General features: G+C 40.4%; 3 protein-coding genes across 3 annotated transcripts; 1 reads left to right on the top strand and 2 right to left on the bottom strand.

The window, feature by feature from the left end:
* The first annotated feature begins 7115 nt into the window (after positions 1 to 7115).
* Positions 7116 to 16206, top strand: LOC142107889 (phospholipase A2 inhibitor and Ly6/PLAUR domain-containing protein-like). Its single transcript, XM_075191533.1, has 5 exons — positions 7116 to 7273; positions 8118 to 8228; positions 10220 to 10363; positions 13841 to 13981; positions 15908 to 16206. The coding sequence occupies exons 1-5, from the start codon at positions 7222 to 7224 to the stop codon at positions 16105 to 16107; spliced, it is 648 nt and encodes a 215-aa protein (XP_075047634.1). The 5' UTR covers positions 7116 to 7221; the 3' UTR covers positions 16108 to 16206.
* Positions 16207 to 26091: 9885 nt separating this feature from the next.
* LOC142107687 (uncharacterized) lies at positions 26092 to 52015 on the bottom strand. Its single transcript, XM_075191259.1, has 6 exons — positions 51807 to 52015; positions 45119 to 45361; positions 34726 to 34842; positions 33099 to 33245; positions 28780 to 28920; positions 26092 to 28135 (listed from the first exon to the last, which is right to left on the bottom strand). The coding sequence occupies exons 2-6, from the start codon at positions 45189 to 45191 to the stop codon at positions 27942 to 27944; spliced, it is 672 nt and encodes a 223-aa protein (XP_075047360.1). The 5' UTR covers positions 45192 to 45361; positions 51807 to 52015; the 3' UTR covers positions 26092 to 27941.
* Positions 52016 to 65825: 13810 nt separating this feature from the next.
* LOC142107455 (phospholipase A2 inhibitor and Ly6/PLAUR domain-containing protein-like) lies at positions 65826 to 75104 on the bottom strand. Its single transcript, XM_075190890.1, has 5 exons — positions 75047 to 75104; positions 73346 to 73465; positions 72543 to 72689; positions 69298 to 69438; positions 65826 to 66022 (listed from the first exon to the last, which is right to left on the bottom strand). The coding sequence occupies exons 1-5, from the start codon at positions 75096 to 75098 to the stop codon at positions 65826 to 65828; spliced, it is 657 nt and encodes a 218-aa protein (XP_075046991.1). The 5' UTR covers positions 75099 to 75104.
* Positions 75105 to 104041: the final 28937 nt, after the last annotated feature.

Below are 104041 nucleotides of genomic sequence, written 5' to 3'. Positions count from 1 at the left end.
TCAATTTGTAGAATGTACTAAATAAATGATAACTAGAATCTATTTTTTCAAACCCGTAGCTTGATAAATTTACCCCTAGAGGTCTTTCTCAGATACCAGTGATTTACTAAGAGTCAATTTAAAAGGTTTGGATATATAATGGTACCATAAATATTTAGCATCCCCCCTTATTTCTTCTCCCCATGTCCCTACCCACCCATTAACCTCATGTCTATATGTTATATGTTATAGGGTCATAAGATTCAGAAACACTTGGCTGCTGTTATGTTTTTGTGCCTCCATATCAGCCTGGTGCCACTATGCTTTACAACTATATGAAAGCACTGAGCAATTGTATTTGTAATGTCTTTCAGATATGACCTTTCTGTTTGTTTTTTTTATAACCCCCCAAAAATTATTTTGTAAAAAAAAATAAAAATATTGCTAGCTCTGGCTGTTTCAATAGCGGTTTTGCCTTTAGTAAATCCGACAGTTAAAACCGCCAGAAAACCACCTAAAGACTGGCGTTTTCATCAAACGACACTTTAGTAAATCTAACCCCTTGTGCTGTCCGTCCTTCTGGGATGTAGTCTGGGGAAACATTGGGAACATATAGAATAAATAATCTAAAGTATTTAAAGCACCTGGAAAGTAAATGTATCAGAAGCTTGGGTATGTGGTTTTGTTTATTATGTGAATATACAGTTATATCGAAGTTTTGTACAAATACTAAATATAGATAATGGTATAGAGGTAAATAGAAGTAATACATTTTATTGTAATTTATTTATAATTTGCTGCTACAGAGAAAGCTGAAGAACAACTAATGTGAACAGATATCTCAGTTTGTGTAAGTGCCGCGACCCGGCTAAATCAGGGATTTCTCCTGCATTAACCGACTGTACGATGCTTTCTGCAATCTCATAGAACTCTGTGGGGACTGCGATGTTAGTGATTTGCAAAGCAGAGGAAAGCATTGCTTCTCACTGCAAACTAAAGTCAGCACAGTGTGGCCTTAGCTTACCTGTTCCTATGGATTACAGTGAAACCGGAAAGGCTTCACTCGATCGCCCGCTAGGTCAGGTCACAACGTGCATCCACAATTCACTTGCAGCATTGGCTGGCAGTGGTAGGCTGTCGGTAAAGAGTAAAGATAATTCGTAGAAAAGGGAGGTCTTCACCAGGGCTCGCAAAACAGCTTCAGCATAGTAAATACCTGTGGTACAACATTATGTATCGCTACGTCATACTGTGATACATAATGTTACCTATCGCGGTGCACTGAGCACACATTATAAATAGGCTGCAGTCCCCGATCCTCTCGCACCACCTCCAGCTGATCACTTATTCCACTTCCTTAGCTTCTGGGCAGCTATCTACATCATTTATTTATTTTCATGACAACTTACTGTACTGCACCTTAGTTGGGCCATCTGTACCCGTGGTAGTCAGCATATCGATGCTGACTACCCCGACATGAGGACTCCGAAGGGCTGCTTCCCGACCATCATCGATGGCAACTCCTCTTCAAACCGACTTCAGACAATCACGATCAAGGAAGAAACCGGCTCCACTTGATGACGTCATTCATCATGCCGACGGGAATATCGCTGTTGTTAAGGGGGTAATGTATGTATGCACCCATGTACAATGTAGAAGCCTTTGTAAACTACATTGTACATGGGTGCATACTTACATTACCCCCTTAACAACAGCGATATTCCCGTCGGCATGATGAATGACGTCATCAAGTGGAGCCGATTTCTTCCTTGATTGTGATTGGCTGAAGTCGGTTTGAAGAGGAGCTGCTATCGGCGATGGTCGGGAAGGAGCCCTTCAGAGTCCTCAGATCGGGGTAAGTCTTGTCAGGGTACTGAGCATTGATATGCTGTACGCCACCCACCCGTCTGAACAGGGGACAAAATACCACTGACAAAACGGGGACTACAGCCTACATAGCTTTGTCAATTGGATCAGTGATCCCTGGATATCTTACAAAACATAACATATTTTTCAAAATAGTCTACTGGTGAGTCCCCTCTGCTTTATATACAACCATTTATTATAGGCAAATTTGTACGTGTTGGAAAATAATCGTTTGCTATATATAAAAGATGCTGTTAGATTACTCCTGTCAGGGCCTTCAGTCTTTAAAGCAGCTCTCAGCAAAGGAGAAATATCATCCAACGTTTAAACACAATATTCACTTTCTCTCACACCCCTATCAAAATTGAGAATCAAAAGTGAAAGATAAAAGTATTTCACAATGCAAAAACAATTTATTCCTGCCAACCGCAAGTCACGGTAACCTTCCTGAGAAATGAAACTAGCATAGATGGAAAGAAATTACTGAAATTCAAACTGTAGAAATTTGTAAAACTAAAATAGTAAAATGTATTTTCTCCAGGACAGTTCAGAACTACTTTCAAATGACCCGGTGCAGTTCAATGTACGTTGCAGTATATTAAGCTGCACCAGTTCATTATGAGAGGGTATCACGTTATCAATTAACACTCATCTTTCCAAAGATATGTATCTAGAGGTTCAATAGCAATTTGGTCACATTTGTTATTAGCGAACAATCCTTTTGGAGAACTAAATCACATGAGTTTCGCTTATATTGGCTTATATGATTGAGAATTAAATGAGTAATCACAAAAAAATATAAATAAACAACAAATTTTTGTTAACAATAAGACTTTCCCTTCAAGCGTTCTCTGAAAACCCACCTCTTCAGACACGCTTATAATATTCCTTAACCAGCATCTTGATCTCCCTAGGTTACCCTATTACCATCCTCTACACTGCTAACAAAAGACAACAACCCTCTGACCATCATTGCTGTGTGACTGATTACACAGTCCACTCAATACTTTTTATATTTGCATTCTAGCTGGTCTAATGTGCAATATGATGTAGCACGTGCCCTTGTGTATCAAACTCCCATTGTCCCATAGATTGAAAGCTTGCAAGCAGGGCCCTCTTACCCAGCGCTGGTGCTAGGGTTCACAGCGCCCTAGGCAAAATTTCGCCCCCCCCCCCAGCGCCGCAGACACTGATAAAAAGCAGTGTCCACCTACATGATAAAGAAGGACTCCAACGTGTGAGTAGTGCACATGTATGCACACATGTTCCTATAGACTATCACAGTAGAACATGAATGGCCCTGGAATATGACTACACGTTACAGTGCAATGTTACCTTTCCTCCGCAGCAAGAGAGCGGCCACAGCACTGTCCACCCCGCCGGACATAGCGCACACAACACGGCGCACCCCCTGCATGTTGCCTATATAGACATGTACTGCACTTGAGGAATGTCACGCCGGCTTCTGCAGGGTCTGGGCGGTGCATACTAACAAAGTGCCGGACAGAAACCGATCACCGACTGACAGTTCCCAGGGCTCATTTCTACAATAATCATGGTCATAGTGATACCAACAGCTGCCACTAGATGGCAATGTAGCGTCAAATGAATACTACTCAGAAAACCACCATTGTTACCTATGTCCTAACGCCTACACTGAGATTTCATGCCGTCATCCAGTCAGCGCCGATGCGCCGCGGACACTGAAAAACAGCGGCGGCACCCCGCCGCTGCTGCAACCCTCTCCTGATTAGAAAATCTAGTCAGCGGCGCCCTGCAGGTCCCGGCGCCCTAGGCAACTGCCTAAGGTTGCCTAATGGGAGCGCCGGGCCTGCTCTTACCTCTATGTATGTATTACCCAGTATTGTTTTATTAATGTTTGTTCCCAAATATAAAGCGGTACTGAATTTGCTGGCGCTATATAAATAAATGTTGATGATGATGATGATTTTCTTTGTTTTTACCTCTATTTTTAACAATTTAATTTGTATTGTGTATTTCAAATGCGCTCATTAAAAGACACATTATGACCCACGCTGTTGAACTATGTATACATTTAGGGGATGATGCAAAATTGGACACAATTGTACCTCAAATTGCAATTGCAAAATACACTCACTAAAAAATCTGCAACCGCGTACATATGCAAAGTTACAGCTATCGCAAGGTCTGCACCAGTAGTACACGCGCTCTTTATACGCGCTCTTTATACGCACTCGTTATACGCGCTCTTCATACGCACTCGTTTTTAGCCGGACATATGTCACATAGACTTTTGCCCATGTTTTTAACCTTTTTTTTGCTTTCGCATCGCACAGTCACTATTACATTATCTATTATTTTTATTATTAAGGCAGCACAGTGCTCCATAGTATTTTATAGTAGGGAACACAGGACATACATAAAAAAGGGATATACAAGGTAGACAAAATAAATGCGGACAAGTGTCACGAGCCGCGGCGGTACTCACAGCCGCCGCGGCTCGCTTCTCATGCGCCCCAGCGTCCCCACCTTGACGACCGGGACGTCATTTCCTCCTCCTGTCCGGCCGTCACCAGGGCAAAGGCCGGACGCTAGTTTACTAGCACTGCGTCCCGGCGGTGCTGGTAGCCGGGCACATGCGCATAGCAGTCAATCTATGAGGCTGCTTAACAGGCATTAGCCTGCAACTGTGTAGGTCAGGGACAAGCCCTGATTGGCCCTGCTGGATACTTGTAATTACTCTACAGGAGTGTGTTCAACTTCTGATTGGTCTGTATCTGTATTTAAGGCAGTGAGGTCTGCTGCCTCATTGCCGGTTATAGCTTCTGTGCTCCAGTCTGCTGACCTGCTTGTTCCTGGTCTAGTCTTCTGAGACCGCTACTGATTTCCCGTGTATGACCCTTGGCTTTGAATTGGACTTCGCTTGTGTATCCTGTGACCCTGATCCCTGGCCTGATTACCGTTTCTGCTATCCACCTGTGACCCCTGACCTCAGCTTGTTTACTGATACTGTTGTCTGCTGCCGGCCCTTGACCTCTGCGTGGACCTCACTCCGCTTGCCTGGGTTCTCCCCAGCCGGTACACACTTCACGACCCTCCGTCAGTCTGCAGCCCAGTCTGTCCCCACCACCAGGGGCTCCAGTGAACACCTGACTGGCAGAGTAGATTCCGGGTTGTGTTGTGCCGGCTGGAGGGGTTCCTAACAACAAGAAAACAAGCATATCATCATCATCATCATCATTTATTTATATAGCGCCACTAATTCCGCAGCGCTGTACAGAGAACTCACTCACATCAGTCCCTGCCCCATTGGAGCTTACAGTCTAAATTCCCTAATATAGACAAACATTCACACACACACAGACATAGAGAGAGACTAAGGTCAATTTTGATTGCAGCCAATTAACCTACTAGTATGTTTTTGGAGTGTGGGAGGAAACCGGAGCACCCGGAGGAAACCCATGCAAACACAGGGAGAACATACAAAGTCCTATAGAGGGCCCTGGTTATTATAGAGCTTACATTCTTAGTGGAAAAGGGCACAGCTGAAACAAGAGGAGCTATTGTGACTCAGAGCCCAGATTGGAATGCCAGATAGCAGATCACCAGGGGCTAGATTTACTAACCTGTGGGTTTGAAAAAGTGGAGATGTTGCCTATAGCAACCAATCAGATTCTAACTGTCATTTATTTAGTACATTCTACAAAATGACAGCTATAATTTGATTGGTTGCTATAGGCAACATCCCCACTTTTTCAAACCCCGCAGTTTAGTAAATCTAGCCCTAGGGCTATTCAGTTAACAACTCCCGGAGAGAGCTCTCCACAGCCCCTAATCCCACTAAAATAATTTAAGGGGTTAAACACAGGAAGGTCTTACTTAATCAATATTATTCCCATCTATCTAATAGTACAAGCGTCATCTGGCATGCGGTCCACGGTTTTAATCTGTTTCAATTGCTTATTTGGATACCTTGATTCAATAAACCCTCTGACTCATATTATATTTCCACCTATAGTATTGTGAACTCACATCATCATACTCATTTAAGTCAATTGAGCGCCCGACTACCTTTTTAAAAATTGATCATGAGGTGTGATATTAGTACAGGACCCTGACATCTTGTGACCAAGAGGCTGATATATTTACACTGGCTTTCTCAAGAAAATAAATTAAATAAATAATTGATTAAGTAGTTTTCAATATAAATTAATATTCGTTTACCAGTCAGTTTTTCTTATTGTGAGTACTTGCAGTATGAGTAATAAAATGTGCCAGTTTGAGTACCCAAAAAACCCAATTGTGATCTCCTTGTGGTTATTTATTGAGACTAGGGGCCAGATTTACTAAGCTGCGGGTTTGAAAAAGTGGGGATGTTGCCTATAGCAACCTATCAGATTCTAGCTTTCATTTATTTAGTACCTTCTAAAAAATGACAGCTAGAATCTGATTGGTTGCTATAGGCAACATCCCCACTTTTTCAAACCCGCAGCTTAGTAAATCTAGCCCTAGCTGTAGAAAAACATATTGATTTTTGTGTCAGGCTTTACACCTAATGATAGTGTAGAAATGTAGCTTGTTAGTGTTAGTAGTAAATGCAATAGTCACATTACCTTAATTGTACACAACATAATAATATAATGGAATTTCATATGCACAAATAAGAATGCATTGACAATTATTATTAAATGTGAAGATCACATTTACCAAATAAAACATAATTTAATGCAAACATCTCTGCATCCAATGTTTATTTCTTTCAAATTTCAACGCAGTCCAAATGGAAATAACAAACACTTAATTGGGGCAGAATAAATAGTATAGATGCTGAATCACACTCAAATGCTCAAAAATCTCAAATTTATAATACATAAAGCAAGAGCGTTTAGCAGTCTATAAATAATTGTTTAACTTAGCTCATATGTATATTTTGGTATCTTCAGGGTTGTTCCTGCTCCATTGAATGTATATACAGACATTTACTTATATCACCCTGTGCAATACATTTAAAGCAAAAACGATTGTGCAGACACTTTGTTGATTTTATGTAACATTATACAGTATATTACAACATTACATCCTTGGGCTGATGCTGCATTTTGAACTTGTGAATGATGCAGGTCCAGGCCAGCTCAGGGATTACAGACTTAGATTCTTACACAGGAATCTGTTCTCATTTGTATCAAACTCTCTACTTTTTTTTTTTGTTTGCGTTAATCTACCAAAAAAGATTCAGTTTCGTTTATACAGAATAAGATAAAAAATGTAACACAATTATCATCTAGTGCAGGAAACGGAAGTTACTGCAGCCCCCCCTTCCCTCAGGTTTTTTAATAACAGGTCTGTCTGATTACACTGCAGTAGATGAATCACTTGCATCACTAGCAGTCCATAATGGCATCACTCCTCAAAGTTTTGTGCGTCCTCTCAGCTCTCACAGCGACTGGTAAGATTACGATAAAAAATAATAATATGTGCTACAGTTACCTGTTTTATAATTTGAGATCATGTACATACTGGGTTTATATTTAGCAAATGCCCTGCAACAGTATAGAAGTATATATATATATATATATATATATATATATATATATATATATATACCAATTGTAAAGCGCTACGGAATTAGCTGGTGCTATATAAATAAATGTTGATGATGATATAAATGGATATATGTATATATATATATATATATATATATATATATATATATATATATAACATCTCTGGCGATATATATCCAAGGCAGGTGGCACCCATGGATTTGATACTGGATTGTAGTTTCAAAACTCTTATTTCCACAAATTCCAAAATTTCAGTTAAGGATTAAATTTCATCAGGGTTTGCATAACAGAAAACTGAAGACAGCTATATATATATATATGTCATTAAGAACATGAGTTGAAGCAAATTACCGAACATCGTTGGTGACTTCCACATCCATGCTGCGGGACTTAGTATTCAGCGGTTTGGATGTGAATATCGATGATGGTGAATTGTAAAAGGTGGTAGCTTGAAACCTGCAAATAAAAATTTTAACCCTAGAGAGGAATCTCAGTCGCTTTTACCTAAGATCATTAGACGCTAACTCACCTATTTATAGCACGCTGGTGTTGTTGTAGAGAACAAGGGATATTGCTTGGTTCCTTATGCTGTATATATTTATTTTGTACAACTTTACAACTTTACCATTACCACTTATCAAAATATCTGCAATAGAGACATATTTGTTACCACGTGTACTCATTCCACTATTCTTCCATATTGTGTTTTTTTCTTTCCAATTGCAGGTTTATCTCTCATATGCAAACAGTGTAAGAGTTCTGATTATAAGTCCTGTTTTGGAGACACTGTGACGTGCCCCCCAGATAGTGCCTGTGGTACGATCTATACATATGAGGGTAGGTGACACAAAGTCTGTGACTTGAATTTTCTTTGGAAACAGCTAAATATTTATTTTTTATTTAATTATTTGCATCTGCTGATTATGACATGCTTTGACAGTTAAGGTGCAGATACAGATGTAGTAAGCGGTATCTTGACATAGGCACATCACAATGTTAATGCATTACACTATTCCTGAGTTACATTTTCACATTACGATACTGTAAAATACCTGCCTAAGTCATCACTGGTTTTTTAATGTAGTACCAGTAGTAGCAGATTGTGAGGCTCTTACCACAAAGTCAATTGTTAATTAATCCAATTTCATTTAAAAAAAATAAATATATAAAATGTATAGCGTGACCATCACACTACATGAATATCCAGCACTACTGTTATATTCTGGGTTGCTTAAAGATAGTGGAGAGGGACTAAGATGACGGATGACCGCCTGCGCCAGGCTAGACTGGGCTCAATATAACGGAGACCCCCCAATCTGCCATAATGTAAGACTGCTATATTTGGGCAAATAATGATTAGCAACAAATACCATATAATTACAATTTCCTAATTATAAGTAATGTTGCTCACAAATAATTTACTCTTAATATAGCACAAAATTCACTGCCTTTTTGGCAACAGTGATGGAAACTGCACAGCGGATATAAACACATTTTTAACAAAAAAAAAAACTTCTGTAATATTTACTCTTGCCATCCTCAATTATTTCTGCTTTATATTTTGCAACCTGGGCGCTTATGTTCCCACGGGCCGATTCCTATCCTCTGTTATCCTGCAGTGCAATGTAGTCTTGAAAGCGCCACAGTGTCTTACATGCAGTGGCGCACGCAGGGGGGGTTTCTGGGTCTCCAGAAACCCCTCCCCTCGGCTAATGAAGTGCCCCACATAGCGGCACTGAACTATACAGCAGCCGCAGCGCTGTCAAAGAAGCGTCTGCGGCGGTGTTGTATTGTATACAGCGCCGCGGCTGCTGTATTGTACAGTGCTGCCGAAATGGAGCTGCTGTGTATGCGCCCGCGCATGCGCAGCACCTCTCTCGCTTTTTTTTTTCACTGGGGGGGCCCTAACAATCCTGCGTGCGCCCCTGACATGATGCACCAGCTGTCAATTTAAGGGCGCGCCTATCTCGAGCGCACACAGCAGCGTCCGATTCAAACTCCGGGCATCTCAAAGTTTCTTGTTTTTCTGCCGTATCTCTTGCTCCAGCTACAGGGCTAGTCTAAGTGCAGATTACTAGTGATGACAGCTGTGTATGAATGCTAGAACATGTGTTTGCAATCAGAAGCAGCTGTAACAATTTATTTTATGTACAGAAGACATAAAAAACATCCGAATAAATGTATTTCATGGGAAATAAATAAATAACAAAACAATACTTTTTTAACGTTTTAAATGTTTTATTCACTAATGACTATACTAATATGGGACATTATACATACATTGTATATTTTTTTTAATTTTCTGTGCGTTCTATTGTGAGTTTATATTCCATATATGTATTGGACGTGTCCTGAGAGAGTAGAGCAGAGTACACCTATACCCCGTATTCATCACCATACATATTTTCACATCCGCTCCTTGTTGTATACGGACGTGCGTATACATTTTTAAAAAAACGCACATTATGTTCAGTATGTGTCCTTAATGAGACCCTGAATGTATAAATGGTTAAAAGGTAAATAGGGGTTATAGGTTGGAGTGTAAATTTAATTTTACTACTATGGAGACAGACAAGAAGTGATGGAAGTTATTGGCAGATGTCCCGGCTATCATGACCCCTGAGACCCCGCCAAATAGTGTACAGGGTGATGGTCCTTGTGGGGGAAACTGGGACATTTTAGGTTGAAGGTGGAAAGCAGTTTAAAAAACCTTTGCTGAGCACAAAGTAGAGAAGGTATCAGTGAAGCACTGTCAAAAACATATTTTATTTAAGTTATTTATGATAGCCCAACTGCAATAATGATATAATGATATAACTTTCATACAGGTTTTGCGTTTTCAACGTTTTTCACGACATGTGTACCTAAGAATCGCTGCGATTTAATGGGAAGCGCTAGTATTACTGATAGCAAGATGAAGAAGAGCATTTCCTGCTGTTATACGGATCAGTGTACTCCACCCAAACCTACATGTAAGTGTTTCAATTTAATTCCTTTGTTCTAACCTAGAGTTATAGTATTTTTTTTGCTTTGTATTATTTAATACACGTCTCATTATGAAAGTGTCCAGTGATGAAATGTATAACTGTAAGTGAAGTTAAAACACCCGGTCACCTCATTCAAGTTCTGTTCAAACAATGCCCCCCCCCCCCATTACTGAGTTCTGTGACCTGTCGACCTGTGTTCTTATGTGCTCATGAACAGTTATCACATTAACGCTTATATAAGTGTTCCTGATACCTTGCAAAACCCTGACACTACCCCCAACAGGTCTGAGACTGATCAAACGACAGAGGAAAAAAACCCAAAAGAAACAATAGTAACATGTTCAAAAGCTCGTTGTTATTGGAGTCACATCCTTGTGTGTCATCTTGCTGATTTCACCCATGTAACATTATTGATAATAGCCTATCTGCTCTTCCTTCTGCCTATGAGCCGGATGTCTGATTAGGTACCTTGATACATGTATAAAACAAAGACACAAAAGCACAATATACTGTACATATATACTGGTCCTATAATAATGATGTGGATATTTTGTGATATGATTGATGACAATAAGAGCGCACACCTCTGCGTGTAGGATAGTGTGGGAGCAGGTTATAGTCACACAGCAGGAGCAGTCGTGGGTACGTGGAACAATCCTCAGCAGATGGCTTTAAAAAAATGTTCTTATGTTAAAACATTATCTTTAATGCAGTCAGGACTGGTTCATGTGTCTGGGGTGCCCTAGGTGCCATCTTCTGGGCTTCTTACCAGTAGTGGAGTGGTGGCTGCTTGTTAATTATATGGGAATTGCTGCTCCGCTTCTTTCACTTGAAGCGCTGTTTTCATATCCCCGACCTCAACTCATAATAACATAATAACATAATAACTCATCATATCAGCCAGACAGTGGAAGATTTGCAAACAACAGTTCAAGTAGAAGTTGTGATGAGCTACAGTGGAGTCCGTATAATTAACAAGCACCAAAAGGGAAAAAAAAAACATTGTATTTTAAAATCCCAGTTATTTTAAATCCTCTTGCTCTTACCAATGAGAATCTGCTCGTGATCACAAAGGCTTCCATTGAATGCCCTGAGCCAGCATCAGGCACACCAAGTACTATAGTAGTATTTATCATACGCGGCTGCATCATCCACAATTACAGCACTGACCCCAAAATGAATTGTACGAACTTCTCATCCCCGACAGAGCGCTAAATCCCACTGTTTAAAAATGTAGAAGTGTTACTAAAACACATTGTACAGGCGATGCCTCCTGGCATTACCCCTTTAACACCAGAAATACTACTATTGCCCTTGAAAGTGACGTCATTTAGGCGTCCCGGCATGTTCATTTGTCGCAATTGATAAAGTTCTGCTTTTTAAACAGTCGGATTCAGCACTCTGTTGGGGATGAGAAGTTCAGAAAATCCCTGTCGGAGTAAGTGTTGTCGGGTTTGTGGCAGTCGCACCGATCACTACTACCGAATACACAATCAGTTACTTCACAGGGGGTTTCCTTGCACAAAATAACCCCCCAAATAATTTATTTTGTACACTACAGCACTAAGCAGTCTTCTACCTCAGCTTGCATTTGCTGAAGTTTGATATGTTAATATGGTAATATTTTGGAAAATGTATGCACAGAAGACAATCCTGCTGAACAATTCTTTAGTAGTGGCAAATTGTTTTGCGACTACTAAAATGTTGTCACAGCTCTAGTTGAATGAGCCCGAAAATAATCTCGAACATCTTCCTTCTTGGCCTTCTGGATACAATATTTAACCCATGTAGCAATAGTGGCCCTAGTGGCAGCTTGTCCTTTCTTTATGCCCTGGGTCAAAATAAAAATTTTGCTCTGTATTCCTATATCATTTAGTCCAGACTAGAGAAATGTGTAGGACCTTAACCAGGTCCAGGCAGTGAAATTTCTCTACCTTTGGACACTTGGATTTAGGCAATGGGAAGGATCTAGAACTATCCCCTTGAATTACATGAAATTATGAAACTACTTTATGGGAAAATTAGGATTTGTTCTAACAACTACCTTATTTTGGAATACATTATTTTTTATATAAAAGGTTTTATGCCCAATCTGCTTGTAGCTCTGATGCTCTATCTGCTGACAGAATAGCGGCTAAGAAGACCACCTTCAAAGTAACTTCAGAGATATTTTCTGCAAAGGTTCAAATGGAGCTTTCGTAAGACTATGTTCAAATCCCACGGTGGCAGAGGGTGACGAAATACTGGTCCTATTTTTTTGCTACCAGCATGAATTTTCTCACAGATTTGTCTGCAGCACATTTCCTATTTAGTAATGCCTTAAGGCAGAGATCTGTACTTTAAGTGTGTTCACCATTATGTAATCCATCTTTTAAAACCTCCAGAACATGATTGATAGGGGATCTACTTGATGTTATGTTCATCCGAAGTACATCAGATTCTGGAAATGTTCCAAACTGCATAGTTCAACTTAGAGGTAGACAGTTTTCTGGCCTCCACATGAGTGGAGATCACCCTTTTAATAGATCTATCAATCATTTTTCATCACATGCATCACTTGGATGCTCCAAAATAAAGAGGAGGCCCAGTATCTCTGAGTACAACAATCCATGTATAGAGTTAAAGAGACTGCCTCTTTAACTCTGGTGAGCATGAATCACCAACTCATTCATTTACAGTGTGTTTCTCTCCTCACCTGATTGGACTCTTGGAGTTTAAAACCCCCTCCTGTTCTATGCAACATTTGTCAAAGGTAGAAGATACTCTGGGCTCCTGAACAGTCTGCTCTCTGAGATTCTTCATTTGCCAGTTTCTGCTTCAACTCTGACTTGACAAACAGCACTAGTACTCCAACTCAGCTGTTTGGCACCCAGCTTACATTAAATTCTTCTTTGAGAATGCTGCAGCTTGAACATAGAGCTGCTTATATGAAACTATTATCTGCTGGCTAGAAAATACATTTTTCTACATCACTGTCTGCTGATACTGCAATGAGGGGCTATTGGCTCGTCTCAGTTTTACATGGACTTTTGCTGCCTTCATGTGATCAGGAATATATGGATATCCTCCATTACCAATATTGCATCTGTGAGTACTGTTGTCTACTATCAGAACTGTAGATATACTCTTTGAAGTATGATAGACTACTAGTGTCTCTGAAGATCTTTAACTACTGCGACTATTTGAGACTACTGTTACTAGAGACTTTTCTCTGTGCTCATTAATCAGTTGCAAGCTGTGTTTCCTCTGTCTCTGATTATTGGTTACTCTGGTATGTTTTGTCCACATTCAAAATAAATTCACAGTTGCTTAAACTTCTCTGCTGCCTCTATCTTGCCTTGAATTATATAACATAACTATTGCAAGAAGTCAAACTACATTTTCACCATATCAAATGAAATACGTATAGATTTAAGACAGTAAGGCATACATGTTGCATGTTCTCATTTTCATCTTTTGCAGTACCTGCTGACAACTTGCAGACAAATGGAGTGAACTGCACAACGTGCAAGGGAGGTACTTTTTCTACCTGGTGTAACAGTGAAGACACCTTGAAATGTACTGGAAATGAAAATCATTGCCTGCTCATGACTGATGCTATGGGTAATTTTAATTTTTGTTATTTGTTGTGTACCAGCCGCAGTGTCACATAAATGAAACAACACAGCACTATCTATAGTATTTGGTAAAATACACCGTGGTCACTTATAACCCAGCTTTGTTATTGGAGGTTATTATTCACAATTTTATTCCATGAGATCAGTATAATGTCAGCAGGATAGATCAACTTCCTCCACAGGCTGTAGTGTGAAAGTATAATATTCTGGCTTTCTGTGAGGACATATAACAACAGGATAGATACAGCTAATGTAATGGAAATAGGACGAATGGAATGAAAGGTTCATTATGTGGTCAATTACTACATGTACCAAGATCACAGAAGCCCCAGAAATATTAACCACTACAAAATCCCAAACTCTCCTATCAATTCCACATTTTTCTATACCCCCTCCTGTTGTCAATTGTATAGGTCACTGTCTCCCTAAAACCTAGTTCTTACCCCCTCTGTTACATTCTGTCACTCATTTCACATACTGTATAATTATTAGGTTCATTTTAATAAAGGAGCAAAGGGGACATTTGCCAGGTAGTGAACAGGATGGAGGAACTATCCAAAAATAGTCCACTCATTGCTGATCTTGCCATTTGGTTTCAGTGCAAAGCAGAAGTACCACTGCTCTCTCTCTCCAAACTCATCGCCTTTACATCACATCGGCACATGTTAGTAAAGTCACAAGATGATCACACACCCCGGACAATAGCCGCAATGGATGGACATAGTCATGCCCTTAACGATCCTAACAATTTGAATTGGTTCATTATTTGACATCAGTCTTGCACTGAAGTATCTGCCCAATTGCACAATACCTCTAATCATATTGCAGTGTGTGTGGGTGGCCAGCTTTAGTCTTCCTACTAGAATCTGCATGAGGATAAACACTAAAAGATCCGTTATCTCGCCAATGCATATTCCAGGAAAACAAGAGATCCCTGTTTTAATGGGGAGATTATTGTTTTTAAATATGAACAAATTAGTCTATTAGCTGTTGCTTAACATGTTGTAGCACAAGAAGCCCAAAGACCTAAAAGATCCCTGATTCCAATTGTCGAACTTTTAATCTGCAAGAAATCCTTTAAACAGAAAATTTGTACTACTTGAAATATATATATATATATATATATATATATATTTAATACATTTTAGTTGTACTGCTATCTAGTGAACATATTGTGCACTGTAGTTTTTATTTACTGGAAATAACCTTTACGTTTTGCACATAGTTGGGGAGACACAATACCTTGACTTTTGCCAAGGATCTATTTGTGTCGTAAAGCAACCCAACCTGTCACCCCCACTCCATCTTTTTACCTTAATCGCCCAGTTTCTACTTCCCTTGCCTCTGATCACTTACACCCTTTATAATTTCGCTGTCTCGCCCCTGCACAGCAATGACAGAGTTCATTTTGCTAAGTTTTGCTACGGTGTAGAACAAGGCCGCCAAACTGAGGGATCTTCAAAGAATTTTTGTTGGCCCACCTTCTAGGGAAAGATCCATAGACTCTACTGCATGACATATTTTTTAATAATACTCAAATTTATATTAAAAATCAATTGCGCTCATTACTAGATATGTCTGGATCATAATTAATAAATTAATAGTAGTCAGCCTGCAGGTATATAGTTATAGTACATATGTATGGGGCTCCAATTGAAAATACATACAAATATAGATTATTGATGAGCTTATAGAAAATGTATATCAGAGAGAAATGTATTCTGGGGGCCCAGCTTACTGGATCCCTTATGTTGATTACATGTAATGTTGTATTTTTGTCATCCTAAGCAAATATTATCATTTAATTAATCTAATTTTTCATTAGCAATTACTCAGCACACTTTTTTATTTATCTATTTTAAATAAGTTACAATTATTCTTCACTGATATTTCTGATGTTTGTTCTTTACAGGGGCTAGACGGGGTTGTGCCACTGATAGTATCTGTTCCATTGGCACGGAGCTGGATTCAGCAGGATTAACAACTAAATATGTTTGTGGCGCTACGAATGGAGATACTAGCGCAACCTCCAGCGGAAGTTTTGGTCTTCACAGTATTCCATTCTTTTCTTTTATTGTTGCTTTTGCAGCAGCTAAAATTGTATATTTTTGAAATGAAGACCTGCAGTTATTGAAAATCCATCTTGAAATTCTGTCTATAAAATGTTTCAAAGTGTTAAAAATTTTGGCAAATAAAAAGTTGTTGTTTTTTCTTTTGTTTGTAAAAAAAAATGTATTTAGCATTTTTGAAGGTTAAAGAGATTGATGATTATGAATGAGAAAGTTAAAAAAAAATTACTGGCAGGAGTGGAATCGAGTCCAATGTAAGACTGACTATAAAAATGTATTATGACATAGAGATGTGCGTGACCCAAGTAGAATCAGTATATATATATATATATATATATATATATATATACATACAATCAGTTTCAGTGGCCCGGTAAGGCAAATAATTAAATAATGGACTTTTACATTTAATTAGGTATGTGGGAAGAGCCCTGGTGCTTTCCAGTATGACGTTGGTTAAACCTATTGGGGGTGCATTTTTGTTCTGGACTAAATCCCCCTAGGGGATCCAGCCCTGTGCTGCTCAGCCTAGTGCTGGTTTGACATTATGGTAGGGGGACCCCACGCTGTGTCTTTCCCTGCTATGCTTGCCATCATCATCATCATCATCACTGTTTATTTATATAGCGCCACTAATTCCGCAGCGCTGTACAGAGAACTCATTCAGATCAGTCCCTGCCCCATTGGAGCTTACAGTCTAAATTCCCTAACATACACACACCCAGACAGAGAGAGAGAGACTAGGGTAAATTTTGATAGCAGCCAATTAACCTACCAGTATGTTTTTGGAGTGTGGGAGAAAACCGGAGCACCCGGAGGAAACCCACGCAAACACGGGGAGAACATACAAACTCTTCACAGATAAGGCCATGGTCGGGAATTGAACTCATGACCCCAGTGCTGTAACAGCCCTGGTACTAGTAAATTCGGGGTTCTCTATACTTTTTGTCACCCTTATTTTTCTAGTACAAGCTTAGGCTGGCAGCAGTAGGGTTGGTTAAGATGTTTGGGGGGGGCACTATGTTTTTTCATTTTTTTAAATTATTTTCTTATTTTTTACTACAGCTAGGTTCGTACTGATGGTCATTATCATCAGCACAGATCTTGCACTAAGGGTAAAGCAGCCGCAACAGATACGTCTGTTAAAGGCTTACATGTGGCTATTTCCCCCTCGGCATAGCATATAAGAGCATAAACACGCCCTTACTTTGTAAAGCCCAAGCACTACCTCTCCCGTTCCGTCTCTCTATGCGTGGGGAGGCGGAGCAGCGAGACACGTCACAGTCTGAGAGCAAACTGAACCGTATCCTTGATTACTGTGCATGCGTAGGAGCCAAAAGCGATTTTTGTGCTTACGAGTTGGACTTAAGTCTGACTCTATATAAGACCCTAAGGGGTATATTTACTAAACTGCAGGTTTGAAAAAGTGGAGATGTTGCCTATAGCAACCAATCAGATTCTAGCTGTCATTTTGTAGAATGCACTAAATAAATAAAAGCTAGAACCTTATTGGTTGTTATAGGCAACATCTCCACTTTTCCAAACCCGCAGTTTAGTAAATATAGCCCTGAGTGTTTATATTTGAAATAGTTAAATCATTAATTCCATCTATATTTCTGGTTTACTCCATGGCTTCACCATTGTATATTATAGCATTGGTACTTGTTATTCATTTTTTTGATTGGAAGTACGTTACCGAATGTAAAATAAATAATTGAGTCTTAACGCTTTCGTAAATCACTGCAACATAATGCTGTGCATTTCCTGAACGCTACAAGTAAGTTGCACATTTTATGAAACGTTACTGGACTTACTCTTAGCATGGTGCACCTTAGAGTCAATCCTTGCCTCATTTGGTTTATTCAGAACAGAATGCAGGCCTGTGCAAAATACTATCAGAGAAAAAGGAAAGGAAAGCGCTAAAAATGTCTACTATGTAAATTCAGTCGACTCTAGACAAAAATATTGGAAAACAAGATGAAGCACGATGGGCCTGATTCATCAAGGCACGTATCTGCCGATTTTAAGCGCATTGTGTGCAAGATCACTCTGCGCTTGCCCACAACAGACAGATATGGCTGCGGAACAGAGAGACAAGGGCAACTACACAAGCACTATTTATGCGATAGTGAGCACAAGGAGCACTTACTACAACTTACGCCTTCGGGAGTGAAGTGGGCGAGGGAAGGGGCGTTGTAGCCATAGTCAATTTACAATAGGACGTGCCAAACTCAAGAGCACGCAGCCACATCTGAATCAAGCCCTACGCACGTCAAAGTTACTTGTTTTCTTGCCGTATCTCTTGCTCCAGCTAAAGGGCTAGTCTAAGTCCCGTTCAGTAGTGATGATATTCTCATATGCAAACTGTAACATGAGTTTGTAATCACGAGCAACTGTAAAATTTATTTTCATGTTCAGTAGACATTAACAACATGCTAATAAATATTTCATGGGGAATTTTTTCTTTTAGAAAACTCCTTTTTTCACTGTTTTATCATTAAAGCCTTTATTATTACCATGTGACATTAAGCCTATAATTTTTATAATTTCACCTATGTTCTTTTGAAAATTTATAACCCACATAGGGATTGGATGTATCCTGCAGTGTCTTGTGTAGTAGGGCACAGCAGACCCACACCCGAATTCACCAGTGCACTGATCTTGAGATCCATTCCTTGATGAATTCGGGAGTCTGCTGTCACACTAAGATGGTCAAGAGAATCTTATTCTGGAACTGCTTAGTTTTACGCCACCTACTGGGAGGTGCGGAGTCTAACGACACAAAGGTTTTCACCAGTGAACCTTGCAAGGGGATATGGGCTTGGCTGCTTCCGGTGGCTCAGTGGATAGCACGTTTGCTTCACAGCACTGTGGTCATGAGTTCGATTCCAGACCATGGTCTTACCTGTGTGGAATTTGTATGTTCTCCCCGTGTTTGCGTGGGCTTCCTCCGGAGGCTCATGTTTCCTCCCACACTCCAAAAACATACTGGTAGGTTAATTGGCTGCTACTAAATTGCCCTTAGTCTCTCTCGTTCTGTGTGTGTGTGTGTGTGTGTGTGTGTGTTAGGGGATTTACATTGTAAGCTCCAATGGGGCAGGGACTGATGTGAATGAGTTCTCTGCTGCAGAATTAGTGGTGCTATATAAATAGATGATGGTGATTTAGTCAGTTTTCTAGATTCTGGAAGCTGGTTCAATATCTGTCCATGATGTAGAAGATTTGGGTTTACAGGAAGATGCCATGGATATGTTACAGCCAACTGAATGACCTCTGTTAACTAAGGCCTCCATGGCAATTATCTTTGATCTGTCCTTTCTTATCTTTGTTAGCATTCTGGAAATCAAGGGATTTGGAAAAACTATGTACCGCAAATTAAACTGCCATCTCATTGAGAGAGATTCTACTGCTTCTGCGTTGTTGCCCATCTACCATGAATATCTACCATGAATAAAACCTTTATACTTTGGAGTTCTCTGTTGTTGCCATGAGGTCTACCTGTGGATACCCTTACTTGACGACAATTTTCCCCAAAATGATTTAATTGAGAGACAACTCTCCTGGGTATAGTTTGTGATGAGTGAAAAAAATCTGCCTTGATATTGTCCAAGCTGCCTATATGATAGATCCTCCAGGATCCAATAACCGCAGTGAGCACCCCATCCTTGTCAATACACTACATGGCCAAAAGTATGTGGAAACCCTCTTCTAATAAGGGTGTTTGGCCATTTCAGTCACACCCTACTAACAGGTGCATAAAATGAAGCATACAGCCATGCAATCTCCATAGACAAACATTAGTAGTAGAATGAGTCATGCTGAAGAACTCAGTGATTTTCAACATGGCATTGTCATAGGATGCCACCTTTCCAACACGTCAGTTTGTAAATTTTCTGCCCTACTAGAGCTGCCCTGATCATTTGTGAGTGCTGTTATTGTGACGTAGAAACATCAAGGAGCAAGAACAGCTCAGCCCTTGAAGCGATAAACCATAAAAACGCACTGAACAAGATGGCCGAATGTTCTTGCCATCTGAATACCTGCCACTGTGAATGCATCAGGGCAATTAGCTACTTCGTAGAACCGCTTACAGTTTTTATTATTTTATAATTCCTTTTACCCAGTCGCTACTTGGAAGGTGATCTACATGTATTGCAATTATTCTATTGTAGCACCCTTTCTAGACTGGTCAACACTATCAATTCATCTCACAGCATGTGTATGTCTGCTACCCTCTGTCAGAGAGATATACTCTGAGTTTCATTTAGTCCATTCAAAGGATTGGACCCCTTTAATTCCATGGCTACCATCTGCTAATCAGTGTCTATTTGGGTTATGTGATAATTTATCTTCACTCACCATCTGTCAGTGGAGTCTGATTGAGGATCCCTTTATCGTCAATATTTGATTCTCGACCTAGCAGTCTGCTGGCAATTATATTCAGCTAGGTTTGTTTTGTGCTTCCTATTTTTATAGAAAAAATGGGAGACTTCCTGCTTGCATATCCTTTCTCAACAATAGTCATGTTGTAGATTTCCTGAATTTACGATATATCAGTGGGTACCTGACAATTATTGATAGATTCTATTGATAGATCCTAATGTGTTGATGGTCATTCTCAGCACTGTGCTGCTTTATTTCTTCATTGTTTTGTACTGCAAACAAGTTTGAAGCCCCCAACCCACACACATTTGATTGATTTTCGAACCTGTTTGAATTACTCAAGCATCTCTAATCAGCATAACATGTAATGTTACAAATACTCCTGTATAGAAGTGCAAGCAAATGCAATCACTCCTTCTTGACAACTACAAAAATTCTGATAAAAAAGAATATCAAAATAATGTAATCAGATTGCATACCCAGAAACTGTTTAATAAAGCTGGACTTAATTATTGTCATAAACCTCTCACTGGGGCTCTGGCTGGACACTCATACAATACAGATTTGCCACTCACAGGAGGAAGTCACTGACGGGGGTACCATGCAGAGACACACTTGACTTGGCCAAGGAAGTGGTGATTGGACAATTCCATGGCTATAAATTTGGAAAAAATATAGTAGTGGGCGACGTAAACTGTATTTGTATGTAACGCCCCCTAGTGGCGTGTTAGTAAAACCCTGCACCTCAGTGAATTCAGGAGGGGTCACCTAGAGGGTAAGCTAATAGTTTATGAAAAGTTACATAAACAGGTTACCATGGTGATAACCCAGCCCAGCCTGTGAGACTGAGGGAGAAGAAGGAGGGGCTGTCAGCAAGGGGGAAAGGTAATAGAGAGGAGACACAAGAGGAGAGATGGTAGCTGGGGACCTGGGGTGGAAGCTCCCAGGCTCCCCCAGCATTGCCTGGCTGTCTGAGCGTGGTGACTGAGCCAGGGCAAGGAATGTGTGCCCTGGATGAGGGGGAGAACTCCATGCCACTATAGAGAACCCAAGATAGAGGGGGACACTTCGCATGGAAGAGGCCCTGGAGGAGGGCTGCTACAAGAGGCATGGTAGCTGTAGTGTCAGATTCTGAGGCTGAGAGTACACAGATTGACGTGTCAGAGCACAGGAGACATCATCCCCCACAGAGGAGGGATGAGCTGCAGTTGAGAGGTACACAGAGTGTGTCAGAGCTGCATGGAGGAGAAGCTGCCTGCCTGTTAGCATCCATGTGAGTGCCTCTGCAGAGGAGGGTGATCTGCAGTGAATATGGAGTGTAAGAGATACCTATGATTTATGTTATATAACATCTGGATAACATTAAGAACTGTGCTGGAGAGAGTGAGGACCTATATATATATTTTTTTTTCTTTATTGCTGCAACCACTATGATTATCGTGCTGGAGGAAGAGGAGTGTAAATAAAGAGTTGAGTTTGTTATAGAGATGGTCTGGCGCCCAAATTATTGTGACTTCTATTACACTGCACCAAAGTGACATTCCCTGTGTCCCACTAACTACAGAGAAACACCTGCATGTGCAGGGACCCCCTGATCATTTACACCCATGCCCATCAGCTAGCCAGGGCTTGTGAAGAAGGTGCACTGTGTACCCTTTGCACACCACACTACACACAGTGACAGGGGGTTACATAATGGCGCCCAACATGGGGCTCAAGCACAACAGATGGAGCTAGTGCTTGCAGGACACAGGAACTGAGTGCAGTGTGCCCAGCCGGAGTAACACTCTTGGGACACCATGTCTGACCGTCTCTAGTTGCCAACAGAGACCAAGGGTAATAAGGAGGAGTTAAAGCAAGTTGATTGCTGAGTAGTTCTGTCCGGGACAGTATATGGTCAGCAGTGTGCTTGTTGCTGAGACTTGTAGTGCCACTTATCCCAGCTGAGTGGGAAGAAAAAAAGAAGAGGTTCAACTTGTGAGGTGTAATTACAATGCAGTCTGTATATTGCCTTCCAGAGGATTAGGGGGAGCAAAGAAAGGCAGATCGTCCACGTTGGAGAGAAAGAGGGGGAAGGCTACCCCGCTGGTCAAATGCCACCCCTGCATATATTGCTGAGAAGCATTTGTTGGGAGGGGCCCACGAGAGCCACCTGTCTCTTTTTGACCCAGGAGGGGGAGACATGGGCAGGCACGGGCAGGTGCTACATTGCTTTGGCATTAAGCCACATTTGAAGGTACATTGGGAAAAAACAGGACACCTGTGACTCACATGTTTACATCCATTGGGGGTGTTGTGGGGTATGCAATGTGAAATGTGTTTTATATTCATACTGCCATTGTATTGCTATGCTGTGTTCACTTTACATTGTGATTTTGCATGCAATAGTGATGTAGAAATTGTTTTACATGTGTGTGTTCATATGTGAGTTAGGTGTGAGTGAGATTAGCTAGGCAGCCCCACTAGGTGTAGTTTAGGGTGCCCAGCTAATCGTGGGAGAATGTAACGCCCCCTAGTGGCGTGTTAGTAAAACCCTGCACCTCAGTGAATTCAGGAGGGGTCACCTAGAGGGTAAGCTAATAGTTTATGAAAAGTTACATAAACAGGTTACCATGGTGATAACCCAGCCCAGCCTGGAGACTGAGGGAGAAGAAGGAGGGGCTGTGAGCAAGGAGATAGGATAGAGAGAGGAGACACAAGAGGAGAGATGGTAGCTGGGGACCTGGGGTGGAAGCTCCCAGGCTCCCCCAGCATTGCCTGGAAGTCTGAGCATGGTGACTGAGCCAGGGCAAGGAATGTGTGCACTGGATGAGAGGGAGAACTCCATGTCACTATAGATAACCCAAGAGAGAGGGGGACACTTCGCATGGAAGAGGCCCTGGAGTGAGGGCTGCTACAAGAGGCATGGTAGCTGTAGTGTCAGATCCTGAGGCTGAGAGTACACAGAGTGACGTGTCAGAGCCCACAGGAGACATCATCCCTCGCAGAGGAGGGATGAGCTGCAGTTGAGAGGTACGCAGAGTGTGTCAGAGCTGCATGGAGGAGAAGCTGCCTGCCTATTAGCATCCATGTGAGTGCCCCTGCAGAGGAGGGTGATCTGCAGTGAGTATGGAGTGTAAGAGACATGTGATTTGTGTTATATAACATCTGGATAACATTAAGAACTGTGCTGGAGAGAGTGAGGGGCTGTATATATTTTTCTTTATTGCTGCAACCACTATGATTATCGTGCTGGAGGAAGAGGAGTGTAAATAAAGAGTTCAGTTTATCATAGAGATGGTCTGGCGCCCAAATTAATGTGACTTCTATTACACTGCAGCAAAGTGACATTACCTGTGTCCCACTAACTACAAAGAAACACCTGCATGTGCAGGGACCCCCTGATCATTTACACCCATGCCCATCAGCTAGCCAGGGCTTGAGAAGGAGGTGCACTGTGTACCCTTTGCACCCCACAACACACACAGTGACAGGGGGTTACATGTAGGAATGGAGACTGAAGATTAGTAGAGGATCTAAGACATGGCAAAAAGAAATGGAAATTGCTTAATAGTAGGAGGAAATCAGAGGTAAAAAACAAGTCAGTTGTATACTAGTTTCTAAATAAGGCCACACCTTTCTCCATATTTTGCTAGTGTAAATCTAGGCTTTGATATGGTAAATATGGGCTGATTGCTTTGCTGTGGCAAACTGATGAAGACACTGATGTTTCCTGTGTGTCAGTGCTGCCACCTGTCGATTTTTAGGAATAGGTTTGATTGAAGAAAGAATTGAAGTTAAGTGTAGCATGTAAGGGGGACAAGAGGGCTGTCTTGATCAAAAACTACGCATACAATTTTCTCTTATCTTGCTCATTGGGTTGGCTCAAATAATAAAAGATAACATTTCCCCCCATAAGTTAATTATAAATTAATTTGCCCCTTAATCAATAAATAATGATTGCCCCCAAAATTTATATGTCAACAGTGCTTCCTCTTATGTTCTGAATGGCAAGATAACTCAAACATCATACAGCCTGAGCAATCTCATCTCTCACGACCACCTCTTTTGATTCGGCCATTTGGATGACGGTTTTGTAGCGGTTTTTCAAATCCCAGCTTAGTAAATCCGGCTGTTTGTATGTTCATCATTGTTAAAATCGGGATGGTGATTTGTAAAGTGATGGCTTTCAAAAACGTTAATTCTGGCTGTTTTAATGGCCGGTTTGACCTTTAATAAATCCGGCGATTTAAAAGCCGCTGGAAAAAACGTCCGAAAAAGTTCCAAGGGCTAGAAAAGCTCTTGGAACTCTATGGACCATTGATGCCTACAAAGGTAGTGAACTGCTGATTGCATATTATAAGATGCTTTACGCTTTAAAGATCCACAGGATTTGGGCCCCACCTGCTGACCAATTCTGCATATATTATGAATATAATCTTGAGCGGTGTATATATTGTCATATAAGTTGTCACCATATACGTAGAAACAATAGGCATATATTTATTGCTAAGGTTTAGATCCACTTGTTTAATATTTAACTCTCTTATGATTATTTGCCTGATTTATAACTGTTAATATATGGTCATATCCACAGCCACATTGAATTACTTCTTCTAACATACATAGACAATGAGCACAGGATGGGTTAAATCTTTACTGCAATATTTCCTGTATGATGTCACTATGCTTAAATCATTGATTATTAGATTTTTCAACCCGAAATTAGCCTTAAGACATGTGGTTTAGAATTGAATTAATGATGCATTCAATTTTATTTGCTTTAACGGGGTCTAAAAGTTAAATATATTAGTTTTACTATATTAAAATATAAATTATAGTAGTTTTTTTCATAGTTGATTCAAAATCTTTTCAAAAAGAGAATCAGGGTGACTCGCCCTAAACTTGCAGATTAATTTATAGGGTTGCGACCCATAGATTGGAATCACCTGGTGCTATTGATCATATTTTAGTACAACTCATATAGGCATAAGTTTTTTGGCAATATGATAAAAAAAAATACATATTTGTTTCAATGATCAGTGTGCACCCATTTGTTGGTTGTTTGTTTTGGGTTTTTTCAATTGATACTGCCAAATTCAGTAGACTGAGATCGCCACAAATGACATCACTGATATCATGCACAAATGTTTTAGTGAATATACTTATTGCATTTGCGGATTATAAGATAACTTGACATGTTATTGAATATTGTACAATGCTGAATATTGTGTCAGAAAAAAAGGTAATATTATATGACAGGCTCTGTTACAGATTACTAAAAGGTACCCCCTGCATCCTAGTAATAACCCATGGAAGTATCTCATACTCTAATTCTAGGCAGATAATTTGGTACTGAAACTATAATTATTAGATCACAAGTTTACAAATTCCGTAAGTTGAAGGGAGCCTTCCGCTGTGCCACTTGTAGCCAGCAGGTGGGGATAGAGAGCCATTCCAATTTATAAGCCGGGGGTGTGACTATATTTGTCCTTGTTTTTTAACCTCTCAGCTATTGCATAAAGGCTAACATACTGTACAGTATATCCCAGTTCTCCCAGGTATATGCCAAATTTTCCAAAACACTCTCAGTTTGTCACTTGGAAATACAATTTGGAATGATGTCCGCATGTAGATTAACATAAATTATGACAATATATCTGTATACTTTTTTATTTATTTTATTATCACAGTATTTGGCATAAGAAGGAAACATGATGTTGTTTTCCTGAATTGAACTTCATCTCCGAGGTAAACAATCCCCACAGCCAATCACTATCTTTGCAAATGTAGACAGATAGCTACACTTGAGACACGCCCCTCTTATATTAACCCTGCTTTGAATGACCACTAAGCCCTAAAACTAACATGTCCAGATGTGAACTATGAAACTAAAATACACTGTTCAGTGTTACCCTGACCCAGTGCAGCTCTGTTAAAAAGTATATCCCTCCCAGTGCATTACAGACAGCTGAAGCTCATATCTTTAGGATCTGATTGAATTCAAAACACATTCTACAGGCATTTGAGTTACTGTGATACCAGTAGCCCCGCCCCTGTGTATGAAGCCACCAATCACCTCAGTGCATTCTGTAAGTCTGCCAAGCTGTCAGTCAGTATCTATCTATTCAGTTAGAGAAACTCCTCTCTACTAACATAACAACCTGCTGCAGACCAGCCGAAAAAAAAAATCATAAACCTTCATTTACTATATGTTTATTAATATATAACGCAGTCTGTGATATATATCAGTTTCATATAGTGACTTTATTTCAAAATGTATTTGCTTTTATTTAGGGAATGTGCGCCCTGGATTCAAACTTCAACAGGAAAACAATGAACTGTGAACAAAAAGAGCATGACAGCATGATCAAGCCATATATGGATATTCCTTGTGAGTCAATCACAGATTGAAATAATGCAGAATAGTAATTGTATCAGATAGCCAGTATAATAGGAGTCTGTGGTCACCAATGATCCCATATCGTCATGGTTTATTAAAGTCCTTGTGTCAGCTTCTGTTGGAGGGTGAAGAGGCACAGAAGAGGGACATGTATTGTATTCCTTTCAGTATGTATTTAATCACTTCTCATAGTATCTTCTAATTAATAAATAGGGATTCGCTAACACCGATGAAACAAAATAATTATTTGTGAACTTTTAATCATCCAACGTTCATACAATGGACTAGTATTATTGGTACATTAAACATAGATATTGCACTTTACACCCTTCCATTCTGTAGATGTAGCCAGAGCCAACCTAGAACGGTTTCTCCAAAACAAACAAAACCATTTAATGCCTTAGGCAACATTTGAGGAAAAGTTATCTTTGTGCATCAAAACAATTACTGAAACGACACCAACGTTATTTACAGTCATTTACAACGTCACTGATTCTCTTTTGCTCGTTGTCTCACTTCCCTCAGATAAATAAGATGAAACGGACCTTATAGTTGTAAAACATCACCCGAACACATGATAGAAATTCATGGCAGCTCATATCGACCCCAGTTAGTATTAAAATTCTGTAATACGTTTGCTAATTACGTGAAGGCACAAGCAGTTTCAAAAGAAACTTAGCACAACCTCTGTACTTGAATGTATAGTTTTTTTTAATGTGATCACTAAATATTCTTATTCATTGTGCGTAGTATTAATTGGTTTGTTGTACGTAACGTATTTATTGTTTCAATAACTTTATTAACGCGTGAATATTTCAAGAGGCTGGGAGTCCAAATGCAGGCATTGAGGGTCATATGTGGATTGGTATTCGGACCACCTTCGTTTTTTCCATATGCCATTTAGAGTTTAGTCTTAGTATTTTTACGTACAGTAACCTGTGATGAAAGCATGTCCCATGCACAGCATATTAATGTTGAATGCATGCACTTAAGTGCGTGACATTAAAAAAACAAAAACAAACAAACCACTAATAAAAATTGCACTCCCAACGTTTACACGCGGGAAGTTGAACACTGTTAAGCAACTGTATGCTATCGATGACCAATGTGGACTAGAGCATTAATCTGAATGCAGAAACAAAAGTAATGGCCAGAAGAAGTAAATTGGAGTTCAGGTTGAAGCCGTCATTTGAACAGGTAATCTCGGTTCTCAAACTACTTCTTCCAAAATTGTGGCTTTGGCTTCCAAGGTCACAGATTGCTTTAGTTCCGCAACCACGGACAGCTCTCTTCTCATATTTGGGTCCTGCAAGAAAGAAGGAAATAAAACAGTTCTGCTGTTCTTGATTTATTTTGTTTCAGATGTATATTAACAGTTTATCTGTCATGTCATGACACTGTAAACACTGTGTCATTAAAATACAGATGAAGGAGGAGTTGGCGGATGTAGACTTCACATAGCGCTCTAGGATTGGCCTGGCCAACCTGTGGCTCACAAGTGTTGTGAACTACAAGCCCCATAAACATGCTTTGCCAGAAGATAGATAGCCGATGGCTGGCAAGGTATGCTGAGATTTGGCTAAGCCTGCTCTAGGATTTACATTCCAGAGGTCAGAAACCTCTTTACAGCTTGGGGAATAGGAGCATGGCCTTGAAGAAGAAGTATGGACCAGGGCATACCTCCCAACATGTCTGTTCCCCGGCAGCGGGACAGGGGGCTTGATCATGGCACTAAGGGGACATAACCACATCGCGAGGATTGTGTGGCCACTCCCCCAGAGGGCTGCCTAGCGCTGTAAAGCACTAGACTGCCCATTAAATACCTCCCTGTCCCCAACATTCCAACTGCGGGACACGCATTTTGCTGCTAATATTACAGTACATTTGTAAATAGCAAAGAGAAAAAATAATATTAATGAACATAAGACATTGATCATAAAATTAATATACCTGAATGTTCAAAACTCTGGAAAATACACTTGTTTTCTTGTCCAATGCAATCAATAGTTTCAGGAGTGTGGCACCAAGTAGAATCGAGAGAGACGCAGCTTCGACAAGTCAGACCATTCCTCTGGACTTCATCTGGAGGTACTGGCGATGACAGACATGTACTATGTCAATCAGGCATCTCATCATAGTAAAATAAAATCCTACACAGGCTCATGTATCTTATATGACACATGGACCCAATAGTTGGGCTTTGGTGTCTTAAATGGCCAACACTATGTCCACAAATCGGCCATAAATACTACACTCAAGGTATGGGGCCCACAAAGGATTAGATCATGCAAAGTCTTATTATATTATTGTCTGGGTCTTATTTTATAAGTGATAATGGTGACACATTTATAGCTCCTCACAAAAAAAAATTCTTGCTAAAGAATTTGGCTTTGGAATGTAGACTTTAGACTCCAGGGGGTAAATGTATGAACATGCGGGTTCTTCAACACCCGCGTGTTCAGTGTGTTCGGTGATTAAATTTCAAGCATTGTAAAGGGAAACTTCCCTTTACAATGCAGCGCCGCTTCAAATTTAATCGCCGAACACGCGGGTGTTGAAGAACCCGCATGTTCATACATTTACCCCCAGATGATACAAACATGCTTGTGTCCGTCTACCTCTTTGCTTTTCTGAACTGAGGTGCTGCTGAGATGCAGACTGGGAAACAGGGTGCTATATACAACTCTCCTAGTAACTAGTGCCTTGTGCCATTTGCTGATGGAACTGTAGCTAAAGGATATTTTATCTTATTTTAAGATCCAGATTACCCACAAAAAGCTTAGGCAAGTAATGGATTTAACACCAAAGGACAAGTTACCATCCTGCACACTGATTGCACCATTTTATCAGTTAGTAGGAGTCATTTCAGAGTCCTACCTACTATCACTTTCGGACCCCCCTCCACCACCTTTCTGGATGACAACTTTTCCATTTTTAATGCTTATAGGAGCCACATGTTTACTACATAATGAGCGTAAGGAGACATCAGGGCGATCATTCTTTAATGTAATACTTCAATTACATTGGCTAATGTTGCATAAGAATTCTATTTTTGGCATAAAACCCGCAAAAAAATGTCCAATTCAAATAAATAACCACTTTAACAAAAAATTGCTCAGTCGCCTATGAAAATAGAAACATAAAATGCACATGTGGTGACAGGGGTAAGGTTTTTTTTGTGTGATAAGAGAGTTTGGGAGACACAAATTTATTGTATATTGTATGACGGCCATTAGAATTCTGTCTGTATTGCATGACAGTCACTAGAATGCTCTATATATTGTATGGCCATTACTAGAATGCTTTTGTATTGTATGTAGGTCACAAGGATACTCTCTGTATTGTATGTTGGTCACTAGGATGCTTGCTGTATTGTATGGCGGCCACTAGAATGCTCTATATATTGCAGGGGCGCACGCAGGGGGTGTTTCTGGGTCTCCTGAAACCCCTCCCTTCTGGAAACGAAGTGCCCCACATAGCGGCACTGTACAATACAGCAGCCGCGGCGCTGTCAAAGAAGCGTCCGCGGACGCTTCTTTGACAGCGCCGCGGCAGGTGTATAGTACAGTGTTGCCGAAATGGAGCTGCTGCGCATGCGAGTTCTCTCGTTTTTTTGGGGGGGTTTTCGGTGGGGGGGGGGAACCCCCCTAAAAATCCTGCGTGCGCCCCTGTATTGAATGGTCATCACTAACTATTGAGAGGTCATCTCACTCTTTGTATTGTATGTAGATCACAAGGATACTCTCTGTATTGTTTAGTGGTCACTAAACTTATACCAAACACTCTGCATTGAATACTAGTCCGATGAGGCTTTGAATTCATATTATATCTTTTAAGATTTTTATAGTTTCACTTGTAACCTCATGTATAGCTATAACAAACAATCTTGAAACAGGAAAAGTGAGTTCTCTTAGCCTAGTGATGTAATCAAGGGGCGCAGAGAGAACAGAACAGGGGCCAAGGAGATGAATTGGGGGAAGAGGGTTCTCACTGGGTTACTATTAATATTATTTATTATTATATTATAACCTCCCTTAAAACATGAGGCATGCGAAGAGGGATAAATAGCTGGGTTTTTTAAGATTTACAGTACCTGAGCCTCTGCTCTGCTGTTTTCTAATTGGGGAGGAGAGGCCAGAGCTGTCATTTACATCTAAATATACAGTTTCCTGTCTGATACCATGAATAAATTAGCACCAGTACCCCAGGTCTACTGTACACGTGCCACCTGAGACTGGAGGTCTGCTATATAGCACATTAGCCACCAGGTTCAGTGGCGCACGCAGGGGGGGTTACTGGGTCTCCAGAAAACCCCCCCTCCACTGAAAAAGTGCCCTGCATATCGGCACTGTATTGTATACAGCACCGCCGCTGACGCTTCTTTGATAGCGCCGCGGCTGCTGTATACTACAGTGCAGCCAAAACGGAACATGCGTGGGCGCATGCGTGGGCGCATGCGTGGGCGCATGCGCGGCAGGTCTCTAGGTTTTTGGGTTTTTTTCGGGGGTGGAGGAAACCCCCCCTGACAAATCCTCCGTGCGCCACTGAGGTTGGAGGTCTGTTATAATCTAGCTACCAGAATGGAGGTATGTGCTATACACAAGCCACCTGTTTGGGGGTCTGTTTTATATGTTAGTAATCAGATTGGATGTTCACTATAGACTAACCATCAGATTGGTAACCTGCTATAAAATAGCCACAACATTGAAGATATATTTTATACACTAGCCACTTGGTGGCGGTTCTGGTTTTATACATAAGCCACCAGTTTGGAACTTCACTATAAACTAGTCACCAGACTGCATCTGCTATACACTAGCCACAGTATCGGAGGACTGCTATACTTTAGGCACCAAATTAGAAATCTGACATATACTTGTCACAAGTTTGGAGGTCTGGTATATGCCCTAACCACCAGCCTCATGTCTGTTTTATATATTAGCCTCCAGATTGAGATCTGCTTTGACCAAAATGGACTGTGTATTGTATAATTGCCATAAAAAAGGACCTTTTTATACTATACAGTAGAGTGGACTGTGGATTGCATACCAGCCACTGGAGAGGACTATTTTGTAAGTAACCAGATAGAGGGGTGTAGGAATCTTGTTTATTAGGTTGTAATGGCTATTTTTGATGGCTCTGGGCACGATCATTTGCATGTCATGTGACATAATTATTCCTTATCCACATAGAAGAGTACTTGAATGGAGGGGGGGGGGGGCAATACAGCATTATTTGGCAAAGTTCATTCAATTAGACAAAAAGCAGATTAGGCCATTCTCAAATAAAAGACCAATGTGGTGCTGGACTAAGCAATTAACTAATCAGAAAAGTTAAACTTCCCAACCCTAATACTATATATATATATATCACATACCTTATTTATTACAACATTTTAGCAGGAAAGAGCGGGCAACATTTGGACCGAGTGGCCAACCCCTTCTTTGAGTAATATGTAACATGCTACCAAGACTCATGCATTTTCTCATCATCTCTTGTCTTGACTATTGCAATCTCCTGCTATCTGGCATTCGTGACACCCATATATCTACACTTCAATCCATCCTAAATGCTGCTGCAAGATTGATCTTCCTCTCTCACCGCTCCACATCTGCTGCACCACTTTGCAAATCCCTACACTGGCTCCCTGTGTCCTCCAGAATCAAATTCATATTACTCACCCTTACCTACTAAGCCCTCAACAATACTACCCCTGCATACATCTCAAATCTCATATCAAAATACTCTCCCTCCTGCCCACTTAGATCTACCTCTGACCTGCGCCTTGTCTCGTCTCTGATAACCACCTCTCACTCCCGCCTACAAGACTTCTCCCGTGCTGCTCCCCACTTATGGAATTCCCTACCACACTCAATCATGCTTTCCCACAGCCTTCACATCTTTAGATGTTCTTTGAAAAATCTCTTTTTTAGAGGTAACCTTACCCTCAATAACACTATTCACACTAATACGCCCTCACAACTGTCTCAACCTTCACTCTGAGCAACACTCGCTCCTCTTGTTTCAGCTGTGCCCTCTTCCCTTTAGAATGTAAGCTCTCTAATGAGCAGGGTCCTCCATACCCTTTGTTTTCATGTCTGCATTTATTTTGTCTGTCTTGTATGTCCCTGTCTTATATATGTACTGTTTTCCCTACTGTACGGTGCTGTAAAGCACTGTGGCGCCTTACATATCTATGACAATAATAATATACAATGAACGTGTTCCTGTATGTACAAGGACCTATACCGTCTTGCTCCAGAACTTACATGCAGGGGAGGAGGGAAGGCAGGATTCTGTGTAACAACAGGATGTAGCTGTTTTTATTTTGCCTTTCTGGAAGCCGATACTCCCAACAACTCCACAAGTGTTACGTCTTTCGCATGACCTGGTAAAAGTTTTTTCTGGCATCCCCTCTGGAAAAAAAAAGATGGGTGGTAAAGGCATATAACATTAGTACATTAGTCAGGGAAAATGCATTCCCAGAAATATGGCAACATTCTAAGTATTTTTTTAGTAAACAGAGCTCACCATAAAAAAAATGAGTCCCTTTCTAAATTATTTATTCACCAACCCATCATGAACTTTAACCCTTACATTTTACCTATATTTTATAATATGAGGCCTAGGAAGATTTTAATAGGAAAGAGAGAGACACATCTCGGAAGAAGGTGGCACATGACACATGATAGACCCAAAGCCAAAACAAGTCATTCAGTCTCATTTTACCATTGCCATTGACTTGGAAAGCAAATACTAGATACACTGGACCAAAGTTGATGATGTCTCCTAAAAGCCATAGCAATGGAGAAGTAGCAGATGGGAGATGATATAATGACAATGTTTCCATCAATGGATCTCTGCTACCAGTTTGGATGCTGGGTCCTTTTAAATAAATTGGAAAAAGGGCCATTTTCCTTAGGCCCATCAGTACAGGGAGCCTACTATCAAACTTCATACTAATGGAGCCTAAATAGTGGAGACAGTAAAAGAGTGTAAGCAATTACTTTGATATTTGCACCTCCAACCATTAGAGTTCGCTGCATTCGTAAACTTGACCTCAGATTTGTCCTTATACAAGATGGCCAGAATGGCATCAAGGAGAAACCATCTTGGATCCTGTTTTCTGTTTGGGCCTATAAAAGGCACTTCCTGGATCATCCATGTGCTTGAGTAGTCTGCCTGCTCAGCTCCTGCCACTTGCTGTGATTCCTTGCATTCGTGACTACCCTGCTTGTGTACTGACCCGGCAAATGTCGCTGGATATCTACTCGGCTATTGGGCTTCAGATAATACCACCAGTATCATTACAAAGAGCTTCTATTGCATCACACTGGTGTCCACTTTCCAAAGGGCGTAATTTTTCAAGCTTCCAAACTCGATTATCCTACGCAATAGAACAAAATCACATTTTTTGCAAACAGGTATGCTTGTCCATTAACATAATCCATGTCTTGAACGCAATATTATCTTAAAACAGCCTTCCCTGGCCATTGTTAGGTACTATCTATTGAGCCATCTGGAAATTACCTTTAACGTTTTAATCTATATTATGTCATCAGTTTGTTAGGTGCAACTTCCAAATTCTAATTAGATAACACAAACTTGATTTTCTTATGTACTCTCTGCAATTATTGTTGCTTAGGTAACCAGAGCCATGTCTTACTGCACTGCTGCAAAAGGTTTGTTCAGTTCAAATTAAGCTATCTAGTGAAACATTCATTGTAGAAAGAAACAGAGCATTATGTTTTATGCCTCTGTTTAATACAATCTGCAATATTATAATTTTTCTTGCTCAAAAGAGCACCCTGTCTCATGTATCTCAGCGTTGCCCAGGATGTTTGACAGCGGCAGAGGGCTGCAGCAATGTAAGCATATAGAGATTTCCTTCAATACCTATTATTGAGTAGGTGCTGGTAGATGCACAGACATAGTCTTTAGGACACGACTTTTCTTCTCCAGTGCAAGAGAATTGTTCATTAGATTTGCAGACCACGCATGAAAGAGAATGGCCTAAAAAGCAAAGTAAAAAACATTTTAGACACTTTGTACATGTAATTCAATTGCATTAAAATCAAGACTAACGTTTCCCAGATAGCATAGTCATAGGGCCTGTTTCATCAAGGAACGCTGATTTTGTGCGTATGCCCAGAAGTGGGAGATATGTCCGTTAATGCAGCCCTGTCTGCTGTGTGTTCATATGCAAAGGACACTTACCACAGCCTACGCTTGGAGTAAACCGGGGGGAAGAGGCAATTTTGCCGTAGTCAGCGTACAGTAAGGGCGAGCCAAACTCAAGCGCACACAGCCACGTCTTAATCCAGCACTGAGTGTCTCAAAGTTACTTGTTTTTCTGTCGTATCTCTTGCACCAGTTACAAGACTAATCTAAGACTAAAATACTAGTGATGACAGTCTCATATGCATGCTATAACATGTGTTTGCAATTACAAACAACTGTGAAAATGTATTTTATGCTTAGTGGACATTAATAATATCCTAATAAATGTATTTCATGGAAAAAATATGTTTTTATAAACTATTTTTTAGCCTTATTATTAACTTGTGTCATTAATTCAATATTTTTTTTTATTTTCCTGTGCGTCTTTTTGCGAATTTATAACCCACATAGGTACCGGACGTTTCCTGCAGCGTCTTGTGTTGTAGAGCACAGCAGACCTGCCTCTGATTTCAACAGCACACGTATCTTGAGGTTCCTGCCTTGATGAATTTGAGTGTACGCAAAGCCTAAATACCTGCGTATAATACTGAATGTGGGCTGCGCTCAGAATATGTGATTTGATGAATCAGGCCCATAGTGTCTGTATTCCTTCCATGTAAAAGATTCTGCTTGGAAAACTGAATAAACAAATAAAATAAAAAACATGAAAAGGAGAATTTATCCCCGATAATAGATCGCTGTCTCCTGTGCCCATCCCAACCTCGACTAACATCTGTAACCTCTCTCTACTGGTATCTTTCCATCATAAATCAAGCATGTAGTGATTATTCTTATTGTTATTCTGTTTCCTTCTCTGAATGACCTATTGGATTCCCTTCAGTCTGGCTTTCGTTCCCAACACTCCACAGAGACAGCGCTGACCAAGGTTGTCAATTATTTGTTCACTGCTAAATCTAAACGCCATTACTCTCTTCTAATTCTCCTGGATCTCTCTGCTGCATTTGATACTGTTGACCACTCTCTACTCATACAAACTCAACAATCCCTAGGTATTGAAGGCACTGTCCTATGCTGGTTCTCATCCTACCTATCTAATCACTCTTTCAGTGTTAGCTTCTCTGGGTCCACCTCCTCTCCGCTTTGTTTATCATTTGGAGTACCACAAGGCTCAGAACTAGTTCCTCTTCTCTTCTCTAACTATATTACTTCTCTTAGAAAACCTTGAATTTCAGTATCATCACCAAATGTATCTATCCTCTCTGGATCTCTCACTGTCTGTGTTTGCCCTCATTACTGGCATTTCATCTTGGATGTCCTCTAACCACCTCTATCTTTAAAAAAAACAGAGCTAATAATTTTCCCACCAGCCAACAGAAGTTACCTACCTGACATTTCTATTTCTGTTGACAACATGATAATAAATCCCTCTGCCTAGGTGTGATTCTCGAATCAGTACTATCCTTTGTTCCCCACATCCAATCTCTATCTAAATCTTGTTACTTACATCTAAAAAACATTTCCAGAATATGCACAGATCTCCCACAAGACACTACAAAAACTTTAATTCATGCGCTCATCATATCCCACATTGACTATTGAAATAACATATTTACAGGCCTTCCCCGAATCAAACTCCCACCTCTACAATCTATTTTACATGCAGCGGCTAGATTGGTTTTCTTGGCAGATCGTTCTTCCACTGCTGCTCCGCTCTGTCAGTCTCTACATTGGATGCCTGTTTTTTGCCAAATCCAATATAAAATACTTCTACTAAAATACAAAGCCAACAAAAAAAACTGCACCAACATATATTTCTTCATTTGTCTGAAAATATCTCCCAACTCGACTCCTCTGTTCTGCACAAGATCAGCTGTCATCCACAATCCTTACTTGCTCCCATGACCGGTTGCAGAACTTTTTTCGGGCTGCACCCACTTTGCGGAATTCCCTCCCTTGCTCAAACAAGGCTTTCCTCTAGTCTTCGAACCCGGATTACCACACCTTACACAGTTTACACAAGTTAACGATCCCCTGACTAGCATTAGCCCACTAAGCACTTTTTATCTTTGCAATCTGGCTGGATCAATATGCAACACGTAGCATTTAACCTCACGTGTCAAACTCCCATTTGTCTTTTAGATTGTAAGCTTGCGAGTCGGGCCCTCTTACCTATGAGTCTCTCAATGTTACTTGTTTTTCTGCCATATCTCTTGCTCCAGCTACAGGTAGAGAACAAAGCCAAAATACATGCGTTTAAAACCTAACGAAGGTTGCGCTCAGTATGTGTGCCTTAATGAATCAGGTCCTTTATGCTTGCGCTGAGAAAGTTCCATGTCACTCTGATGTGCACATTTACAGTTTTTCATTCTTTTTAACCAGCATAGATTAATTAGTCATCTGGTAATTTATTGTATTTGACACTAAATAAATGACTGGATAGTTGTGATTAACCATGTTTAGCTTTTAAATCCTGACATTAAAAAAAATTTGGGTTTGCTCCGGTTTCCTCCCACACTCCAAAAACATACTAGTAGGTTAATTGGCTGTGATCAAATAGCCCCTAGTGTGTCCGTATGCTAAGGAATTTAGACTGCAAGCTCTAATGGGAAAGGCAATCATGTGAGTGGTATAATTATTTAACTTGTGACCTGGAAAACCTGCATTGTTAGGACTGGGTTTGGGAAACACTGGACTACAGCTGTGACGGACAACCTAAAACATTTCAAGGGCTGCATGGGTGGCCCTCTAACTTTCAGAAGGGCCACTGTTAGGATGAGAGCATAAATCTGATATGATATAATAGAATATTAAATGTCAGGGCCCAAATAAAATATTGCATTAATACATAAAAGTGAACCTGATTTTCAATTCAGATAAATGTTTGATCAAATGTTTTAAAACATTTGGTCAATTAGTCCATTAGGAGGTAATAAGGTTGAGCAAACCTTTTTTGTGAGGACACCTGCTTAAAATATGCAGATCACAGACATCTATTGTTTTTGATCATGTATTCCACTTCCTAATTGACTTCCTTTCAATAGATTGTGTAAACAAATAACCACTAGATGTAAATTAGAGAGCCATATGCCTAGGTGAGAATCTTTGAGACAAAGGCCACATTTGAATGCCTATACAGATATATAGAAAAATGGGCTTCTAAGGAAAATGTCTTCATAATTCATATTTTGGGAAATCTGGGTGCCACTCCATACCGAGGAGCAGAAATCACACCAGGGTTGTGAATGACAGGTACTGGCAGTATCTGGGAACAGCTATAATCTCATATCTTTGGAAAAGGTATGCCACATTGTCATAATTCCATTATGTTTGGTATTTAAATCTGTGGGAGATTATAACCAGTTTAATTAAGGGGGATTTATGTCTCTGGGATATATCTGTGAAGAGTTACCCAAAGGTCAAAACTTTGGGAATTCTGTGAAAAAAACTATAGTGACACCCAGGGGACATCCTTGCCCCCTATTAGCATTAACACGCCCCTGTGAAGAACGTCCCATTTTATTGGGAAGGGGCAAGTTGTCAGTTTCTTGGGGATCAATCTAATTGAAGGACTGTGCATCTTTTCTGCCTATCCCCAGGCACACAGATTATGATAAGTAAGTAAGTTATGCTCTGTACTTTCATCCCAGTTGTTTTTATAGCTGTTTGAAATGTTTTACTTGTATTTCAAATATATTTAACTGTTTTTGTATTCTCTGTAAGCATTGTACTTTTGTATATTAAATCTAACAATTTAATAGTTCTGTCCTTATTGTTCTAAAATGAATTCATTGCTTGTTTAGAAGAGATAGATTGTTTGGCTGGATTAACTCTTTAGAAACCAGTGTGTGAAGGGTTAACTGTTTAGCTACCAGAGCACAGAGTGTGCGCAATTGGGTGATTAAGTCATAGGCTTGCTATGGGCCCTATTCGTAGCTGGTGGCAGTTGCTGAGAGGTGTGCAGCCTGCATCTGTGTTGGAAAGGGACCAACGAAATCTGTAGCCTTAGAGGAAGAGGTGAGTGTGAGATTTGGGTGGAATCCTGTGTGTTCCCTTACAGTGAGCTTCCAAATCACAAGTGCGCAGAGGGTGGTTTGTGACTGATAAAAGGGTTCAGGAGCGGTTTCCTGACAAAATAGAGGGGATATATTGTATGACGGCTGGAATATATGATAAAATATCTAATCATGGAGTATCTAGAGGGGCTTATCCCTGACAGCCACACGTTACCCTTTTTATTTTTAAATAAAAGTTAAAACATACATTTAATCAAAGAAAGAGTAGCCTCTCTGTCATAACATATGAGTAGATATTTTAAACAAGAGTAACAAGCTATAACAAACAAATCTCACAAAATAGCATGAAGGAACTGAGGGCCACAGGTGAAGGCTCAGAGGGCCACATGCTTCCCTACGACCACCAGTTGTCCATCATGCTCTAGATGAGAGATGCTCAAGTTCAGTCCTCAAGGGCTACCAACAGGTCATGTTTTCAGGATTTATTTACTCATGCACAGGTGAGTTAATCTATTTGGCTGGGTCAGTAATTATCCCACCTGTGTCTACAGACAGAAATCCTGAAAACATGGACTGTTGGTAGCCCTTGAGGACTGAACTTGGAGACCTCTGCTCCAGACTGAGGACTCCCAGACCTGTTTGTGGAAATAAATATTTCTTGTGGCAGAAATTGGGCTTCTCTGGAAAGGTGAGACACATGAGACCAGGGGTGGGCAAACCTGTCCTCAAGGGCCATATCCAGTTTATGTTTTTAGGATTTCTGTCTGTAGAAACAGGTGGGATAATTACTGACCCAGCCAAATAGATTAACTCAGCTGTACATGATTAAAGAAATCCTAAAAACATGAACTGGATATGGCCCTTGAGGACAGGTTTGCCCACCCCTGCATGAGACTGTGCACAAAGAGACTGATATAGAGTACGTACCGCCCCAATTTGCGCATTGTATCTGGCATTTGCGTCTCCCCAAGCACGGAGAGGCGGGATGGGGGAGGTAAAGGGTGTTCTAACTTCTAACATAGGCTGAGTAAAGTAAGGGCATGCAGACCGGAACACAGTTGTATATACACCAACCCAAGCTGTATTATTTGCGGGTGGACAAGGACAGGTGCAAATAGTGGATGTTGATGGTCACCAGTGGTAGCAAACGGCTTGTGATTGGCTTTCATCATTGCACGGGCATATATTATGCTTTGGATGCATGTCTAAGCAAATTAGTTTTTTTATCTTTTCATTTATGCAAGATGGGAGTTGTTTATCCTGTATCAGGAGGTTTTTGAAGATTTATTGGTGCCTAATGGCTAATTCGTATTTTGCAAACAAAGCAAATGGTCATAAACCAGGGGCGTATAGTAATAGTACCGAACTGCACATACCTATTGATAGCTGCAGCTTTACATAAGCCCAGAATTGTGGCTTTTGTAAGTGATTGTAATTTGCACCTGTGATTTTCCGCACAATTGCGGGTAAACTCTGCATCAGGCCCAAAATGTGTACATGTGGATGTATATTACAACGTTGTCGGGAATGTATTTGGAGTGGTTTTTCTAACTTATATTTTATTGATATTTAGTAGGTTTCAAGCATTTTAAATACCTACAGGTACAACTGGAAATTATTACCGCACACCTACACACCCTCATTGGTTGACACCGGTGGTCAGTGGTTAGGAACATGCACAAGATGACTAGTAGGTAAAAGTGAACTGTGAGGAACAGAGATGTGAACTTTACAGTTTAATAAGGACAAGTAGGGAAATACATCAATTTACATCAATTCAATTATGTATTTATTTATGTTGCTCTACAGCTGTGGAGTGAAACCACTGGAACAACAGTCATTTGTTTATCCCTGGCTCAAAAACCAAACTGTACAAAATGAAAACCGATGTCGTCTCAGAAGAGTTGAGAATAAGTGGACGATATCCAAGTATGACCATGAGAATACTTATTATTCAATCAGTTTCAGAACTTGGTTAATCCATTGTGTTCCAGTGACAATAGAATATCTAGTAGGATAAGTAAAGGGGCAATAACAATTACATTTTAAATTCCAGAGTTCCACAAAACCACAAAGCATGCAGCCTGCAATTCTTTTTCATGTCTGCGTGTCTATGTATCCACAAAGTGCATTTCAAGGTCCTTGGAACTGAGCAATGAAAATCTTCATACGTCTGGTTCTAAGGATTCATCATAAAATGGGTATGGTGGAAATAGAGAAATGTCCAACCTACTATCACTATCCTTATTCATTTAAATGTTTACATCTTCCTCCAAAATATTGCCCAGGTTAGCTTCATTTAGGGCCTACCTTGGTCCTGAGAGCGAGAGAACACTTGGGGGTATATTTATCAAACTGCGATTTTCCGGCAGATTTGAAAAGTGGAGATGTTGCCTATAACAGCCAATCAGATTCTAGCTACCATATCATAGAATGTACTGAATAAATGATAACTAGAATCTGATTGGTTGCTATAGGCAACATCATCACTTTTCAAACCCGCAGCTTGTTAAATTTACTCAAAGGACTCTACTAGGTGTCAATTTTGTTTATTAGAGGCTTCTTATTACAACAAAGTGCATCTAGAAATGAACTTTCCCACGAAAGTGAAACTGAAACATGCAAAATATGTCCTATTAAGAGTGTGCACCTGTCTGTCTGTATCATAGTGTTTCAAAGGGGTTTCTAAGAGTCAGACCAGAGAGTTGTAAATATGAAACCATACCACATCTGCTCATCCAGCGGGGGCAGAGAAATTTATAAAATCTTGTTTTATTTTGGATGGGACAATTAAAAATTTTAGATTTCTCACTCCAAACTTATAGTAGGCCTTTAAATATGTTTCCTAGTTTCTACTTAAATCCAATTTTATTTCAGTGTTACATGCGGATTATGTAAGCAAGTCAGCATCAGTTTGGGAATTGGGTGTGATCTACGTTTCCTTAGTTGTATATATCCAGTGGCCACTTTATTAGATACACCCCCTGGTAAATGCAAATATCTGATCAGCCAATCGTGTCACAGCAAGTCAATGCATAAAATAATGCAGACATGAGTAAGATGTTCAGTTGTTGCTGAGACCAACCACCAGAATGGGGAAGAGTTGTGATCTAAGTGACTTTGACCGTGGAATGATTGTTGGTGCCAGACATGGTGGTTTGAGAAACTGATGATCTCCTGGGATTTTCATGCACAACTGTCTCTAGAGTTTACAGAGAATAATGTGAAAGCAAAAAACATGTTAATGAAAGATCAGAGGAGAAGGGCCATACTGATTCAAGCTGACAGGAAGGCGACAATTGCTCAAATAACCATGAGTTACAACAGTGGTATGCAGGAGAGCTTTTCTGAATGCACAGTATGTCGAACCTCGAAGTGGATGGGCTACGGAAACAGAAGACCACACCAGAATCCTGGTTCTGCTGTGACATACAGATGGTCGGGTCAGAGTTTGGAGTAAACAGCATCAATCCATGGGACCACCCTGTCTTGTGGCAATGATGCATGCTGGCATTGGTGGTGTAATGGTAAGCAATGCTTTATTGGCACACATTAGTCCCCTTAATACCAACTGAGCATTGTTTATATCCCAGAGCCTATCTGAGTATTGTTGTTGACCATGTACTTTTCATTAAACTGCCACAGTCTACCTATCTTCTAATGATCTACTTCCAGCAGACTAGTGCACCATGCCACAAATCACAAATCATCGCAAGTTGGTTCCACGAACTAGAAAATGAGTTTAGTGGACTCCAATGGCCTCCACAGTCACCAGACCTCAATCCAATATAGCCCCTTTGGGATGTGGTGAAACGAGAGATTGGCAGCATGAATGTGCAGCTGACTAATATGCAGCAACCAAGTGATGCTATCACGTCAACATGGACCAGAATCTATTTCGAGCAACTTCTAGAATCCATGCCACAGAGAATTCAGGCTGCTCTGGGGGCAAAGAGAGGTCCTTCCCAATACTAGAAATGTATACGAGTGTCTAGTAATGTTTCGATGGCAGTGAGTGATAAGTACGGTGTATTGGTTTAGAGGATATATTTAGTGATTTACTGCCCTGGAGGAAAATATATTGATTATAAGTTGTCTGAGTGGCATTAACCGTTCTAGGACCACACACATCATGGGCAGCCTGGTAATGGGGACAATGACATACATTATCATGCACTTGGCTTTAGATCCTTTCTTTTCCTGGTTCTCTCCATTTTACTGTAACTCTATTACTACCGCGATAAACACCAAAATGTATTTTTCTGTAACCCTTAAAGATGAACTGCAGTCAAATTTGCAAATGTAAAGTTAAATGTATTTTAAATTGTAAGTGTACTTGTTAGAGTAGGTTGAACACAGGATGCCGTAAATTTATGATGGCGCAATATGGTGGCCACACCCCCCTGAGGGCTGCCACAAATCTGGATGTGCCCTCCCGTTGACAACCTGGGACTGTAGGAATAGGGTCAGGAAGTTTTGTTTATTTTGGTTTAAGAGAAATCTGTTCAGGTAAATATGTTTCAGGGTGCACTTGGAGGAGTGAGAGCTACCTAAAACATTCAATAGAATTAAATAAAAAAACTAATATCCCTGCATTTATATGCTCTTTTTATAACAACATTGAAAAAATTGATATATTTAAAAAATGCCTAAATAATTATAATAAAGAAGGGAAAATAATTTTCCTAAATATTTTATAATAAAAAAGGGAAATTCATTTGAAAATGCTCCAAAAAGAAAGCATGAAATAATAATATTACATAATAATAAAAAAAAATCTCTTTTTATAAGTACATATCAAAACCTATAAGAGATTAATACTGGGCCAAAATGGGTAAGGCTTGTGCCCTAAGTATACAAGGGTGAAGAATGATCAGGCCACAACAAGATGACTTGTGCTTTTTGCAAACATATACCATATGTTTTATAAGAGAATATGGAGCAAAACTTCTGGCCTAACGATCACAAGCTGCACATTTCTCTAACAGTGCAATTATTCTGACATAGCAGTTTATTATACTATACTGTATCTCGTAATTACATAACACCCCCATTATGTCATGGCTGACTTGCATCTGCAATGCTGATTTTGGCCACTAGGAGAGTATGTCTCATTCATCATAAAATGGGTGTGGCTATGGTCATTTAAAGCAGCTTGTTATGGAACTAAAAAAATACATTATATATATATATATATATATATATTCACAGACAGCCAGACACATTCCACATAACAGATAATAATTCAAAATTATATTGTATATATATATGCATGTATGATAAATATTGAATTATATGTTGAGTATAGGTTTTATATACTAGTGGTCTATATTAAACAGATTTTATCAAAGACTGATGTCAGGTAGATAGATAGATAGATAGATAGATAGATAGATAGATAGATAGATAGATAGATAGATAGATAGATAGATAGATAGATAACTATGACAGAGAGAGAGAGAGAGAGACGGAGAGAGAGAGAGATAGAGAGAGAGAGAGAGAAAGAGAGATCATGTATTACAAGCAATATAATTATAATTATAAGCAAGCACAATCATGCGTATATAATTTATTTAATTCTACTAATACTACAGCCAGCATAGCTGTGAATAAATCGCCCTTCTTGTAAAACATGTATTTCCACATAATAGATGCTAAGTTTGTCTCACCCCGTCCCTGCTGTGTTTGGTGCAGTCTGCGATTGCAGAACACTGCAGACAGCCTGCCTCCTATGCAGGGGCCGCACATCTGCAGAGAGCAAACAGCAGACTAGCAGAAATGTTCTAATCACACAGCAAATTGCAAACAAACAAGGAATGATATACAATGTATACAGGTGATTAAATGCTGATATTTTGAAATGCAGAACAGTCACTAGGAAATCTGCTTTGTAACATATGTACAACATAGTATAGGAGGATAGATTATACATCATTAAATAGCAAAGTAAAGGTAAGAATTCACTGCTCTCCTAAACACAATACAGCAGTGGGTGGACCATTTTCTTACATATATATATATATATACATATAAAAAGACGCAGCCTTAAAAATAAATCACCATTAGTTACCTGAAACCCAGAGACATCTACTCACCCATAGACGCAAGAGTTAAAAGGATGCAAGTAACAATGATCAGGGATCCCATGATGAGGCTGTGGTTCTGCATTTATCCAGGACGGTGGTGACAGTGTGATGAAGTAAGGAGCTCTGGGTGTCTCTGGGTGCAGTGAGGTTTTGTGAGGAGGGAGGGTCCTGAGACGCTACCAGGAACAGTTGGAGCATTAAGTATGCAAAGATCTTTAAGAGCCAAGACTTTCTACTTTCCCAGAGGACCGTCTTTAATAGAGAGAGAGAGAGAGAGATAGTGAGACAGGGAGACGGAGAGAGAGGAAGACGGAGAGAGAGGGAGGGAGACGGAGAAAGAGAGAGAGAGAGAGGGACACAGAAAGAGAGGGAGAGTGAGAGGGAGACAGAGAGAGAGATGAAGACGAAGAGAGAGGGAGGGAGACGGAGAGATAGAGAGAAAGAGAGAGAGAGGGAGAGAGGGACACAGAGAGAGAGGAAGACGGAGAGGGAGAGGGAGACAGAGAGAGAGAGAGGGAGGGAGACGGAGAGAGAGAGAGAAAGAGAGGGGAAGACGGAGAGATAGGGAGGGAGACGGGGAGAAAGAGAGAGAGGGAGGGAGACGGAGAGAGAGACAGGGAGAGAGACAGAGAGAGAGTGGGAGACGGGGAGCGAGAGAGTGAGACAGGGAGAGAGAGAGACAGAGAGAGAGAGGGAGACGGAGTGAGAGAGAGACAGAGAGAGAGGGGGAGAGACGGGGAGAGAGAGAGAATGAGAGGGAGACAGAGAGAGACAGGGAGAGAGAGACAAGTAGAGAGACAGAGAGAGGGATGGAGAGGGAGGGAGAGACGAAGAGAGAGAGAGAGAGAGAGATGGACAGAGAGAGAGAGGGAGAGATGGGGGGAGAGAGAGGGGGAGACAGGGAGAGAGAGAGACAGAGACAGAGAGAGGGAGAGAGCGAGAGACAGAGGGAGAGGGAGAGACGAGGAGAGAGAGAAAGACAGTAAGAGAGAGAGAGAGTGAGAGACGGGGAGAGAGAGACAGTGAGAGAGAGAGGGAGAGAGAGAGGGAGAGAGAGAGAGAGACAGAGAGAGAGGGAAAGACGGGGAGAGAGAGTGAGAGACGGGGAGAGAGAGAGTGAGACAGAGAGAGAGAGGGAGAGAGAGAGAGAGACAGGGAGAGAGACAAAGAGAGAGACAGAGATAGAGAGAGAGGGAGAGACAGAGAGAGAGGGAGACGGAGAGAGAGAGACAGGGAGAGAGACAGAGAGAGACACAGAGAGAGACAGAGAGACAGACAGGGAGAGAGAGATAGTGAGAGACAGGGATAAGAGAGAGTGAGACAGTGAGAGAGAGTGTCGAAGTCAGCAAATTGGATAAAGTCATTTCAATTAAAGTCGAGCAAACTTGGTTGTCTTTGTCTGAAAAGATGCGTACGGTACGCACCGACGTACAAGGGCACGCTACGGCGTGAAAGGGCGTACGCATCTACTACACGTGGCAGCAACAGTAATTGGTCTTTTACCATACATTCGCACAAACACGCATACTTATAAAATAGTACACATTAATGGTAGTTGCAACACATAGTCAGTTATGTCGAAATATAGTAGTATTTATATGTTATATCAGAGTTACATGCATATTAGTGAAATACACGGAACGGGTTGAAGGAATCATATCATGAGTGGTATCATAATAAACCTTTTTACATATCCTACTGTTTGCTTCTCTCTGCGAGGGAATCGCAGAGTGCATACGCAAGTTATGAATGATAGGGAGTTATGAGCTACTTAAGACTAAGGAATCCTGGCGGGAAGAGCAGAGCATACCCCCTGGAGAGGTGACCCCCTCCTTTGGATTCCTTAGGATGAACTAGCCAATGATTGACTACCCCTTGGACCTTCCTGAGACCTGGACCAATAGATGCAAGCTATACCATCTTCATTGTATTACTGTATTTTTGTGTGTATATAAGCAGCAGCTTCACATCTAGTGTTCAGACATCTTGTCCCCAGACTTCAGGATTGAATGACTGCACACTGGATCCAGAGCGCCTGCGATAAGTAACGGCTGTATTTATTATCACTTCGCTTGAGCATATTATTCTACTATTTGCGAATAAATCTTTGTGCGTTGGAAACACAAATCGAGGTTCGACAATCGTTATTGGTTAGCGACAATACGCACATAACAAGAGAGACAGGGAGAGAGAGGCAGCGAGAGAGAGAGACAAGGAGAGAGAGAGAGAGACGGAGAGAGAGAGACAGCGACAGAGAGAGAGAGAGAGAGAGAGAGACAGAGAGAGACAGGGAGAGAGAGAGAGAGAGAGAGAGACAGAGAGAGACAGGGAGAGAGAGAGAGAGAGAGCGACAGAGAGAGACAGGGAGAGAGAGAGAGAGAGAGAGAGACAGGGGGTCCTATTTATCAAACATAAATTATCAGATAAATCCCAGAAAACTGAAGTTTTCAGGGATTAACCACAAAATTCTTATTTTTGATCACTGCATCGCAGCAGATATCTATATCGTAGATATCTGCCGATTTGCATCTGCCTCCGTTTTACTGAGCAGTCCCCATAACAGTGTATGGGGAGTGCTCAGTAACGCTATTGCTATTTACCAATGTATGAAAATAAATGTTTTTCACTTTTTTTCCCTTGTTAATGGCTGAAGCTGGTGTACTAACTGTTACCCACTAATAATCTGATTAAAAATGGATAATTTTCAAGCATCATGTTGTTGTTGTTGTTTTAATCTATCATATTGACCGATATTTCCAGTAATATCGCTGCTTATATTGTCAGTTTTACAGAAGGAGAATAGCTGCTTACACGCAGAGTCCACACCGAGATTCAGCTTAAAAAAATATATCCTTTATGTTTCGTTACATTTTAAGAAATAAAGGCAATAGACTATTTTTTCAATTTATAACCCGGCCATCTATCTGCATTAGACTTCCTAGAATGGAGGAAAATGGAGAAAATTGGTTTCAGGACCCATGTTTCCTATTGAAGGCAAGTGAGCTGCTTGCCAAGATGATCCTAAGACCTCCTTGCTTAAAATAAACCAAATATTGTGATAAAAGACTGCTAGCCGAAACTTTAATGTTATAGTTATATTCTTAACCCTTAGCTCTTCCTAACAGAAATCCATGTCCTAAATTTGAATCTACCTCAATGTTTAAGTCTAGAACCCCTTCATTGCTATTCTGGTGGAATCATAAGTTTTAGCACGCTGGGATGCAGGCTTAAATGTTTTGATCAAAATATGAACCTCATGTTTTCATTTTGCTAGACACACAGATATGCAGTGTAAAGGATAAGCGCTGACAACTGTCTTTTAATTCTATATCAGCTGGCAACTGTCTCCCTCTGTGTTCTTCAAACGTTTGTCTCAGCAAAGAATTTCAGAGATCCATAGAGAACCTGACTCATATTCATATACATCTGTTATTATTCTTCTAACTTACTTTTATCAGAATCATTTGCAACTTTATTGTAGTGTTATAATCAAACTGTGCCCAATGTGCTATTATAGAGACTTTCTCTCTTTCTAACATGTGCTTTCTAACAATTCAACCATGCTTGCTCACATGCTCACAGAGTGCACTCTCTATTCCAGACAACTGTGTAAAGAAATCGAAGGAACAACCAAAAGTAAGAGGCTTACATGAATGTGGGAAATATAAAACCTGTCAATTTATGGTGAAAACTTCTAATTTCAGAATAGATATAAAAAAACAAAAAAACCCAATTAAAGATTTTTTTAATTGTGATTCGACAGGTGTGGTGTACTGTAGTAAGTGCATTTTTGGGCATGGGCAGTAGACAGACCCATAGGTGACCAATTCAACGGAACAACCATAAAAGAGCAAACGTGCATGAAGGACTTGCAAGGCTGGACCTAACCAGGGGAGTGAGTACTTTGTGCGTTTGGTACAATTAAAATATATATATGTGGAGGATAAACCCTCCACCAGAGGGTGGGTATGCATTGCGAAACATGTTTGGCCAAATCCAACACAACAGAACAGCACAGTCAGTTTGAAAACCTTTTCATTTTCATTAATTTTGCACTTAGAATGTTAACGATAATAATTAGTAAGTTTATATGACTTGAGTGCCCCTAAAAATGCCAAGGTCCCTTACTAAACTTATATCTCTATGGGGTAGATTTATCAAATCCTTCTAAAAAGGAAAATTCGGTCTAATGCCTATAGCAAACAATCAGATTCTAGCTATCATTTTCTAGAATGTAGTTGATAAACGTTAGCTGATTGGTTGCTATTGGCAACACCTCCAATTTTCCTTTTAAGAAGGTTTGATGAATCTACCACCATGTGTGAAACATGCCTCTATAGGAAACAAACGTCATGCATCCAACTAGTTTAAAACCAATCAAATTCAAGCTATCATTTATTTAGTACATTCTATAAAATGATTGCTAGAATCTGATTGGTTGCTATAGGCAACATCTCCACTTTTCAAACCCGCCGGAAAACTGTCAGGTTGATACATTTACCCCTTAGAGCAGCGGTTCCCAAAGTGTGCACCACGGCTCCCAGGGGTGTCGCTGCCCTGTCACAGGGGTGCCGTGGCCAGGAAGAAAAGAAAGAAAAAGAAACTTACCAATCCGGCAGCAGCTGGGACCCAGCTTCCTCCTCCCTCCTCACTTCTCACTGAATGACAGGCGTGACATCATCACGTCCGACATCTTCAGTGAGAAGTGGCGGGAGAGAGGAGGATGCTGGGTCCTAGGCGCCGCCGGATTGGTACGAAGACAGAAGAGAAGACAGAAGAAATAGAAGAAAGAAGGCCAAGTATGGTAAGTAAAGAAAGGGGAGGGGAAATAGTGATAGGAAACAGCAATGGAGAGGCAAAATAATGAAGGAGGGAGCAGTGTGAGGATGAAGAGAAGCGAAAGTGAGGATGAAGAGGGACAGAGTGCTGATGAAGAGGGGCAGAGTAAGGATGAAGAGGGGCAGGGTGAGGATGAAGAGGAGTAAAGTGAGGATGAAGAGGGCCAGAGTGAGGATGAAGAGGGGCAGAATGAGGATGAAGAGGGCCAGAGTGAGGATGAAGAGGGGCAGAGTGAGGTTGAAGAGGGACAGAGTGAGGATGAAGAGGGACAGAGTGAAGTTGAAGAGGGGCAGAGTGAGGATGAAGAGGGACAGAGTGTGTGGATGAAGGAGGGCAGACAGTGTGTGGATAAAGGAGGGCACAGAGTGTGTGGATGAAGGGGGCATAGAGTGTGTGGATGAAGGAGGGCACAGAGTGTGGATGAAGGAGGGCAGACAGTGTGTGGATGAAGGAGGGCACAGAGTGTGTGAATGAAGGAGGGCAGACAGTGTGTGGATGAAGGAGGGCACAGAGTGTGGATGAAGAAGGGCAGACAGTGTGTGGATGAAGGAGGGCACAGAGTGTGTGGATGAAGGGGGCACAGAGTGTGTGGATGAAGGAGGTCACAGAGTGTGTGGATGAAGGAGGGCACAGAGTGTGCATGAAGGAGGGCACAGAGTGTGTGGATGAAGGAGGGCGCAGAGTGTGTGGATGAAGGAGGGCAGACAGTGTGTGGATGAAGGAGGGCAGACAGTGTGTTGGTGAAGGGGGCACAGAGTGTGTGGATGAAGGAGGGCACAGAGTGTGCATGAAGGAGGGCAAACTGTGTGGATGAAGGAGGGCACAGAGTGTGTGGAGATGAAGGAGGGCACAGAGTGTGTGGATGAAGGGGGCATAGAGTGTGTGGATGAAGGAGGGCACAGAGTGTGTGGATGAAGGAGGGCAGACAGTGTGTGGATGAAGGAGGGCACAGAGTGTGTGGATGAAGGTTGCACAGAGTGTGTGGATGAAGGAGGGCACAGAGTGTGTGGATGAAGGAGGGCACAGAGTGTGTGGATGAAGGTTGCACAGAGTGTGTGGATGAAGGGGGCACAGGGTGTGTGGATGAAGGGGGCACAGAGTGTGTGGATGAAGGAGGGCACAGAGTGTGTGGATGAAGGAGGGCACAGAGTGTGTGGATGAAGGTTGCACAGAGTGTGTGGATGAAGGGGGCACAGAGTGTGTGGATGAAGGGGGCACAGAGTGTGTGGCTGAAGGGGGCACAGAGTGTGTGGATGAAGGGGGCACAGAGTGTGTGGATGAAGGGGCACAGAGTGTGTGGATGAAGGGGCACAGTGTGGCATTGGCAGTAGTTTTTGTAGCTGTTGTTGTTTTATTTTGTTTGATCTTATTTCTCTTAGTGTTAGCTTTAAATTATTCTTTTACAGAAATATAATTGAAAAAAATATATAAAAATATTCTTTTCCCTTGGATTTATGTGTATTATGTTTGCAACCAACTTACTAAATATTTCTGTCCTGACCTAAATACTTATTACATTATTTTGACCCAACTACTTATAAAACGGGACTGCTTGGTAATTATTTTGGAGGGGTGCCTTGAGAGAATTATGAAGACTCTAAGGGTGCCGCAAACTGAAAAAGTTTGGGAACCACTGTCTTAGAGTCTAAACCCTCCCTGCTTCCACTTAAACATGAGGACAAAGACACGTTAAGCACATTTCTAGTTAATTACAAAAAAAAGAACAATAACATAGTAATTGCAATTTAGTTACAAATATATTTCCGTTTCAACTCACGGTCAACAAGTCACCACAATGTTTATGATATGACTATAGTTTTATATGGAAACACATGAACACTTCTTGTATAATACTCACCAAGAGGAACAACAGAGGATGGTAAATATATATTCCATAACGGTAGGAGTAGGAGCGCACAGAAGTATTGTGAAGTAAAACCCACTCAATGCTACATCTTGTCCTTAGTTTGGAACAATAAACTGATTTTAGTTTAGGGCCAGGCTTCAGGCCGTGTAACGGGCAGTAATATAACAACAGTGTGGGTTGACTCTTCCCGTGACTCTGAATGTATTCCCATGGAGCTTGACATTTGCTAAAATAAACCTGGGGTTGTATTTCATGCGACTGGGTAAAATATCCAGAAGGAATGTGTTAAAGCAGACTGGACTGTGCAAGCGTGTAAATGGAAGAGCAAGAGGAAAGAAAAACAACTGCAGCATCAACAGGCGAAACAAACAAAATTGCAAACAATAATAATTATAAGCTCAGGTGTAAAGCACATTTGAGTAGAACTGTCAAAAATGCTTTACTACTAAAAAGATGAGGATCTTTTCTATCAACAGCATCATCATCATCAGCGGTTTATATAGCACCACTAATTCCACAGATATATATATATATATATATATATATATATATATATATATATATGTATATATTATATATATATACAGATAGATAGATAGGTAGGTAGATAGATAGATAGATAGATAGACAGATAGATGGATAGATAGATAGATAGATAGATAGATAGATAGATAGATAGATAGATAGATAGATAGATAAATATACTATATACTGTGCACACACTGTATGGAAAAAAGTTTTGGGCCGCACCTATTAATTGTTACATTGAGGTTTTTCAATCAGACCCGTTGCCAGAGGTGTATAAATTCAAGCACCTAGCCATGCAATCTCCATATTGAAACATTTGTGATAGAAAATGGGTCATTCTGAAGAGCTCAGTGACTTCAAGCGTGGTACTGTGATAGGCTGTCACATTTACTATAATACGGTTTGTGAAATTATCCCGGCTGGATATTGCACGGTCAACTGTAAGTGATATTATTAGCAAATAGAGATGATCAGACTCGTTTTTTTCGAAAACCAAACCCCCCCAAACATCTCGAATCGGAGTACCGAGCCGGCTCAGTACTTTCCCGCTTCATCGGATCTGAATCGAGGCAAAACGTCATCGTTCCATCATCGGATCTTGATCCCATAAATACCTCCCTCCCCAGGAGATCCAGCGCCACCGCGCACACAGAAACAGGGGTAGTAGTGTTCTTGTCACTCTCCAGTCTCCAGTGCCATTGCTCATACAGAAACAGGGGTAGTAGTGTTCTTGTCACTCTCCAGTCTCCAGTGCCATTGCTCACACAGAAACAGGGGTAGCAGTGTTCTTGTCACTCTCCAGTCTCCAGTGCCATCGCTCAGTGCCATTGCTCATACAGAAACAGGAGGGGTAGCAGTGTTCTTGTCACTCTCCATTCTCCAGTGACATTGCTCAGTGCCATTGCTCATACAGAAACAGTAGGGGTAGCAGTGTTCTTGTCACTCTCCATTCTCCAGTGACATTGCTCAGTGCCATTGCTCATACAGAAACAGGGGTAGCAGTGTTCTTGTCACTCTCCATTCTCCAGTGACATTGCTCAGTGCCATTGCTCATACAGAAACAGGAGGGGTAGCAGTGTTCTTGTCACTTAACAAAAATTGACTGGAAATGACTGTTAATTAATGGTATTGAGATTAATAATAATGTAGGAACAAAAAAAGAGCCAAATTATGTGATTTTAGCATTTTATAGCATTTAAAAAAAAAAAAAATACAGATCCAAAAACCAGAACCACAACAGAAAATTAATACAGATCCAAAACCAAAAGATCCATATTAGAAAGCAGAATCATTTAGGAACAACAGAAACTCAGCCACAAAGTAAACGACCACATAAAATCACAGAGCTGGGTCAACAACTGCTAAGGTGAATGATGTGTAAAAGTCGCCAACGCTCTGCTGATTCCATAGCTGAAGAGTTCTGAACTTCTAATGGCATTAATGTAAACACAAAAACTGTGCGGTGGGAGCTAAATGGAATGGGTTTCCATGGCCGAGCAGCTCCATGCAAGCCTCACATCATCAAAACCAATGCCAAGCGTCGTATGGAGCTGTAAAGCACACCAACACTGAACTGTGGAGCAATGAAAACGTGTTCTGTGGAGTGATGACTCACGATTCTCTGTTTGGCAGTCAGATGGGCGAGCCTGGGTTTGGCGGATGCCGGGAGAACGTTACCTGCATGACTGCATTATGTAAACTTTGGTTTGGAGGAGAATGGATAATGGTATGGGGCTGTTTCTCAGTAAAGGGCAATCTTAATGCTTCAGCATACCAAATCATTTTGGACAATGCTATGCTTCCAACCTTGTCACCGTAAGTTGACGCGTGGCCATACGAGATACAACGCCGGCATCCATGTGATTGGGAAACACAGACTATTTAAACCTTGTTTGTCACAGTATGGAGATACCCTTTAAGAAAGTCATGATTGACGAAGCACGTCAGGATGGTGAACTGTATCTTCCACTTGTAGTCGTGTTGGTACTTTTCTTATCCTCATCTTGCCGGGGATCCTGAGAGAAATGTTTAATTTGGGGGACTACAGATACGCTTGTTGTTATGATTTTTATGTACGGACACTTGCTTGTTTTCTATGTGAACACATTTTTGGATGATGAATTACTTCTTTGTTCATACTGTGGAATGTATTACACTATGTGCTGCTATTTTCTTTTATGAGTCATAGCTTGGAGTGAATCTTCTCCTTGGAAGCTCGAAGATCCTGTATTATCATCCATACCAGATAAGCTCATTATTCTTATTGCTTTGGTGCAAGGCTCCATTGGCACCTTTCCACCTATTTAAAGTGTATTTTAAGAGTTATACTATGTGTTGGCGCTCTCTCTTTATTTTCATCTTTTTTACAAATGTTCTAAAGAGAAGAAGCTGCCTATTACATTTATGAAAATAAGGATATATTCTATATTATGTGCTCACACTTGTATTTATTGGTGTTTCACGTAGCGCCTATAGGCTTAATTATCTGGTTATATATATATATATATTCTATATTATGACTCTAAAAATACTACAACCCACAGTGTGCAGCGTCTCAATTTTTCTTGTTGCTGCTGACTGCCAGTGAAAAACATGGACACAGTGGGCAGTGTGGAAGCTGATCTCCATGGACAACACCCATAGCCTCATAACACGCATTTGAAGTCCATCTGTTCTGACAACAGAACAGATTTCATTGGACAGAGCAGACAATCAAAATGGGTGTGGCCTCATCTATTATGGACTTGATTTGATCAGCGGTGTATTCTGTTTTGTCAACATAACATAAACAAACACTGGGAGGGCTGGCACATCAAGGAACGTAAATGACCAGACGGGCCGTATATTGCTTAAAATTACTCTACGCATGTCCGGAACTAGTCCATACGCCAGAGAACACAGCAACGTCCATTTTATCTTCGCACGCAAAGGACCCTTAATACAGCCTACAATGTCATGGGCGGAACTGGGAGGGGAAGGTGGGTATGCAAATAGTCAATGTACGGTAAGGGAGTGCCAAGCTTGAGGGCATGCTGCATTGTCCGATTAAAGCTTTGGGCATTTCTAAGGTTTGTGATTTTCAGTCGTATCACTTGCACCAGCTACAGATCTAGGGTCAGTGCCGATTACTAGTGATGACGGCTGTGTATACAGCTAGAACATGTGTTTGCAATCAGGAGCAACTGTAAAAATGCATTTTATGTACCATAGACATTCATAACATCTTAATAAGTGTATTGCATGGGGGGAAAAAATGAAAAAAACAATGAAAAAAAAGACTTTTTCAATGTTTTTTCATTAATGACTTCATTATTAATAGGTGGCAATCGTTGAATATTTTTTTGTTTTCTGTGCGTTCTTCTGGGACTGAACACTTCACATATGTATTTGATGCATCCTCCAGTGTATTGTGTCACCAAGTCAAAGCAGTGTGTAAATAGTCCCGTATTCAACAAGAGACATTTCCTCAGATCCGCTTGTAGTTGAATACGGCCATGCGTATACCGCAGAGGATACCGCTGATGAAACCGTCAGCTGTGACAGAGAAACGCGTCAGAGACCCTACGTCCGGAATTTCCGACCCTACAACGAGAGGGTGGTGAGCGGCATACAAACATCACTGCATCCGCTCCCCGGGATTATAGGCTGCTGCAGCGCATGTGTGCACACAGAAGACTCCTGCAAGCTAAGTTTTATGGTTATTCCTAATACAAGCTTGATGTCCATGGGACTTGTCTGATAGAAGTTGGATGTGATATGTGTCCATGATTTAACCCATCACCATTACTTTTGGTTACTATTGTGTCTTACTAACCATATATTGACACAAAGATTTCTGAATCCAATCACTGGAATGCGTGGACTGCTCACTGTTCGCTTTTTTATATAAGCCTTTATATGTGATCACAGGATGTCCATATAATGGATCTCATTATGTTATGCGCATAACCAACCCATCAGAAATTGCACGTATAATATCATGCATGAGGGGATTAACCCTTAATACCATTAGTCCATTTTTGGACGCTGATCAGCCTGGTTTCAATCTTGTTATAATTGGCTACTCCAAGCTGAGGGTTAATTAATTATTAATGAATGCATTCCTTGATGTTTTACTGTATATTTAGCTACATTGGTTTTTAATGTGATACAATATTTTAATAAATACCATTATTGCTATATATCTAGCGCTTCCCTATTTGCATAATTTAGTTGCTGTTATTATACTCTACTACGGACCACTTCTCTCTGGCGCATCGGGACTCTGCAGCTGTCTCACTAAAGAAGCCGAAGATGGCCTGAAATGCGCAGGAGCTTCTTTCCCGTCATCTTCGGCTGCTTTAATGAACCAGCTCCCAGGTTCCGGGTCCTCCTCATGATGGTATAGGACAGGATCCTTCATGACACATAAACTACCTCATTTTACTTGGATGTTTTACAGCTATTTCGGGCAATGCCATTATATACTTAAAATTATTTTTGTTAGAATAGCTTTTGAAATGTTGTCTCATACTGTATCAGAACCCACTCTCCCCAAACCTTCCCCGCCTTCCTGCCTCAAGTTTTAAACAAAAAAACAAACAAAGGAGAATCACTTTCTCACTTAGTACTGGAAAAGATATTGCTGGGGAAGGATGTCAGGATGCACAGTGCATCACAGCTTACTTAATGTGGGTTGTGTATCAGGAAGCCCTTGTCCACTGCTGAAAGGGCCTACAACAGGCATGTGAGTGCCAGAACTTGACCATGGAGAAATAGAAGAAAGTGCCCTGCTCTGATGAATCACGTTTTGTTTTACACCAAGTGGACGGCAGGGTGCATGTGCGTTGGTTACCTAGAGAAGAAATGGCACCAGGATGCATTGTGGGAAAAAGGCAAGCCGGCAGAGGCAGTGTGTTTCTCTGGGCGATGTTCTACTGGGAAACCTTGGGCCATTTCATTCATGCAGAGTTTACATTGGCACGTACCACCAACCTAAACGTTGTCGCAGACCAAGCACACCCCTTACTAGCAACGGTATTCCCTGACGGCAATGGCCTCTTTCAGCAGGATAATGCATCCTGTCACACTGCAAACATTGTTCATTAATTGTTTGAGGACCATGAAAAAGAGTTCAAGTAGGCAGTTGGCGATCCGAGACCCAGTGAGACGCTATCCCTGGTGATCTATAGGAGCGTGGAGCGTGGTTACGGCCGTCCTGTAAGGATACACTGCAGATTATTGCTTCTTTTACATGTCTGCTGTTTGATCCAGTGGGGTAAGCGCACACCCACAGGGGAATCGGAAACTGTATATGGATTTGAATATTGTGTTTTATCGTTTTGCTATCCAGTTTGTATGTTCTCCCTGTGTTTGCGTGGGTTTCCTCCCACACTCCAAAAACATACTAGTAGGTTGATTGGCTCCTATCAAAATTGACCCTAGTGTTTCTCTCTGTATGTATTTTAGGGAATTTAAACCAATGGGGCAGGGAATGATGGGAATGAGTTCTTTGTACAGCGCCGGGGAATCAGTGGCACTGTATAAATAAATGGTGATGATGAATTCACAGGCAGTAGTAGAGGCTCTGGTTTGATTTTGCAGGTAAATGTCCGTTTAGTATCTTGGATGTTGCATTAGTGTCTGTTGACATTTAGAAGCTAGGCTCATTGATGGCATTGAGAAAAGTCTCTGCACTAACATAACAAATAAGCAGGTTTGGTGGACTAGTAGCTTGATACTCTACTAACAGCAATGTAAGAGTTCTTAGGTTTGAGTCCTAAGGCAGGTTTCATCTTTAGAAATTTGAATGTTGCACCAGGCTGGTTCATAAAACTGAGAAAAATATCCAGAAACACTGATGGCAAAAAGTAGCTTAGTTGTCTAGAAACCCATTACTCACCTGGATATGGTGGAGATGTCTAGAAGTCAGGTAGTCATTTGGCTGTGATGGTGGAGCTTGTTACTTGAATCCCTAGGTGTGTTCTCTCTTACTATCATGAACATTGCACCAGGCTAGTGTGTGAGATTTAGAAAAGTACATTAGCTGGCCCAGCAAGCCGCTGCCAGTGATGGTAGAGTCCCAGGTTTGATTCTGCAGACAGGTATCATTTTAGTGCTTATGATTGTGCACATGCTTGGTGACATTTAGAAAGTCTTACCTCCTAAAGATACTGTGCTGGGACACTGCACTAATATCCATGTGCTCTACTAGCAGAGATTTCGAAGTCCTATTTTATGCACCCCCAGACAGCATTATGTTAGTACCATGGATGTTGCTCCAGGCTGGTTGATAACATTGAGCATAATCTCTCCTAATATAACTAGCAGCCAATATGGCTCTGTAGACTTCCATCCAGGTTCTCTGTTCACAGATAATGATGGAGTCTCTGGTTTGAACCCTAAGACAGACTTCTTTTTTTTTTAACAACCTTGCCGGATGCTCCAGGATAAATTATGACACTGAAAAGCACCCATGCACAAAAACTTAGGCTGGCTCCGATGATTAGTAACATGGTTCTCTGCTTGTAGAGATGATTGAGCTCTTAGTTCAAATCCACAAACAGCAGTAGCTTTTGTACCTTGGATTTTACACCTGACTAGTTCAAGACATTAAAAAAAATCACCTTGTTAGTGTACAGCTAGTGGTGGCTCAGATGATTAGTAGCCAGGTGCTCTCCTGTTATTAGATGGCTGTGGTCCTCGTTCAAATCCCTCTCTGTACATTGGTCAGTACACCTGGCTGGTTCATTACATTGAGAAGCTTCTCTCTATGTACCTGAAGGATGGTCTGTCTGTATTCACACTGAGGGCATAAGTTAGTGGCAAGCAGTAAAGTGCTCAACTAACAGAAAGATCCTTTGTAGAAGAGTGCAACCTAAGAAAGAAAAGTACTTTTGAAAAGTTGGCTGTTAGTTTCTTTAGAAACTCTAGGTGTGTTCTCTCTTATGACCATGACCATGAAGGTAGCACCAGGATGGCTTGTGACATTGAGAACAAACCTCCACCAGTGATGGTAGAGTCCCAAGTTTGAATCTGCAGACAGGTATCATTTTAGTACTTAGGATGTTCCACATGTTTGGTGACATTTAGAAAAGTCTCCTAAAGATACTGTGTTGGGTCATTGGACTAGTACCCATGTGCTCTACTAGCAGAGATGTTGAAGTCAGCAGGTGGTCTGTTTATAGTTTATAGTTTATATGGGTTCACAGGTTCAAATCCCCAACAAGGCAACATTTACAGCTTCTTTAATTTTCCTCCAGGCCCCTTGATGGGGTTGATAAAAGACACACTGCAGCTTATGTCTTGTACTGGCTCATTGGACTAGTAGCCAGATTGCAGTCTATGATGTTGGAGGTCCCATGTTTGAATCCCCAGACAGGCTTGATTGATGGTGTTTCCTATGTTTAGCCTGCTTGGGAGGCTGGTTATTGGGTTCTCTCCTTGTAGTGGTGATGTGTTAATTTGTTCATCTAGTGTTCTTTGTTCTTCAAAAAAAACTTGGCTGTTGTGTATAAATGTATAACAGCCAATGTATGAAAAGAGATTTCTTTCTTACATTGTTAATTTACCGTTAGAATACTCTTTTCTCAATTTTGATTAGAACTCTCTGTCAGTTGAGCTCTTTACTGCTTGCATCAGACTGATTGAAGATACTGAGAAAAGTATAAGTTAGATCAGTTTAGTAGTGAGGTGTCCATGGACAGTCATAATAGAGGCCCTACTTTAAATTCAGAGTGGCTTCCTTTTTAGCAGATTTCATGTTGCAACAGGTTTCATGAAGTCCTTGATACAATACAACAATACAACAATACAACAATACAACAATACAACAATAGCATTCTAGCTTGGTGGCGCAGTAGTTAGGTGATCTGTTTATAGCTCATATGTATTCCCTTGTTTGAATCCCCAGCCTGGTTGCATTTCCAGCTCTTTTGATTTTGCTCCAGGTCCCTTGATGACATTGATAAAGGCCCACTGCCGCTCACATCATGTACTGGCTTGGTGGCTCAGTCAGCAGGAGATGTGTTTATAGTATATATGTGTTCTCAGGTTCAAATCCCCAGCCAGGTAACACTTACAGCTCTTTTGATTTTGCTCCAGGTCCCTTGATGACATTGATAAAGGCCCACTGCTGCTCACATCATGTACTGGCTTGGTGGCTCAGATGACTAGTAGCCAGTTGCTCTTCTGTCAGTAGATGACCAAGATCCTGCTTCAAATCCCCTCTTTGTACATAAATTGGTACACTTGGCTGATTCATTACATTGAGAAGAGTCTTCCTATGTACCTGAAGGATGGTCTGTCTGTGTTCACATTGATGGCATAAGTTGGTGGCTAAGCAGTAAAGTGCTCAACCAACAGAGAGATACTTTGTAAAAGAGTGCACACTAAGAAAGAAATGTACTTTTGAAAAGTTGGCTGTTAGTTTCTTTAGAAGCCCCACACAGCCAGGTTTTTAAATAATGCTAGACAAGTATATTAATACATCATCACTTCAAGGAGAGAACCCACTGAGCAGGTATGATGACAGAGAAACCACCAAACCTGTCTGGGGATTCAAACCAGGACCTCCAACATCACAGTCAGCAATCTGGCTACTAGTCAACTGAGCCACCAAGCCAGTACATGATATGAGCAGCAGTGTGTCTTTATCAATGACATCAAGGGACCTGGAGCAAAATTAAAGGAATTGTAAATGTTACTAGGCTGCAGATTTGAACCTGTGAACCCATATAACCTATAAACCAATATCCTGTTGATTGCACCACCAAGCTAGATGATATTGAAAGACTTTTCTCATGGACTTCATCAAGCCTGTTGCAACATTCAATTTACTAAAATGAAGCCAGACAGGGGATTCAAACCAGAGACTGCTCTGTCACTGAAAGTAAAGAACCTGGCGACTAACCTGCTGAGCCATTTTTGCTCATTGAGAAAGCTCAGAGTCTTTTCTCACTGTCTTCAATGAGTAACTTTGTATCAGGAATTGGCCATGTTTCTGAACTGAAAGTCCCAGCAAACTTTAAAAGAACTCTCAGTGTGCAAAAATGGCTCATCAGGTTAGGTGCCAGATTCTTTACTTTCAGTGACAGAGCAGTCTCTGGTTTGAATCCCCTGTCTGGCTTCATTTTAGTAAATTGAATGTTGCAACAGGCTTGATGAAGTCCATGAGAAAAGTCTTTCAATATCATCTAGCTTGGTGGTGCAGTCAACAGGATATTGGTTTATAGGTTATATGGGTTCACAGGTTCAAATCTGCAGCCTAGTAACATTTACAATTCCTTTAATTTTGCTCCAGGTCCCTTGATGTCATTGATAAAGACACACTGCTGCTCATATCATGTACTGGCTTGGTGGCTCAGTTGACTAGTAGCCAGATTGCTGACTGTGATGTTGGAGGTCCTGGTTTGAATCCCCAGACAGGTTTGGTGGTTTCTCTGTCATCATACCTGCTCAGTGGGTTCTCTCCTTGAAGTGATGATGTATTAATATACTTGTCTAGCATTATTTAAAAACCTGGCTGGTGGGGGTTTCTAAAGAAACTAACAGCCAACTTTTCAAAAGTACATTTCTTTCTTAGTGTGCACTCTTTTACAAAGTATCTCTCTGTTGGTTGAGCACTTTACTGCTTAGCCACCAACTTATGCCATCAATGTGAACACAGACAGACCATCCTTCAGGTACATAGGAAGACTCTTCTCAATGTAATGAATCAGCCAAGTGTACCAATTTATGTACAAAGAGGGGATTTGAAGCAGGATCTTGGTCATCTACTGACAGAAGAGCAACTGGCTACTAGTCATCTGAGCCACCAAGCCAGTACATGATGTGAGCAGCAGTGGGCCTTTATCAATGTCATCAAGGGACCTGGAGCAAAATCAAAAGAGCTGTAAGTGTTACCTGGCTGGGGATTTGAACCTGAGAACACATATATACTATAAACACATCTCCTGCTGACTGAGCCACCAAGCCAGTACATGATGTGAGCGGCAGTGGGCCTTTATCAATGTCATCAAGGGACCTGGAGCAAAATCAAAAGAGCTGGAAATGCAACCAGGCTGGGGATTCAAACAAGGGAATACATATGAGCTATAAACAGATCACCTAACTACTGCGCCACCAAGCTAGAATGCTATTGTTGTATTGTTGTATTGTTGTATTGTATCAAGGACTTCATGAAACCTGTTGCAACATGAAATCTGCTAAAAAGGAAGCCACTCTGAATTTAAAGTAGGGCCTCTATTATGACTGTCCATGGACACCTCACTACTAAACTGATCTAACTTATACTTTTCTCAGTATCTTCAATCAGCCTGATGCAAGCAGTAAAGAGCTCAACTGACAGAGAGTTCTAATCAAAATTGAGAAAAGAGTATTCCAACGGTAAATTAACAATGTAAGAAAGACATCTCTTTTCATACATTGGCTGTTGTACATTTATACACAACAGCCAAGTTTTTTTTTAAAGAACAAAGAACACTAGATGAACAAATTAACACATCACCACTACAAGGAGAGAACCCAATAACCAGCTCCCCAAGCAGGCTAAACATAGGACACACCATCAATCAAGCCTGTCTGGGGATTCAAACTGGGACCTCCAACATCATAGACTGCAACCTGGCTACTAGTCCAATGAGCCAGTACAAGACATAAGCTGCAGTGTGTCTTTTATCAACGCCATCAAGGGGCCTGGAGGAAAATTAAAAAAGCTGTAAATGTTGCCTTGTTGGGAATTTGAACCGGTGAACCTTTATAAACTCTAACAGATCACCTGCTGACTGAGCTACCAAGCTAGAACATTTGCTGTAACTATAGAGACACTTTTCTCATGGACTTCATCAAGCCTGTTGCAATATGAAATGTGCTAAAAAGGAAGCCAGTCAGATGATTCACAGCAAGACCTCTACTATGACTGTCCCACTGAGCCATTTCTTTCTTTACCCAAAATATGAGACTTTTCTCACTGTCTTCAATCAGTAACTTTGTATCAGGAATGGTCCATGTTTCTGAACTGCAAGTCCCAGCAAACTCAATAAACCTCTGTTTGACTATCAGTGGAGAGAGTCAAGCCGCAACTGGAGTCCTCTATTTCTCTGACTGCAAAAGCCCTTGGTATCTGAGTATCTTATATTTCTACATTTTCTATATTTCTATATTTTTAGATTACTTTAGATCTTTGAAACAATGGTGTCAAATCATTCTGCTCTGTGGTGGGGTTTGTACATGTTAATAACTATAGGAAGAGGAAGGCGACAAGTGATATGTGGAGTGATGATGATGATTTTGGTGTGACTCACCTCTCCAACAGTCAAATTGCAGCTGGGGGCAGTTTGTAATGGTTAACAAGAGACCTTTGGGGCCTCCTCACACTTTGGGCAGTAGGTGAGATAGGCAAATAGTTAAGTTAGGCACAATGAAGTTATAAGTAAATTGGATACAAACCTGAAAATACCTTACTGTGTGATGAATGTCATATATTACTCTATAAGATAGACACAAAGGGCCTTATTCATTAAGGAAAGTAAATGCCAATATGTACCGTATTTTGTGTAAAATCGTTCTGCGCATGCCCAGAAACAAACCACATGTGAGAGAGGACAGCAAAGTCCAATTCATCTTCGAGCGCAAAGGACCCTACTACAGACTACAATTCCAGGGGCGGTTCGGGGAGGGAAATGGCGGTATGCATGTAGTTAATGTACAGTAAGTGTGTGCCAAGCTCGAGCTCAGGAAGCAGTGTTCGATTCAAGCTTTTGACATCTCTAAGGTACATGTTTTTTCTGAGATACCAAATCTATTAAAGAATAATCTGGCCTAAACCATGTAGTCTGCTGTGGGCCAGTAAGTGATTACTTTGATTCAAAACCAGTACTCCTGAGTTTAGGTTAGAAGTTTTCCAGATTTAGGGTCAAACACTTTGTGGCCAGGTTTGCATTAATACAGATTAAATCAATGAATTACAACAGAATAAATAATTGTGTGTTCATCATGTCTATAACTCCTTATGAAGCCTCCACATTGGATCCAGATCCACTGCTAACAATGATGATTCAGCTTGCTTTAGTTCACTTCCCACCTCTCCTCCTTCCCTTTCCTAGCCTCTAAGTGTTCTAGAATTCACTTATACCTCTTTGCCCTGTGCACCCGTTCTCAAGTGAGTTGGTAATCTGCTATGCAATAGATTGATCAGTCAAATATTTCCACTTCCTCTTGCAAAGGAAGTTTCTATCAATTGTTGTTTACAAGTTGTAACTTCCCACCCACTTGTAGAGAAAGCTAACTCTTTCATTTTCCCCTCTGGAGCAGAGGTTTAGCTTCCCTAGATCTCAAGGGCTATTTTCAGGAAGACATAACTGTATTAGAGGAGTTGCAACCACAACTTTGCAGGACTTAATATAAATGAGAATGTTGGACTGCCTGTAACTATATGGGAATAGGTGCCTTGGTTTATGGTATCAATGTTGAAAAATTTCCAAACACAGATCTGGATCCGTTTGTTTCTTGACCGGGCAGAATAATGACATATGCTGGTACTGGAGACTGCTTTATTAGTGTAACACAATCAGTGTCAGCCTCATCAACTTGTTCAAGCTCAACACACGCATCCTTATCATTATTTCCATTATCATCAATCTCCACTCCAGCTTTAGCATAGCAATTTCCAAAGTAGTAGCCACAATTTATAAATTATTAGAAATCTACACAATTCCAGCTGATTGAGAGATCGAGGAAGAGAGAATCTAAGCTGCCCTCAAGTGTCACAATCTCTCATCTCAATAACATGCAGGATCATTTGGTTCTTCAGCCTCATTGTTCTCCTGATTTTTAGATGTTGTGTCTATTTTGGAGTTGCTAGACCTATACTTAGACCTAGATGGGGATGCTTAAGTAGTTTTGGAAGATGCATGAGCCTTTGCACTCACTTTGGCACTATTCTATTACAACCATAAGTGGGACCAGTACTGTACTTGCAAATATTGGCCATGGTCTAAGCCTTTACCTATCACTGTGTGTGTGGTGTATATGTTATGTTGTCAATTTTCCTTTAACACTTGTAAGAGTTGTTCTTTGGAGGGCCATGTCTGAGTCTTTAATTTTCTAAGACTACGTTATTTACTGTTACAAGTACTCCTGCCATTGTTGGGATGCTCCTGGATGATAGACCAATCCGCGACAACAGCAGTAAAGCCATGCAATTCAAAGTCACTGCAACTTATAGAACTACAACTCTCAAGGGCCTACAGAACTGCTCCCTTCCAATTTTTTTTACTGTGATGCGCTTTATCGATGGGCACATCTGATTAGATATACTAACTGAAATTTCTGGAACACCCAGCTATTGGCTTGTACCAGAGGGGTGCCTGGCTGGCACGGTTAAACTAGTGTTATTGAACCCTTACAGAGAAGAGGGGGCTGGAATGATTTTTATTCCCATCTATTATTGAATAACGACCCAAATCAATAAATATCCTTTTGGGATATTTAAAGTATTAATACTTATTTTATTACATATAATATAGAAACAATAGCGAATCCCAGAAGAGTTAAAGCAGAATTCACTTTCATGTCTGTTCTGTTGCATGTCACTTCCACCTTTAGTTTCGTACTACCGGACTGAAAACTTCGGTTTCCCATCTCACAGTAACCTTCATTGGCACATCCACGGACAGCACTTTTGAAGGACTCACTTCCATCTAACAGAAAAAAAGTTATTAATATATCAATATTAAGTGCATATTATTAGTAATACTGCCTCACAGCACTGGGGTCATGAGTTCAATTCCCGACCGTGGCCTTATCTGTGAGGAGTTTGTATGTTCTCCCCATGTTTGCGTGGGTTTCCTCTGGGTACTCTGGTTTCCTTCCACACTCCAAAAACATACTGGTAGGTTAATTGACTGCTATCAAATTCACCCTAGTCTCTCTCTCTCTCTCTCTGTGTTAGAGAATTTAGATTGTAAGCTCCAATGGGGCAGGGACTGATGTGAATGAGTTCTCTTTACAGCGCTGTGGAATTAGTGGCGCTATATAAATAAATGATGATTAGTATTAGTATCATTATGCTTTATTTATGTAACACCAACATATTACACTTAACATACTTAATAATTGACTGAGAATGTTTAAGCATTCATATTAGTCCCTGCCTCACTGGAGTTAACAGTCTAAATTATTTACCACACATGGGGCTGATGGATGCAAAACATGATTAACTTACTCTTAGAAAAGCTTACTTGCACCTGCCCTACAGGGTGCAATAGACAATGCATATGCAGATAACATGTACACATCTGTGGTTCTGCAGGTCTGCATGAGCCATGTTTGCATAAATACACCTTAATCACGCCAAACCTGCATACGACCATATGCATGCGCCCGCATGGGAAGAGCAATTTCACGCCATGTACGCTACACAAACTAGCATACACCCCACACTGCATCAATTAGGATTCATTTCATAACCTACCAGTATATTTTTGGTCTGTGGGAGGTAATGGGAGCGACTGGAGGAAACAGGTGAAAGATACAAATTCCACCCAATGTCTTGGTCAGAATAAAGGTTGTGGCCCTATCACTGTAAGGCAGCTAAGGTGCCATCATGCCACCTATTTACATATTGTATCCATGTAAAATATAATGCCATATGTCAATTAAAGCCAAAGTAAACCAGGAACTCTATAAAAAATACAAGTTGAGTCTTGTATACAAAGTACCACTTTATGAACATATTAAAACACTTTGATAGTAAAAAAACAAAACAAAAAACAAATTGGCATTGACAAGCAAAGTAAACCTGACATCTACACCTATACTACATTATGCCTGGTTTCAGTGATGGTTACTGGCTGGGCTACTCTTTACGTGCGTTGAGATAAGAACCATGTCTCAAGCAGCACCATTCTAGAGGAGACAGAAACAAATTTTTCAACACCTGACTGACAACTTGAGACGTTCCACTAGAGATGCTCAGGCTCAGTTCCTTGGAAACCGAACAAACCCGAACTTAGGGGATCCGAGTACTGAGCAGAGTCGGCTCGGTACTAACGTGTGCCCTCGGTATTAAAGAATCGTCGGATCTCGGGAGTTTTGAATTCCTTTTAAAGATCAACATCACGGAGGGTGGGAGGGAGGGCGGACCCCCATTTTTCTTTTCTGCCACTGCTGTGTGCTAATGTGTCCTAGATGTGCTAGGAACTGCCGTGTGTTTGTGTCATTGCTCTGTCGCTTACCATCCAGCCAGGTCGCTGCAGTATTTGTCCAAAAGTGTATGATAATAATATTGTGACCTGTGAGGTGGTCAAAATTGACTGCAAATGACTTGAAATTTGTGTTATCAAGGTTAATAATAATGTAGGAACAAAACAAGAGCAAAATTATGTGATTTTAGCATATTTTAGGATTTTTTCTAAAAAATCCAAAATCAAAACCAAAACACACGAAGGTGGTTTTGCCAAAACCAAAACACAGAGCTAATCCAGATCCAAACCCAAACCCAAAACCAGTTAACGGGGGTCGGTGAGCATCTCTACTTTCCACCACTCCCAAATCTCCAGCCACCAGACAGTCTCCATTAATTGTTGTGCACGGAGAAGTACAGAATTATAGGGCTCAATTGTGTTCTTTCCTGCCTGCACTCAGGGGCAATCTGACCTGGGGGCAGGGGGGTATCTTCCCCATGGGCCGATCCCATAGTGGGCTACCATGGGTGGGTCACTGGTCCACCTGCATTTTTTTCCCTTTGCTATAGGTTGTTGAGTCAAGTTTTGCCGACCTAGGCTGAAATTTGACAGCGCTCCGCTATCTGCACTGTAGAACATGACAACATGAGAGGAGTGGGGACAGGTCAGGGAATGGAAGTATTTTCCCCTACTGCAGTCACTATGTCATTCACTGCATCCTGTACAATTGGCGCCTCAGGAGGCTAAAAGTTTGTAATGACCCCACGATACTCAATGCAGAGCTTGGTGAGGGTTTTTCTTCACCTTTTATTCATTGGGGAACCTGGGGCCATACTATGAATGCCTATGAGGACAGTACATTTAGCTGCAACTTTACTGCAAAATTACTGCACTCAATTTGAAATTGGTAAACGTTAATCTTCAGCTTTCAACTATGCTTCATTGCTTGGACTGATTTGTTCAGCTGCCTGTACGGTAAAGTATGCCAGTTAATTTGCAATTACTAATTGCTTCAAGAGGCTGTAACTGACAGCTCACCGCGGTGCTAGAATAGCTGCATTTCCTCATTGAATTCTGACAGCAGTGTTTAGTGTGGACACAAAACTGATCGCTATAAGCCTGTTCTATTATTGGCCCATTGCAGTTTCCTCTCGTGAACTGAAATCCATTTGGCTAAATGAGTTTAGTGAATGTTTTAAAATTAATGGGAGCAATATGGGAACACAGATGGAGGTCAGTAAACCACTAGACACCAGGGGGTATATTTACTAAACGGCATGCTTGAAAAAGTGGAGGTGTTGCCTATAGCAAACAATCAGATTCTAGTTATCATTTATTTAGTGCATTCTACAGAATGACAGCTAGAATCTGATTGGTTGCTATAGGCAACATCTCCATTTTTTCAAACCCGCAGTTTAGTAAATCTAGCCCCAGGTATTGGTTAATAATCATGACTGTACCTGGAACTTGCCAAACTTGATTGAATTTAGTTTGAATAATTTGAACATCTCTAGTTATGACGTCAGAAAGTGTTGAATATACCGATATACTGTACTTTATATGGTTATAAATGTCACCTATGTATTATAAATACTTGCGTTTACAGTCCATAAAAATATACTTGCAACATCATCACGTAGAAAAAATGTTCTGTGAATGCATATTTTCTATGGTAATTAAAGCACATTTTTAAAAAAACAAGAAACAAAAACAATTATGCAGCTATCTTTTGGGAACTATGAGCGGTATATTTTTCATATTCTAGAATCTAGATACTTGCGTATGAATACCTGTTGCTTCTGTACTCTCTGTGACACAATGCTTTTCATCTCCGGTGCAGTTCAATCTATCATTTGTAGAACAATCCGTAGAAGCATAGGAAATACAGGTGGGACAGGATAATCCATTCTCATAACTGGTGATAGGTGGTACTTGAAGAAAGAAATCTCACTTTAATATATAAGTCACAGAATCTCTTCATCTGCCGCTACTAGCAGGGCCTACAGGTAAGTTACTCTAAACAATTTTTTCTACTATACATACATATAAATCAGAGCTGTGCTACATTGGAATAAAACAACAACTCTCATTAATATGCACCTGAAAAACATGTTAAATAGCAAAAGAGTCCATTAATATAAAATTATTTCAAACATAAACATAAAAAATTATATAATTCTTACAAATGTCATAATAAAAAAAATGTTTCCTTAACATCAAAGCACAATGCTACGTGCACTTCGGTTCTATAGATATATTTTTAGAATTAGTTGTAGTTTTAGCCACCGGCAGCAGAAATTAGTGTAATGAGCTTACAATATCCAACATAAAGGCATGGTCTAGTATCGGTTGGTTAAAATCCCTTGTGTTCTTTTGCTGGCTATAGCAGTGTGCTGGTGGAACTTTCTGTGTGTTTGTTCCTTTTAGGATAACCTCATGCTTTTAAGCACCTGCTATAGCCTATAAATTGATTGAGCAACTTCCACTTCTGTATTTGTCTGAGAGGCATGTTGGTGTCAGTAGCTGAGGGGGGAGTACTGGTGCTGAATTGCTGTTTGGAGGCTTCTGGGGTACCTCTTTGGTAAGTTAACTCTCAATTTAAAAACACAAATGTATGGCCCAAATATATGGGCCTCTCACTGTTTAGAGATAGAACCACCCTATTAGCAAAAACGCTGTGGAATGGCGGGTGGCTTTAACATACATTTGCAAATGTGTGCAACTATGACTTTTGCATTATTATCTATAGTAGAAATGGCAGGTCTGTTGCTGGCTGTAGCAGTGTGCTGGGGGGATTTTTGTGTGTGTTTGCTACTTTTAGGATAACCCCACCCTTTCAAGCACCTGCTATGAGCCTATAAATTGATTGAGCAACTTCCACTTCTGTGCTTATATTTACCAACTTGAGAAATGTACTAATGCCCGATCTCCAGAGGAATAGAGATAATATATGCTCACTGATACATCAAGGTAGGTCCTTCACCCAGGCTATGATCTACCAGTGATGTTGCTATGTTAATCTTTAGTCTGTTGGATATTCTTGAAATATTGTTCGTAGCAGTCCTGTTATATTGAACATGTTTCAGCTTGCTTCTCCTGTATGTGTATAGTTCTATAGCCAGAGTCCAAGAATGTCAGCCAAAGTGCTAATATTGTACCAGATGCGTTTCACTGCAATTTCATCAGAAGCAGTGGTAGACTGGAAATTCATTGGTATTGTATGATCTATATTGAACTGCTTTTTATAATGTGTTTTGTGTGTAAAATTATTTCTTTAATAGACTCTGAATGGCTTGTATATTCTGTACTAATTCTGTACTACTTAATGCTGTACCTCCCTCTCTTAGAAGGTTATTTGATGCCCAGGCTTCCTGTACATTTCATTAGTGATTCATCAATGCAAATATTTTGGCTTGGGGTATAAATTGTAGCACAAATAAATTATGCTGTTTTTAAAGGAATAAAAATTCCAGAACTCTGTCCAAAAACTTCTCAATATTAAAAATATCCAGAAATTGGATTTGGATGAAATTAGTCACATCAATGTCAGTTCCTGATATAACTCTACATCAGAGGTGGAACTAGCGAGTGCGGGGAACCGAGGAGGAGGGAACTGGGGCCCACAACTCACTGGTTCCCCATGCAGCGGGCCCTGTTATCTCCATGGGCCCCGTTGCACCACATCTGCTGCACCAATAGTTTCGCCACTGCTCTACATACAGGAACAATTAGAGTGTCTAAACCTACCCAATGTTTCCTAAACCTGGTCTTCTAGTATCCAACAGGTCATCTTTTGAGGATTCTGTTAATCATACACAGGTGAGTAAACCTATTTGTCTGAGTAAGTATGTTCTCACCCTCTCCGACAGAGAAGTACAATGCATGAGCTGTTGAGGGTCCTTGAGTTGGGAAACTCTGGTTTGAACCAAGTGTGATATTTCTAAAAGAACAACATGTCCTGTGGCCTCTCGAGCCTGAGAAGATCTGCACACACAAACTGCCAATACACCTCTATAAACTATTTTTAACAAATAAACTACTGTTGGCTAAATAACCAGGTACACTGATCTATAACAAGCTGATGTAATCCTAAACTATTTTAAAACAAGCCTAACCATGAGCGAACAATTATGTGAACAATATAGCTAACCTCCTAATCTCGCTATACTCCAAACTAACAAACTAATTACACAGCAAAAACTGTGATTTTTGAAATAATAAGAAGCCCAATGTCTCCTGTTTGTAGTTATTGCAAATTAAACTCCAACAAGCAGTATTGTAGGGGTGAGATGAAAAGAAGCCTATCTGTTGAAAGTGTTGGAGGTCTGGTGCAACAATGCGCAATGATGATGATGACTATCACTACCACTATTTAGCCATTTTTAATTTGGCTGCTTGTGCACTGACCCCTCCAACTTATAGTACTTAGGGCATTAGCCTCACTGCTATATTATATAAAGTTCTGGTCTATTCCCATTACATAGGCAAACCGAGGGGGGTTTCCTAGTGCCTGTAAACCCCAAGCCTGGGGCACTATATAATTGAAGTGGCTGGATCCTGCCCCCACTTCACACGGCTCTGCTTGAAAAGGGAGAGCTGCGTGCACCTAACAGTAGTACACGCAGCATTGCCCATGTATATTATAGGGATAGGAAGAGTTGGAGAGCAGCCAAGCACTGTCTAATATTATTGCCACAGCCCCATGCATGCTGGTCACGCCCACTGGCAGCGTGGTGTGGAAACCCCCCTCTACAAATACTGCGTTTGCCTCTTCATTACTTAATTGACATTTTCAGTAATTTTTAAAGGACAAAAAAGGCATGTTTGTATTTCATTTCTTTCAATTTGTGATCCTATTCAATTACTTATGTATATATATATATTTCTCACCAATCCTACTGTAATGTCATTTTGATAGCTCAAGAACCACTAAAGGTCGTAGACTTTTATGTGAATTCGGTTAACAAAGCCATGTTTATACTCAGCTCGATATTAGGGGGATATTCATGTTACTATGTACAGTGAGCATACTTACAAGTGGGAATTGAAGGTGTACACCGGTCCGACTCACAGCAGGTGATGCTTATTCTGTATTTACCATCATTTATTCCAATAATTCCCAATTTTCCACAAAGACGCCTTTCTTCACAGCTTCTGACAAACTTCATACTTTCCTCTGATCCTGTGTGAAATAACTAAGATGGAGACAATGCAATCTGCCACATAACAACACTGTTGTTTAATTGTATACATTGTGCAGTAACTATAGGAGTCTGAAGGTGCCACAAATAGAATTCTAGGACAAGCCACTGGTGAATTTGGTTATTGGGTTTCCTCCGGGTGCTCCAGTTTCCTCCCACACTCCAAAAGCATACTAGTAGGTTAATAGGCTGCTATTAAATTGACCTTAGTCAAATTGTGTGTGTGTGTGTGTGTATGTTAGGGAATTTAGACTGTAAGCCCCAATGGGGCAGGGACTGGTGTGAGTGAGTTCTCTGTACAGCGCTACGGAATTAGTGGCACTTTATAAACAGCTGATGATGATGATGATTGGCAGATTACTATGAGGTCCGATGGTTTGCAGGCTGGTTTGGAGGAGAAAGGTGAGCGGTGTGCAGTTTCTGTATACCACATAATCAGTAGTAAAATTGCTATCTAGGAAGGTAAAACCCAGTCAACGCATCAATGTAATCCGCATTGGAAGTTAGTGTCTCCCATCCCATCCAATTCCCTCCACTGCACCCCAATAAATATTGCAATACAGCTGCGAGTTTCTTATCCCTCTGATATATTTTCTTCTGACTATACTTTTGGAACACCATATCGCTTGTGGCTTACCTACTGTTGTAACTTGATACAAAGACGTGCACACATGTTTAGTGGAATTACAAGGTACAGATGTCCCAAAGCATAAAGGTCCAACGTCACTCGAGCAATGTGTGCAAATTAGGGAATACCCTAAAAAAAAAGATGTCATTGGTCAAAAGTATAAAATGCAATTTTTCCCACACCAATTTGAACCGAGTGGAGTTTAATGTACATTCACTAAGCTGGCAGAAATGTTTTTTGTAAACCACCTTCTTATACGCAAAAGAACTGTAACATACAGGATATATTAAAGGGTTACAGCTACACCTGCTAGATCTAATTTTAGTACTCCTGATTTGTAATGAGCCAGGCTAATAGACTCCAGCTGAGAGCCTAACGGCTATGGAAAATGGGCAATGAGCACAGCATTCTAAAAGGATTAAACCCTTGTGAGACTGTACATAGGGGGGTATTGAATTGTTAGAGAGTATTTCTTTTTTCCCGCAGCGTAAAAAAAAATCTCCAGCGGGTTTTTGTCGGCAATAGTGACCGTTTGGAGTTAGCACAGCGGGAAAACTCGTGCAATTCAATTGAAAAAGAGGAAACGCTGCTTCCGCGTGTTAAAAATTGTGTTTGCGAGATTTTAGGGGAGTGAAGGGGAGTTTTAACGCGGTCAAAAAAAAGATTTTGCATACATTTCCATACATTAGATTGCATTACACATTGATAATATCTACATTACAGTACTTTCTTTAGCATATTTTTTAATTTAACTATTTTTTACCATGCAATCATCTATACCATGTCAAAACACATTACTACATTCACATTTGTACCAAAAACATACATAAATATTATTAATTAGTGATTTTATTTTTATTTTTTTCTTATGTTTATTTCATTTCATTATTTTTTCACAAGAAAATCAACTTACACAAGTTATGCATTAGTGATAAACATAAGTGTAACATTATTTCCACATTATTACATGATTTCAAATACTTTTCAGAGGTTTTTTTTTTTTTTAACACACCCCAAAGAGGTACGAGATAAAACTGCATATTTTCCTGTTTAACCCGACGCGTTAAAAAACAATTGAATAGCTTTTAACGCGGCTGCCTCTCGCACACCCTATACTTTCAATAGACCGTCTACATGAGCGCGTGAGGACCGTTTAATGAACAAAAAACGTAGCATTAAAAATGGATTTGAATTGCAGGTAAAGTTAACCCGCTCGAAAATGATAAAAAAAAAACTGCGTAAAATGACTTAACGCGGTCTTAAAAAAAACTTGCTGACAATTGAATACCCCCATAGAATGAAGAATGTTTTTTTTTGGGAAAGAAAACGTTAGCTTGAAAAACTGCAGCACTTGAAATAAAGCTCTATAATGTATTTTTCTAAAGAAAATCATCTTGCAAGTCAATCAGTGGTATGAATCACAAAACATCACAATAGATGCTTACAGGACTTTTGCACGATCCTGTTTATTTCTAAATAACCTGCAGTATTTATGCTACAACAATTTATGACGATGAAACAGTTGCTCTATATTACTAGATAAGATGTGGTTATAATTTATGTATTTGTTTAAAATGCCTAACATTCATTTTGTATTAATAATAATACACTGTTCATTTGTTATGCTGTTGACAGCCATTGTATACAACACAAGAGAGAGCGTTTATACTTATAGAAGATACAATAAAAATAAAATGCAATAAAACTTACCTGAAGTTATAAGACCTAAAAACGGGCACACAACAGCAAGAACGGACCTCATGGTATAAATAATCATCGCCCAAAAAACTACTGACTCCTTTATCCTCACCTGAGAAATCATTAACTTTTATAGAGGATGAAGGTTTGGACATGAAGAATGACAGGATGGTGTCGAAACAGCTTCCACCTCATTCTTACTTAAAAATAAATCACACTTTTAAAGGAATATTAAAACTCTTGAAATATCTAAAGCATAAACTAACAAACGGAAACGAACAAATCAACTACAAAACTTTCCAAAATAAAGCCCAAAGCAATACACCTATACATAAAACATGCTCCAAGTAACATTAAATAAATCTGTATATTTTTACCGTTTAAGCACCATCCCGCACACTCCTTTAGAGTCAGATGCAATTTACACTGAATTCGTAAGTGTAAATTAGATCCCCTAATTTACACAGTATTTAGAGTGGCACAGATCTTTAGACCCGCGTGACTTAGAATACTGTGCAAATTGCACAAACATGCCTCTTTATCTGTCTTTATCTGCAAGTGTATCATGCACAGCGCCCTATAAAGCAGATAATTAAATAAAAATCGAAAATGTAAAAAAAAAAAAAAAGTCCCCCACCCAAAACAGCACAATGGTTGGTTATGCTGTTTAGGAAGGGGTGCACAACTATTTTTTAAAAAATTAATTCTTTTTTACTTTGTTTTTTAATATAACAAAGTCTCTTGCACCAACTGAAAGCACCTGCAAAAGATACGTCTCCTAGTGACCTATCCGTGCTTGCTTTCAGCTCAGAATAGTATATAGAGAGCAGGAACACGCCTTTATATTTCTAGGCTCGCCCACTTCCTCTCCCGATCCACCTCTGTAAGCGCAGAGAGGTGCAATTGGGAGATCTGTCTCAGTCGGAGTGCAATCTGAGAAGGATCTTTGGCCACAAGTGGTTTTTGCACTGAACAAACGGACTTGCGTCTGACTACCTCAGCCTCTCACTGTCTTGTGTTACCTGCTGCTCCCACAGAGATTGCAGTTTTCCAATAGGATTTTGTGGGGATAATCACAGTAAATGAAAGTGATTGCAATTAACACAGATTGAAAAAGTTAATAATTTTGCAGCAATTTGGAAATGAGGGGCAGAATTTTGGACAAATTGCAGCTAACAGACTTTCTGGGACTCTGCATTCCATCTATGATATCACATAGGACTATAAGGAGAAACAAAAGCCATACTCTATTGGGAATATTTACTAAACTGTGGATTTGAAAAAGTGGAGATGTTGCCTATAGCAACCAATCAGGTTCTAGTTATTTATTTAGTGCATTCTACAAAATGACAGCTAGAATCTGATTGGAACAGCAGGTAGCACAATACAGTAAGTGAGAACTAGGGAAGGTGCTTAAAAGTTAGCAAATTTTGGATTTTTTTTAGTGTTTCTTGGGGGTATATTTACTAAACTGTGGGTTTGAAAATTTTGAGATGTTGCCTATAGCAACCAATCAGATTCTGGCTGTCATTTTGTAGAATGTACTAAATAAATAACTAGATTCCGATTGGTTGTTATAGACAACATCTCCACTTTTTCAAACCCCCAGTTTAGTAAATATACCCCTAAGACTGTATCACTGGATCTTTGCACATCTACAAAACAATTAACTCTAATGGCCAAGACACAAAGATGAACGCACAACTGTTCTGTGAAATATTTTCCTTTTACATTAAATTTACATCTCCCACTAACTTTTTTTTTACTTCTTTTTTCTGCTTTTCTTCAACACTATTTTGCTGTTTTTATACTTTTTTGGTGTGTTTCTGATTTGCTTTTTCCCCTCAGACTCAAATGAATCAAAACAGCAAACAGGTACACTGAATCCTAAATCAACATTTATTCTTTCCCAAAATAGAACAAAACATTCTGAAAGCACATGACATTACTTATGGTATGTTTTCGTAGGATCAATTATCTACTGACTATTTTGGTTATCTTCAGTTAGGACCAGCAAATATCTTATCTTGTTGTTGGAATTGCTGACACATGGACACACACGTTAATGCAGAATTTATTAACAATTAACTTCTTATGTTGTGTTCTGTGTGTTAGAATCCTTGGAATACAAAACATTTATATTGTTCCTATAGAGTATGGTTTTATGCACACTAATCTGAATTTGGCTAAACAAAACGTTAAATCACATGACATCACAATAAATGTTTGTCTGACTTTTTGCACTATCCCGTTAATTAGTAAATAGAATGCAGTATTATTTTACTTTTTTTTTTATCAGAATGAAACGTTTTCACTATATCGCTAGATAAGATGTGACTATGTTATTTTGTATTTGTTTAAAATGTATTTTTTCTATTAATACTAATTCACTTTTCATTTAATATGGTATTGACAGCCATTGTAAAAAAAAACACAAGATTCTGCATCTATGCTTCTAGAAAATGCAACAAAAATAAAATACAGTAAAACTCACCTGATGCTATAAGATCTAACAACAGTCACACAACAGCAAGAATGGACCTTATGGAATTGCACAAAAAACTACTGATTTCTCTATCCTTCCTGACCTGATAAATCATTAACTTTTTATAGAGGATTCTAGCACTATCAGGAATGATATGATGACGTTGAACCAAAACGGATCCTTCAGCCTTCGTCTCATTCTTATATTTGTAAGACTCAAACGTGCAAAAAATAAACAAAATCCTCTGAACTTTAAGGTAATACCTAAAGAAAAACGAACAGATGGAAATTAACAAATGACTTTCAAAAGTACTAAAAAATAAACAAATCAACAGACCAATAAATAAAACATACTCCAAGGGGTATATTTACTAAACTGCGGGTTTGAAAAAGTGGAGATGTTGCTTAGAGCAACCAATCAGAATCTAGTTATTTTTTTAGTACTTTCTACAAAATGACAGCCAGAATCTGATTAGTTGCTATAGGCAACATCTCAAAATTTTCAAACCCGCAGTTTAGTAAATATACCACCAAGAAACACTAAAAAATCCCAAATTTGCTAACTTCTAAGCACATTCCCTAGTTCTCACTTACTGTACTGTGCTACCTGCTGCTCCCACACATTGTTGGTGACTAATAGGATGTGTGAGGGGCAAAAACCATACTTGAAGACTGTATCACTGGATCGTTGCAACTCTACAAAATAATTAACTCTAAGGGCCCAGACACAAAGATGAACGCACAACTGTTCTGTGAAATATCTTCCTTTTACATGAAATTTTTTTTGCTTTTCTCCAACACTATTTTGCTGTTTTTATACTTTTTTGGTGTGTTTCTGCTTTTTTCCCTCAGATTCAAATTAAACAGAACAGCAAAAAAGTATACTAAATCCTAAGTCAACATTTATTCCTTCCCAAAATAGAACAAAACATTCTGAAACCCCATGACATTAATTATGCAATGTTTTCGTAGGATCAATTATCTACTAACTTGGAGTATTGGTTTTTACTAATTTGGTGTCTTCAGCTAGGACCAGCAAATATCTTATCTTGTTGACAGTTGTTAGGGTTGCTGACACATGGACACACACGTTAATGCAGAATTTATTGACAATTACCGTATTTCCCCATGTATAAGGCGCTCCCATGTATAAGACGCACCTTAATTTTGGCACCGAAATTTGAAAAAAAAAAATATTATGGTAGCTGGCAAAAAAGGCAGGGAGAGTGTAATGGCCGGCTGCTCTGATTATGATCAGAGCAGACGGGCAGCACACTCTCCCTGCAATCGCCCCCTGCTGCCACTCTGCCTGCCCCCACCTGCTGGATCCCCGCTGACACTATCTGCCTGTCCCCCTCCTCCTGGATCCCCCCCGCTGCCACTGTAACTCTGCCCCAATCTCCCTCGATCCCCCCCCCCACTGCCCCTGTAACGCTGCCCCCTCTGCATCCCCGCTACCCCTGTATAAGGTGCACCCAGGTTTTAGACCCAACATTTTTTGGGAAAAAGGTGCATCTTATACATGGGGTAATACGGTAACTTCTTATGTTGAATAGAGATATTTTTTTTGGTGGGGAGAGCTGTTCTGTGTGTTAGAATCCTTAGTAGACTATCATAACATTTATATGGTTCCTATAGCGTATGATTTTATACACACTGATATGATTTTGGTAACATAATATTTGGAAAACCCTTCCTCATTACAAGCTATTTTGACCTAAAGAGTGGCAGGATACTATACCATATTTCCCAAAAGTCACTAGTTTGGCGGCACTGTCCCAATTTGTGGATTAAGAAAGGGTGTGTGCTTAGATGGGGTAGATCTGGGAGCAGCTGGGTGAATCTGGATGTGATTTGAACATTTCTAAGTGTTGTTTGGTGAATCATTGGATAGACTTATTTGTGTCCCAATTTTGATCTTTAAAATGTTGGCATAAGCTACTCTATAAACAGAGATTGCCATCCAGTAGCAATCTAATGCTCACATTAAATTATATTTATTTAATGTATTGTATCGATGATCTCCAGTGATTAATTAACAAGGAGAGCACTTCAACATATAAATGTCTAAAACATAGAAGTTAGTGTAACAGAAATGATGGGATACTTGCCCCACTCTAGATTTGCGCTGGCTGGCCGGTGGTGCGGACTCTAAAGAAACCCCATGTTGGTCACCAAGAACCGCTGCAAGGCGGGATGGGCTTAGCTGCGGTGGCTCGCAGGTCGCGGTCCAAAGAGCATCCCCTAGAGGTAGGGCTGAGGGACATGACCGAGGTCAAGTAGGCGGAGTCTGGTACAACGGAGAGTAGCAGATATAATGGTCAGGTAAGCTGGGTCTGATACACAAGTAGACAGCGGAGAGGTGGTAAGGTAAGCCGGGTCTGGTACACAGGTAGACAGCAGGAACTTTGTCAGGTAAGCTGGGTCTGATACACAGGTAGACAGCAGGAATGCTGTCAGGTAAGCCAAGTCTGGTACACAGGTAGACAGCAAGAACGTGGTCAGGTAAGCCGGGTCTGATACACAGGTAGACAGCAGGAATGCTGTCAGGTAAGCCGGGTCTGGTACACAGGTAGACAGCAGGAACACTGTCAGGTAAGCCGGGTCTGGTACACAGGTAGACAGCAGGAACACTGTCAGGTAAGCCGGGTCTGATACACAGGTAGACAGCAGGAACACTGTCAGGTAAGCCGGGTCTGGTACACAGGTAGACAGCAGGAACGCTGTCAGGTAAGCCGGGTCTGGTACACAAGAATTGGAAAGCAGGGAATGTCAGCAAGCAGAACTGGTACACAAGAGGATTAAGCATTAGGCACAGGTACTGAGTCAGGAATGGAGGAAATTGCTCTGACGCTGCCCAAGCGTCAGAGCGAAGTTTTTATAGAAGGCAGGTTTGAATTCCCCGCCCCACCGCGCGATCATGTGACCGGCCGACACCCGGAAGTGAGAGCTGGGAGTGCAGCAATTGTGGCGCTGGAACGGGGAGACGTGAGTGTAACGGTTAGATGGCGCGAACGGGGGAAGGCTTGTGGAGAGCATTGATCGGTAGAGCAGCCTGAAAAAACTTTTAACGTATTTATAAATCTAAACTAGGGAGACGTCATTAATAGAGATGCGTGAAACGCTTGCAGTTCGATTCTCATGCCAAATTTGGCAAATTGGTTGTAAAATCTGAAAATTCGTTGGAATTTCTAAAATTTTCGAACTGCTTAAAAAACCAAGAAGACTGATTTAGAAAATAATGTTTAAATACATTACTTTTAAAAGAATATTAAAATACTACATTTTTTATTCAAACATTTTTAGCAAGCACAAATTTGAAGGCAAATGGCAAATACGAACCTCGAGCATGTACGGTAATTGCGAACTGTGAACAGAAAATTTCGTATAATCAGTTTGAATCAGGTTCCATAGTCGATTTTACTGCGCACATGTTCGGGGTCATCAAACTGGTTTGAAATTTCCCAGCATCACTAGTCATGAATTACATAATTTGAACTTTTTATATGTGAAATAGATAGGAGAAGAGGGGAGAGGAGGGGAAAGGGTAGTGTCAAACTGACATCATCAGTCATATATACTCAGTTACTAAGCAACACATAAACAGGAACCGTCTTTCATCCTCACTAGATATGCGTTCCCTGTTGTCAGGCAACAGGGAGCACAATCCAGAAAGGCATTTTGCTCCCTCAGCTCAGAGAACACTGAGGAACTTAACTTGAATGTCATTATTGAATAAACACTGATGAGGTCAATTATGCTTATCCATACCAAGCAAATAGTTATTACTATTGGTCCCTTAAAAAGTGGGAGGCACATATAGAAACCGTTGTAATTCCTACACCATTCACCTGATTCGGATGTAAATACCCTCAAATTAAAGCTGAAAGTCTGCAGTTAAAGCTTATCTTGTTAGTTTCATTTAAAATCCATTGTGGTGGTGTATAGAGCCCAAAATATGAGAATTGCGTGGATGTCCCAATATTTATGGACCTGACTGTATAAATATTACATCCGACTCTGCATAAGGCACATTATTATCTAAAAGGAAAATATTATCTCTGTAGAATGTTGTAAAATTTCACTCTTTCTTTAACTCCTTTTTTCATTTTTCAAGTGCAATACTGCCACCTACTGTAGAATTGAGTTTTTATTTAATCATTTGTGTGAATGGTTATCATTGGCAGAGAGGATTCCTAAGATGTAAATGCAATAAAGCTCATTCACAAGCCATAAATAATGAATCTCCTTCATTGTGCAGGTGCAGCTATTTGTTTGCCTGGCACATTTCAAGGTGCATATCCACTTCAGGAATTTAAAGTCCTACTTGTAAAATCAATCTGTACCTACATTTGTGAGTTAGTGGAAAAAGTGTGCCTGGTGGAATCTGTAAAAGGGTCACATCAAGGTCCAATCTATTTCCACTTTAGAAATATCCCCTTTTTAATGTAAAAGTTCCATTTTTCTTGTAGAAGGTTGCCTGGTTTAGCTTCAGTTATGGGTTAAATTAATCAGGAGTGTGAGGGATGATCTTGGTTACATGTAACTTTTGTGAGCTGATTCAGCAGGAAAAGCATGCTTGGGATTATAGTTTCACCACACCTGGAGAGCCACAGGTTGGCCAGGCCTGACTTGAGCTAAAGAGCACACATGTGCACAAATTCTAACTTTATGCAAATGCGGCTTTGGTAAGAACAAGGTAGACATAAATTTTGTGGTTGGTCTATAAGAAATATATTAGTAAGTGGAGCAATGTATCTGTGCATTATCTATTATAAAAGGTTTAATAGTCAAGAAGGACATACTCACTGTGTATTCAGTTAATAAACCTTAGAAAATGACATTACCATAATAATCCTTCTTATTTAAGTTACAACATAGGAACCTTTGTTAATCCGCAAAGCTGCAGTGCACAGTGGTTAATACATTACTGATTGAAACCTTGATTATTGTTTAAACTTTTAGATAAGACTCTGCCTGTGAAAACTAGAAACTTGGGATATAATTTTAACGCTGCATTAGGATACTTATTGTTTGAATGTTATATGTTTGTCAGATAAGCCAGATGTGAGATATTTGCCAATTGCAGCTGGTCAAACACAGTCAGTATGGGATACTCACTGTCAGATAGTCATCCGTGAAGTAATATAGTCATTACCATCATAAGGGGACTGATTACCACAATAAACCTATTTGCTGTATTCACAAAATCATGGTTTTGGTGGCCAGGGGTGGATCTAGGCAACTGCTCTACCCGGGGCGATTTTAGGGGGGGGGGGCGATTTAGGCCCCGCCCCCTTTCTAATTTCTAAGGCTGCTGACGGCTGTACAGTATGTGCAGGTCCTATAGAGTATATTGGGAACAAGCGGTACTATTTATATTCCAGCTCATGCCTTTTTCAACCCTTATTCAACATTTAATTTGAATAATATACTAGATCACCCCAAAGGGGTATTGGCTGTATGTTACCAGTGCATGGGTGCAACCAAGTTCCACCCAGTGCACGTTTTTATTGATGTATGTATATTGATGTGTAATTTGTTTATGTGGAGTTATATGTTCTATTACTTAAGCACTATAGGATTATATTACAGTATGTGCAGGTCCGTTCAGCATTGGCAGTGTGCTGTCCCGCTGCTCTGATTGTGTTTAAAACACAATCAGAGCAGCCGGGCAGCACACTGTCAATGCTGAACGGACCTGCACAGTGTGCAGCCGTCAGCAGCAAGCCCCTTTGAGTTTCATGTAACTCTTTACTGTGGACTTCATGTTTCAGAATCTGAATGTGGGAAATTAAGAAGAAGGAGGAGTCAAGGATTACAAGCAGGCAGTGGACTTGCGGGTTATAGCTGATTGGGTGTGCTGGCGCTGTATTGCCATTTGGAGCCTTTTTGGGGTACCTCTTGGTAAGTTAGCTCTCAATTTAAAAACACATATATGCATGACTCAAAAATCGTGAATCTCATTGATTAGAGTTAGGACAACCCTATTAGCAGAAGCGCCGTGAAGTGACGGGTGGCTTACCATACATTTGCAAATGTGTGTAACTGAGAATTCTGCATTTTTATGTACAAGCAGAAATAGCAGATCCTTTACTGGTTATAGCAGTGTGCTGGGGGATTTTACTATGTATTTGTTCCATTCTGGATAACCCCACTTTTTCAAGCACCTGCTATGAACTTAAAAATTGATTGAGCAGCTTCTGTATGGGATGAATAAGAGGGCAGAGTTGTCAACAGATAGGCAGAGGAGTGGAGTTGAGGGGGAGCTGGAGGGGGTGAATACAATAATTTCTATTTTATACATGTTAATTTTGGGACATACAAAAGCAGATGGCTGATAGACAACTGGAGAAACAAGAGAAGAGGGAAGGGGAGAGGTCAGGTGATGAGAGGTAAAGGAGCTGAAAAAATCACCAAGGGAGAAAGTGTATAAGGAGAGCAGCAGGGGGCAGAGAATGGACCCAACAGGTAGGGGAAAGTGAAAGGAGGTGGAGGTAAGAATAGTGACTGAGAAGGAGTGAAGGTACGGTAGGAGCTAAACCACACGTTGACAGCATCACAGAGGCCAATGGAGTGTAGCGTTTGCAAGAGAAGAGAGTGTTCGACATTGTTAAAGGCCTGCAGAGAGGCCCAGAAGGAGAATTTTGCATTGACCAGACTGTTTGTGACCTATATGTGTGACTTTTGTTAACATCTTGCAATGAAAGAACACATTTGTATAATGAAAAAAAGATAGTTTACAAGTTTACATAGCTACAGGAACCAACAACACCCTCTCCAGCTGTTATTTGCTGTGGACAGAATGGTGGAGGGTAAGGTGATTTTAGTGGGGTATGTGAAAAATTCAGGAGCCCCAAATACAAGTGAATTGCATAAGACATACAATTGATATTATTGCTGGAGATAGACATTTTTCTTTCTCTAGGAAACAGGTTTAGTAAAAGTTTGGTGAATTTCATTAGTAATTTCATTTCCATGAGGCTTTTGTGAACATGAGGCTCTCAAGTCAGGTCATACTGTAAACTCAGAAAATGATGCAGGAACCTTGGGCTTTTGATAGGCAACCACAGGACAATACCACTGCTGACTAAATTTTTGGCTTCATTACATTATTGTATAGCTGAGTCAGTCCAGACTAGCTGTGGCGGCAGGGATGCTACAGACTGCTTTATATAGTGTCCTGAAACAGGTCATACAGACATTCCTGCCACACATCAATTTATTAAATTGCCATTAGATGAAAAAATGGCATTTTTATAACACCGCCCATTTTCCATGTTGTAGAGGCAGTGGATGCTACACATGCTACAATACATTACCAACCCATTAATGTATATATGCTATGTGTGATGTGCCACATAAAGCCATAAATTATATATTTTTTATTTTAATAAAAGTTATTGCTTTTAATTAAAAATTTGAATATATTCTTTCACATGTATTACATTATGTATTACATTATAAGCATTCACTGACATTATAATATTAGCAGGCCATGTCAATGCAATGTCATGAAATATGACTTGTAAAAGTGCAACTGTGAAAGTCTAAGTACATATGTGTCACTCACTGGACTTCTAGACCTGGAATCGGGCCACTCGCCCCTCTGCCGGGGCCTGTGCTGCGCACGGCTGTCCGCCATCTTGACTGTGCTTCTGCGCATGTGCGAACCAGGAGGGACTTTTATAACCTTTCCTTTCTCGGTATTGGCGATCCATTAGTCTTTCCCTATTTAAAGCACCTCTGAGCTCTCCTTAACTGTCTGTTCTTGATTCTCACTTCCCTGTGACAGCCATGATCTACGTTCCTGTGGTTTCTGTTGCCTCTCAGCATTCCAGCATCTCCAGACTGGTCTATGACCACCTACATCTGCCTCATCTCACCTGTTGGCTGGATACTCCTCCGCCATGTCCGTGGTAAACCTGCTTCTCGCTGTGCCCTGCAGCAACCGCTATCTCTCACCCGCTGGACGGATACTTCAGCCACGTCCGTGATAAACAAGCCTCTAGTTGAGCACCGTAGTGCCCGCTGTCTTTTACCTATTGTCTGGATACATCGCAGCCACGTCTGTGGTGACACCTGCTTCCTGCAGTTCATTATATTACCTGCTACTCCTTATCTGTTGGCCGGACACCTCATAGCCACATCTGTGACAACCTCACCTCCGACTGATCATCCTAAAGCATCTGTTACATTTCATCTGCTGGCCAGACATCTGTTAGCTACAACTGTCGTATATACCTGCTCTTCTGTGAACTCTCGCATATCTCCTATTTGCCAATCTACCATATCTAAGCTGTACTCCGTGATTGGCAAGCTTGCGGGAAAATGTTTGGATTGTCTGTGGGAGTATCAATCTTCCTTGACAATTGAAAATATTGTATCCGGAAACTGCGTTGTGATTCCAGTCAGAGAAGTAATCGGCACATATTAGGCTTTTTTATTTTATTTACACATGAATTAAATCTGAAAAAGAAAATTATACTGTTTAATAAAGTTAATAAAGAAGAGTTTTGGGGTGTCTTTATTTCAATTAAAGTTTCTTGTGTGTGTTTATTTGTAAACACTATATCCTTTGTGTTATATAGCAAGGACTGAAAGCCATGGAAATGCTGGTGCATATAGTTCTGTAACATGTAGAGGCACAATTTTATAAACTGTATTAATATTACTCTAGTACCCACAGCACAGGGGTGCCAGTAAGAGTTCCAACGCGTTTCAGTGCTGGTGTACTAGCCTGGTTGAGGGGATCCACAATGGTTGTTTGCCTGCCATGCCCCCACAATGAATGGATTGGTGATAGATTACACTATATCAGAGGAACCCCACACTGTGTGCCTGATTCATCATGACATGCAGTTTGAGCGCCAAAACGCATTTCATATTACACACATGTATTTAGTCTTTGCATATTCCCGAATCCATCAAGGCATGGATCACGAGATATGAGTGCTTCTAAAGTCAGGGGCAGGTCTGCTGTGCACAAGACCTACACAAGACGCTGCAGGAAACATCCAATAGCTATTTGCCAAAATATGCACAGGAAAAAGGAATCAGGCCCTGGATGTGTCCCTGTTATAATAAGACCAGTTCAAACTGCTAAGTATGGATTCAGTTACCACTTTAGCACGTTATCTCCGCACTTGTTATCCCCTGTTTTACAATCACTTGTTTATTTTTATGTTCTTATACTATATAGAGTAAATAACTTACAGTAGCTCAAAAGAGCCACGTAACAAGACATAGAAATCATCTGCATTAGAACGTTCTCGGCCCGCCCTTACTGTACATTGACTACGTTCATCTGTCCCTTTCCATCCCAGTTCTGCCTTCCTCTAAGTCTTAGGCAGTCGCAAGTGTGATTTGCATGCAATTGCGTTCATTGGCGTATGTCACGTTACAACACATGCGCAGAGGGAATTCACGCAGCAAACAGAACGCAAATGGATTTATATCCGAACATAAATCAGGAACAATGTGTTAAATGGAGGCTGTTCTCAATGGCTACTACAATATAGAAAGTGTATAATGGCTATCTAATACATTATGGAGATAATACTGTGCACATTATGGAGTTATGTGATATCGAGCACATGGAGGTTTGGGTGGAGTTCATTCTTGTGATCGATACATCTGGACTTTGTGATTTATATAGGCTGCATATGGTTAATATAGCAACAACGTGGCATAGAATGTATTTAGTGGAGGCTGTGTTTAGTGTAAACTTGTGATATATACAATAATTGTGGTAGTGCTGTGCATAATAATCTGTAGAGAAGTTGTACTAGGCAGTAACATTGTACTGGGAAGTTTGAATTTGTAAGATTTGTTCCACTAAGCCAGGGTTTCCCAAACCCAGTCCTCAGGGCTCCCCAACAGTGCAGGTTTTCTGGATCACATGTGACATAATTAAAAATTATGTGGATCTGTTACAATGTGTCACTCAGTAATGAATACACCTGTGCTCCAGCAAGGAGATATGGAAAACCTGCACTATTAGACAGCCCTGAGGACTGGGTTTGGGAAACCCTGCACTAAGCAGTGATGTTTTACTGGGAAGTTTCTACTGTGCTTAATGATAATGGGAACTGTAATAGAGTTATGAGTTGTACTAGGTGGTGAAGTTGTACTATAAGTAGCGCAGTGTATGTACCAGAACAAAGATATATCGAGGGCAAGTTGTATTGGGCATAAGAACGTTTATGATATTGCTGCGCTTTAAATAAGGTCATATGAGAAAAAGTGTGTGTGGATCTTTAATGAGGCTATATAGGAACAGAATAAGAAGATTACATGTGCAATTAAGTGCTACCAGCTATCTTTAACATGATCTCATTGAAGTGTTCTCTCCTGACAATCCAAGAACATACCGTTTTCTCCTTATTCACAACCTGAATCATTGGGGAAATTCTGTGTGAGAAAACATGTGTATAGTACAGTGTGGTTTTTGGCCTTGTTAAGAAATGTGAATGTCTACACACAGGGGCGGATTGGTAACTTAATCTGCTTTTGTATGTCCCAAAATTAACATGTATAAAAAAGAAATTATTGTATTCACCCCCTCCAGCTCCCCCTCAACTCCACTCCTCTGCCTATCTGTTGACAACTCTGCCCTCTCAAATTCTAGAAGTGGCCACACATGGGTTGGACCAAACAAACTGTGGGTGGGACCAACACAAAAGTAGGCGGGGTTAACTCAATTATCCGTAACCACATCAGTCATCAGTGGCAGGCGAGGCTAATGCAACATGCGGTGGTAGGCAGAGTATCAAGTAAACAGACAGTTGCAACTAGCTTTAACTTCTTCTATCTCTGCTTCAAGCACATCTGCTAGAAATTTGCAATTTACTAAATATGTCCACAAATTGTCAGCAGTTACTCTTACCTGTTTAAAGGCTTGTTCAATGATGCACATTTTATGACTTCAACACATTTGTGGTACAGACAACAATCTTTGTCTTGTGTGTCCACACACGGGAATGGACATGGTGACTTGAGTTAACTATATATCTATACTCAGTCGTAGCCAAAAATATTGGCACCTTTTAAATTTTCCAAATAACTCACAATAATTTCCTTTTACCATAAGTTGAAGCGATTCCACACTTCTTTCTCTGTTAATATTACAGAAAATAGAGCCCCAACATTACAGGATCCAGACAAGCAGCAACTATCTAAGACACCAGCAGCCACAGGCAGTGAAAGTGATTAGAACAGGTAGGAGAGAGCAGGACAGTCTGCCAACTGTACTGAATGTGGTGGTGCAGTCCCAAATTTGGGTGATCGTTTTGCTTAGTCAGGATATGGCCGACTGCAAAGACAGTTGGGATGTACGTCCGGCTTCACACTGCACTGCTCATAAAGGCAGAGCTGTGTGTACCTAACAGTAGTGCACACATTATTGCCTGTGTATATGTCTAGAATTTGTCTAAAATAATAACCATGTTACATTATAGGGGCTCCCCTGCTTAATGTGCCCCAGACACCCCAGAGCCTTATTCCAGCTCTGGCAATAGCACCATGGGTCTTAAGCTTCCTAACAACATTGCATATGGTGGAAATGGGAACAATTACTGGAGATTGATTTGCAGCCTTGAGATTGTCCATGCTTGGCTACAATCTTCTGCCTGGCCTCCTCAGACAATTACCCATACTTTCTAGTGCAGGAGGAGAAAAGCTAAGTAGGGAGTGACAGTCCCATTATGATTAAGTGCTAGTCTCACCCGACAAGACTAATCAAGAGTGGGACAAGAGAAGATTATTATATTGCACACAACAGTTGTGAACAAGTAAGTTATGCTGCAATGTCAAAAAAGAGATTGATCTATAACTGGGACCTATTGACATTGTCTGATAGGTATCAAGGAGGTCACATTACCAGATCATGCATCCATGTATATGAGCGTTACATAGTAGAAAGGTAACATTGAAATAATGGAAAAAAGATGTCCCCTTTATTTGCTACATTAGTAACTTTAGAGAAAAAAGGACAATTTTCAATGAATAATGAATAAAAAAAATAGCAGTAGTTCGATCTGATTTTTTTTATTTTATATTACAATCCATGTGCATTTAAGCCATTGTCAAAATCAGGGTCAATGATTGTGCAAAGCATCTGATCAGTTGTAAAATTAAATTTAACTGTTTAGTATACATCAAAGGAGGTGCAGTTGATCATTAAATCAAGCTGGGTGTATGAACTTTGTTTGAAAAGGGGTTAATTACAACAATCCTTCCCACAGCAGTGTGACAGGAGCCTCATGTCACTACTGTTTGTTGACCCTTCCCCTTTCACTATCTAACTCTCAATCTGTGACTTCATATTGTTTGCATTCCCCTCCTCTGCCTGAGTTATGTTCTTTTCCAAAATTCATATACAATGCAATGAATGATACAGTCAATCTCAAAACATTTCTGGATAATTACAGCATAAATCTTAAAATAGCATGATATTAAAACGGCTGTCATTCCTAGTCAATCATGTAACAATTCTTAAAAAAATATTTTGGACACAATGCTTACAACAAGAACCAGAGAGAAAGAACTGTGTTGAATCAAATCACTGTCACTATTGCATATAAATCCCAAAGAGTATTCATTATTTTCAATAGTTGCAGTCTGATGTCCCAGGTTGCAGATGGAAGGAGTTGCACAACCACGATATTCTACTTTAAAAGAGTCTCCTGAAAGATAATATAGTTTTAGTTACAGTCAGTAGAGTGTATTTTGTCAATGCAAAGTATTTCCCTCCCTATTGAAATTGTTCCAGTGTCCTAGGTAATGTCATCAACAAAGCTGCACCAACATACATCTCCTCTCTTGTCTCAAAATATCTCCCAACTCGGCAACTCCGTTCTGCAAAAGATCTGCGTCTCTCATCCACCCTCATTACATCCTCCCATTCCCGGTTACAGGACTTTTTTCGGGCTGCACCCACTCTATGGAACTCTCTCCCTCGCACAATAAGACTCTCCTCTGTTCTACAAACTTTCAAGCGTTCTCTGAAAACCTACCTATTCAGACAAGCGTATAATATTCCTCAACCACCATCTTAACCTCACTACCTTTAGCCTGTTACACAATTTCACACAAGACAACTACCCCCGGACCAACATTGTTGTGTGACGGGATCATTTAGCTTATGAGTCACCCTACCTTTGCAGTCTGGCTGGGCCAAGATGCAAAATGTATACTTAACCTCATGTGTCAATCTCCCATTGTCCCATAGATTGTAAGCTTGCGAGCAGGGCCTTCTCACCTCTTTGTCTGTTTTACCCAGTTTGTTTATTAGTTTATTACGTTTGTCCCCAATTGTAAAGCGCTACGGAATATGTTGGCGCTATATAAATAACTGATGATGATGATGATGATGATAGTGCCGGAAGCTCCAAGGAAAAAATCACTTGGCTGTGGCAGCAATCAGAGATACACCACGTCCGGCTCCTCAGTCCTAAGAGGACTGGTAGTCAGGTACAAACCCAAGTCAAAGGGGCATATTCAATAAGCTTCCAGGATCGCGGCATTGTGCGACTGCGTACATAAAGTGCAATTATGGTACCGCCACATCGCAGATTTCCCTTCACAACCCGATGGGGTAGGAAGGGATTACTGTAGTGTAGCAGTATCGGGAAGGAGGTGGCCATGCGTAGCCGCGATCTCAGAAGCTAATTGAATATGCCCCAAAGGATTGTAGAAGGTAGAATAGTAATGGACAAAGCCAAAATCAAGGGATTGGAGAAGGTAGAATAGTAATGGACAAAGCCAAAATCAAGGGATTGGAGAAGGTAGAATAGTGGGAGACAAAGCTGGGGTCGAAGAATCATGATGAACAGTCAAACAAAGCAAGTCTTCCTCAAAGCACAAGCAAAGCATTGCTCCTGCAAAGGTTCGGTAGAACTGAGGGATTTTGTAAATGCTACAAACAGGTGAGATATATGTTCTAGTTGACTTGACTTTTTCCCAGAAGTCCTGATTGCACAGTAAAGAAATCTGTGCAATAGTCCTAGTGAAGAGACTACCTAGCTTACTGAATTCAGGCAACGTGTTTGTAGCTGTCAGTGTGAACTGTTTTCTGACAGCTGTCATCTGGAGCTAGTGTTGAAATCTCACAGGTATGAGTGCAGGATACTGGATACTTTAAGCTATACATGTGCATAATGAGTACAAATTCTCAAAACTGAACTTAAACTCTACTGTGGTTTGTTTGTGATTGCTGAGTGATTCAATCATGGTACAACCTAAATTCAAGAACTGAATTTATAATATAGTCTATCGAACATGTTAGAAGTATGGTGAATAAGTTTCATTTTAGATGAATATCTTACATGTACATCCAGTGTGTTCAACGAATCTGTCATAATGAATATCGAACAGTATGAATATTATTTAAACAACCTCAAACCTTGTCTAACTAGCTCGAACTTTGATCAAATCTTTCAAACTTGCAAAAGTTCAAAAATTTTCTATTTTTAGAACCTTTGCATAGATTCAAAAAATGTGTTTGTTTCAAGTTTCTCTAATGATAAACCACAATCAAGACAAATGAAAAGAGAAACATTACTCAATCTGCATTCTACGTTTGTAGAGAATAAATATGACAGTGAGCTAATTATTGAGAATGGCATACAATCCTCTAATTCATAATTTAAAGAAAAGATTCTATTTTGCCATTAAACCATATATCACATTTTCAATAAAGACAGCAAACTGTAAGTTTTCCAGTGTGACATGAGCTGAGTAGAGTGGAAGCCACTGTTGAGTGTGGGAGAGGAAATAACATTATTCTGGTAAGGAAGACTGAAGTACTATGAGGAACAAGAGATCTCCATTTCACCAATGTCAAATATTCTGATGCTCATGGTGTTTAAACTACACCAGGTAACGCACAGGTAAGGTGCTATTTCTTCCATTTTTTTTACTGGCAAAAATAACTATTTGTCTTAACCACGCTGCATCTGAAACTCTACTAAGGGAAAGGAACATTACTAAATGAGCTGGAATAACCTATTTGTCCCATGAGAAAGCAGTATTGAAAGTAATTTTTATCAATAATAACAAATGTTACTCCAATCTAGATACAAGTACATTTACAGAGAAGTTCCTAACAGAACTTTCACAACTGAAAGTGGCTAAATCAATGGGCCAGATAGGATAGTGGTTAGCACTTCTGCCACACAGCACTGGGGTTATGAGTTCAATTCCCGATCATGGCTTTATCTGTGTGGAGTTTGTGTGTTCTCTCCGTGTTTGCGTGGGTTTTCTCCGGGTGCTCTGGTTTCCTCCCACAATCCAAAAACATACTGGTAGGTTAATTGGCTGCTATCAAATTGACCTTAGTCTCTTTCTGTGTGTGTGTGTGTGTGTGTGCTAGGGAAATTAGACTGTAAGTTCCAATGGGGCAGGGACTAATGTGAGTGAACACAGCGCTGCAGAATTATTGGTGTTATATAAATAATTGATGATGACGATACATCCAAGGATAATTAAAGAGCTCAAAGAGGTGCTGGTAAGACCATTAACAGAATTTTTCAACCGGTCAGAAGTAATTCAAGAGTAATTCCAGAAGACTGGAAAAGAGCGAATTTAGTCTCACTGCACAAAAGTATAAGCAAGGAAGAGGCAACTACAGACCAGTGAGTCTTACATCAGTAGTAGGGAAATTGAGGGAAACACTCTTAAAATAAAGAGATGTATAGTTTCTCAAATCCAGCAAGTTACAGGAACACAAACAGCATGGATTTACTTTGGGGGAGACAGGGCCTGATTAAGGGTTCCAGCCGCCCTAGCCTAATACACTGGTTGCCGCCCCCCGCCCACCACCAATGTATAAACAGTGGTCAAAGTGGAAATTCAGAAAAGTTTTACAATGAAGACAGTAGAAGTGGCGGCGGTATGGCATACAACCATCTACCATTCCATCTCCACTATTGTGTGTATATGTGTGTGTATGTATGTATATATATATATATATATATATATATATATATATACACGAAATTGTAAAATATTAATACATAAAACACACTTAATTCTGCAAACATTAAGATGTCATTACAGTAACATTGCGCAGTGAAAACTAGACAAATTGCGCCATTCTCTCTTACCTGATCTTGCAGCGTAGACGTCCTGATGTTCTATTTTTCTTGTCCTTGGAGCATTGTTGCTAGTTAGCTGGATTCTGGAAAGTTGGCGTCCTAGATTGAAAATGTGCAAAAAGTTTATTATAGTGCAAAATGTTAACAAACCCTGAATGATTCAAACACAACACTCCATTAAGACCAAATAAAACAGCCCCCTAGTACAGGCATATATAGATAATAAAATATATGAAAATTATTTATAATCAAATACTAACATCTGCCAGACCTGTTTGACACCACCTCCATTTGCACCCAAACACTCATTTGCTCAGCCACCCCTCCAGCCAAATAATCACCTTAACCAATTTTTTAACCCACCTCAGTAAATCCATTAACACCCCCCCCCCCCCCCACACTATCTAATTCATCAACGGTTGCAGGCAATTCAGTAACCCCGCTTAGGCAAATTCATCAACCCTTTTGCAGCCAATTCACTAACCCCCCCACCCCCAAATCATCAACCCATTGCAGGCAACTCATTACCCAACCCCCCCAGCCAATTCTTCAAACCCATTGCTGCCGATTCGTTAACCCCCTCCTCACACCAGTAATCTCCCTCCCTCTGCAGCCTGATCAGGCCCTGGGGGGAGATCATGTCAAACTAATCATATTGACTTTTTTGACTGGGTGACTAAAGTAATAGATCAAGGGGGGGGGGGGGGCGTAGATCTAGCTTATCTAGATGTTAGTAAGGCTTTTGGCACTGTCCAACATCTCAGACTGTTAAGTAAACTTGAAAACCTGGGATTGGACTCTAAAATGGTTGAATGGATGCGATCTTTATTGCAGGATAGGAAATAAAGAGTTGTAGTAAATGGAGTGTATTCACAGGAGGGAAAGGTTACCAGAGGAGTACCCCAAGAGTATGTACTTGGACCAGTGCTTTTTAATATCTTTATTGGTGACATTACAAATGGTATTGAAGGGAACGTATGCCTTCTGCAGATGACACAAAGATATGCAACAGGGTAGACACACCAGGAGGGGTAAAACAAATGATTGATGATCTAGGTAGACTAGAGGAAAGGTCAAGAGTGTGGAAACTACAGTTTAAAGCTAACAAATGCAAAACCATGCACTTGGGTATCAATAGTCAAAAGGCTACATATAATATTAATGGCACTATAATGGAAACTACTGAGGAGGAAAAGGATCTAGGAGTCTCTATTTCAGGTGACTTACAGGCAGGTAAGCAAAGTAACAGAGCAATGAGGAAGGCAAGTCAGATGCTTGGTTGCATAAGGGAAGAATCAGTAGCAAAAAGAAAGAAGTAATAATACCACTGTATAGGTCATTGGTACGGCCTCATCTAGAATACTGCGGTCAGTTTTGGAGGCCATATCTCCAGAAGGATATAAATACATTACAGACTATACATAGAAGGACAACTAAAATGGTGCATGGCCTACAGCACAAAACTTACCCGGAAAGACTAAAAGATCTTAATATATATGTAGTTTGCAGCAGAGAAGAGTAATGGAGGACATGATAGAAAGTTTCAAATATATCAAGGGTTATAACAATGTACAGAAGGAAAACATTCTTCAAAGGAAGAGAAGTATTAGAACACGAGGACATGCACTGACACTGGGGGAAAGTAGGGTGAGAGGAAATCTGAGGAAAAACTACTTCACAGAAAGGGTAGTGGATACGTGTAATTGCCTCCCATCAGAGGTGGTAGATTATAATACAGTAGAGCAGTTTAAACATGCCTGGGATAGACATAAGTATATCCTAAAAAATAAATAAGGATTAAATAGGGTTGGAGATTACCATAGAATAAAATATTGACAGACTAGATGGGCCAAGTGGTTCTTACGTGCCATCAAATTATATGTTTCTATGTTAATTACATTTGTTCCATCATGGAGTTTATTTAATTATGTGTTTTTTCATGCCTCACCTCAGAGTGGACAATATGGCTATGGAATTCAATAGAGGTGAAACACAAATCAAATATAGTAAAGATTATTTACAAACCGCAGAAGGGCAGAATCACAACTCAAATGCTCTTTTGTGAAATTGCTCTCCTACTTCAGCTCACGTTTTCCATCAAAGCACAACTACAAAGCATATGGATCTGCAGGGAATAATTGCAGCATTTGTGTGAGCTCCAAAGTTTGCTCCAACTGAGAGATAGAGTAGATTGTTGTGCTTTGCAGAGTGGGAATCAAATACACTTGCACACGGATTTTCACGCTGAAGTGAATAATTTAGACAAAATTAGGTTAATCTGAGCAGTATTTTAGGTACAATATTTGGTTTAGATTAAAAGGAATGGCCCTAAATTGGTAATAGGTTGGACTTGACCTGGCCTTGGTTATGTTGTTTTACTGTTTTTTTTGTTTTTCCGCCAACTCACAGAATTAGGTTTAAAATGCTCTTGTGAGGGTGTTTCCAGAGTCCTTGCAATGGGAGCACACTTATATTCTTAGGGGACAGGTTGCAAATGTAAAGAAACACTGGGGGAGATTTTGCAGTTAATAATACTCATTTATATGTATATTTACTGTTCAACCAGCACTGGAATTCTTGTATATTTACCTTTCATTTCAATGGTGGCGCATTTAGTCTCCTCTCCAGTGCACTCCCTTTTATTAGTATCATTACACTCTGTTGTATCAGATATGGGATAACACATGGGGCAGGTCACTCCATTTTTCTTAGTGCTACTGGTTGGTACTAAAGGTAAAAACACAGAAAGTGAGTTTTAAATATTGTAGTGAGAGAATGATCAGATGAAGAAATGAAAACGAGTCATGCCCAATTCACTGACAATTTATAGGAGGAATAATAATATAGACTTGTATCTGTAAACCTGTGTTGTCAAATGCTGTCAGGATTTGAAAGAGGAATAGGCAAGATCAAAGTCCAATGGCTGCTAACCTCTAAACCAGGGTTTCCCAAACCCAGTCCTCAGGGCTCCCTAACAGTGCAGGTTTTCCATATCTCCTTGCTGGAGCACAGGTGTATTCATTACTGACTGACACATTGTAACAGATCCACAGGTGGTCCTAATTATGTCACATGTGATCCAGAAAACCTGCACTGTTGGGGAGCCCTGAGGATTGGGTTTGGGAAACCCTGCGTCTAAACCCTTATGGATCAGTCTCAATAACTGCAAGGGTCTACATGGCCATAACCCACGGCAGCGGCTCGACTGTCTTCACTGAAGGCTGCGCCCCGGCTGTTACCCAGACAGATGGGATGTCACTTCTGCCCCCACATCCTGGCCGTTGCCATGGCAATAGCTGGGACGCTCCTCTGGTCACCGCTGCATCCCTGCAACAGAGCACTCAGCCATGGCGAGTACGCAGTGCATCCTAATTGATTGTTTGCACGGCTGTGCTTCTTTCGAAGGGCTGTCGCCCCATATATTCTGATTGGCCGATGTCACTATTTAAGGCAAGGAGGGCTTGCCCTCCCTGCTGATTATAGTGTTTGGTGCCTCACTTTGCTGACCAGCTCCAGTGCTGTGAATACTCTGCCTGATTCCTGTTGTTCTTGTTTCTGGACTCTGCTTGATCTCTGATTGCCTCTGACCTTGGCTTTGTTTATTGGATTATGCTTGTTTTTTCAGCTCTGACCTCTGACCTGCCCCCATTTATCCTGCTCGCTACAGACTCACGACCCTTGTCTCCTATCTCAGAGCTACGCTACTGCATTAAAACTTCTACTACGTTAGAGTTGAGACCTGGGGACATCCAAGTACCAATGAGCTCAACAAGCTCTATGGGAAAGGCGGCTGCTATAGGTGAAGACTTCTTACCACCTGTTCTAGAAGTTCATATCAGTAGCGTAACACTATAGGTGAAGACTTCTTACCACCTGTTCTAGAAGTTCATATCAGTAGCGTAACACTATAGGTGAAGACTTCTTACCACCTGTTCTAGAAGTTCATATCAGTAGCGTAACACTATAGGTGAAGACCTGAAGCATGAAGGCTCAGAATTTGCAGAAAGCACAGTTTCTACCATTGACGACAACAGTTCATAGATGACTACAATGTAGGAAGAAATGGCAACAGCCCTCATATTAGATCTGGTCTGCAGATGATTCATAGATAACTTGAAATGATAATTGGTGGACCGTCCCAAATAATTTCAAAGTTAGGAGACACAGTTCAAATATAACTGAATATTAATTTCTTCAGAATATAGCAATTAGCATTCAGAAGATAGTATCACAACTATTTCACTTGTCAATCAGCACACAGTACAGAAATCAAAAAAATGACAAACCCTGTAAATATTTTTAACATAGAAATGTGCAAAATACAATTATGTGTCTTATTTAGATAAGGTTCAATTTTGCAACTTGGCAAAATCATACTGCACTGTAGGGGGGCAAATTGAAAATGTGCTGACATATTTAGAGTTGTGAGGGGGGTCACAGTCTTACTTAGCTCTAAATTGCAGTGTTAAAATAAAGCTGTCCAGCATTTGTGTGTTATATGTGAGTACAGGCTGTATTTCTCTGCATGTGCACGCTCTGAATTGCAACATGGCTAATGACAATTGAGGCCCTATCTCTCTAGAATGAAAATATTTTCTTGAACTTTTAAAATGTTTTAAAAATCTATTCGTTGTTAATTATTTATTTCATTTTTCAAGTGTAATACTGCCACCTATTGAGGATTTCTGTTTCGTGTCATCATTTCTGTCAAAGGTGACAGATAGTTTTCCTAAGATCCAAACTCAATAAAACTCATTCATGAAACACAAAGAATGAACCGGCATTCCTTGTTCATTTGTGCAAGTGCAACTATTTTTCCCTTTTAAACAGGGCATTTTTACATATGTCCTAAATTCAGATATCCCAGAGAATTGCCACTTTTGGTCACCCATCTCCAGCTGTCTTAAGATTTAATGCTCACTCTACCTACCCTGGATTTCCCTGTTTTTTTGGCTCTGCTAAGTAAGGGACTTCTTGGTCAAGCAGAGCAAAAACTTACAATGAACCTGGTTAAGAGGATGTGAACTCATGTAACCTCTCATCTAATCCCCTTAGTGAAAAGTAGTCCTCACTGGTAATCAGGGGCCTGATTCATTAAGGATCTTAAGTTAAGAAACTTCTCATTTAAGTCTCCTGGACAAAACCATGTTACAATGCAAGGGGTGCAAATTAGTATTCTGTTTTGCACATAAGTTAAATACTGACTGTTTTTTCATGTAGCACACAAATATCAACTTTAAATTTCAGTGTACAAATAAGCTATCAAGTATTTGTGTGCTACATGAAAAAACAGTCAGTATTTAACGGATGTGCAAAACAGAATACTAATTTGCACCCCTTGCATTGTAACATGGTTTTGTCCAGGAGACTTAAATAAGAAGTTTCTTAAGTTAAGATCCTTATTGAATCAGGCCCCAGAAGATTTCCTTCAGGAACAAGGCACACATAGCACAGCTGAGGCAAAGCATACATAACATAAGCAAATATTTTTTTATATTAAGCAGGGGCTGAAAAAGCCAATAAATGGCCACCTTGCAACTAATACAGTATGCAAAATGAGAAAGGCAGGATTCAGTCTGTAACATTTACTACAAACGGCCTCTTCCAACCTTCCACCACACCCCCACAGATACTATCATCTTGGTCATAAAACCCATACATTTCATATAAAACAGGTGCATTTGTTCAATTAAAAATTGTGACAGTAGTAAAAAATTACAAGCAATCTTGTTAAAAAGCAGTCTCATCACACCAAGGACAGAGTAGTTTAGAAGATCTTCTGAATAAGATCTCAATTCAACTGCTTTACTGTCAGAATCACTAGGTAGAATTGAGGATACCTGCCAGCAGTTGGCGCTACTGAGTACTGAGGCGCAGAGTCTAACACGCCCCTGGTTTTCACCAGGAACCCCCGCAAGGAGGTATGGACTTCGCTGCAAGGGACGTGCAGGTCGCGGCTCTCAGTATCAGTCAGCTGGCGAGGTAACAATTGAGGCGGCGGTGACGGCCCACCAGGAGGCAGGATGGAAGAGTAGTCAGCAAGCCGGGTCAAAACCAGAGGAACGGATATAGCCAAATCAGAAGCAGGAGAATGGTCAGGAAGCCGGGTCAATACCAAATATCACTCTAAGCCAGAATCAGGAACCAAAGGAGAAGTCAGAATCCAAATAACAGCAACACAGGAACAAACGCTGGAGCAAGGCTGAAGACCAAATACTCTGGCACTAGACATGTGTCAGAGGCTGCTTTATATACCCTAAGGTGCCTCCTGATTGGGTTAGGGAGATTTTGGCGGTAAGACTTGCTGGCTGCAGGTAGGTGAGCAGAGAAAGTGTCCCACTGCTAGGCAACAGGACGTGGTTGCTGAGAAGGTGCAGGCGTCCGTCTCCTGCACCAAGTGTCAGTGCGGAGACGGCGCCTGACATTGACCCAGTGAATTCAATTGCCATTGCTGTTACCATCTCTGTTCCTTCTTTTGTATCTCTGCAGCTTCCTTGGTGGCAGAAGCTTCCTGCGGACATGGGGAACAAGTGTGCTGGCTCTGTTACCAGCAGTGAGAATTTTGCTTTAGATTTCTGGACTCAGAGCTGGCAGATAACCACAAAGTGTCCATGCTGTAAGAAAGCAAAATCCTTCTCCAGAGTTAGAACCAGACGAGGAATGTTCAGTTGAGATAAATGGTGAGTTGCTAGCAACTGACTGCCTTATGATTTCTACAATGACTAATTAACGTTTCATGTCCCCAACTTCTACTATCTCCTCTCATTTCAACTGGACCACACCAGTAGTAACTGCACAGGAATGCCAGTCGTCAATGGCTGCTTCATTATTGGTGGCTGATAATACTCCTACCTTAAAATAACTACACACACTTTCCCCACCACCAGCTACAACTGACAACATTGGTCAATAGGATTTGTTTTCACAAGAAAACTGAATAGTGACTCTATAACAGTTTTAAATTCTGAATTCAAATATTTAATTAGAATTTAGAATAGGCTTCTTCACTATTTGGAAATAGAACATAGGGGGGATTTCAATTGGCCGTGTTACTTGAAAAAGTAACGTGGCCTGCACACTATTATGGCAATAGTGCGCATAAATACTGTTATTATGGTAATAGTGCGTGTACATACCGTTATTATGGTAGTTTTAACGCCGGCTCCCTGAGCTGCGAGAAGAAAGCCAGGTTAATAATACCGTATAATAGTTTTTACACTGCGGTACTTCGGGGGGGAATTGAAGTCCCCTCATAGTGTGTTTGTGACAATTACTTTTTTTTTTTAATATTTTAGTGTTCTATATGGCCTGTCATACACTTATATATACATACAGTTTTTTGTAATAATGTGTGTTCTGTTATGGAGGCTCTTGGACATAAACACTGGCCGGATGAGTGGCGATTGTTCATAGACTCATCAAAAGTTAGTTTGAATGTCGTTGATATGAAAGAGGGGTATGAAAATAAGAATTTGTTGTTAGAAAATGTCCAGTATGAAAATATTACTGGAATATCTGTGGTGATTTGAAGGTCATTGCTTTATTGCTGGGTTTGCAACTTGGGTACATTAAATCATACTTGCCAACTCTCCCGGATTGTCCGGGAGACTCCCGCATTTTGCGAGAGTCTCCCGGACGAGTGTGGCAATCTCCCTGATAGGAAGGGGGAAAAATTTAGTTTAAACGCCGCGATTCACCCGGAATCGCGGCGTTTAGCCCCGCCCCCACTGTAAAATGACGCGATTTGCGTCATTCCGTCACGGGGGCGGGGCCAAAATGACGCAATTTCGCAGCCCCGCCCCCTGCACGCCCACGTCCCAGCCGGCATCTCCCGGAAAAAAAAAAAAAAATGTTGGCAAGTATGCATTAAATTCTACTGTTTCCTGTGTGAATGGGAAAGCAGGGATAGGAAGTCTCACTACATTAGAGAGCAATGGCCTAAATGTAATTCTCTTAATCCTGGGCGGAACAATGTGTTAAATACCCCTTTAGTGAATCCTGAATAGTGCATTTACCTCCACTGCATATTAAACTAGGATGGATGGAGCAATTTGTAAAAGCAATTGAAAAAAAAACTCTGCTGCAATCATGCATTAGAAATCTAAATTTCCAAAAGTAAGTGATGCAAAACTGAAGGAAGGAATTTTTATAGGGCCACAAATGAGATCAGTGATGGATGATGAAAATTTTCAGAAACTGTTAAATCCAATGGAAAAAGCAGCCTGGTTGCCTTTCAAAATTATCTGTTCTTTTTTTTTCTTGGAAATCATAAAGCAGAAAACTATCGTGATCTAGGGAGTGATCTAGGGAGTGATCTAGGGAGTGATCTAGGGAGTGATCTAGGGAGTGACCTAGTGGATTCATACACAGCTCTGGGATGCAACATGTCTTTAATACTTCACTTCTTGCACTCCAACCTAGACTTCCTTTAGAAAATCTTGGGGTTGTTAGTGATGAGCATGGACAAGCGTTTCCATCAGCAGATTTCTACGAATGAAAAAAGGTACCAAGGCAATTGGAATTCCTGTATGCTGGACCATGAACGACGCTTTACAAATAATAATATTAGGATAATAATAATGATAATAATAATAATAATAATAATAATAATACTTGGTAGCAAGCAATGATGTTATATCACTCACCTATAGGTTTAGATGGTAAACAGTTATCTTTAGAACAACAAGAAGTTGCAAACTTCACCGATTCCAAATCTACACCAACACTCCCCGATTTACTACAGCTTGATTTTTCCTTTCCACATAATCGATAAAAAATCATAAAATCGCCTGCAAATAATAGGAAAGGAAATGAAAAGGGAGCATGAAGTCTATACATAGAAGTAATGAGCCATGTAAGGTCCTCAGGCACATCCACTTAGTATCTTTTGTTTACCGTACACCCAGTAGTATAACTACCACATCAGTCTCACCACACACATGGAAGCCACACTCTATAGCATCTGCTGTCATCGCTGGACATCTATTGGGTGTCCTTGACACCTGGGAAGCTTAGTGCTAGGGCCATGAACCAGCATTAGTCAATGCACATAGCATCCATACCCAGTCGCAGGCTGGGAGAGGGACGCCCGGGGGGCACACAGGCGGCCGCATCACATCGCATCATTGATGACGCGGCCGCATCGCCTGTCATGTGATGTGGCCACCGGGGAACAATGTTGTATATTGCATCCGAGCCCTAATAGCGGTCTGACTGAGCGGCCCGGGGAGCCGCTGCCCCCCTGCCCCCTGGGCCAGCCCGCCCCTGTCCATACCAGATACTGCGTGTCCCATGTAGGACATAGGGATATTTCATATTAAATAATATCCGGAGCCCACTGTGTGGTGATGTTACCACATTGCAATAATGTATGAGTATGAAGTACGCTTGTGTCCTACTTTTTGCTGTGAGATGTGAGGGATATGCTTGGATTCTGGTCCCAAAAGGTACACCCCTGTGTATACCATCTGCAAACTTAAATAAATTAATTCAGACCTTGAAGGAACGATTGCTATTGAATTCGCCACCAGCGATGATCTCATCGAAGTGCGGTGTGAATTGACGCGTCTTTAAACGCAGGCTGCGCATGCGAAGATTGGCACAGGCAAAGTAGGTTCTTACATGATGCCCGCTGTGTTTTCAGACACAGACTGTGCCTGAGCAATATTAAAGGCTGGGCAATACCACACAACTGGGTACAAGATGTCAAAAATCTACAGGGAACCAGCAGAGCTGTACATATCCCACCTCTTCAGAAACCTGGGGGTAAATTTATCAAGCTGCGGGATGTTGCTCATGGCAACCAATCAGGGGTACATAGCTACCCTTTTACACAAACATACAGAATATGCACATATATCACATTACTGAAGAAATAACTGTGCAGGTTTTTCAAGTACTAAACAAGTTTATTTTTATTGCTATGCACGCACGCATAACTAGCGGACACTGTTGTTTCCTGTAAACTGAATGATTTGGATATAATGGTGTTAATAATTCAACCTACTTTCTTATTTTTTTTACAGATTTTATGTAAGTAATTTGTTTAGGTAATAACTAAATTAAATCCAGGATGTGGCATAATATTTAGCCCATCACACTACAGGGTGGGACTATTGAAACTTACATATTTAACTTGGCACAAATTATTTACAAACTAAATGTGACTAAGGGGTAAATGTATTTAGGTCCGATTTCTGCAAATTGCCACTATTCAGCAACTTTGCAGGCAAAATTTAAAACGATACAAACAGCCTCTTACACAATATTTCAGATACACATTCAATTCATTGTGAGAAAGCACACTCAATACACCAGATAGACGCAGCCTGTAGCTATAGATCTACACCACAACAAATATTCTTTTAGACACATAACATATGGTACATAACATACTATATTCAAAGAGTAAAGATATACAAGCATC

Source organism: Mixophyes fleayi, chromosome 11 (assembly GCF_038048845.1).
Source record: "Mixophyes fleayi isolate aMixFle1 chromosome 11, aMixFle1.hap1, whole genome shotgun sequence".
Classification (NCBI taxonomy): Eukaryota; Metazoa; Chordata; class Amphibia; order Anura; family Limnodynastidae; genus Mixophyes; species Mixophyes fleayi.
The sequence above is the reverse complement of the archived record's forward strand: the minus strand, read 5'-3'. Positions and strand labels throughout refer to the sequence as shown.

What these genes read in the sequence shown, in the direction of transcription:
- LOC142107889 (XM_075191533.1), top strand. Translation starts at nt 7,222, where the DNA reads ATGGCATCACTCCTCAAAGTTTTGTGCGTCCTCTCAGCTCTCACAGCG. An exon ending in TACGATCTATACATATGAGG is followed by an intron (nt 8,229 to 10,219) that starts GTAGGTGACACA and finishes ACTTTCATACAG; the next exon opens with GTTTTGCGTTTTCAACGTTT. An exon ending in TACTCCACCCAAACCTACAT is followed by an intron (nt 10,364 to 13,840) that starts GTAAGTGTTTCA and finishes CATCTTTTGCAG; the next exon opens with TACCTGCTGACAACTTGCAG.
- LOC142107455 (XM_075190890.1), bottom strand. Translation starts at nt 75,098, where the DNA reads ATGAGGTCCGTTCTTGCTGTTGTGTGCCCGTTTTTAGGTCTTATAACT. An exon ending in TTTAGGTCTTATAACTTCAG is followed by an intron (nt 73,466 to 75,046) that starts GTAAGTTTTATT and finishes CTTTTTTTTTAG; the next exon opens with GGTATTCCCTAATTTGCACA. An exon ending in TACACCTTCAATTCCCACTT is followed by an intron (nt 69,439 to 72,542) that starts GTAAGTATGCTC and finishes TCTTTCTTCAAG; the next exon opens with TACCACCTATCACCAGTTAT.
- LOC142107687 (XM_075191259.1), bottom strand. Translation starts at nt 45,191, where the DNA reads ATGCAGAACCACAGCCTCATCATGGGATCCCTGATCATTGTTACTTGC. An exon ending in CAGCACCTACTCAATAATAG is followed by an intron (nt 33,246 to 34,725) that starts GTATTGAAGGAA and finishes TTTTTTTTCCAG; the next exon opens with AGGGGATGCCAGAAAAAACT. An exon ending in CCTTCCCTCCTCCCCTGCAT is followed by an intron (nt 28,921 to 33,098) that starts GTAAGTTCTGGA and finishes TGTCATCGCCAG; the next exon opens with TACCTCCAGATGAAGTCCAG.